The sequence below is a fragment of the Lethenteron reissneri genome, chromosome 2, assembly GCF_015708825.2.
Source record: "Lethenteron reissneri isolate LAM-NWPU_2019-01 chromosome 2, ASM1570882v1, whole genome shotgun sequence".
Taxonomy (NCBI): domain Eukaryota; kingdom Metazoa; phylum Chordata; class Hyperoartia; order Petromyzontiformes; family Petromyzontidae; genus Lethenteron; species Lethenteron reissneri.
Genome location: NC_083780.1, coordinates 13,455,476 through 13,590,549, shown reverse-complemented (window position 1 = coordinate 13,590,549; position 135,074 = coordinate 13,455,476). Strand labels below are relative to the sequence as shown.

General features: G+C 51.6%; 5 protein-coding genes across 7 annotated transcripts; 3 read left to right on the top strand and 2 right to left on the bottom strand.

Moving 5' to 3' along the window:
• Nucleotides 1-23,695: 23,695 nt before the first annotated feature.
• On the top strand, nt 23,696-61,980 carry LOC133341177 (sodium/potassium-transporting ATPase subunit beta-2-like). 2 transcript variants are annotated; one of them, XM_061549633.1, is made up of 9 exons: nt 23,696-24,296; nt 39,077-39,205; nt 41,222-41,326; nt 41,848-42,053; nt 43,963-44,022; nt 44,740-44,766; nt 49,790-49,885; nt 50,503-58,447; nt 58,855-61,980. In XM_061549633.1, exons 1-8 carry the CDS (start codon nt 24,197-24,199, stop codon nt 50,653-50,655), a joined length of 876 nt encoding a protein of 291 aa, XP_061405617.1. In that variant the 5' UTR covers nt 23,696-24,196; the 3' UTR covers nt 50,656-58,447; nt 58,855-61,980. The 2 variants fall into 2 exon arrangements, with proteins under 2 accessions (XP_061405617.1, XP_061405624.1); XM_061549640.1 differs by lacking the exon at nt 44,740-44,766.
• A 2,912-nt stretch (nt 61,981-64,892) lies between these two features.
• Nucleotides 64,893-68,292, bottom strand: NDUFA1 (NADH:ubiquinone oxidoreductase subunit A1). Its single transcript, XM_061549861.1, has 3 exons — nt 68,032-68,292; nt 66,556-66,645; nt 64,893-65,042 (listed from the first exon to the last, which is right to left on the bottom strand). The coding sequence occupies exons 1-3, from the start codon at nt 68,131-68,133 to the stop codon at nt 65,022-65,024; spliced, it is 213 nt and encodes a 70-aa protein (XP_061405845.1). The 5' UTR covers nt 68,134-68,292; the 3' UTR covers nt 64,893-65,021.
• Nucleotides 68,293-68,738: 446 nt separating this feature from the next.
• On the top strand, nt 68,739-76,333 carry RFC4 (replication factor C subunit 4). The gene is made up of 7 exons (XM_061549596.1): nt 68,739-68,993; nt 69,434-69,512; nt 70,420-70,619; nt 71,606-71,870; nt 72,650-72,856; nt 73,928-74,044; nt 74,729-76,333. The coding sequence occupies exons 1-7, from the start codon at nt 68,878-68,880 to the stop codon at nt 74,825-74,827; spliced, it is 1,083 nt and encodes a 360-aa protein (XP_061405580.1). The 5' UTR covers nt 68,739-68,877; the 3' UTR covers nt 74,828-76,333.
• Nucleotides 76,334-77,502: 1,169 nt separating this feature from the next.
• Nucleotides 77,503-89,092, top strand: MSL2 (MSL complex subunit 2). The gene is made up of 2 exons (XM_061549143.1): nt 77,503-78,446; nt 80,928-89,092. The coding sequence occupies exons 1-2, from the start codon at nt 78,314-78,316 to the stop codon at nt 83,846-83,848; spliced, it is 3,054 nt and encodes a 1,017-aa protein (XP_061405127.1). The 5' UTR covers nt 77,503-78,313; the 3' UTR covers nt 83,849-89,092.
• Nucleotides 89,093-90,723: 1,631 nt separating this feature from the next.
• Nucleotides 90,724-134,840, bottom strand: LOC133340718 (serine/threonine-protein phosphatase 2A regulatory subunit B'' subunit alpha-like). Of its 2 annotated transcripts, none has more exons than XM_061549118.1 (15): nt 134,401-134,840; nt 122,677-125,119; nt 118,835-119,076; nt 104,361-105,053; nt 103,703-103,806; nt 102,474-102,576; nt 101,125-101,199; nt 99,818-99,904; nt 98,359-98,515; nt 97,381-97,429; nt 94,928-95,017; nt 94,564-94,739; nt 93,441-93,559; nt 92,671-92,777; nt 90,724-92,262 (listed from the first exon to the last, which is right to left on the bottom strand). In XM_061549118.1, exons 2-15 carry the CDS (start codon nt 124,616-124,618, stop codon nt 92,172-92,174), a joined length of 4,035 nt encoding a protein of 1,344 aa, XP_061405102.1. In that variant the 5' UTR covers nt 124,619-125,119; nt 134,401-134,840; the 3' UTR covers nt 90,724-92,171. The 2 variants fall into 2 exon arrangements, with proteins under 2 accessions (XP_061405102.1, XP_061405096.1); XM_061549112.1 differs by lacking the exon at nt 134,401-134,840 and adding an exon at nt 133,174-133,286.
• Between the last annotated feature and the right edge of the window lie 234 nt (nt 134,841-135,074).

The following is a 135,074-nucleotide window of genomic DNA, read 5'->3' as shown; positions in this document are numbered from 1 at the left end:
GTGTGTGTGAATTTGTCTCAGCGGGCCACTGCCTGAACAACACCTGAACACTGCGTGTGGGGAGCGGTAGTGTAGCGGTTAGCGCTTCGCTACGGACCCAGCGACTCGCATTCCACTCCCGCTCACGACCAACACCAGTGACGATTATCTAAATCGGTCCTGAGTCTCCCCTAGGTCGGCTCAGCCTCAGATGAGTACCTGGTGCGGTGTGTAAATATCAGCCTTGGAGAAGTAGGTGATCGCTAACAGCAGCATATTGGGGGGATCTTTGTCTTTGTAATTACACGACTTCCTCAAGACCTCCCCACGACCTCCACGGTTACTCGCGAACGCACGACGAGGAATCTCATCGAGTGTGCGCACGCCCTTGGCCGACATCCCGGGCCAGAAAAGGCAGTGACAGCCACTTCGTGAACGACTCCTTCCAGGGTCAAACTAATCTCGCGATAGACCGGTCGCTGCACGTTGAGCAGCTGCTCAATGTGGAGGGCCCCCCATCCTCATGTCGACTTGCACCAAGACCCATAGACTCACACAGAGATCCGTAGTCCCACACAGAGACCCGAAAACTCACACAGAGACCCATTGACAAACATAACCTCATAGACTTACCCAGAGACCCATAGATTCACACAGAGATCCATAGTCCCACACAGAGACCCGAAGACTCAAACACAGACCCATTGACAAACAGAGCCTCATAGACTTACCCAGAGACCCATAGACTCACACAGAGACCCATAACAATGTAGTGGCATAGCGCTGGCTGCTGGCAGGAAAGGGGATTTGCGGCGTACGGCAGTCCTGACGTCAGCGAGCCAGGATAGACACGGCAGGGGGGCCTAGAGGAAAGGTCACAGAAGGGCACAGCAGGAATCCGCTGGTAGGTTCCAGAAAGGGGGCGTGGCCCGGGGCGGAGCGAGGCCACGTGACAGTGTAAGAGGGGCCCCGGGAGGGGAGCTCGGGGCTGTTGGAGTGGGATCACCATCATACTGCTGAAGTCCTTCGTCACCGTTCTTCTCGTCGTCTTCACCGTTCTTCTCGTCGTCGTCTCCGTCTTTACCATCTCGGGGCGCCGCTGGTCAGGCAGCCTACCGACTGTCCTGGCTGAGTGGCGTCGCCGACAATAGGCGGACTAATTGTTAAGAGTGTTAACCCCAATGGTACTTTTTAATAAAGAAGTGACTCCAAGTCGTATCGTCTCCGAGTTCGTCACTACTACAACAACAACAACCGCCATTCGCCACTAAGTGGCGATGACGTCCCCACAGCGCTTGTGCCAGACTATGTGCATTTCAAGGCCACGTTAATTGTCGAATGCCTGCTGGTAGGAGGTCACGGTACAGACCCAGGTGGCATGGCTTGACTGCCTGAGATGACTGGCACATGCACCACCTGTGCCCCCCTACTGTGCCAACTTGCTGTGTTAAACTGCCCGGCACTCCACTCGTATTTGAGCGTCGCTCCTCTGTCCTCCTTTTCTGACGGCGACTGCCTCCAACTCCCCAGTAGTGTCCTTCACGAGCCTCTACCACAGAGGCCAATCTTGACATAGCTAGTACCAGTCATTGGCAAGTCCACTCAGCTCCACATCCTCTCATGCCACATCATTCCATCTCTTCTCTAGCCCATGCAGCGCCCGTTTAGCCCCCTATCCATCCGATTAAAAGCTGTTTGGGCATGCGGTTGGCCGGGCATGTGGGCTACATGACCCAGCCAATGCAGCCTTGCCTGCCGGAGAAGCTCACCCATGGGACTGTGTCCAGATCTTTCAAGGATTTGTGAGCTTACACAATCCAGTCTGGTTAAACCCAGGATGGATTGTAGGCAGGCCAGCCTGAATGTTTCTAACTTGCATAGATGTTCCATTAGGAAGATCCACGTTTTACAAGCATAGAGAAGGCAGGACATGACCGAGGCCGATAAGACCTAAAGCTTCATGTAGAGCGACAGACCAGGTAGCTTCCACAGCGTTACGCAGCTGATGAAAAGACAATGCTGGTCGACTGATTTGGAGTGAGACCTCTGCTGTCAAACCGGAGCTGGTCAGTACACTGCCCACATATGGAAACCTCCCTACTCTCTATACAACTGCCCCGCCACATAGGGAGTTGAGGGGGTGGAGTTTTTGATGATACAAAAGACCCAGGCAGGTGCTTAGTTTTGGAGAGGCTGATGGTAAGGCCCCACCTCTTAGTAGCATGCTCCAGGTAAAACAGCAGAGCCTCTAACGCCTCTGAGTGACTAGCAATCACCAGATCATCAGCATACAGAACATGGGCATCGATCAGCCTCCAATTGTACGTGTACCAGATGGAGATTCCTCCGATACAGCCATGGAAAGCTTCTTGAACGACATGGTCGAAAAAGATGTTACATAATGTAGAAGCCAGAAGACATCCCTGTCACAACGTTGGGTTGCTCGGTCAATGGCCAGGGTCAACGGCGGCGTGGTGTATTCCGCAAATATGGCCGACTGTGAGGGCGGGCACAAGCCGGCGTGAGTAGGATAAACGTTGAGTTTTATGGGTGATTTGTTTACCTTTCTTGTACTTTTACACTGCTATTGTGTTTTGTATTGTTTCTTGTTATCACGTTCTTACCCGCCCCTACTGGACATCTGTGAAAAAAAGCTTTATAGCTCATCGGATTCATCCAATATAAACAAAAATATTCTGATTCTGATCCTGAAACTTTCAGCCTGAGTAGACCCACAGACTCACAAGGAGGTTTGTAGACTATAAAATAAAACTTTTAAATATTTTTTTTTATTTTACTAGGTAGGGCCCACTGAGAAATATAGCTATTTTTTCAGAAGCGACCTGGCCAGAAATTATAGCTCAACGAAGTGGCTCATCACGTGGAAATATCTTGCAGCCACATACTCTAAATGCCTGTTGCTAAAGTGGAGAAAGAGACACGCAAACTCCAAATCTACAGGCATCAGGGTCGGGATCGAACCCAGGACCTCCTGTATACCAGGCGAGGGAGTTCAAATCTCACCACCGCGACAAGCAGAGAGACCACACACACACATAGTGATTCAGGGACTCACAGAAAGACCTATCGACTCATCTCCAGAAGCGACCTGGCATTCACAAACGATAGCTCAACGAAGTGGCTCATCGCGTGGAAATTGATTGTAAATGTGGAGGGGAAAAGCCGGGGGACCCGCAGAGAAATCCACGCGACCACGGGGAGAGAGAGAGACACACACAAACTCCAAATATACAGCAGCGGGCGTCGGGATCGAACCCAGGACCTCCTGTAGACCAGGCGAGGGAGTTAACATCTCCTATCCACCTTGATGATGAGAGAGAGAGACACGCAAACTCCATATATACAGCAGCGGGCGTCGGGATCGAACCCAGGACCTCCTGTAGACCAGGCGAGGGAGTTAACATCTTCTAGCCACCGTGATGATGAGAGAGAGAGAGACACGCAAACTCCAAATATACAGCAGCGGGCGTCAGGGTCGGGATCGAACCCATGACCTCCTGTACACCAGGCGAGGTAGTTAACATCTCCTAGCCACCGTGAATGATGAGAGACACCGCAAACTCTAAATCGACAGCAGCAGGCGTCAGGGTCGGGATCGAACCCACGACCTCCTGTACACCAGGCGAGGTAGTCAACATCTCCTAGCCAGCGTGAGGTAGGGGCCACCTTGTCGGCAAGCGGGACAGCGCGTTTGCAGAACCCCAACTTGGTACGCCCAGAAGTAATGGAATGGTTTCTCCAAACACTCGATGTGCGGCTCTGTAAGGCTCGAACGCCAACAAAGATGAAGCGCATCGTACCGTGCATGACAAGATCATGCCCAGTATGAATGTCATCTTTTTCCCCGTGTCTCTCCATGTGTCTCTGTGTTTTTCCCTCTACGTTTCTCCGACATTGTCTCTCGGTGTCTGTGTGTCTCTGCCTGTCGGTCAGCGTGTGTGTGTCTCCGTGTGCCTGTGTGTCTCTGCCTGTCGGTCAGCGGGTGTGTGTGTCTCCATGTGTCTGTGTGTCTCGCTCGCTCGCTCGCTCACCCTCCTGGCGTCCCTGGAAGCTCCTCGCCTCGAGCTTGTCCGCCTTCCTCCGTTTCGTCGCGTGTCTCCGCGTCCGCCACGCGTGTCTCCGCGTGTCACCGTGTGTCTCTCTCTCGACGATGTTCCAGAAGAGTCAGCGAGGGCTCCCTCCTCCTCTCCTCCTCATGGCTGCTCTTGAATCCCAAAATCCGACGTTTGCCCACCACCACCACCTCGATCACCACCTCGACCACCACCTCGACCACCACCTCGACCACCACCTCGACCACCACCTCGACCACGACCTCGACCACCACCTCGACCACCACCACCACCACCAACAACTCCCACTACCGCCTCCACAATCACCACCAACTTCCACAATCGCCAACTACCGCGACTGCCACCTTAGCCAACTCATCCACCTCCACCACCACCTCCACCACCACCACCTCCACCACCACCTCCACCACCACCACCTCCACCACCACCTCCACCACCACCTCCACCACCACCTCCACCACCACTTGCCCACAACGCAGCCAACCACGACGAACAAGCACACCGACCAAAGACGCCACGCAGCCCCCCCCCCCGGCACTGTGCGTGTTGTGGCGACCTCCAGGCAGGTTGGCACTGCCCCCCGCCGCTGCTGCTGCTGCTGCTGCGTGTGGCCAAGGTGGGAGAGGAGATTGACGAGTCGAGAGGAGCGGAATTCGCGCAGCCGGTAAGGGGGTGGAGGGGGTGGAGGTGGAGGGGGTGGAGGTGGTGGTGGTGGAGCTGATAATCTGCCGGTTAGCAGCAGCGAGCCGCCAAGGGGGAGGGGAGGGGTGGGGGCAGCGGGGGATCGTGGGGCAATTAAGCTCCATCACCCCCCTCCTCATTTCCTCCCCCCACCTCCCCTCCCCCCACCTCTACAACACAATTAAGCAGGGGGGGCGGGCAGGGGGGGCGGGCGGGGGGGGCGATGAGTGAAGGGACTTTCAGTGACCTCAGGGAATCGAGGCCGCGGTTCAATCCGAGTGAGATGGGTGTCTGTTAGTGACACGCGTGTTAGTGACACGCGTGTTAGTGACACGCGTGTTAGTGACACACGCTGTGTCGGGGTCTCCGGCGCTCGCGAGTGATGGGAAAACGTCTTGCCAGAGTTCGACTCTTGGGTTGGTTTATTTTTACCTGGCAAGGCCCTGCTGAGCTACATATCGGTTTTTTTCTTTTCACAAGCGACCTGGCTATCGCTAATGATGGCTCAACGAAGTGGCTTATCATCGTGTGGACATTATTAGCAGCTAAATGCTCGAAAACGCGTGATGTTGATTCTAAATATGGACCCGGAGAAAACTCCACTCGACCACGGGGAGAGAGAGACACGCAAACTCCAAATATACAGCAGCAGGCGTCAGAGTCGTGATCAAACCCACGACCTCCTGTACACCAGGCGAGATAGTTAACATCTAGCCACCGTGATGATGATGAGAGAGAGAGAGACACGCAAACTCCAAATACACAGCAGGCGTCAGGATCGGGATCAAACCCATGACCTCCTGTACACCAGGCGAGGTAGTTAGCATCTCCTAGCCACCGTGACGATGATGAGAGAGAGAGAGAGACACGCAAACTCCAAATATACAGCAGCAGGCGTCAGTGTCGGGATCGAACCCACGACCTCTTGTACGCCAGGCGAGGTAGTTAACATCTCCTAGCCACCGTGATGATGATGAGAGAGAGAGAGAGACACGCAAACTCCAAATCTACAGCAGGCGTCAGGGTCGGTATCAAACCCATGACCTCCTGTACACCAGGCGAGGTAGTTAACATCTCCTAGCCACCGTGACGATGATGAGAGAGAGAGAGACACGCAAACTCCAAATCGACAGCAGGCGTCAATGTCGGGATCGAACCCACGACCTCTTGTACACCAGGCGAGGTAGTTAACATCTCCTAGCCACCTTGATGATGGAAGACACCGAAAACTCCAAATATACAGCAGCAGGCGTCAGGGTCGGGATCGAACCGACGACCTCCAACCAGGCGATGTAGTTAACATCTCCTAGCTACCGTGATGAAGATGACGATGCGAGAGAGACACGAAAACTCCAAATCTACAGCAGCAGGCATCGCCAGGGTCGGGATCAAACCCACGACCTCCTGTACACCAGGCGAGGTCGTGAACATCTCCGAGCCATTCTAGATTTGAAGCTTTAGTGACTGCAAGGATTCATACTCTTAGTTCTTTCGGTGAAGTCACGTAGGTAAAAATTGAAATTAAAATTAATAAAAAATAAAAACAATAAAACCGATACAGATATTTTGCTGTGACAGTTTCACATGAAGACGGAAGCTTGTGTTGCCTCCGAAACGTCGTGATTTTATTGTTTTTATTTTTTATTTTTTATTAATTTTAATCTCCGAGCCACCCTGGAGCTGCTCCCCGCGTGGCGGTGTCCCTGCCGTCCGCGGCCCAGCGCTGCCGAGGCAGCAACAGCGAGGGGGTTGCTGGATCACTGCACGAATGATAATTGATCATTGGTTTTTACCCTTCTATCTGGCAACAAAACTGACACCGTTTTTACAAGGAGTCATGTTTGCATAGACCACAATACCTGCAGTCATAATGCAAACAAAAAACACAACTCTGATAATGTGCACTGTCCTTGAAGTTGATTGGTCCACATCCGAGACAGCTTTCCTTAGAGCCTAGTCTCACCCTGGTGTTGGACCAGATGACGCCAAAAGGCGCACAACTCAAAGACAATGCACCATCAGAGTATGAGAGCTCGGGGTAAGCATTTACACCATTGAAACCTCATTTTCCAGTAGAAAATATGATAATTGTTTTTTTACCCTTATATCTGGCAACAAAACTGACACCGCACGAATGTTGCGCAACTCCCTTGCCGCGGGTGGGCGTCGAGGAGGGAGCCGGAAGCTGGCTGGCTCTGACACAAGGTGGAGCGGCAACAAACACAATACTACAGGGTGTTTGAAAAAGATGGACCCGATCTGAAATCGTTAAATCTTTGAAATTGGGTCCATCATTTTGAAGCACCATGTATTATGAACTCGCATCTGTTCCGTCTACACGGGATAGGGTGTCCCCTCACCAGATCAGGGGTCGGCAAAACTTGCGGCTTAGGAGCCGCATGCGGCTCATTAAAGGGCCGCTTCGTGGCCGTTATTGATGAAGGACAACCACCGCCGTCTCACCGTCATCACGGTGCATTTCGCGGCTCGTGAATAATTGAGATTTTTTTGTTTTTACCGAATTCGAAAAAAAAATGCCTCTTCTTGTCGTTTCGGTTGCCGACCCCTGCTCCAGATGCTCGGCTTTCCTCCCACATATAAGCACTCATCAATCATTGGCCGATAACACCGTGATATATAAAGGACCGCAGAGCTTGGGAAATTGTCGGCGGAGGCTGCTGCTGCTGCTGCCTTCCCGTCCGTCCGCGGGTTCCTCCTCCTGGCGCCTCTGAGTCGTCCCCTCTCCCTGCGAGAGGCGACGTCACGGCTATTGTGTCTTGGGGTTGCTCGGCACGATGTCCGACGTTTCGCGCCACGTGCCCGGGCAGCTTGTATCATCGAATGAGAAGACATCGAGAAAGCTCCCCCAGCGCCTGGAGCGAATCGTCGGACATTGTTGCGGACACACCGGAGATCATTTTTTTGGGTTCCTGATCACTGCTGGTCACTCGACGGTTCCTGAGCACCGAGGCAGGAACTCCACGTTACCGTGGGCAGGGCCAGTCCATCCCATAAAAGAAGACAAACACGTCGCTGGGGACTGAGTGAGACGCGGCTGAAGCGTGCGACCCCTGAAAGGAACCCCTCGAGTTGCGTCACGATGAGCCCCCCACACCCCCCCCCCCCCCCATTGCTTTCATGGCTTTATTTTGGTGATTTCGAAAAGGTTTTTGGTTTGGCCATGTTTGTTTGTTGTAGTACGGAGTTAGAATGATGGCTTTAATCTAAGTTGTCTTGTGGCTGCTGTTGTTGTTTGACTTGCATCCCACTGAGATTTTTGCACAGCTTTGGTGTGCGGTGCTTTTGTTCTGGAAGACTTTGATGTTTTTTTCCTGGATTTTTCTGTTCGCACATCGTCACTTTGAGATGTTTTCTTGTTCATTTTTTTTTGTTTGTTGCGGTTGCACCCGATTCAAGAGCCGAATGGCTCATAGGGCTACACCTAATACATGAAAAATGAAACTGACCCGCGGCGATTCGGTTCATTGACGAAATTTCAGTCCACCGCGGTTTTATTCCGCAAACGATGTTTTCTCTTCTCTCCGCATTATGCTGAATGTAGCGGCCTCTAGCGGCTGCGGCGTGGAAGTGAACGCGTGCCGTGCAACGGCGAGTGCCCCACGCGTACGATGTGAAATACAAATAATTTATATTTAAAAAACTTTTTTTTTTAAACACGCCTTTTATGAAATGTACTAGTTAATGGAATAACTCCACGACTCCAGGAAGTGGCCCCGAAGCTTGCCATAACGTAAGGGACCGTGGCCAATTATAGCCAACGTCAGTTGACCTTGGACAATTAGACCCAAGCCGACACATCACATATACAAAAGAATGTTTAAAACATTTTTTTTATGCTTGTATTGTCATCAGTATGACATGACATAATTATACCAAGTTTTGCAGTCGATACACATTGGGAAGTGTGTTAAATTGAGTTACAAGATTAGAGGATACAACAACGACAACAACGACAACAGACAGAGTGAGTTAAATAAAAGCGTGTAGAAACCACACGCTCCAGAATCGAGGACATATCGGGCGCTTAAATAATTATCGATGTCCATCAACGCATCACGTGCACGTCACTAAATAAGCTCAAGGGCCTTCCGTAAACCACGTGACCTGTGTGTGGCCACCCACCCCGGCTCTGTGAGTGAGATGTTCACTGTCTCGCCCGGTGTGCAGGAGGTCGTGGTGTTCCATCTCGACCCTGGCGCCTGCCGCTGTGTATTCGGAGTTAGTTTGCGGCGTCTCTCTCTCTCTCTCACTGTCCCCGTCCACGTGGTCGCGTTGATTTTTCTCCGGGTCCTCCGGTTTTTCTCTTTCAAGTTTAGAATCAACAACAACAACAACACGGCACGTTTAGAGAATGTGGGAGCCATCATCTGTGCCGGCCAGGTCGCTTCTGAAAAGAGCTACATAACTCAGTGGGGATTACCTGGGGAAATAAAACAATAAAATAACCTCTTGCCCGGCCCCAGTAAAGAGACAGCCGCTGCTCCTCCGTGCAGTTGATCATCGCCCTCTCAGCGTGCAGGACATCGTCTGATCGTCTCCCTCCTCCTCCTCCTGATCAGCGCTCCTCCTCCTCTTCCTGCTGCTGCTCATCTTGAGCCGTGACCTCCGCCCCGGCGTCGCCTTCTGCAATTCTCTGCCGACTTTGCCATCGGGCGTCGCGAGACCAACAAGCGCAAACAACAACAACAACAATTCGTGAATATCAAGCCATATTCGCGTTAGGGGCCGTCCATAAATGACGTCACGCGATTTTGGACGATTTTTGATCCCCCCCCCCTCGTCACACGGCGTCACAAAAAGTCAGACCCCCCCCCCCTCAAATATGATGTCACAAAGTTCTGCCCCCCCCCCCAAAACATATTTCCATTTTGAAAATAAAACATGCTTCAAATCGCTTTAAACTATTGTCATTGTAGTGCGTATTTAATGTGGCGCTGCACTCTGATGTTGTAGGAGTGTTGTTATAACAATTCTATATTTATTTAAAGTTGCGCATTTTGATGTGACGTCACATGTCTCACCCCCCCCCCCCCCTCGTCACACATCGTCACAAACGTCTGACCCCCCCCCCTAGGTGCGTGACGTCATTTATGGACGGCCCCTTAAGAGATCAACCCCTACGGACGCGGCTACCGCGGAGCTAACCTCTGGGATGACCTCCCAATGACCTCGTGTTGGCTACGTGCGGTGCGAAAGAAGTTCAACATACATACAGTCCATACAAATATGGACCATGCAGTAAACCCACAGAGATGTGTAGTGACTCGTAGACTCAAAGAGACGCGTAAAGATGCATACAGACCCATAGAGATGCGTATGTGTGTGAGTTAATTTGTCTCTATGTAAGTGTATGGGTCTCTGTTAGTCACTGATGACTCAGCCGAGACCATCATTTAATCACAGGCAGTGGCTGTATCCACCTTTCTGGGTACACGTTGTAAACTAGCCGTGTTTCTGGGTACACTGTGTGCACGTTCCGAGATGGAATCGCTCCATCGATTTTTGTGTCTTTGATGGGAAATCCCCCCCCCCTTCTCCCCCCCTTCTCCCCCCCCCTTCTCTCACCCCCCCCCCCCTTCCACAGCAGCCCCGCCACCCACACGGGACGACTCGACGGGCGCGAGAGAGTGGAGTGCGGGGGGGGGGGGATGTGGGGGGTTTTAGGATCGACTAATCGATTAATCGATGGTGATTATTTTTAAATCAACTACTTTCGTGTGGTCGGATGCGTCGGGCTCCTTTTAAAAATGGCGACCCCCTCCCCCCGGCTCTGAATGTGGGAAACCCCCTACAAGCCACGCCCAGCGTGACGTTCTGCGATGACATCACACAGCCCCGCCCATCGCTTCTCGTCAATATAACACATTCCTGCGGAGGGGGCTGGTAGGAACGTTGGGTTGCTCGGTCAATGGCCAGGGTCAACGGCGGCGTGGTGTATTCCGCAAATATGCCCGACTGTGAGGGCGGGCACAAGCCGGCGTGAGTAGGTTAAACGTTGAGTTTTATAAGGGCACCACAGGGTGACCAGCCCCTCCCCACCCAGCCCCTCCCAGCCCCACCCCCCACCCCCCACGATATAACAGGCGACGTTTCGGGCAATGACCCATATTCATAGCGTATAGAGGAAGCACGGTCGCGAGATATTAACCACCTCGCCTGGTCTACAGGAGGTCGTGGGTTCGATACCGACCCTGACGCCTACTACTGCTGTGTATTTGGAGTTTGCGTGTCTCTCTCATCATCATCACGGTGGCTAGGAGACGTTAGCTACCTCGCCTGGTGTACAGGAGGTCGTGGGTTCGATGCCGACACTGACGCCTGCTGCTGTATATTTGGAGTTTGCATGTCTCTCTCTCATCATCATCATGATGGGGAGATGTTAACTACCTCGCCTGGTGTGCAGGAGGTCGTGGGTTCGATACCGACCCTGACGCCTGCTGCTGCTGTATATTTGGAGTTTGCGTGTCTCTCTCTCCGGGTCCACGTTTAGAATCAACAACACGCGTTTCAGAGCGTTTGGCTGCTAATAATGACCACACGATGATAAGCCACTTCGTTGAGCCATCATTTGTGGTAGCTGGGTAGCTCTTTAAAAAATAGATAAATAGCTCAATGGGCCTTACCTGGTAAAATAAAATGTTTATACACTTTGGTTCTTTCGGTAAAGTCGCGTAGGTATAAATAAAATAAATCACGACGTTTCGGGCGCAACACAAGCGTATGGATTCCTGCAGTCACGAAAGCTTCAAATCAAGATGAAAATGTTTATAGTTTATGGAACAACATTTTGACGAACTTGTCACACGGCTTATTGCAGCAGCAGGAGCAGTCACTGAATCATTCGGCCCTGCTTAATAGGCGCTCGCATGACAGCGCCCGGGACCCGTGCGAGACCACGTGGAGCCAGGCCGTGAGTGGGGGGAGAGGGGTGGGGACCATCTCTGTGATTGACTCTTCCGGATTAGGGGCGAATAATTTTGGCACGAGAAACGCAACGGATGTAATCCGGGAGATTAGGCCACTGAGAGCCATTTTGGGCATCACCATTATTGTCTTTCCATCTCTGTTACCATAATTGTTATATCACCGAGATGCGTACAAACCTGTCCGGATGTCCAGTTGCCTGTTTGGACCGAGAGTCGGACGTTGAACTCCACCCGCGGCGCAATAGATGGCGGTGAATGTCCAATGTCATTACCCAGCATGTCTGCCAAGCCCGTCGCAATCGTCTGTTGTTGTTGTCGCTGTGCGGTTCACTCCGACGATTTCTGTGCTTTTCACGAATATGATCCACCCCCCATCGTGTCTCAGAAGGGTATGAGCGGTGGTAGTTGTTGATGGAGGTTCTAAGAAGAACCAGCGGCATCTACATCTATAACGCAGATCATGGATCTTTGAAAGGCATTCCCCAGTGTTCCGTGTATTCACGACGCAACATGTTTAGAATCGACGGGAGTGAAGTTGAACTTACGGACAAATCGACTTACGAACAGACCTCTACAACCGAACTCGTTCGTGAGTAGAGGAGTTCCTGTCCAGTAGTTATACTGCCACATCAGCGGTATACGCGTGTCAACTATACACGCGCGTTGCTTGGATTTACCGATAATCACCATGGACCATTAAAACAGTACATAATTTATGTCGGCCACCAGTTGTGCTGCACGCGTGGCCACGTGGAGCACGAAACGGAGATACAAAGAGGAGCTGTGCCCCTTGTGAGTTGGGCAGCGCTATTCAGAGGTCGCGGTGGCGAGATGTGAACTACCTCGCCAGGGATGCAGGAGGTCGTGGATTTTTTGTAAATCTCCGAGTCCTCTGGGTTTTTCCCCTCCACATTTAGAATCGACATCACGCGTTTAGAGTGTTTTGGCTGCGATAAACTGCCACATGATTATATAAGCCACTTCATTTAGCGATTATTCGTGATAGCCTGGTCGCTTATGAAAAATATATCTAGCTCAGTGGGCCTTACCTGGTAAAATAAATAGAAGTTTAGTTGATTGGATCGGTCTCCCGGCACGGCCGTTGAGAAATTGTCCAAGTTTATTCAATCCCCAGAACCCGTCCAGACCAGGTTCTCCGCAGCTAATCGATTGGCAAGTGGTGGTGGGGTAAAGTGTGGGTACGCACACCTCTTCCAATCATCAACACCATCCTGACCATCATCACCATCATTTACCACCAACCACTAAGAGGCGATGACGTCGCTACGGTACCTTGTGCCAGGCTAGGTGCACGTTGAGGCCACGTGAATGGTGGCAGGCTCGCTGGTATCAGGAGGTCACAGGACTAAGCCAGGTGCCATGGGTTGACTGAGATGACCGGCAGATTCATCACCTGTGCCCCCAAATGTGTCAACGTGCTGCCTCCAACCAGTAGCCTCGAGGTGCACTTAGCCTGGCACTGTCCAGTAGCGTCCCTCACGAGCCTCCTCCACAAAGGCCGACCTTGACACCGCTGGTACCGGTCATCCCCAAGTCCACTCAACTCCACGTCCTCCTGTACCACATCATCCCACCTCTTCTCTTGCCCGTGCCGTGCCCGTTTAAGCTCTTCTATCCGGCCAAACAGAAGCTACCTGGGCAATGCGTTGGCTCCATGACCCAGCCAACGCAGCCTCGCCTACTGGAGGAGCTCACGGATGGTACCGTGTCCAGATCTTTCAACGATCTGCCAGCTCCTCACACTGTGCTCCGGTCTGGATTAACCCGGGATGGATCGTAGGCAGGCCAGCCCTGAACGCAGATGTCTCTTTCATTAAGTTCACGTTTCATTACCATCACCACCATCACCACCACCACCGTCATTATCACCATCACCGCACCACCATTCTCAGCATTATCATCATCACCTTAACCATATATTAGCTGCTCCCCATTATCCAGTTCAGTCCATTACAATCATGTACACTCAGAGAACAGAGTGAATTATTCAGAGGGGAGGCGATGCCCCATTAAAGCGGGAGGGAGAGAGAGACCTCGCAGAGCCCATCCCCCGCGCCCCCCCCCCCTCGGCCCCCCCTCCCCTCGGCCCCCGTCATCTTTCCCCTTAACCCCCCCACCCTGCTCAGACGTGAAACCCGCGAAGCCCCGCCCACCCTATGAATAATTAACGACGCTCATTTCCATACGAGCGCCTCGTGGCGTCACGGCGGGTGACGTCGCCCGACAAGACGCATTGATGCGCAGTGCAGTGGAAGCCTCCGCGTCACTGCGACACGGGGGCGGGGCTCGGGGGGAGAGGGGCGGGGCTGGGGGGGTAGAGGGGCGGGGCTCGCGGAGGAAAAGGGTGTGTGTGTGTGTGAGACAGGGTGTGTGTGTGTGAGACAGGGTGTGTGTGTGTGACAGGGTGTGTGTGTGTGTGACAGGGTGTGTGTGTGACAGGGTGTGTTTGTGTGACAGTGTGTGTGTGACAGTGTGTGTGAGACAGGGTGTGTGTGTGTGTGTGACAGGGTGTGTGTGTGTGTGACAGGGTGTGTGTGTGTGTGACAGGGTGTGTTTGTGTGACAGTGTGTGTGTGTCCGGCAAAACAACCTCCTACCTCCTCGCGGTGCCGGACGGGCAACACTGTCGTGGACATTGCTGTGGGGGGAGGGCCAATGCCCATTGGCCTCTCCCCTCATGGCGTCTGTGACCACCACAGTGGCTAAACGGGGGCTCTGGACGGGTGTGAGGGGCTGGTAACCCCTCCACCTTCAATTCATTACCACTAAACCACGAATTAAACATAAACCTGTAACAAATAAGCTTGTGCCGGAGGCCCCGGGGGGTCAGGCTTTTATGACGTCTCCTGGCCAAACCCCATTTGGCGGAGCCAGGAGATTGAATTTTCACCCTCGGGGCTCCTCCAGAAACAACAAAAAACCATTGCGGATGGCCACGTGGAATGTTCGAACGCTCACTGCGGAGGAGAGGCTGCCACTCCTCTGTCGGGAGCTGGACCGGTACCGCCTGGATCTCTGTGGCATTCAGGAGGTCCGGTGGACCGGTTCTGGCTCCTGCCACCATGAGGGGTGGACAGTCCTCTACTCGGGGCAGGAGACTGCCAAACAACAGGGTGTGGCTCTTCTTCTGAACAAAAGAATGAAGGGGGCGTGGGAGCGTGGCGGTGAGGTGTGGGAAGCTGTAAGCCCCAGGATACTTTGGGCTCGCCTTCCCATCAACCAGAGGCGAGGAGTGGTGGTCGTGGTTACTTATGCCCCCACCGAAGACGAACATCCGTGGAGGGATGCAAGCAAAGCCGATGAGTCAGACGCTTTCTATGACCTCCTGTCACAGGTGCTGGCTAAAGTGGCCACTCGGGACAGAGTCATCTTGTTGGGTGACTTCAATGCCCGAGTTGGTCATGATGCTGACACCTGGTCTGGAGTGATTGGAAGGCATGGGCCAGATCAGCTCAATAATAACGGTAGGAGGCTGCTAGATTTTTGTGCAGCCCATGGGCTTGTAATTACCAACACGCTCTTCCGGCATCGGCGCATCCACACAACATCATGGATACATGCCGGGTCCAAGCAAGAACATCTGCTGGACTACATAGTGACGGACCAGCGGATGCGAACCCATGTCCTTGACACCAGGACCTACCGTGGAGCTGATCTCTCCTCTGACCATCGACTAGTCATCTGTAAGATGCGCCTGCCTTTCTTCCACTCCGGTGGTGGGTGTACACCCAGGATCCCATTCCAACCAAAAGTGGCCTGGTCTCAGTTAGCTGATGAAAGTTGCAAGCGAGAATTTCATCATCGCTTGCAGCTGGGGTTGGCATCGTCCCCCACTCCACCTGATGTCGAGGGGAAATGGGCGAGGTTTAAGACTGTGACTCATGCAGCTGCAATGGCTGCTTTGGGTACGCGGTCCAGACCTCCCCAGAAACCCTGGCTGACAGAGGAGGTGTTCAGGTTAATTGAGAAAAAGCGTCAGGCCCACTCTCATCGCCTACAGCATCCCACGTCAGAGAATGAGGAGGTTTACCGCAGCCTTCGCTCAGAAGTTCGGAGAGCCGTAAGGCGCTGTAAGGATGGGTGGTGGTCGCGAGTTGCTGAGGAGATGGAGTCTGCCTCAGTGGCCCGTGATCACAAATCACTATTTAACTCCATCAAAAAAGTAACCTGCAGCGCCACACCTATTACCATCATTAGAGGAAAAAACGGTGATCCAATCTCCGACCCACAGGAACAGGTTTGCAGATTTGCTGAGCATTTCTGTGAGGTCCTGGGGGAGGGAAATTCTCTCAGCCAGGAAAACATCATGGCACAAAGTGGTGATAACCCTGCTGAGGCTGCGGTGCCTCAAATATTGGAAGAGGTCACCCCCTGTGAGTGGCTGGCTGAGGTGCCAGCTGTTGAGGAAGTACTGAGGGCGATCCGGAGTCTGAGACCAGGGAAGGCATCGGGCAGAGATGATCTCCCAAGCGAAATGCTGAGGGAGGGTGGCGTTTGTGCACAGACTGCCCTATATGACATCATAACAACAGTCTGGACCACTGGACGGGTTCCGCAGGACTGGAAGGATGCCCTGGTGGTTCCCCTCTTTAAGAAGGGGGACCGTACCGACTGTAACAACTACAGGGGCATCTCACTCCTCAGTGTGCCGGGTAAGGTCCTGGCAAGGATTATTCAACATCGCCTTGCTAGGCACGCTGAGGAGAGGCTTGCGGAGCCCCAATGCGGTTTCAGGAAAGGGCGGTCCTGCACAGATGCCATATTTTCTGTCCGTCTGCTACAGCAGAGGTGTAGGGAATTCCAAAAAGACCTACATCTCTGCTTTATTGACCTGGTCAAGGCCTATGATACCATCAGTAGGACTGGACTCTGGGTTGTTCTTCGTGCTTTCGGAGTCCCTGACCCTCTGCTCACGATCATTAAGGACCTTCATGATGGTGAGCGGGCCCGGGTAAAACTACGTGGCCGGGAGTCGGAGCCTTTCCCTGTACACCTTGGGGTGCGACAGGGATGTCCTCTGGCTCCCACATTATTTAACATCTATTTTGACCGCGTAGTTCGTGAAGCCTTCAATAGCTGTACCGGGGGAATTTCCGTTTGGTACAGATATAATGGGAGGCTGATCGACGCCCGGGTGCGATCAAGGGATGGCTCCCTATTGGTCAACCACGTTATGTATGCCGATGATTTGGTAATAGCTGCTCATTCAGAAGAGGAGTTGGAGGCGCTGCTGCTGAGACTGGAGCGTGCCACTAAGAGGTGGGGCCTTACCATCAGCCCCACCAAAACCAAGCACCTGCCTGGGTATTTTGTACCATCGGACACTCCACCCCCACAACTCCCAATTGGTGATGGGGCAGTTGTGGAGAGAGTGGAGAGTTTCCCATACCTGGGCAGTATGCTTATGACCGGCTCCAGTCTATCAGCAGAGGTCTCACTCCGAATCAGTCGAGCGGCAATATCTTTTCATCGGTTGCGTAACGCTGTGTGGAAGCTACCTGGTCTGTCGCTCCGCACGAAGCTTCAGGTCTTCTCGGCCACGGTCATTCCCTCCCTTCTCTACGCTTGCGAGACGTGGACCCCCCTGGTGGAGCATCTTCGCCGGTTGGAAACATTTAGGCTGGCCTGCCTACGATCCATCCTGGGTTTAACCAGGCTGGATTGTGTGAGGAGCTCACAAATCCTTGAAAGATCTGGGCAAAGTCCCATCAGTGAGCTCCTCCGGCAGGCAAGGCTGCGTTGGCTGGGTCATGTAGCCCGCATGCCCAGCCACCGCATGCCTAAACAGCTTTTGTTCGGCCGGATCGAGGGGGCTAGACGGGCGCGGCACGGGCTGGAGAAGAGATGGAGTGATGTGGTACAGGAGGACGTGGAGCTGAGTGGACTTGCCGATGACTGGTACCAGCGGTGTCAAGATCGGCCTCAGTGGAGGAGGCTCGTGAAGGACGCTACTGGGCAGTTGGAGGCAGTCGCCCTCCAACAACAACGGAGGGCGGAGGAGCGACGCTCACAACAACGAGCGGAGCGCCGGGTGGCTAAAGCACAGCAAGTTGGCACAGTAGGGGGCACAGGTGGTGCATCAGCCAGTCATCTCGGTCATCTCGGTCAGTCGACCAGTGGCACCTGCTGGGTCTGCCCCGTGACCTCCTGCCAGCGGGCTTTCGACACTTCACGTGGCCTCAAGGTGCACTTGGCCTGGCACAAGCATCGTGGTGACGTCACCGCCACTTAGTGGCGAATGGCGGTTGTTGTTGTTGTTGTTGTTGTGTGTCACGTGAACAAAACGTGTCAATTAGTGGACTAGTTGAGCACTCACCGGCTGTGTGTTGGAGAGTGAACCCAGCAAAAGGGTCCCCCCCCATAGGCAGATGCAACGTGATCTCCGCACCTAGATTGATATTCTCTCATTCTGATAATGCACCTGCAATATTGATATACCTCGTGAATAAATTAGTGTTTGCCCGTAGCCAGGGCGACCCGGGTGAGAGCCTCAAACTATCCCGTGTGTGATGTAAAGCTTATTGCCAGCTGAAGGTTACATTGTACACACACGTGCGGTACACACACAGGGACCCACAGACTCGCACAGGGACCCACAGACTCACACAGAGACCCACAGACTCACACAGAGACCCACAGACTCACACAGAGACCCACAGACTCACACAGAGATCCACAGACTCACACAGAGACCCGCAGACTCACACAGAGACCCGCAGACTCACACAGAGACCCACAGACTCACACAGAGACCCACAGACTCACACAGAGACCCAGACTCACACAGAGACCCACAGACTCACACAGAGACCCACAGACTCACACAGAGACCCACAGACTCGCACAGAGACCCACAGACTCGCACAGAGACCCACAGACTCACACAGAGACCCGCAGACTCACACAGGGACCCACAGACTCACACAGAGACCCACAGACTCACACAGAGACCCGCAGACTCACACAGAGACCCAGACTCACACAGAGACCCACAGACTCACACAGAGACCCGCAGACTCACACAGAGACCCACAGACTCACACAGAGACCCACAGACTCACACAGAGACCCAAACTCACACAGAGACCCACAGACTCACACAGAGACCCACAGACTCACACAGAGACCCACATACTCACACAGAGACCCACAGACTCACACAGAGACCCACAGACTCACACATAGACCCACATACTCACACAGGGACCCACAGACTCACACAGAGACCCACAGACTCACACAGGGACCCACAGACTCACACAGAGACCCACAGACTCACACAGAGACCCCACAGACTCACACAGAGACCCACATACCCATACAACAGACCCACAGACTCACACAGAGACCCACAGACTCACACAGAGATCCACAGACTCACACAGAGACCCGCAGACTCACACAGAGACCCGCAGACTCACACAGAGACCCACAGACTCACACAGAGACCCACAGACTCACACAGGGACCCACAGATTCACACAGAGACCCGCAGACTCACACAGAGACCCACAGACTCACACAGAGACCCACAGACTCACACAAGGACCCACAGACTCGCACAGAGACCCACAGACTCACACAGAGACCCGCAGACTCACACAGAGACCCACAGACTCACACAGAGACCCACAGACTCACACAGAGACCCAGACTCACACAGAGACCCACAGACTCACACAGAGACCCACAGACTCACACAGAGACCCGCAGACTCACACAGAGACCCAGATTCACACAGAGACCCACAGACTCACACATAGACCCACATACTCACACAGGGACCCACAGACTCACACAGAGACCCACAGACTCACACAGGGACCCAGACTCACACAGAGACCCACAGACTCACACAGAGACCCACAGACTCACACAGAGACCCACATACTCACACAGAGACCCACAGACTCACACAGAGACCCACAGACTCACACATAGACCCACATACTCACACAGGGACCCACAGACTCACACAGAGACCCACAGACTCACACAGGGACCCACAGACTCACACAGAGACCCACAGACTCACACAGAGACCCCACAGACTCACACAGAGACCCACATACCCATACAACAGACCCACAGACTCACACAGAGACCCACAGACTCACACAAGACACCCACAGACTCGCACAGGGACCCACAGACTCACACAGCGACCCACAGACTCACACAGAGACCCACAGACTCACACAGAGACCCACAGACTCACACAGGGACCCACAGATTCACACAGAGACCCGCAGACTCACACAGAGACCCACAGACTCACACAGAGACCCACAGACTCACACAAGGACCCACAGACTCACACAGAGACCCACAGACTCACACAGGGACCCGCAGACTCACACAGAGACCCACAGACTCACACAGAGACCCACAGACTCACACAGAGACCCAGACTCACACAGAGACCCACAGACTCACACAGAGACCCACAGACTCACACAGAGACCCACATACTCACACAGAGACCCACAGACTCACACAGAGACCCACAGACTCACACATAGACCCACATACTCACACAGGGACCCACAGACTCACACAGAGACCCACAGACTCACACAGGGACCCACAGACTCACACAGAGACCCACAGACTCACACAGAGACCCCACAGACTCACACAGAGACCCACATACCCATACAACAGACCCACAGACTCACACAGAGACCCACAGACTCACACAAGACACCCACAGACTCGCACAGGGACCCACAGACTCACACAGCGACCCACAGACTCACACAGAGACCCACAGACTCACACAGAGACCCACAGACTCACACAGGGACCCACAGATTCACACAGACACCCACAGACTCACACAGAGACCCACAGACTCACACAAGGACCCACAGACTCACACAGAGACCCACAGACTCACACAGGGACCCACAGACTCACACAGGGACCCACAGACTCACACAAGGACCCACAGACTCACACAGAGACCCACAGACTCACACAGAGACCCACAGACTCACACAGAGAGAGACCCACAGACTCACACAGAGACCCACAGACTTACACAGAGACCCACAGACTTACACAAGACACCCACAGACTCGCACATAGACCCACAGACTCACACAGAGACCCACGAGACTCACACAGAGACCCACAGACTCACACATAGACCCACAGACTCACACAAGACCCACGGACTCACACAGAGACCCACATACTCACACAGAGACCCACATACTCACACAGAGACCCACAGACTCACACATAGACCCACATACTCACACAGGGACCCACAGACTCACACAGAGACCCACAGACTCACACAGGGACCCACAGACTCACACAGAGACCCACAGACTCACACAGCGACCCACAGACTCACACAGAGACCCACAGACTCACACAGAGACCCACAGACTCACACAAGGACCCACAGACTCACACAGAGACCCACAGACTCACACAGAGACCCACAGACTCACACAGAGAGAGACCCACAGACTCACACAGAGACCCACAGACTCACACAAGGACCCACAGACTTACACAGAGACCCACAGACTCACACAGAGACCCACAGACTCACACAGAGACCCACATATTCACACAGAGACCCACAGACTCACACAGGGACCCACAGACTCACACAGAGACCCACAGACTCACACAGAGACCCCACAGACTCACACAGAGACCCACATACCCATACAACAGACCCACAGACTCACACAGAGACCCACAGACTCACACAAGACACCCACAGACTCGCACAGGGACCCACAGACTCACACAGCGACCCACAGACTCACACAGAGACCCACAGACTCACACAGAGACCCACAGACTCACACAGGGACCCACAGATTCACACAGAGACCCGCAGACTCACACAGAGACCCACAGACTCACACAGAGACCCACAGACTCACACAAGGACTCACAGACTCACACAGAGACCCACAGACTCACACAGGGACCCACAGACTCACACAGGGACCCACAGACTCACACAAGGACCCACAGACTCACACAGAGACCCACAGACTCACACAGAGACCCACAGACTCACACAGAGAGAGACCCACAGACTCACACAGAGACCCACAGACTTACACAGAGACCCACAGACTTACACAAGACACCCACAGACTCGCACATAGACCCACAGACTCACACAGAGACCCACAGACTCGCACATAGACCCACAGACTCACACAGAGACCCACATACTCACACAGAGACCCACAGACTCACACAGAGACCCACAGACTCACACAGAGAGAGACCCACAGACTCACACAGAGACCCACAGACTCACACAAGGACCCACAGACTTACACAGAGACCCAGACTCACACAAGGACCCACAGACTCACACAAGGACCCACAGACTCACACAAGGACCCACAGACTCACACAGAGACCCACAGACTTACACAGAGACCCACAGACTTACACAAGACACCCACAGACTCACACAGAGACCCACAGACTCACACAGAGACCCACAGACTTACACAAGACACCCACAGACTCGCACAGGGACCCACAGACTCACACAGAGACCCACAGACTCACACAGAGACCCACAGACTCGCACAGAGACCCACAGACTCACACAGAGACCCGCAGACTCACACAGAGACCCACAGACTCACACAGAGACCCACAGACTCACACAGAGACCCAGACTCACACAGAGACCCACAGACTCACACAGAGAACCGCAGACACACATAGAGACCCACAGACTCACACAGGGACCCATAGTCTCACACAGAGACCCACAGACTCACACAGAGACCCACAGACTCACACAACAGACCCACAGACTCACACAACAGACCCACAGACTCACACAGAGACCCACAGACTCACACAGAGACCCACAGACTCACACAGAGACCCACAGACTCACACAAGACACCCACAGACTCGCACACACGCCGTATACGTACGAAGGGGCGTGAGGAGCGGTGGCGCAGTGGTTAGCGCACGAACGAACCCGCCCCACTGATTTCCTTATCCCGGCCACGGCTAACATCAGTGGCGGTGCTGTGCCTCTGCTGGGTCGTCGGCTCAATCTTAAATGCATACCTTGTGTTGTGATTGTCAGAACGCTGTGAATCACAATGCTGTATAGCGGTGAGCATTTGTGTTGGGAGTGGTGGCGCAGACGTTAGCGCACTGCGCTAGGGACTTGTGTCGAGTGCACGGCTAACATCAGTGGCACGTGTATATCTGAACCGGTGCTAAGCCCTCATGAAGGGTACCTCGTGCCCTTGTGTACGATATATATGAGCGACGGGGAGACAAAGACGGCCGAGCGTGGCTATGACCACACCACCCACTCGTGCGCATTTCCAGCCTGAAATATGTGCTGGCTAACAGCACTTGCCCCTCAAGGCTACTCAAGGCTATACCCCTACGGGGAGGACCTTTGTCTCTGTGCGTGGATTCTTGCGTGCGTGCGCATCCTGGCCATTAGTGCGCATGCGCGTCATCCCCCATCACCCCCACCCCCTCTACCACCCGCCCCTCTCGCCCCACGGACCCCCACCCGATACATGGTACACAATCCCCCACGTCCCCCCCCTCTCCCCCCACTCCGCGCCCCCCCCCCCACGTCCCCCACCGCCCCCGCTCCCCCCACCCCGCGTCATCCCCCACGTCCCCCCCCGCCGCTCCCTCTCCCCCCCACCCCGCGCCCCCCCCCCCACGCGCCCCCCCCAGGTACCCTCCCCCCCGCCGCCCCCCCCACGCGCCCCCCCCTCACGCGTCCCCCCTCTCCCCCCACCCCGCGCCCCCCCCAGGTGCCCTCCCCCCCGCCGCCCCCCCCACGCGCCCCCCCCCCCCCCCCGCTATAAAGGCGCGTTCCCGGCGCTCTCCCCGCACACTCCGCGCGGCTCCCGCTCGCTCCGTCTCAGCCGCTCGCTCCGTCTCCTGCTGCTGCTCGTGCTGCTCCTGCTGCTGCTGCTCGCCCCCCCCGCCCCCCCTCCTCCTGCGACCTGCACGCCGACACCGCCCGGGCTCAGCAGCCCCCGACCCCGACCGCCACCCAGATCGTCGTGAAAGTGAAAATCGCGTTAATCGAATAATTGGGCTAAAGGCGACCAGAGACCCGTCTCGATTTTCCACCGCGTGATCGAACAACGATAATTGCAGAGCTATATATATTTATTTTAGAAAAAACTAAAATCTATTTTTTTCTCCCTCTCTCTCTCACCTACCGTCGAGTCTAATCTCCTGCATCAGCGACGAGCGCGTCAGTCAGTCAGCCGGTCAGCGGCCGGTGCCCGCGGTCACTCCGATTAATCATCATTCAACAATCGCCACGAATAAGTCGCCACCGCGGGGCTCCAACGCTACCAATCATCATCACCCCCCCCCCCCACTCGTTCCCCAGCGCTCGTCTGTGCAGTAATACCGCCGAGTGACTAACACTCGCTCGTTCACTCGTTGCTCGCGAATCAGCTGAGCAGAGGCGGCAGCTATGGACGACAAGAAGCAAGAAGAGAGCAGCGGCGGATGCAAGGAGTTCATCTGGAACCCGCGAACTCGACAATTCATGGGAAGGACGGGGACAAGCTGGGGTGAGGGTCAGCCCCCCTCCCCTCCATCCCCCCCACCCTCTCCTCGCCCCCACCCCCACCACCCCTCTCCCATCGTCTCAACATCTTTAATTCACGTCGTCTTCCCTTTGACGAGATGATTATCGTCGTCGCCATCGCCTTCATCGCGATGGTTCCTTTCGAGTCGTCGTCGCCCGAGGCGATGTCACAGGTCCCCCGCACTTGTGACATCGTCACGGTCGCGTGGACGTCGGTGATACATGATCTCAACACGCGCAACCATCGCCACCGTCGTCTGTGATGTCCGCCGGCTCCCCCCCCCCCTCCCCCGTGTTTGCCGGCCGATGACTTCAGCGCCACGCGCCCATTCGTCTCGACGTTGCGTCATGAATCGTTGTCGGGGATCTGACAATCGGTCATCAGCTATTGGTCAATAACGTCGTGATCGAAAGTACTTGTCGACTAAATTTCGATTTAAAGCTTTCGTGACTGCAGGGATTCATCTTCTTGGTTCTTTCGGTAAAGTCGCGTAGAAGGAAAATAATAAAATAATAAAACATTTTACATAAGATAAAATTCTCACGACGTAGCCGTCTTCAGGTGAAGAACAGAACATTAGGACGTTGTCTTTCCAACAGCCCTGTTCTTCGCCTGAGGACGGCTGCTTGCGTTGTGGCCGAAACGTCGTGAGAATTTTATCTTATTATGTTTAATTTTTTATTATTTTATTACTTCTCGACTGCAAACTCGAGATACAATTTCAACGTCATCGTGATCGTGTCAGATTGTTTTTGGAATCTCAAATCTTCAAAATCTCTCTAATCATCATCATCATCAAAATATTCGTCGTCCGCTGTTCGATTTGATCAGCATCGTCATGATTTGGTATCTTTTCACTAAAGCTAACGTCACCTCTTTCCTCGTCACGATCATCGGGATTGTGTCTTCGTCTCCCACAATGTCAACACCCGCAATCATCAACAGCACCATCATCATCAGCACCATCATCAGCACCATCATCATCATCAGCACCATCATCATCATCAGCACCATCGTCATCAGCACCATCATCAGCACCATCATCATCAGCACCATCATCATCAGCACCACCATCATCAGCACCATCATCATCAGCACCATCATCATCAGCATCATCATCAGCACCATCATCATCAGCACCAGCACCATTATCATCAGCACCATCATCATCAGCACCATCATCTGTCAATTCCCATCACACGTCACTGAACCTGCCATTATCACTCTCGTGCCATCGTAGTTCATCATCATCGTCGTCGTCATCGTCTCTCTGTTGAGGCCGTCTCGAGACGCGGGGTTTCTCTCTCTCTCTCGAAGTCGTCTCGAGACGCACGTCGCCGCACTGATCTTGCCGCCACCGGCGACGTCGCCTCCTTGAGACGACCTCTAAACGTCTTCACTGGTCCGCTGAGGCCTCCGCGGCCCTGCCGTGTGTGGCGAATAGCTCGGTTGGGCTTTACCGAAGTAAAATAAATAGTTGAGTTTATTTGCATGTTTTTTTTTGCGTGGTTTGCTTTACCTGTCCTGTACTTTGCACTCCGATGTTTTTTTTTTATTTTTGCTGTTCTAACGCTCTGACCCCGTGCCTCCGACTGCACATCTATCGGACTCCTCCAGGCTAAATACATTCCGATTCTGATTCTCTCTTTTACATCATTTTCTGCCATCATCTACATCATCTTTCATTGCCGTCATCTCAATCTCTTTCCATCATCAATTGTCGTTTTACATCTTCTCTAAAGCCAGAATCATCTCCCTCGTGACGTCATCTTCTCTAAAGCAGCATCATCTCCCTCGTGACGTCATCTTTTCTAAAGCCAGCATCATCTTCCTCGTGACGTCATCTTCTCTAAAACCAGCATCATCTCCCTCGTGACGTCATCTTCTCTAAAGCCAGCATCATCTCCCTCTTGACATCATCTTCTCTAAAGACAGCATCATCTCCCTCGTGACGCCATCTTCTCTAAAGCTAGTATCATCTCCCTCGTGACGCCATCTTCTCTAAAGCCAGCATCATCTCCCTCGTGACGTCATCTTCTCTAAAGCCAGCATAATCTCCCTCGTGACGTCATCTTCTCTAAAGCCAGCATCATCTCCCTCGTGACGTCATCTTCTCTAAAGCTAGCATCATCTCCCTCGTGACGTCATCTCCCTCTTCAGCGCACCTCACAGCGGCAAGGATGCTGAGTTCAATTCCCGACTCGGTCTCCTTTCTGTAAGGCGCTTGGATGCATCTGCGTATGTTGGGCTTCTTTCGCACCGTACGTAGCCGACCGTGCTAATCGGAGGTGCGTGTGCACGGACAGCAAACTGTGTCCTCTCTCCCCCTGTTCTGCATGGGGGTCCTCCGATAGGTGAAGCAAACCTTACACAACGTCCACTCTCATCGGTCTCAATCCATCGCAATGCTGCGAAATGAAACTGCACATGACGGTAGTCGATTTGGTTTGCGCAGCAGCCGCAGCAGCAGCTAGCAGCGTCGCCCCCCCCCCCGCCCTCTGCGGTGAACATTTGGCAGGAATCTTCCAGAATAGGGAGGGGTTCTGAGACTCGAGTGCGTTGATCGTGGCTGAGCCAGCGTAGCGATAACGATCTCCCCCTCGTGTCGCCTCTGGGCATTGCCTTGTCAACGTAACCCTCTCGCCGACTTCCCTTGAGATATCGTCTCATATTGACCTCAATTACGTCCCCTTCCGCCCCCGTGTCTCCATCTATCCCGTGAGCTGATCTCCCTCCCTCGTCTCCCATTCGGCAGATTATCGTCCGCCGCGGCGATAATGGTCAGCAGTACACTGGACTTTCTCAGCTAAACCATTTTCTATTGTACCAGGTCAAGGCCCAATGGAGCTTTGTAGCTATTTTTCAGAAGCGACCCGGCCACGCATGAACGCTCAAGCGAAGTTGAGCTGCGAGATTCAACTGCACATTACAGCAGTCCATTTGCATCACACCGCAGCTGCAACAACGCCACCCCCCTCTGCCGTGAACATGTGGCAGGAACAGCCAAATAATGTGGACATTTAAATGTGGACATTTATAATAGTGAAATTATCTCAACGTGTGTTTCTAAATGTGGAGGGGGGGGGGTAACCGAACAACCCTGAGAAAATCCACGCGACCACGGGGAGAGAGAGACATGCAAACAGCAGGCGTCAGGATGGGGGATGGAACCCACGACATCCTGTACACCAGGCGAGGTAGTTAACATGTCCTAACCACCGTGATGATGATGACGATGAGAGAGAGAGACACGTAAACTCCAAATCTACAGCAGGCGTCAGGGTCGGGATCGAACCCACGCCCTCCTGTACACCAGGCGAGGAAGTCAACATCTCCTAGATCCGGAGGTCGCCTATTCTATCTCCCAGTGCAGCAGTTTAAAATAATATAAACAACCTTCAGGTTTCTTAAATCCACCTCATTGCCATCCCACCACCACCATCACCACCACCACCATCACCACCACCTTCCCCACCACCATCACCACCATCACCACCACCATCACCACCACCACCACCGCCTCACGTTCACCCAGCGACTTGCAAGGGGTGCACCGCATTCACCATCTGCGGGGCTTGCGTGCAGGGTGCAGAGTGTGGCTACTCCCAATCCTCTTCTAGCGTGGAAGAATAAAATGTCCAACGTCAGTCGCCCTCCGAGAGGCGTGGCTCTCCATCAGCCCCCTCTGGTGGAGGCCCCTCCCTCCGGCAGTGCCGTGGGCAGGAAGTCGCAGCGCTGCGCCTTTGCCTTCACCCACACACTGGCATCCCCTGATCCTCGCTGACGTCATCGCTGTCCGTTAAATAAATAAATATTTATTCTTCTCTCCATATCATTGATCTCTCCCGTGCCCTTATCTCTCATCTCGCCCGGTGTCTCACATCCTTGTAATCGAGGTCTTAGAATCTAACCCTGACAAAAATTCGGATCGCTGGAGGGAAAAAAAAACCCACCCAAACTGGTGTAGTTCACACCACGTGACTTGCAGCAGAGGCAGTATGGATGTGGTGTGCCGGGTCCTCGCATAATATATGCCGGACAGAGCCGACTGAAGTTAAGCCCAGCAGTTCATCTTCTCATTATCACACCACCATCTCGATTTCCTTTCAACGCTTCTATATTGTCCGGTATCATCTTTCTCCTCCCCTACCTCCTACTCCCCTTACTCTCGCCTGGCTGCTCCTACCAGCTCCCCTACCGCTCACATATCTCCAACTTTCCTCCGACCACCTCCCCTGCCTCTCTCTCTGCTCTCCCACGATCTTCTCATTCCGCCGGTCTGCGATGCGGCTGCTGTGTGGAGCACACTGCTATACGTTACCCGACTAGTGCGGTTGGCTACGTACGGCACGAAAGAAGTTCAATATGCGCACACTGCACACACACGTTCTCTGTGCGCACACGCAAACCCTTTTGCAATCCACCGCTGGATGACGATTCCCCCCCACCCCCATCCCCTGCGCCGCGCGTGATAGCGGGCGGGTCACGTGGGCGCGTAGTGCAGTACAACAGTGGGTGTTGCTGCGGCTTCTCCCACGTGGCGTGTCGCCCGTGCGAGCGCTAGCCAGGCTAAGCCCTGCTGAGCTTACAAGGTCTGACGAGAGTCGGGCGCATTGCGCCTGAGGTGGGTCATTGGCAGCGGTGTGTGTGTTTATGTGTTTCTGTGTGTGTTTGTGTGTGTGTTTGTGTGTTTTTTTGTGTGTGTTTGTGTGTGTGTTTGCGTGTGTGTTTGTGTAGGGGGAGCGGTAGTGTAGCGGTTAGCGCGCTGCGCTATGAACCCGGCGACACGGGTTCGATTCCCGCTCACGGCCAACACCAGTGACGATTATCTGAACCGGTCCCGGGCCTCCCCTAGGTCGACTCAGCCTCAAATGAGTACCTGGTGCGGTGTGTAAACATTGCCACTAGGGAGACAAAGGCGGCCGGGCGTGGTGTTGGCCACCCACCCCCTCGTGTACCGTTCCGGCCTTCATAGGTGCTCGCTAACAGCACTTGCCCCAACAGTCTATTAAAGGCTATACGGGGGACATTTGTCTTGTGTGTGAGCCGACCTTAACAGGTGTTCGCGAACAGCAGCGCCTGTCCCAACATTCCCTGTGCGGCTTTCCCGTTCTGCGTGCGCGAGTGGTGGCGCTATGGTTAGCGCACTGCGCTGCAGACCGAGAAGAATCTGAGCTCGATTCTCAGCCTCAAACGAGCTCAGATGTGTCAATGACGAGAACACCCTTCATTGCCATCGCGGAATAATAGCGCAGGCTGGGGGCAAAAAAAATCTATAAGCGTGTCGTCACACACACGGTCTCTGCTCATGATGCGACAACCATCAGCAGCTACTGGCCACGCTCATTGCGGCCCTCTCGGCGGCCCCTGGTGGCCTCTAGCGCGGCCCCCGACAAGACACAGAGAGTGACAACACCACCCCATCACCACCCCATCACCACCCCATCATCATCATCTCGTCGTGCTGCTGCTGCCACAAACCCAACAATGGTTACAAATGTGTGGCGGCCCCCCTCCCCGCACTGATGATGTCATCTCTGAAAATTCGTGAAGAACGATGCCATAGGCCATCACGATTAAAGAGAGGAAATGTGACCGGCAGCAGCAGCAGCAGCAGCGGCGGTGCAGAGATAAGACAACTGTGGACCCGTTTCATCCCCATTGGGACTCATCAGCAGACTTGCCAGTGGCATAATGCACTCTGCACGACGCTTTTGTATCGTTTGTTGGAACGTTCTTACCCGCCCCTTACTTGACATCTGTGGGAAAGAGCTGAATAGCTCATCGGATTCGTCCAGTAGACATACATATTCTGATTCTGGAAATCAACTACGCGCAGTCCCCTCGTCAACACTGTGGGGCCTCCATCAACTTTGGCTCGTGCCAACGTAATGACATCATCCACAGCAGATGGTTCTATGGGTTATGACGTCATCCCACCATGTCACACGCAATGACGTCATAGCGGTCATGGCGAGAAAGCCAACTCCTTTTGGCTCTGCTTTTTTATGTCGCGAGTGTAGTATTGATCAACGTGGTCGGGTTTGTCTCCAGGATGAGAACCCCTGAAGGCAACATCGCGCTTATGGGCTGGCAGAACTAACGCAATCATGAACGCGCTCAACATGAGCTGGAGAACGAACACATCAACAACATCAACAACATCAACAACAATCAACAATCAACAACATCAACAGCAATCCCAAGCGGATCGTTGAGTGACCTCGCTTGCAAGTGTCGCGCTCCTTCAGCGGAGGAAGATGAGGAACGGCCAGACACGACGCCAACTCTTTTTTCCTGAAGCCCTCTCCCGTCGTGGCCAGCAGCAGACGTCTGTGAACGTCTCGCTGCTGCTGCTGCTGCCGCTGCCACCACTACGCCCAAAGAAGAGAACTGAATTCATCATGGGACCTCCTTTGCCAGGACCAAAATATGAGAATAGGTTTTCCCCTTTTCTATGGCAACAAAACAGCTGTGTTAAGATGTTAAAACACCAAAACTGACACCTTTTACAAGGAATCATGTCTGCATTAACCACAATGTTTGTGGTCAGAATGCAAAAAAAACATACTCTGATAATATATGCATTGTCCTTGAAACTGATTGGTCCACACCAGAGACAGCTTTCTTTTGAGCCTCGTCTCAAACGGTGTTAACCAGAGGACGCCTTTTGACCACAAGCATTGTGGTTAATGCAGACATGATTCCTTGTAAAAGGTTTCAGTTTGGTGTTTTAACATCTTAACACAGCTGTTTTGTTGCCAGATAAAAGGGGAAAAACCCATATTGTCAACTGAATTCATCTTTGGAGATCCTCGTTAGGTGGCAGCTGTGGTTCCAGGCCCAGTCGCCGGATGCTTGAGCCTGGACTTGCCCGCCAGGCTTGCCCGGGTCTCAAACAACGCAAACACCAGCGCCGAGTGGGAACTTAGGCCCCTCAAAACGGGTCAGGAACCTCCAACGCGTTCATGGATACGAGTGATGGGCCGTCAACGCTGCCCCCACACTGCACTTTACTTATCCATTGACACTCGAGCTTACAACATCATCAAAAGGCAAAGATCTCCCGCACAGAGCCTCAACGCTGCCGGGGGCGAGTAGTGTTATAGCGGGCAGCGCCTATGAAGGCCGGCACGGCACGCGAGGGGGTGGGTGGTCAGCACCATTCCCGCCCGCCTTTGTGTCTCCCAAGTGGCGATGTTTACACGCCCCGCCAGGTACTTACTCATTTAAGGCTGAGTCGACCTAAGGGGAGGCCCAGGACGGTTTCGGATAATCGTCACTGGCGTTGGCCGTGAGTGGCAATCGAACTCGGGTCTCCGGGTTCGTAGCGCGGCGCTTTGGGCCACCGCTCCCCATAACGCGTCATCAAATAGCCACACACAACATATAATGCACGAATACATCAACTTGAACATGCATGGTAATTGTCACAAACTGTGCAGTCCCCCTTGTTATAAAGTGGGGGGGGGGGGGGGGGCGCAGCAATCTGTGCCACATCTGGTGGAACCCGTCCTGTGGTTCAAGCACTTGTGATGATGTGACGTAGAGAAGCCTGGACATTATTGCACCATTCCTCAAGAGTTTCACCCTGGGAGGTCACCCCAGCCCAGCGCTTTGCCTGTCCGCTCCGAGGCTCCCAGTCGGCAGATGGCACATTGCAGGGAGTGGCGACACAGTGGACGTTGAAGAACCCCCTGACGTCAATTCGCTTTGTGTGTGTCGGTGTCGGGGTCCAAATTTGCCAAATAAAAATCACCCGCTAATTAGAGTACTTACCTAAACGGGACTAAACGTAGCCGAAATAAGCATACCTGGCAACCCTTATGGCTTACCCCGCATTCTTGTACATGGAGGAGATTGAGTTTTCAGGTCCACACGGCGTACAGACGTTTCAATACGGGCACATTGTATTTGTCTATTTGTGTTTCTCCCTTGTGATGGGACTTTGTAGGCTGAACGTTGAGATTCATAAGGGGCACGGGGTGACCAACAAGATCTGAATTTATCTGTAATGAGGTAGGGCGCTGATAAGGGGTTGACAGGTATGCAATAATCGCCCCCCTACTGGCAGACTGATGCCCCAGGACACTTCGAAATGAGACTCAGCCTGGCCTCTTGAGTTCTCACCGGGTATGTTGAACTTCTTTCGTACCGTACGTAGCCAACCACGGTAATGGAAAGGACAAAAAAACTGAACGCAACACAAAGCGCTTCTAGTTTAACGAAATCAACGTGAACGTCCTCCACAACACCTCTCATGATCAGCCCGCCTTTGCCCCGGGATAATTCTTTGCCTGTGGGTTGATGGGTTCCCCACTCACTTCGAGTCCTCGCTAAAAATGTTCATAAAATATGCGGACCCGCTCTTGGGGGTCAGAGATCAGATGCCGCCATTCTTGAAACGTTTCCCCCTTGAGGTTGGTAGACAAAAACGGTGCGGAGAGACTTACATAATTTTTTTTAATATCACATTGAAAACGAATTTGCCGTCTCGGCCTGCTGAGCGACACGTGACTCAACACTTATCCTTGCCTTGCCAAATGGCGTTGCACCCAACCTCCGAGAAAATGCTGCAGTAAGTGAAGCCTATTAAGTCAGCTGGAACACCTCCGTCTGGCAGGGTTTTATCGACAGAGCTGGCCTTGGTACTGGAACCCAATTGCAGCCATCGCAGCCGCGCACTCCACAGTCGTGAATTCCCAACCCGCGCGGTTTGGGTAGGACACAGCAAGGAATGGCCATCGTCCCAAGCTGCGCTGTGATCTTCAAACTCTCTCACTCGCATCTTTGCGCGGCAGCTGAGACCAGGCAGGATGTTGTGGGCCAGGCGGTCCTACGCGGACGCCCACGATACGACCGCAGTGGGAGAATGGCGGGCAGGAGGAGCTTCTTACGGATGACGAGCCGATGGTCAGCGGGCATGTATGTCCTTGGTATCTCATCCACTCCGTCGGTGCAGCCTCTGAGTGGAGTGGATGGAGTGGCATTCGTTTTTTAAGGTTGAGAAGATCTGCAGTAGGCCTGGGACCGGTTCAATCATTATTCGTTACTAAATGTTGGCCGTGAGCATGAATCGTTCTTGGGTCGTCGTGGCTCATGGCACAGTGCTGCGCTCACCACGACGCTCCCGCTCCCCACAGGAGTGCCGGCACGGCGCACGAGGGGAGTGGTTGGCCACACAGCATCCCCGGCCGCCTTTGTCTCCCCAGTGGCGATGTTTACACACCGCACAGGATAATAATGTTGAGGCTGAGTCGACCTAGGGGAGGCCCAGTAGCGACAAGCGCTAAACGCTACACTTTTGCTCCCCCCCCACACACATCCCAACACACACACATCCCTACACACACACATCCAAACACACACATCCCAACACACACACATCTATACATACACACATCCCAACACACACACATCCACACACACATCCAAACATACACATCCCAACACACACATCCCTACACACACACATCCAAACACACACACATCCCAAAACACACATCCCTACACACACATCCCAGCATGCACACACGCGCGCACACAGCACACCGCGCACAGCAGGGAGGAGACGTGAGCCCGGGGAGTCATGAATAGTAATGAGATGGACGTGCGGATCATTGCAGGTGAATTATTCACGCGCAGGTGAAGGGCGACAGCGTGCGTCCCCTGAACCGCAGTCCCCCCCCTCCTTCCTCTTCGTGAGGAGTCAACACAGCTGACAGGGCAGTCGATGCCGACTGTCGAAAGCGTCAATGGAATGACGCGTCCGAGGGGCGTGCGATGTGCGGCGATGTGCGTGTTGGGGGAGCGGTGGCGCAGTGGTTAGCGCTGCGATACAAACCCGACGGACCGAGTTCGATTCCCGCACGCGACCAACAAGAGCGGCGATGATTGTTAGAACCGGTCCCGGGGCACTGCCCCCGTGGTCGGCTCAGCCTTAAACGAGTGTCTGGTGCGGGCGGAGTGTGAGCACGGGCACTGTGGGGAGACAAAGGCGGCCGGGCGTGGTGTTGGGCCGACGCACCCAGACCCTCCGTGTGTGCCGTGCCCGCCTTCCTCAGTGCTCGCTGGCAGCACTTGCCCCAACAGTCTGCTGCTCGAGGCTATACGGGGGAGCTTTGCCTTTCGTGCTCTGCGTGTCTGCTGCGTGTGCGCGTGTTAAGGTTTGTCTTTGCCCGTCTCGTGTTGTATTGTCCGTCCGCGTATCTTCCCCTTCTTATCTCTCTGCCTTGCTCGCGAAGTTTCGTTCGCCCCGTTCGCCGTCTATTCACCATCCACTGCTGGATGAGCACCTGGCCCCCGACATGCGAGTCGTTTGCCTGAAGGCAGGAAGACGCGCCCCTTTGGGCGTTTGCAAAGGTTTCAGAGAATTAAAATCGAGTGTGCGCCACCCAATCCATCATTCCTCACGACGCATGCAAATGCGATGCAGACCGTGTTCGAAATATGACGATGGCGCTTAATGGTGTGGGCGGAAGAGCAGTATTGTATCAGCTGTGTAAACGAGACGCGGCTCCGTCGATAGAATCTTCGCGTGGATCCTGAGAATCTGATTCGCTGGGGCGTGAGGATTCTCACAGCCGGCCCCGGCAATGCCGGATTACGCCTCCCGTTATGTAACATCACCCCCCCACCTCCCCCCCCCACCCCATCCCCCACCTCCCCCCCACCTCCCCCCCCACCCACCTCCCCCCCCACCTCTCCCCTCCCCTCGAGGGGGGCGGGGGGGTTCCGCAGAGTGGAGGGGGGGTTAGCGAGCGAGTGGGAGGAGGGCATTGGGGGGGGATGGGATTGAGGGGAGGGGGGTGAAGAGGAGGATGAGAGGGATCAGGGGAGGGGGGTGGAAAGGGGGGGGGATAAGGGGAGGGTGTTTAAGAGGGATGAGGGGCGGGGGTGAGAGAGACATTAGGGGTGGGGGAGGGATGAAGAGGGGGGGGTGGGAGGGGTGAGAGGGGGATAAGAGGGATGAAGGGGGAGGGGTAAAGGGGGGTGAGGGGAGGGGTAAGACGGGGTGAGGGGGAGGCTAAAGGGGGGGTGAGGGGAGGGGTAAAGGGGGGTGAGAGGAGGGGTAAAGGGTGGTGAGGGGAGGGGTAAAGGGCGTTGAGGGGAGGGGTACAGGGGGGTAGGGGGGGGTAGTAAGTAAATAATTAAACAATGCTTGCCGCATTGCTGTATTTGCCGGAGCACGGCAACTGTACCCACTGCGTGCCGCGTACAGTAGAATACAATATCATTATAGCATTATACAATATATCACACACTTTACACGCAACACAGAGGGACATCAATACACATTTACCTTACAATCGTATGACAATAACTATACGTTATAATATACATCAGTCATTTGTAACAATTTAAATTTAATGTTTTAGATTCTGTACACAGATTTTTTTTTCATATATTTTTTTTCATTTTTGCAATTTATACTGTAGCTGCATTTTGCGCGTGTGTGTAACTTGCCATGAATCATTAAAAAACAGACCACGACGATTACAAATCCTGTCTCGTTCCTTCTCCATTGTCCCTCTCGTCTCCATTGTCTCTCTCGTCTCCATTGTCTCTCTCGTCCCCATTGTCTCTCTCGTCTCCATTGTCTCTCTCGTCCCCATTGTCTCTCTCGTCTCCATTGTCTCTCTCGTCTCCATTGTCTCTCTCGTCTCCATTGTCTCTCTCGTCTCCATTGTCTCTCTCGTCTCCATTGTCTCTCTCGTCTCCATTGTCTCTCTCGTCTCCATTGTCCCTCTCGTCTCCATTGTCCCTCTCGTCTCCATTGTCTCTCTCGTCTCCATTGTCTCTCTCGTCTCCATTGTCCCTCTCGTCCCCATTGTCTCTCTCCTCTCCATTGTCTCTCTCGTCTCCATTGTCTCTCTCGTCTCCATTGTCCGTTCTGAGTCGTGTTCTGCCCCGTCCCTTCTTTTAGTCGGAATGACTCATCAGCTCCTAAACGACGATGTATAGATCCACTCACATACACAGCCACTCACACACAGCCACACATACACAGCCACACACATATACAAGTATTTTTGCCGCTGTAAATTTGCACATGATAAGCCACTTCGTTTAGCTATCATTTGTGGCCAGGTCGCTTCTGAAAAAGACCTATATAACTCTGTGGGCATTACACTGGTAAAATACAAAAATAATAGCTTTAGTTTAGTTAGACTTATGTGCCAGGCGAGGTGAAGGTGGTCACAATACAGACCCAGGTGCCATGGGTTGACCGACTGAGATGACTGTCAGATGCACCACCTGTGCCACCCACTGTGCCTACTTGCTGCGCTTTAACCGCACGGCCCTCCGCTCGTTGTTGTGGGCGTCGCTCCTCTCTGCCTCCTCCACAGAGGTCGACTTTGACATGGCTGGTACCAGTCATCGGCAAGTCCATCCTCCTGTACCACATCAGTTCAACTCTTCTCGAGCCCGCGCTGCGCGCCCCTTTAACCCCCATCTATTCGGCCAAACAGAAGCTGCTTGGGCATGCGGTGGCTCTGCATGCGGGCTACATGACCCAGCCAACGCAGCCTCGCCTTTTAGAGTAGCTCACCGATGGGGCCGTCTCCAGCCAGATCCTTCAAGGATCTGTGAGCTACTGTAATCCAGCGTGGTTAATCCCAGGATGCCTGGATGGATTTTAGGCGCACAGAGTTATAACGAAGACAAAGATCCCCCTTCAACAGGATTCTGGGGCAAGTGCTGTTAGCGAGCACCTATTGAAGGCCATCACGACGCGCGAGGGGGTGGGTGGCAGGCACCCAAGTGGCGATGTTCACACACACCACACCAGGTACTCATTTAAGGCTGAGTCGACCTATGGATAAACCCAGAACCGGTTCAGATAATCGTCACCGGTGTTGGTCGTGAGCAGGAATGGAACTCGGCTCGCCGGTTTCGTAGTGGCAGTGCGTCAACCACTGCACTAGCGTCCCACCACACAGGCAGATGCACACACACACACATCACAGACTTGGTTGTATGTACGTATTTTAAACTTCTTCAGCACCGTACGTAACCAACCGTGCTAATCGGAGGTGCGGTTCACAGTGAGGAATCTCAGCGGGGCCCTCGCCTGGTTAAATCAAGGACCTCGGGTGCAATCACCTCGTGAAATGGGATTGTCTCGTGCAAAGCCTTTGGCGTGAGGGCCGCGGCGAGATGGATGTGATGGAGGTGGGTGTGTAGCAGGCTTTGGGGACAAGGGATTAATCAGGGGACAGCGGTGTTTGTGGTGTACACAGAGCCCAAGCTACTGTACGTGCATGCCTCTTTCACCCCCTCCCTCCCTCCCCGACTCACATCGATATATTTAGCTCGAGGATTAATATTGGCTCTTCACCACCACGATCGTCTCTGCCATAGGGGGTTTAGAAACGTGTGGGCACGAGGGGATAGCGTGTTGAGTTGAAGTGAGGAACCCGTCATTGTTTTCATCATGATCAAGATCATGTTGAAGTTCTGTGCAAAACTAGCTGCTACTGGCCAAGATGAATTAGATAATATATCGAAATTGGACAAAAAAAACGTTCGAATAGCTCCCGACTCCGTGCTGCGTGGAAGCGAATCATCAAACAATACATTGGTTAAATGTATGCCTATACAGGCCACCATACTTCAATAGAAATTACCGTTGGCACGGCTATTTTAATACACACAATGGACAGGAAGGACAAGATGAATGGGCCCGCATAATGCGCATGCATAATGTACGTTGACTCATCAAGAGTGCACAAGCGTGGTCACCACATCTACGCCTCTATATGAATCATAGTACCCCGGCTCTCGCACGATGTCTGTGATGCAGTCATGTTTAGTCTGTTGATGGTCGGCGATGCGGCAATCGACTCATCTCGACGAGCTGTGCACGATGCACCACCACGGTGCCACGTGCGAGCGTTCAGGGTTTCGGCGCAATCGTCCTTGCTGCGTTTCGACATCGCGGAGAGTGGCACCAATTTCGGACTGATTGGTACCCCAGTCGCGGAGTAAAGTACACCCCTGGGAAAAATATTGTCCCAGAAATAAAATATTTAATTGCCTCGGCCAGTTTGTATTATTTAGTACCCCGGGGTTCCGCCATATGAATCATATAAGGAACGAAACACAAATGTGGCTGTCGCCTGATGAAGCTGGTTGCAATTACTGGCGAAACGTCGTACTCAGTTTGTAAATGTTGTGGCTTGGCTCTCCAACACACCAGTGTTGCTGTACTAGTGACGAATTGGCACGTTCTGTTTACGTGACAACCCCTTACTAATTGGCTGTGTCGGGTGGTGGCGGGTTTTAACGGCACATTTATATATTTACCCGATTTAACCCAAAAAAAACTCTTATGGATGATATTGGTCGCGAAAGCCTACGAGTTAAAATGATCAACATCATCTTCAATTTACACCATTGGAACCTCATTTTCAGTAAAAAATATGATAATTGGTGTTTTACCCTTCTATCTGGCAACAAAACTGACACCTTTTTTTACAAGGAGTCATGTTTGCATAGACCACAATACCTGCAGTCATAATGCAAACAAAAAACATAACTCTGATAATGTATGCACTGTCCTTGAAGTTGATTGGTCCACACCCGAGACAGCTTTCCTTAGAGCCTAGTCTCACATGGTGTTGGACCAGATGACGCCAAAAAGCGCACAACTCAAACACAATGCACCATCAGAGTATGAGAGCTCGGGGTAAGCATTTTAACTTGCCCCTGACTTGTCTGCTCCAGGCTATAGGTGGGTGACCTTTGTCTTTGTGCAGCTCTGATCCTGCTCTTCTACCTCGTGTTCTACGGCTTCCTGGCCGGCCTCTTCTCGCTCACCATGTGGGTGCTGCTGCAGACCACCAACGAGTTCCGCCCCAAATACCTCGACCGCGTCCCCTCGCCCGGTACCAGCAGTGCACACGCAGTACACGCAGCACACAGTACACGCAGTGCACACACAGTACACGCAGCACACAGTACACGCAGCACACAGTACACGCAGTGCACAAATTGTTGGGGCAAGTGCTGTTAGCGAGCACCTATGAAGGCCGTAACGGCACACGAGGGGGTGGGTGGCCAGCACCATCCCCGGCCGCCTTTGTCTCCCCAGTGGCCATGTTTTTACACACTGCACCACGTGCTCATTTGCGGCTGAGTCGACCTAGGGGAAGCCCAGGACCGGCACAGATAATCGTCACTTGTATCGGCCGTGAGCGGGAATCGAACTCGGGTCGCCGGGGTTTCGCAGCGAGGCGTAGCGCTAACCGCTACACCACCGCTCCCATTATGCACACACACACACATCCACACGTAGGTGCACGCGCACACACACACACACACATCCACACGTAGGTGCACGCGCACACACACACACACATCCACACGTAGGTGCACGCACACACACACACACATCCACACGTAGGTGCACGCACACACACACACATCCACACGTAGGTGCACGCACACACACACACATCCACACGTAGGTGCACGCACACACACACACATCCACACGTAGGTGCACGCACACACACACACACACATCCACACGTAGGTGCACGCGCACACACACACACATCCACACGTAGGTGCACGCACACACACACACATCCACACGTAGGTGCACGCGCACACACACACACACATTCACACGTAGGTGCACGCACACACACACACACACATCCACACGTAGGTGCCCGCGCACACACACACACACATCCACACGTAGGTGCACGCACACACACACACATCCACACGTAGGTGCACGCACACACACACATCCACACGTAGGTGCACGCGCACACACACACACACATCCACACGTAGGTGCACGCACACACACACACACATCCACACGTAGGTGCACGCACACACACACACATCCACACGTAGGTGCACGCACACACACACACATCCACACGTAGGTGCACGCACACACACACACATCCACACGTAGGTGCACGCACACACACACACATCCATCCACACGTAGGTGCACGCGCACACACACACACACATCCACACGTAGGTGCACGCACACACACACACACACATCCACACGTAGGTGCACGCGCACACACACACATCCACACGTAGGTGCACGCGCACACACACACATCCACACGTAGGTGCACGCGCACACACACACACGTGCATACACGGGCAGTTTCCTACCGTCGTGCATATTTAACGGGGCCCCATGCATTATGCAGCACGGTGCAATCTGTGGGGCTCGGAGTCGTGACGCTTCATGAGGCTCTTAGTGTGGATCATGTGACGCACACTGCCACACACCTACAGACACACAAAGGTCCCCGTATAGCCTGGGCAAGCTGTTGGGGTACCTGGAGCACCTTTGAAGGCTGACACGGCACACGAGGGGCTGGGTGGCCCGGCCGCCTTTGTCTCCCCAGTGGCGATACTTTACACACCTCACCAGGCACTCATTTGAGTCTGAGTAGACCTAGGGGAGGCCTAGGACCGGTTCATATAATCGTCACTGGTGTTAATCGAACTTAGGTCGCCATGTTCATAGTGCAGGACGCTAACCACGACATTGCCGCTCCGCACACACACGCAGGTACAGGCAGCCACAGACACTACACGCACACATACGCGCGTGTGTGCGTGTGCAGTAGTGCAGTGCCTATCCCACTGCACTACAAACCCGGCGGCCCAAGTTCGATTCCCACTCACGGCCACCCACCAACACCATCGGCGATTGTCTGAACCGGTCCCGGGCCTCCCCCCCAGGTTAACGAAGGCGGCTCGGCGTGGTGCTGGCAACCCAACGCCCTCCGCGTGCCGTGCCGACCGTCACAGGCGGTCGCTCCCCCCCCCCCCCCCCCCCAGCGGCGCTTGCCCCGACTTTGTGAAGAGGCTATGAGGGGCATCTTTGTCTTTTTGTGTCTTAACACCAGGGCTGATGATCCGACCTCAGGCGGACACCCTGGACATCAAATTCAAGCCGACGCAGAACAGCTCCTTCCTGCAATACGTCACCGCCCTCAACGACTTCCTGTTGCGTGAGTGACCTCCAGCGCCGTCACGCTCGCCGCCACCGCCGTCGTGGCGAAGCGTGGTCCAGGGACCCCACCACCCGCCCCCAACAATGATGACAACAGCAGCACCCCGCCATCTAGTGGTGGCGACGTCACAACGGCGTCCCTTGCTAGGCCAGGTGCACTTTGAGGCCACGTGACGTATCGAAGGTTGACAGGAGGCCACGTGACGTGTCGAAGGTTGACAGGAGGCCACGTGACGTGTCGAAGGCTCGCTGCTGACAGGAGGCCACGTGACGTGTCGGAGGTTGACAGGAGGCCACGGGACAGGCCCGGGACAAGGGACTGAACACAAAAAGCGAAACGCGAGCGGCGAACCCGCTTCCGCCACCCCGCGTCGTCGCCGATGATGTTTCTGTCGTGGTCGTCTTGGCGGTGCGTCCACAGCGTACAGCGATGTTGTTGTTGTTGTCTTGGCGGTGCGTACGCAGTGTATCACCGATGTCATCGTTGTTGTTGTTGTTGTCTTGGCGGTGCGTGCACAGCGTACAACGAGGGGAACCAGACGGCGCGGAACCTGAACTGCACGCCGGGGCGCTACCACTTCCAGAACGACACAGACGAAGTGCGCAACTACCCCAAGACGTCGTGCCGCTTCCTGCGCGCGTCGCTCGGCGAGTGCTCGGGCCTCGTGGACTCGAGCTACGGCTACAGCTCCGGCACGCCCTGCGTCATCCTCAAGATGAACCGGGTACGCGCAGAGTCATCATCACCACACCAGCGACCGCGAACGCCGTCATCTTTGTCGTCATCACCGTCGTCATCATCGTCATCATCATCGTCATCATCGTCATCATTACTATCATCGTCGTTTTTCCGTGGCAGCCCCCACCGTCCCGAGCGCGCCCATCATCCCGCTGGACCAGCAGCAGTGTTCAATCTACGACGACTTCTAAGAGATGCTTAAACTAAACTCAACGAAAACTATACTAATAGGGTTTTTCCCCTTTTTTTCTGGCAACAAAACTGACACCTTTTGCAAGGAATCATGTCTACATTAACTGCAATACTTGCAGTCAAATGCAAACAAAAACAATACTCTGGTAATTTATGCATTGTCTTTGAAACTGATTGGTCCACACCAGAGACAGCTTTCTTTGGAGCCTCGTCTCATATGGTGTTCGACCAGATGACGACAAAAGGCACACAGTTCAAGACAACGCACTACCAGAGTAATGAGGGCTCGGGGTAAGCAGCTACATCATTACTCTGGTAGTGCGTTGTCTTAAACTGTGCGCCTTTTGTCGTCATCTGGTCGAACACCATATGAGACGAGGCTCCAAAGAAAGCTGTCTCTGGTGTGGACCAATCAGTTTCAAAGACAATGCATAAATTACCAGAGTATTGTTTTTGTTTTCATTTGACTGCAAGTATTGCGGTTAATGTAGACATGATTCCTTGCAAAAGGTGTCAGTTTTGTTGCCAGAAAAAAGGGGAAAAACCCTATTAGTAACTTTTGGTACTGGCAAAGGAGGTCCCATGATATAAACGAAAACTATAAACTATTTTTTTGCTTAACCAGGTAAGGCCTGGCGATCACAAATGCTAGCTTCAACGAAGTGGCTTATTGTGTGGACATTGTTGATTCTAAACGTGGAGGGAAAAATCGGAGGACCCGCACAAAAATCCACGCGACCACAGGGAGAGAAACTCGCAAACTCCAAATATACAGCAGCAGCAGGCGTCGGGGTCGGGGTCGAACCCACGGCCTCCTGTACACCAGGCGAGGTAGTTAACATCTCCTCGCCACCGCGGTGCCCTAAAGGAGGCCCCACCTCTTTTTTAAAGGCCCTCTCCACCTCGTTCGCTCCGGCTTTCAAGCGAAACCGAGCTTGGCTCCGTGCCTCAGAGGTGGTGCGATCATCATTAATGCCGTCACCTTTGTTGTCATCGTTGTCATCATCGTCGTGGTCATCATCACCACCATCATCTTAATCATCGCGGCATTCCTAAGTTGTCCTTCCCCCCGCACCTCCGATTAGCACAGCTGGCTGCGTACGGCGTAAAATAAGTTCGACATACACACGTACGATTCAGATCTGGATATGCGTTAATTTATCCGCACGCGCAATGAAGGGGACAACTTGGCCCAAATGCTTTTCCTCTGCTGCCCGAGAGAGGCCGGAGCGAGAGATGGCGGTGCTGCTGGACTTCGTAGCTCACATCGAGGGAGACACACAGGGCGGAATGCAACGTGGGAATTGATCAATAACGTCGGTGTCATTGAAGATCGATGACCGGCAGCTCGGTGGAGGATGTCCGGTGTTTGCGGTCGGATGATGAAAAGCAACCGGGCTTTACTCTGTAAATCTAGAGAGCAAAGTCGATCTATTTTGATATCAAGGTATCCCAAACCATCGTTGAGTACTGGCACAGTGGCTGTTATGGTTCTACTACAACCAGATCTGGACTGCGATTGTTCAGGATTTGATATCTCGTAGGTCTCTACAGGAATTAACCAAAGTGTTTGTTTTAGCGGATTGTATACTAGCCTGCAATTGTTTGGGTGACTTGGAGTGACTCGAGGAGTGTGAGATCATCAGTCAACACTTGCTGTGTGTGTCCGCGTGCGTATGTGTCTGTGTGTTCCTGCCCTGCAGATTATCAGCTATTACCCCAACGACAACGCCGAACCGCTGAGGGTGAACTGCACCGGCAAGGTCAGAGGTTAAACTGACTCAGAGGTCATTTGATCCGGATGGAATTTGTTCAGTTTCAGACTCAGTTACCATCCCAGCCGTTGTAAATGTGATCGTTATTCACTACGTGTATTGTTGGAATCGTTCTTTCGAAGGAAAAGTAAAAACATTGTCCGTTTATCGCTGCTCGGTCGCTCATAATGCCTCCTCTGCAGTGTTCTACTTTGACAAAAGCGTCTCCACCGCGTTTCCTGTTTCACTTCCAGCCTTCCGTAGTGAACGTCCGTGGTTCTCTTCAGCGTTTGCGTCTGCCCCCCAACCCGTTCCCGAGTGTTTTCCGTTTGCCCTCGAGAACGACGAGCCCTTACGATTGCCTCCGTGTACGATTTCATTTCTTTTCCTCGTCAATTCTGAACTCTCTGTGTGCCTTGTCTTTCTGACTGCCGTCTGTGCGACTGCGTGCGACTGCGTGCGTGTGCGCGCGTAACCGTGCACGAGCGACCGTCTGCGCGTGCATGTGCTCACCGTGTGTGCATGCGCGTGCGTGTGTGCGTGCGTGCGTGCGTCTCTCTCCCGCCCGAGCACGCGTGCGCACGCATTGAACCCCTCCCACCCCCAACTCCTGCATGCGTGCACGTGCGTCCACGTGTGTGTGTACGCGTGCGTACGTGGGCGCGCGTTCGTGTGCGACCTCGTTTCTTTTTTGGGTTACGTTCTCTTCCCCCCCGCGTGGCACAGAGACACAGAATCAACAAGGACGAGTGGGTAAGGCGGCCTTGATGCCTGAGCCCGGTGTGAACTTGCGGTGACTTCTATGCATTGACCCCTCCCGCCCCCTTATTGCGCTGACCTTCGGGTGGTTTGCGGTGCACGGCAACTGGCTAGTGCGGAAATAAGCGTTCGACCGCGCACCCCCTCCCCCCCCCACCCACTCCCCCACCGCCACAAAATCGAGATCAGAGATCGTGGTCAAATCAAGGCCTCTCCACCACCCTCCCCCAACTTCTCAAGCCCACTCCCCCACCCCCCCCCCTTTTTGCAAAGTGTACCCATAAAAGAGTAAACGAGGAAGAGGCAACTGTTTTAGTAACTTGCGTCGTCGTTACATGTTGCGAATTTAAAGTGGTTAAAGCTGCCCTCGGTCACGCGCGAGCGGAACGTGGAACAGCGACCACAGAGGCGGAGGGATCGGCCTTGCAGCTCGGAGAAGGCATTCGGATTAGAGCCCGCGCCCGCCGATTATTATGAGTGTTGTTGTCATTCAAGCAATCGATCACGCTGCCGATTACCGGTGTCATCGCTCGACTAATCGGACAAGACGGTAAAAATTTGTGTCGGGGGAGGGTGGTAAATTTTCCCACGTGTGCCGCTGGACGGAAGGTGATGGGGCAGGGTGAGGCTCGTAAAAGGGGGGGGGGGTTTCCCGTCTTAAAGTAATCGACCCCCCTCCCAAAAAAAAAGTTATCGCTTATAAACTTCAAGTCGATCAATTGACTTGGATCAAACGAGTCGATCGCAGCCGGACAACAACAAGGGTGAGCCGTGGTCACGCCCACTCGCACGAGCGATGGCTTCGTGAGTTCTGATTGGACGACGCTTCGCTCGAGGGGAGGGGCTTTCCGTGGCCATAACGATGCAACCACCACTGAGCAGCAGGTCCTCTTTTTGGGTGCACTTTGTGAAAGGATCTCGCTGGTTAAGGCTCCTCCCCCCTGTAGTACCACCTTCAGTCAGGGATTTAATTTCTCACCGAATGACTACCCCCCCCCCCCCCCCCCCGAGTAGATGGTAGGCCCGAGTAGGTGGCTCTCGTGAACCAGTAGCCACGGTCGTAGCCGAGGAGTACACTCGATTTGGCGTGCCGGGATGTGGAAATATGTCCCTTGTCGCTGACCTGGACAAGACCTCCGACTTAAATTAAGCCCCGAATGTAGATCATGTATTTGGCGCCCTCATCGATTGTCGTAGAGTACATTCGCCATCCATAACACCGAACAATGACTACGGACGTGTGAGTGTACATATGGGCCCAGTGTTGATTCACACATTTACCGTGATACCACGGAGTGGTGTTGGAATAGCGAGATGGTGGCTGGCTCTAGATTCGCACATGGTGTCGGTGTTAAATACATTACACAGGCAATCGCAACAGCCCTAGCGTACACACCCATGATTCTCTATCTAAAGAAAACCATTAAAGTGCATGTTATTGATAGTACTGAATATTAATTAATACAGACTCTCTAATTGGTATGTTGAACTGCTTTCGCACCGTACGTAGCCAACTGCTAAATCGGAGGTGCGAGGGGGGACAACAGACTAACCACTAAAAGCAGTTGTAAAGAAATGAGTTTTCAATCTAGATGTAAAAGTGCACAGCTGATCCCAGTGGCGTCACTAATAACCATATTTGACTATACGCCGTTTTTAGTTTCATTGGAACTCATCAGCAGAGCGTAGCCAAACACCAAAGGGACAAATTCACATTCCACCCATTTTTCGCCCGAGGGAAAAGTTGGGTGCAGCAAACGCAAATTTGGTTATTGCTGCAATCTCTTTAGGTTGGCGCCTCAAATATGACCGCTTCAGTGCTTCCACAACATTTTAAAATGATGAACACCTCCGCGAAAGAAGTTCAATATACGCACATACATACCTGTGTTTACGGAGGCCTTCATCTAGCAGTGGATTTACAAAAAAGGGCTCTACGTGTACATTTCGTAGGAAGTTGGCAGTGGTGCGGTCTTGAACCCCTCGACCATAGGAACGTGGAATTTCCCACCGCCGAGTGCTCGTTTGATCGGCGAAAGAAGATTTGACTTCAGGCTCTCTGATGATGAATTACGTCTCACTGCTTCTGACAAAAGCCACACGGATTGCGAACGTTGGGTGATCGAATGCGGTTGGGGTGCATGTATGGTTGTCACCTGTCCTGCTTTTCTCAGGATCACCCTGGGAAATGTGTAAGTCTTCACCCAGTAACCATGCCAACGTTCGGCCGACTTTGGCATGTGGCTGGAACTGTTGGACCAACGTTGGCCCAACAGCGTTGCACGTTTACTGGGCACAGACCGCGAGAATTATGGTACTCACTATGAATTACACCGCCAACGTTGTTTCGTCTCAGATACGGTGCACAACGGCGCTAAGTCTCACACTGCTGCTCGTCTTGTCACAGTACCAGTAAAAGCGTATATGAGCGGTACTCCGCTGTCTCCACGTTTACAACATGTTTACGACGAGTTTGTGCACAGCTCCGGTAAAATGCTCTCTACGCAGTCACTTAAAGTCCATTCAGAGCACCGAGTGGCAACATAAGGTAGGGTGGAGTAAGAGGCCTACATGGGTTGAAGGCCTCTTTTGTCCTGGTGCTGACAGAAATTGTGTCATCAGCCATGATCGGCTTGAGGTGCGGATTGGCGTCCTCTTTGAGAGGCCCCTGCTGCTGCTGGTGTCTGCAGCTCAACAGGGACAACCACACATGGGCACCAGGACAAAAATGCCTTTTATCCCACGTAGGCCTCTAACCTCACCCTACTGCACAGATTGGATGCTGAACGCAGTTGTCCCTGGCAAGTTCAGGTGCCAGGTTTCAGGCCACAAACCAGTTCATTAGAAGTGCCTCCCACACCCCACCACACCGATCTTTCCTTTTACACTTTAATAATATGCAAAAAAATAAGTGCATCTGATAATACAAAAAAACAGTACAATATTGTGAGAAATTATATATTCCCATTCATTCGCCCCGGTTTTCTCGTACATCACAGGTGGCAACCGTATGTGCACAGATTTAGTGGCTGGCCACTCTGGTGACCGCCATGTTGTTGGGCTTGAATGAGGTCGTCATTTTTTAAAGCAGCCATCTTGGTGTCCATCTCGTGACACCAAAATGGCGGCACGAGATGGAGGCTCCTCTGCGTTGACGTTGATCGCTGCTGCTGCACCGTGGCTTCTTACGACTGTAAATGAAAACGCCGATCGATGGATGCGCGCCTGCTGCCTGATTCACTCACTCCCACATCGTCGCGGCCCAGTCAACATTATCGTCATCTTGAGCATTTTCATCACCCCCATGACCTTTTATCATGTAAATGATCAACTTGTATCATTACCCTCGTGGGTCCGGCATAATTGTAACCGAGTCGGCTCTCGGTTGTCTTGGGGTAATCGCGGTTGGGGAGGGGAAGGCGAGGTCCTGATCAATGCACAAACGCGGACAAAAATGCTGAACACACGTAAATGAGGCGGTGAACACGTGTTCAGCGCTCACCTACCTACGTTTAGTGGGGGGTGAACATTGTAGGAGCCTCATGATTGCGGGAAACGCGTTAAAGTAAATCGCTACCCGGCGAGACACAACATGCTCAACCAGGATAAAATACCACACACGCTGCAATTCACCTAACCCATTTCGTCGAATAATCGTCATATTTCGTGTTATAGTCTCTGAAAGCAATGAGTCACCCTTTCTTTCGCCTCACTTTTGGATCTCCTTTTGCGTACCATTTTTTTAAACGATTTCTTTTAAAATGTTATCGCCGCACGTATACTCACAGTGAGCATCTCAACTTTTGTCGAACGTTGGGATGCAGTTTTCTGGCTAAATTCCGACGCGGGTTTTCATTATTCACGTGGGCACCGAGTTACTGTCCCTCGACGATTCAGGGGCAGACAAAATCCGTGTGGCACGGATGGGGATAGAATATTCCCTATTCTTGTGTTGATTTATGTTTTGGCAAGTGCTGTTAACACACCACCCGGGTAATGTATTCCGCCCGCAGAAAACCGAGAGTTACCTCTGCTTGTTTCTTCCACATCTCAGAAAACGTGCAACGTTGGGCCAATGCTCGCGTGTAGTTATAACCGTTGTACCAACGTTGACCCAACGTTCCCTGTTGAATGGGATTATCATAATCGTCATAGCACTCATTCCACATTTTATGATTTATATCCCACTTCATAGTTAACATCCTCGTCTTGGTTATCCTCAAACACGTACCATTATCACCACAATCATCTCCTGAAACGCCATCGTCTAGATCAAAGCAATCGCCTCCATCATCTCAAGCTTTCACATCATTTTGACTATAATCACAATAATATATAAACTACTATATTATGACTTCCATCGTCGCAATTACTTTTGACTAGAACGTAGTAGATTTCAACATCTTCATCACATGCTACCTATCATCATCATCGTCACTAATAACCTCACAGTCGCCGTCAGTCGCCCTCTCCGCGTGCTAATAGTTTATCTCTCTGTGCTCGTGTCTGTACCTCTGTGCACCCCCTGTACTCCCCTTGTACTCTCCCTGTGTACTCTCTCCCCATCTACTCTCTCCTCATTTACTCTGATGAGGGTGCTCTATCCCTATGTACTCTCTCCCCCCGTTTATTCTTCCCCGTGTGCTCTACTCGTGTATTCCTTCCATGTACCCTCCCATGCACACTCTCTCCCATCTACTTACTCTCCACGTGTACTCTCTCTCCCCCCGTGTACTCTTGCTGTGCACTCTCTATCCCCGTGTACTCTCCACGTGTACTCTCTCTCTCCACGTAAACTCTCCATGTGCACTCTCTCCCCGTGAACTTTCCACGTCACTCTCTCTCTCCGCGTGTACTTTCCACGTGTACTCTCTCTCTCCCCGTGTACTCTCCACGTGCACTCTCTTTCCCCGTATACTCTCCACGTGCACTCTCTCCCCCCCCCCCCCCGTGTACTCTCCACGTGTACTCTCCTCTCCCCCGTGTACTCTCCCCCCGTGTACTCCCCCGCACACAGCGTGACGACACTGAGAAAGTCGGGCCTCTCCGGTACTTCCCAGTCAACGGGACCTTTGACCCCATGTACTTCCCGTACTACGGCAAGAAGGCGCACGTGAGTACCGCGGTGGTTGTTGTGGTGGTGGTGGGTGTGCCGGTGAAGTACATGCAGCCCGTGGTTGTTGATGGTAGTTGTTGTGGTGGTTGTTTTGCAGGTGAACTCACGTATCCCGTGGTTGTTGATGGTGGTGGCTGTGATAATCGCTTGTCACATACAGCTCTCTCTGCCCACTACAGTAGAAACAAAATTGCTGTGGTTGTCCCACCTGATGACGGAAGCTTGTGTTGCCTCCGAAACGTCGTGATTTAGCTATTTTTATTTTATTTTCACCTACGTGACTTTACCGAAAGAACCAAAGAGTATGGTTGTGATGGTGTTGTGGAAGCGGGAGTAGAGCAGTTAGTGCGCAGCGCTACGAACCTGGCTATCCGGTCCTGGGCCTCCCCTAGGTCAACTCAGTTTCAAATGAGTACCTTTGTGTCGCCATTGTTTCCCCAGTGGCGATGTATAAACATCGCCACTGGGGAAACAATGGCGGCCGGGCGTGGTGCTGGCCACCCGCCCCCACGTGTGCCGTGCCAGGCCTTCATAGGTGCTCGCTAACGGAACTTGCGCCAACAGTCTGTGTAAAGCCACACGGGGGATCTTTGTCTTTGGTCGCGTTTGTGCAGGTCAACTACACGCAGCCCGTGGTGGCGGTGCGGTTCATGAACGCGACGCGCGGGGAGGAACTGTCGGTGGAGTGCTCCATCGCCGGCGTGAAACACGACAGTGATCGCGACCGCTTCCTGGGCAGGGTGACCTTCAGGGTGTTCATCCAGTGATCGCTCGCTCGCCCACACGCGCACGCACGATCGCCCACACGCTCACATGCAACGCTTGCTCATTCATGGTCATGCTCACTCAACCACACAAACACAGAGAGGCTTGCTCGCCCACACGATTGCACACTCACACTCGCTCCGCCAAGCTCAGCCACGCACGTACTCGTACATACACATGTGAAGACATCTTCGTACATGCTCACCCATACACACCCATTCATATAATATAAATCATACGGGTGTGTCCCCATACACACCCTTACACACCCATACGCAAAAATACACCCCAAAGAAACCATATCTGGGTCCACCCATACACACCAAGACAAACCAAATCTGGGTTTACTCATACATGGCAAGATAAACCATATCTGGGTAAACCCATACACGGCAAGACAACTCATGTCTTTCTACGCCCATACACACAGAGCTATGCACACACCGCTATAACGTCGTATCTGTATATACCTGAACACACAGACACACACACACCTATAAACCCCCACGCAGACAACCCCCCCCCCCCCCCCCAGTGCACAGCACTAATCAAACGCAGCAACACGCGCACACCACAATACGCGCACACATTCATGTCTGTACGCAAACACATCACACAAACCACACGCGCACCTAGGGGCCGTCCATAAATGACGTCACGCACCTGGGGGGGGGGGTCAGACATTTGTGACAATGTGTGACGAGGGGGGGGGGTTTGAGAAATGTGACGTCACATCAAAATGCGCAATTTTAAATAAATATAGACAACACGTTCTACTTAATTAAATAGACTTTTTAATAAATGTTTTCTCTTACAACATCAGAGTGCAGCTCCACGTTAAATACGCACTACAATGACAACAGTTTAAAGCGATTTGAGCATGTTTTATTTTGGGGGGGGGGGGGAGAGCTTTGTGACGTCATATTTGAGGGGGGGTCTGACTTTTTGTGACGCCGTGTGACGAGGGGGGGGGGGGTCAAAAATCGTCAAAAATCGCGTGACGTCATTTATGGACGGCCCCCTACACACACACACACATCGATAGACACACGCACACCAACACACTTACGCAAATGCACACGCACGCACACACCAGTACACAAAGACAAAGGTCCCCTGTAGAGGCTTAACAGACTGTTGCGGCAAGTTCTGTGCGTGAGCTCCGATTAATCCCGGCACGGCACAACAAGGAGGTGGGTGGCCAGGCACCGCAACCCTTTGACTCCCCAAAAAGCTGATGTTTACACACCGTACCAGGTATTTAAGGCCGAGTTTACCTAGGGGAGGCCCAGGACCGGTTCAGAATACTCGCCACTGATGTTGGCCGTGAGCGGGAATGGAATGCGGTTGTCGCCAGGTTCGTAGCGCCGTGCACTGACCGCTACACGGCATCTCCCACACACCAGCAAAGATGACCCCACTGAGCCTCCACACACCTGGGGCAAGTGCTGTTAGCGAGCACCTATGAAGGCCAGCACCACGCCCGACCGCCTTTGTCTCCCCAGCGGCGATGTTTACACACCGAACCATTTGATGCTGAGTCGACCTAGGGGGAGGCCCAGCAACAGTTTACGAGAATCATCACTGGCGAATCCAACCCCCGGGGGTGGCCCAGGGTTTCGTAGCGCAGCTACTACGCGACCGCTCCCCACTCACCGTCTCACACACGCACACCTCGACACACACACACCTCGACACACCCACACCTCGACACACACACACCTAGACACACGCAGCACACAGACACACGCAGCACACAGACACACACCGCTTCTAGCCAATCACAGCAGCGCGCTTCTCCCACACAATGCACGCCATCCAGCGTCAGGGCGGGGGGGGGAGTTGCCCGTGCAGTGGAGGGAGGAGGGTGGCACAATCACAAATCATACATCTGCGGAATATTCCACTTCGAGCTGCACGTGACCACCCACTTCTGCCCCCCCCCCTGTGTACAATAACATAACTATGCGGAATCTCCAACTCGCGTTGCACGTACCACCCCTCTTCTGCAACCCACACCCCGTGTACAATATCAAATTAGAAATCTGCGGAATCTACAACTCGCGTTTGCACGTGCCCACCCCTCTTCTGCAACCCACACCCCGTGTACAATAACAAATTAGAAATCTGCGGAATCTCCAATTCACGTTCGCACGTGCCCACCCCTCTTCTGCACGCACACCCCCCGAACTCCGCACCAGCAACCCCAATGGGGAGGTTGGCACCGCGGAGCGAGCCAAAGCGAAATCGGCGGCAGACACCAGCGCAGCAGCGCACAACGCCACGAATCCTCGACCCGTCACGGATCCGCGATGACCGAAAGTCGCCCTTCGAGAGGCGTTCTCATCCCCGACCGTTCTCAACTCAATCCGCCAAACACACCCCCCCCCGCCCCCAGCGAGCCGCCCGCACCGCCAGCGAGTCGGATGATGATAACGATGCGACACGCTGTTGACGATGATGTACGTACTGTATGTTGAACTTCTCTCGCGCCGTACGTAGCCAGCCGCGCTTGTCAGAGGTGCGGGGGAAGGACAACAAACGAAACGCGCGAAGGAGTTCGAGAGAAATGAGTTTGTCAATCTCGATGATGATTTAAGAGTGCATCACAGCTCCCAGCGGCTTCCGAATATCGGAAGGAAGAGCGTTCCAGACGGCCACCGAAGAGCATCGGAAAGCGCCACGCGATGTCGGTGGCCGTCTTTGTTCGATGGCTACAGCCAAAAGCCGCTGCCGCTGCTGCTCCCAGGATGACCCGGAGTTCACGCGATGGTGGTTTGGGCTCCTTGACGAGATCAGCGACTTGTGACCACACGTGTGGTCACACGTGCGACAACACGTGTGACACACGTGTGACCACACACCGGTCGGCGAAGGTGGCGGAGAGTCGAAGCGCAGCGCTACGGAGGTTGTGGATTGTTGTGACCAATCTGCAGTGTCCCAGGCAGCCCGCCGCACCGCCCGCGGTGGCTAGGAGATGTTAACTCCCTCGCCTGGTATGCAAGGTGGCCGTGGGTTCGATCCCGACCCTGACGCCCGCGGTGTGTATATATATATGTTTGGAGTTTGCGTGGTCACTCTACCCGTGTTTTCCCTCCGGGTCCTCTGGTTTGTTCCCCGCCGCGTTTAGAATGCCACGCCATGCGTTTGGAGTATTTTGGCTGCTGTACATTTCCACACGGTGACGCTGACGCTGGTGAGCCACTTTGTTGAGCGATATCATTTGTGGCCAGGTCGCTTCTGAGAAAGAGCTGCACAGCGCAGTGGGATTTTGCCTGGTGAATAAACGCGTAGTGAGTACGAATGTGAGAGTAGTCAGTCCTTAGCCCAGCACCGCGAATCCAGAGTACCCGGGCACGGCTTCCGAGAGGCGACGACATCGGGCGGATTAACGGGTGCTGATTTGGTCACGGGCGATGTTGTTTATTGAGTTGTTTATCTTTTAAGTTATTTATGAAGTCCATGTATTTAATTTATTTGTTTGTTGTTCTGCGCACCGTACCGCGAGAGCTTGGGACGGATCTGGTGAACGAGCCGAAGCCCCGAGGCGCCAAGGTCGTCCGCGAAGGGCCGTGGCACCAAACGTCGTGCCGTGACCTCTTGCGACGGCGTTTGGCGAACGTGGCGGCAACACCGAGAGTAGTTGGCCGCTCCGCAAAGTCCCGGCGGCGGCGGCGCGAGGCTAAAGTGGCGATTTCCATCGGAGCCAGGAGAATTGAGCCAGAATTGAAACCCGATCGCGCCATTCGCGGCATTTTCATCGCGCCCGTTCCATTCCTTACGAGGGGCCCACCTTTGTTTTAACAGCACGCGTCCACGTGATTTAATGACGCAATGATATTGTTTAGGATGTATTGTAATTGTTTCGTTAATCGTAAAGTTCCCCGTTGTAATCATTATTCCCGTTATTAATTATTATTACTCGCACAGATCCCTGCTGTAGTCATTGCGGTGTGTGTGCGGGGTCGTGATACGGTGTGTGTGCGGGGTCGTGATACGGTGTGTGTGCGGGGTCGTGATACGGTGGAGGTCGTGATACGAATGGGTCGCGTTTTGGATGTCGCTCTGCGCTGCGTAGCGAGGAGATTCGTGGTTTCACGATGACGGCGGCGGCGGTCCACGACCGTGGATACGCACGCACGGACGTGATAATCCGATGTGCCGGGTGTATTGCGGATCGTGAATCGAGGTTCATTTCTAATTGATTCGGCTCGCTCCGATCCGGCAAGCCAGCTCAAAGTTGATCGGGACAGCCCAACTTGAAAATGTCGATTCATTTGGCAAGCAATACGGCACTTGGGATCGAATAGTCGTGTGACATCGAGGTTAATTTGTAATTGATTCGGCTCGCTCCGATCTGGAAAGCCAGCTCAAAGTTGATCGGGACAGCCCAACTTGAGAATGTCGATTCATTTGGCAAGCAATACGGCACTTGGGATCGAGTAGTCGTGTGACATCGAGGTTAATTTGTAATTGATTCGGCTCGCTCCGATCCGGCAAGCCAGCTCAAAGTTGATCGGGACAGCCCAACTTGAGAATGTCGATTCATTTGGCAAGCAATACGGCACTTGGGATCGAGTAGTCGTGTGACACGCTCCCTTTTCCTTTGATTGGCCAACATCAGCAGGAGCGGTCGACACGAAACGTCCCGTCGAGTCGACACGGTCGTGTTCATTTCTTCGCGTGGGGGAGGAGGCTCTCGCGAACCGCTTCACACGTCACTCGCCACTGACGTTAGCCGTGGCCAGGACTCACCAACTCGCCGTTGAGTTCACATCGCCACAGTGTGAACCGTCTCCTCTTGTCCAATGATCCCGTGAGCCTGTGTTTGTATTCCGTCTCCTTGTGCAAGGTATCTGTGAGCCCGTGTTTCCATCTCGCTTGTAGAAGGTCCTGTAATCCCGTGGCTCTATCTCCTTGTGCGAAGTTTCGTGAGTCCGTGTTTCATCTGTGAGCCCGTCTAACCGATCCGCGGGTGGTCTGTGGCATGACAATGAGAGGAGCCGACGCGGGATTCAATTCACTGGAATTTTTAACAATCCGAGCAGCCATCATTTGGAGAAATGCTTCTTCCCCGCCTGTCCGTAACCTGTGCCCCCCTCCCCCTATTAACATCATTCGTGAGGCCACCGGGGGCCACTGGACACGGGCCCCCAAGGGATAATTTACCCACCCCCCCAAAATGGTTAAAGTCGGCGTGATTTGTGTGGTGAAGTCATAATTGTCATTTTAAGTTCTGTACAGGATTTATTTCGTTTCGGTGCAGTCAAAAACCTCTCTGTCTTTTTCCCATACCAAAATTGGGTGTGCATTGTTTCCCTCCTCTGCCACTGAATATCGGCGGAAATCGCCCGTTCCCACCAACGGACAGATTATCGGCGTCGTCATCATTTTTTCACGTCCTTTACACGAATGCCCAACCAAATCTGGCAACTCGTACGCGGCAGCCGATTCATATTGCCCAGCGCCGCTGCGTTGAACCCCGCACGTAGCGACTTGCGCATTGAGATAACGCGACACCAAATAGCCGAGAGAGCGAGCGAGAGAGATAAATAATGAGCGAGTAAGCGAGTGAGAGAGAGAGAGTGAGAGGGAGAGTGAGAGTGGGAGAGAGAGAGAGAGGGAGCCACTCGAGGCCTTGTGGGGGCCACTGCCAGGGTGCCCGTCCGTCCTTCGTCTTCCAGCCCGGCCTCCATGCCGGGTGTCGCGTCGCGTGCCGAGAGCGGTGAGCTTCCGTGACTCGGCGCAGACCGTGGGGGGGGGGGGGGGGGGGGGACTGCTTGGCGCACGGGGTTTGGGATGGCACCAGGGTGCGGCGGTTACGCCGGTCGTACTCCTGATCTCACAGGAGATCTCTTATTGCGACCGGTGTTTTGAGAAGTGTGGTGGGGTTTTTTTTTTTGGTCGTCTTTGCCCAGTTTCGTTCAGATTTGTCGTGACCAGGTTCGGGGGCGATGGTGGAAATCCGTTCTTGAATTTGTCGCGAAGCAATGCGGTTGCGTTAAGAGGACGGTCGACGGAAGTGGATTTCGTAGAACTAGTTTCGAGAAATCGATGGATTTGGGGAGATCTGTTAAACGTGACCGCCGTTCACTTAAAACAAAAATTCCACCGGACTTTATCCGCAAATGTGATATAACGGGGTCATCGTGAGATGATGATGAATCCATTCGTAAATCTCGCGGTTACGCAGCGGCTCGCAGTTTGGGGGTATCAGGCGAGAAGCGCCGCTGGAGATCCGTGGATCGGAGTGACCACCGTTCAAATTCCTAGAGATCTCTTGAAGCGAACGCCATTGGCTCTTTTACATCGTTCGGAACTATTGCGGAGCAGCGCGTAGCGCCATGTGTCAGAGAATAGTCCGCGGAAGTGGATATCGTAGAACTATAATTAGTTGATTTTTCGGTTAGATTGTGTTGGCATGTAAACCATTTTTAAATCAGGAGCTGTCCACCATCCGACAGAAACAATAAAATCAAGGTGTCACATCATTTTGGCCAAATACGCCACTCGATTTGTTTTTTTAGCAAAATGCAATGTTGCAAGGCACGCAAAGTTTTTGACAATTTTGTACGACGTTTCGCTGGGAGATTACATCCAGCATCATCAGGCATTAACGAAGCTCAGATTTCGCCAAAGCCTACGCATGAAGACCGTAGAACTACTGCATGAGATATCTCCCGAGATGGGGTGACGATCTGTAACACTCAGCGATCACAGTTGCATTTGTGAGACACTTGATAACCAAGTTGAATCACAACTCACTTGAGGTCTGTAGGTCTCTGTGAGTCTGTGGGTCCCTTTGTGAGTCTGGGTCTGTATTCAAGTCATTAGGAACGGTACCATCAACTCGCCACACTTGAGAACAGGCGGTCGTGACCTGGATTCAAACCCAGAGACTTGGCAGTGCCGGCTCGGTATCTCGGAGCTTGAAGGTCGCTGTCGCTAACAGATCGCTATGAAAGTGAATGGAGGTCAGGTTAGCTAAGAGATCTCTAGGAAAGTGAACGGAGGTCGCTGTAGCTAAGAGATCTCGATGAAAGTGAATTGAGGTCGCTGTGGATAAACAATCGCTATGAATGTGATTGGAGGTCTCTGTAGCTAACATCTCTATGAAAATGAATGGAGGTCTCTGTAGCTAACATCTCTATGAAAGTGATCGGAGGTCTCTGTAGCTAACATCTCTATGAAAGTGATCGGAGGTCTCTGTAGCTAACATCTCTATGAAAGTGAATGGAGGTCTCTGTAGCTAACATCTCTATGAAAGTGATTGGAGGTCTCTGTAGCTAACATCTCTATGAAAGTGATCGGAGGTCTCTGTAGCTAACATCTCTATGAAAGTGAATGGAGGTCTCTGTAGCTAACATCTCTATGAAAATGATCGGAGGTCTCTGTAGCTAACATCTCTATGAAAGTGATTGGAGGTCTCTGTAGCTAACATCTCTATGAAAGTGAATGGAGGTCTCTGTAGCTAACATCTCTATGAAAGTGATTGGAGGTCTCTGTAGCTAACATCTCTATGAAAGTGAATGGAGGTCTCTGTAGCTAACATCTCTATGAAAGTGATCGGAGGTCTCTGTAGCTAACATCTCTATGAAAGTGAATGGAGGTCTCTGTAGCTAACATCTCTATGAAAGTGAACGGAGGTCTCTGTAGCTAACATCTCTATGAAAGTGAATGGAGGTCTCTGTAGCTAACATCTCTATGAAAGTGATTGGAGGTCTCTGTAGCTAACATCTCTATGAAAGTGAACGGAGGTCTCTGTAGCTAACATCTCTATGAAAGTGAATGGAGGTCTCTGTAGCTAACATCTCTATGAAAGTGATCGGAGGTCTCTGTAGCTAACATCTCTATGAAAGTGAATGGAGGTCTCTGTAGCTAACATCTCTATGAAAGTGAACGGAGGTCTCTGTAGCTAACATCTCTATGAAAGTGAACGGAGGTCTCTGTAGCTAACATCTCTATGAAAGTGATCGGAGGTCTCTGTAGCTAACATCTCTATGAAAGTGAACGGAGGTCTCTGTAGCTAACATCTCTATGAAAGCGAATGGAGGTCTCTGTAGCTAACATCTCTATGAAAGTGATTGGAGGTCTCTGTAGCTAACATCTCTATGAAAGTGATTGGAGGTCTCTGTAGCTAACATCTCGATGAAAGTGATTGGAGGTGTCATCAGCTAACATCTCTATGAAAGTGAATGGAGGTCTCTGTAGCTAACATCTCTATGAAAGTGATTGGAGGTCTCTGTAGCTAACATCTCTATGAAAGTGAATGGAGGTCTCTGTAGCTAACACGTCTCTACGTATGGACTCCGGGGTTGAAGTCTCGTAAAGCCTCGGCGACATTTCCCTTTCGCGCTGCGCCGAGCCTCATGGCTCTGTTCTCAATGAGGGTCCCGCGACTGAGAATGTTTTTGGGTCGACTGTTGTTGTTGTTTAGTGGTGGCTGGGGCCAGAGCGGCGTTCATTCTGGCCGTCCGATTGCCCCCACCCCCCCAGCCCCGTCGCGTCGGCGAGAAGCGACGATTTCACCATTTGCGTGGTGGGAACTTCGCCTCTCCGGCACGCGCAGGAGCGACGGCGTTGGACGTCACGTGGCCGAACGCGGAGCTCCGCGACGTTCCAACGCCCCCGTCCGCTGCGACGCGCGGTCCGGGGAAGCGAGCGGATACGATTTGACGTCGCGTTTACACTTTTGGGGGGGGGGGGGGGCGGGGGTCGTTACGTGCCGCACGAGCCTGATGATTGCTACACACGCACACACACACGTCGCGTCGTTAAGAGCAAGGGGGCTGTACGACGACACGCTGCACGGTGGATCAGCAGCCGTCGTTGCTATCGCGCTGTTAAATCATTTTAATGGGAAGGGTTGGGGGGTGGTGGTGGTGGTGATGTTATGGCTCCCGCCATGGGAATATGGAATGTCCACCTATTCCTTACCTCTCAGGACTGCTTCACTGGTTGAGGGGGATGTCGCGAGAACTGATGTTCGTATCGATGTCGTGGCCGCGGGAGTGGCTTCCCTCTGTATTTGAAGTCGGGATTTTGAGTCTGTGAGTCTGTGCAATCTAAAGAACGTATTTATACGCACGCGCCGATCCATATATAGATACCCCACTCGAATAATGGGGATATATTTTAGAACTACGCTGAGATTTAATTGAGAGCCTAAACACGTTCGCCACGAATCTCGATACGTGAAACATCTTTCAGCACTTTCCGCGCTGCGCATCGCTTTCCAAACGTGCGATCGCCTGTCGCGAAGAACGTAGAGAGAGAAGTGGGGGGGGGGGGTCATCGATAGAAGTCTGTGGGGTATCTGTAAATGGATCGGCCTCCGCAGTGGGCGATGGAAGGGTCTGGCATAGAAGGCTAAAGATGACCAAATATCATCGCGACAATAAGGAGCTGGCGAAAGTGTGCTCATGCATGTCTGGCATCATCGTTTCGTTTGCGCGTAAACTCCGCCGCCAAAGAAACAAAAATTGGGATGAATATATTTTTTAAATCCAGGAAAATCTGGAGAGAGAGAGAGATCTAAAGCAAATTATCCGCAACTTTGTGGGAAATCCCACACAGGCCAGAGCTGGCTTGCAGTGCACTCCACACGATACGTGTCACACGTTTTTGTCAAGGTGCGAGTCGTGGAGTGAATCTGGCTTTGAGAGTTTTGTCAGGCCAGGTATCAACGCTTTGGGGCGTCGATGATGGTGGTGGTGGTGATGATGGTGGTAAATCAAATCCACTGGACTTGCACGAGGACCGTGTAAGAGTTATCTCAGTGTCACAGAGGTCAATCTTTGCTGTCTTGTGTCCAGCCACTGACCTCCGTGACCCTGCCGGGCCCCTGACCTCTCGGCCGTGGCTCAGAGGGCACGGGCTCGGTGAGGTGCATCAGCTGATGCGTCAGTGGAGATCTGAGTGGCTGCTACGCCTTCACAATACGTACACAAGTTGGCCGAAAGTCATCACGACCTGTACACGCATGCAGTAGTACGTGGTCTACACACAGGCGCACAGAGGTGCACACACACTCGCGCGCACGCTCGTCTACAAAACAGGCACGGTGAGCACGCCGTGACGCACAGATCTGATGGAACACGTTCACACACGCACGCACAGCGGTGATACACGTTCACCCGGTCACGTTCATGCGCGTGTTGCACGCAACCCGCCGTTCAATCCACGCACGCAATCACCGGTACACACGCGTACGCACGCACACTTGTCGTAGAAGCGGTAGACGCGCACCACACCGTGTCTGGTACCCATGCTAGGACGCACACACACACAGGCACCATCACGCTCCGTCGTCGGCAGCACTACAACGCATTCCCTCTGCCCCCCCCCCGTCCTCCTGCACGCACGGTGCTTGCCGCGAGCCCTCCTCTCGAGGTGTCGATGCTCGTCTCGTGTTCACGATCCCGTGTCCCGCCCTTTCCTGTGCCCCTCTCGCCACCGCCGCCGCAACGAGGACTCCCTTCGGCCCCCCTCCACCCCCCGTGCCGCGCGGTCCTTTCAACTCCTCGCTCTGCCACACGGCAACCTCTGACACCCCCCGCCGCCCCTCGCCCGTTCGTCTCCCCGCGCGTTTAAAAACGAAAAAAAAATATCGAAATATGCATGCAAGTGTAGAGTCCTCTTTCCCTGCCCTCCGGCCCAGTGCGTCGACGCAGCATTCTCGTTTTTACGAAGACCGCCCGTCGCGTTTCAAGCGCGCACGCGGAGAACCGCGCACCGGCGTCCCTCCATCACCCCCCCCACACACACACAGCTTCGGGAAACCCCCGGCGCACGTCGTGTGCGAATCGCACGTGCTGTGCGATGCCACGTGCTGTGCGATGTCACGTGCGATGCGCCCACGTGGTGTGCGATGATTCCACGTGGTGTGCGAGCGACGGGGAAATATCCGTGAAAAATCGGGGAGCGAACTCCTCGATCATCTTTCATCTTTCACACCGCGACGACGGCGATGGCGACGATGATGACGACGACGACGACGATGTCCGTCAGCGCCGTGCGTCGCCACCTAATTGATCGACAGGGTGACCTGGGCCGTGACCCGCGCGCGTCTGACCCCAACCCCACCGCGCCCCCCCCCGTCCCAATCGCCGTGTGCGTGTCCCCGTATGTCCGACTCCTTGCAATAACGGCGGCTGGTTGTTGTTGTTGTTGTTTTATAACGATGATGCGCGTTACACCCGTCCGTTACCATGCACGATTGAAACTGTCGGTGATTGAATTGAATGAATTAGTCGTTATACCTAAACTTAACCTAACCCTGGACATGCGATTAGCTTTGAGTGATGCTAAATAAACATTAATAACCACCGCGGACAGGCGTGTTTTTTTTTAAGTGTGCTGGTTGTTATTCTTTGGCGGGTGGTGGTGGTGGCTATGCACGTGGCCTGTAATCCAGGACTGTGGAAGCGAAGCTTGGTGGACCACCACCACCACCACAAAGGTGCCCGTACCCTGGCTCGCCGGAAGAAGGCGATACAGCAAAGAATGGGATCGAGTGTTGCCCCATCGCACGCGCGTGTTTTCGCCGGGTGCTCCGGTTTCCTCCCACATGTATAAACGCTCATTAAGTGGCAAAAAAAATCTCGACGTGTAGTGGACTGCAGAGCTTGGGCAATTGTCGGCGCTTGCTCACCGCCCAGCTTTTGCCTTCCCCGCCAATTGTCTGTGGTTCCTCGGCGGTTGGGAGATGCAATTTGCATGAACGACGACGCCGCTGCTACTGCTGCTGCCATGCAGAACTAAACATTCTTCTTCTTGCAGACGTTTCCCATGTTGCCATTGTAGCCGGTCCACCCGTCGTGAATCCTTTCAAGGGGGGGGGGGGGGGGGGGACAGGCCGACTAAATCGACAACGATAAAAAATATAATAAAATGTTCGGAGACAAAGAGTAGAAGTGACTGCGCCGTGTTCCGTCCTCCGGAGAAAAGGGAGACTCCACAACAGATGAGCGTCAGGGGTTTGTGAAACGGCAAAAAGTCCTCTTCAGAAGGGCGATCGCGTATCTGCAATGGCGATCAGAGAGCCACCCTCCCCACGTCACAATACCGCAGCTCAATTTCTCAGCACGAAATCCGCCCACATCTAAAATGGGGGCGAGCCTCGTGCTAGACTGTGCACGTTGGGCTCTGGGTCCAATCCCCGATCACCATTGCCGTCACTTAAATATTCATTTTTTTAACGCAGCTGATCACCCGTAGCGATATGCATAGCTGTCAACCCACACGGTTTACTCCGTATTCTTATACAGTGAAATTTAATTTTCAGGTCCTTACGGCGTACAGCCGTTTCAATACCGGCAACAACAAAACATCATACGGCCAAATTAAAAAGTCGTGGGGCAGCTTTTTTTACTTTGGTGAGTAGCGATCCTGGAGCAGTCGACAAATTTCTGTTGTACATTTGTAATGACATGATGACACCTGCTGGCTGGGAAAGGGAAGCACGGGTACGGGCACGGTTAAGAAACATCCAATCAGAGAGGGAGAGGTATCTGGGGGCAAAGGTCATGGGCGGGGTTGGCCGAGATGCTCCGGGAACCTGCTCGAAGATTCCACGAGAGGGCGGAGCCTAGCCGCGTCTGGGGGGATAAAAGCAGGGGCAGACCCGGGGCTCGGGGTTCGTGTGTGGAGTCTTGGGACCGGACTGCGTCGCTGCTCGCCGTCATCTTTCTCCGTCGTCCGGCCACGTTGAAGATCTCCTGCGGGCTTCCGTCGCCATCCTCGTCACGCCGCCAGCCAGCGGCGTGACGAGGGAGGGCGGTGGGACCGCGCCGAGCGATCGGCCGTGTGTGTGTAGCCAGTAGAGACGCTAATATCTAAGTGTTGTACTCAGAGTGAGAAAGATAAGGTTGGCCTGTGTTGTGCCCCTGTGAGAAATAAAAGTACCCTCTACACGACGTGTCGCGGAAGTCGCTCATTACACATTTACAACATGTGTGTGCATCCACGTATCAAGCAAGCATGCAAGATCACAGACAGTAGCATGATAGATAGCATCATTGACACCAATTATCAAAATTGAAACGTAAAGGTTTTTGTTCAGTTACAATTTGTCTATTTGTGTTTTTCCCTTTTAATTTGTAGAATGAACGTTGAGATTTGTAAGGGCACAGGGTGACCAATAAGGTTTGAATTGGCCTGTAATAAGGTAGGCGCTGATAAGGGGTTGACAGGTATGCATGTGCAAAATGGTTTCTTAGGTTATATGCTACAGAGTACACTATAATACGTGTGATTCAGCACGGGTGAGCAGCTCACACCGGCTACACCATGGAGTCGGCTGCCCGGCTCACCCTCCTGCACTCCTGTGAAAGGCCCCTCCCATCACCCCAGCTTGCGTCATGCCGATTCGTCACCCGTTCCCGTCTCATCTTCGCTCTGCCGCTGCTTCCTCTCCATCTTAACCCTTTTCCGTTCCGAGACGTCTGCAAGTTGAAGGGTGGGCCCCATTCACCGCTGAATCTCGGAACGCGCAAGCGGTCAGCGTTAATTGTATTTAGAGGCACAATGCCGCTGTATTCAAAGATATTGTACTCCCCGCAGGGAACTGTAGCGACACGACCGCACTCTACGATAGCTGGCGCCAAACTGTGCCCCACGCCCTCCCGCATAGCCTTGGCCTAATTTAATCCGTACGTGCACGTCATCGGAATGGAATCGGAAGAAAAACTGATCTACGATTATGATCTTTCCCTCCTCTCTCCGCAGCAGCAGTAGTCAATAAACCATCATTAATGGGCCGGATGTTCCTTCAGGTGTTGCGATCCATCACCCCTAGCCAGGCCCACATCCTCAAGCGTGACCATCTTAGAGCACCAGGTTGAGGGTGGGCGTCCCCACGTTCGGTCGGGGTTTTGTTCCGGATCTGCTTTTGACACTGGCATGGGAAGCCATCCAATATCCTTCGTGACCCCAGATGTTTTACGATGTCTTCACTTCTCGTCTCACCTCTCAAGAGTAATCGTTCTTACTTGTTGCGTCTTGAGAATTGAATCCACCTGGAGAATTAACAGGACCAGTTCTGATATGACTGGTCACTGATGTTGGGCCTTGAACCAGGATTCGAGCTTGGACCGTGGGGGTTGGTAGGGCAGTGCGTAAAAACCACAGCACCATCGCTGCCCACACACGTATACAGCGTGACACACACACACGCAGCTGAGATCAGATGGTGAGTGCGGTAGTGGGCGAGTGAAAAACAACCACATCAACACCAAGGCGTTGTCGAAGCTCAGAAATTTATTGGTTGTTCAGGAGCTGGGAGGACCGGTGAGTGATGACATGCGCGTGTTTGTGACAGGTTACGCAGGGTGGAGTGGAGGAGGGATAAGACATATTTCTTAGCAGCTCAGTTGATGTTTTCCAAGCCCTGTGAGAAACACACACACACACAAGGGATCTGCCGTTCAGCTTTTTACAGACAGAAGGGGCGAGTGCCGTTCGCGAGCACCTCTTAAGGCCGGTACGCCACGTGACGGGGGATGGTGTGGCCAGCACCACGCCTGGAAACTTTTATCTCCCCGGTGCCGATGTTCGTCACGCACCAGGCTACTCATGCAAGGCTGAATTGATCTAGGGGAGGCCCAAACACCAGATGTCATCGCCACTGACGTTAGCTGTTCCCTGCAATTGAACACAAGTCACTGGCCTCGTAGTGCGGTGTGCGAGACAAAACGGTGGCTGTCACCGCTCAGCACAACCCAAGCAACGCATGTATGTTGAACTTCTTATGCACCGTACGTAGCCAACCTTGCTAATCGGAAGTGCGGGGAAAGGAATATAAACTAAACACACAACAGCAGTTCTAAAGAAATTAGTTTTAAAGGCACGCACACATGCCCAAACGCCTAGACATGCATGCACGGCAAGGCCACACTGAATCTGACAGTGGTGATGGTGACAGAGTTGACAGCATTGCAAGCGGCTGTTATTTTTGATGGTGATGATGATGATGGCGACGATCATGGTGAAGGTGATTTATATTCTTGGTTCTTTCGGTAAAGTCATGTAGAAGGGAAATAATAAAAATATAAAACAATAAAAATGATCACGACGTTTCGACTGCAACACAAGCAATCATCATCAGGTGTGAAATCCACAGCAATTTTCTTGCTGTGGATTTCACACCTGATGATTATTGCTTGTGTCGCAGTCGAAACGTCGTGAGAATTTTTATTATTTAATATTTTTATTATTTTGTTATTTTCCTTCTACATGACTTTACCGAAAGAACCAAGAATATGAATCCCTGCAGTCACGAAAGCTTTAAATCAAAATTTAAGGTGATTTATGTTGATAGTGGCAATTATGGTGATGATAAAGATTGTGATATTGGTTTTGAAGATGATGATGATGACGATGCCAGTGCTGGTGGAAACAATTGCGATGGTGGCGATGATGCTGAAGACGGTGATGATTTATGGTGATGACGTTTATAACACTGACGATGGCGACTATAACGATGACAATGGAGAATTTACGGTGGCGATTATTTACGGTGACAGTGACGATAAAGATGCTGATGATTATTTATGATGATTCCGGTGGTGACTGTGGTGGTGGTGATGTTGACAATGGCGAGGGTGGTGATTATCGTGGTGATAATTGTGCGTGAATTTATGGTGTTGGCAGTGATGGTGATCTATGATGATGTTGACGGTGGTGACGGTGATGATGATGATCATGGTGGTGTTGACGATTTCATAGCTTCACGATGCACCGCTAGTAGATGCTTGTGTTGACGGTGGCGACAGCGATGATGATTATCATGGTGGTGTTGATATAATAGCTTCACGATGCACCGCAGGTAGCTGCGTATGATGATGTTGACGGTGACGACAGCGATGATGATCATGGTGGTGTTGATGATAGAATAGCTTCACCTTGCTCTGGTAGTAGGTGTTTGTCCCAGATATTCGCGCGTCCCTCTTGAGCATCATGAACCCGAAGGAGTCGGACACCACGCGCTTCTCCTGCCACGGGGGGAAAATTCACGGCACATGTCGAGACGGAGTTTAATTTGAACCCTTTACAACTAAGGCCAGCCTTAATGTACTGGCTCTGTCTGGCTATATCTCGGGTGCCACAGTGGCTAGGAGATGTTAACTCCCTCGCCTTGTATACAGGCAGTCGTGGGTTCGATCCCGACCCTGACGCCTGCTGCTGTATATTTGGAGTTTGCGTGTTCTCCCCGTGGACACGTGGATTTACATGCTCATTTTCAGCAGAGCTATATGATAGCTCAACGAAGCGGCTTATCACGTGGAAATTTATCGCAGCCAAATGCTCTAAACGCGTGATGTTGATTCTAAATGTGGAGGGGAAAACCGGGGGACCCGGAGAAAAATCCACACACATACACAGCAGGCGTCAGGGTCGCGATCGAACCCACGACCTCCTGTACACCAGGCGAGGTAGTTAACATCTCCTAGCCACCGTGATGATGAGACACACAAACTCCAAATCTACAGCAGGCATCACGGTCGCGATTGAACCTCCGACCTCCTGTACACCAGGCGAGGTAGTTGACATCTCCTCCCCATCGTGATGATGATGAGAGAGAGAGACACGCAAACTCCAAATCTACAGCGGCAGGCGTCAGGGTCGCGATTGAACCCACGACCTCCTGTACACCAGGCGAGGTAGTTAACATCTCCTAGCCACCGTGATGATGATGAGAGAGAGACACACGCAAACTCCAAATCTACAGCAGGCATCACGGTCGCGATTGAACCCACGACCTCCTGTACACCAGGCGAGGTAGTTAACATCTCCTAGCCACCGTGATGATGATGATGAGAGAGACACACGCAAACTCCAAATCTACAGCAGGCGTCCGGGTCGCGATTGAACCCACGACCTCCTGTACACCAGGCGAGGTAGTTGACATCTCCTAGCCACCGTGACGTCTTAATGGGCCAACGTGCGTGCACACTCCACTGCTGGATGAAGGCCTTTCCACGCCGTGCCGTGTGAGGGGGGGGGGGGGGTTACACAAACTTTACACGGCCATACCTAAACCATTCTTTTAACTCCGCTGGTCAGTGCGAGCTGGAGGCGGCGAGCATCGACAGCCGTGGGCTCAATAGACGTTCAGCACAACGACGCCTTTTAACGCCACTGCCCTCTGCTGACCAAGAGGAAGGCCTCGCAACGCGGCCTTGTTCAAGCCTCTCACGGTCACCCCGATGGACAGGGCAGCACAGGGCACCATCCCCTCCCCCACCACGGGGCCTTTAGCTGGGGCCTCATTCCGTCCTAATTCATCGTCAACAACAACACCATCATCGCCAACATCTGCCACGAGCTGTCACGCTGCCACTTGTCCACACGATTTACCGCCGCCAGCCGCCGCTCACCTTCCACCCGCTGGACGCCCGCTGCAGGAACATGGTGGTGAATCCCGGCACCATGAGCGCGACGGTCATGACGGCCAGGCCGGGCAGGATCTCGTACCACATGGCTCGCTGCTGCTGCTGTTGCTGTTGCCGCTGCTGCTGTTGCTGCTGATGTCTCTCCGTCGTCGAAAGCCGTCAAAGTCTCGCGTTCTCTACACCGCCGCCCCCCCGCCCCTTGCAGTCACCTTCAACCCTCTACGACGTCATCCGGTACCACGCGGATGACGTCACACGGTGTAAACTGGATGACGCCACACGGTGTAAACTGGATGACGTCACACGGTGTAAACTGGATGACGTCACACGGCGCAAAGTGGATGACGTCACAGGGTGCCAATATCAATGACGGGAACCTGTACTCTTAGTTCTTTCGGTAAAGTCACGTAGGTAAAAAATGAAATTAAAATTAATAAGAGCTGAGATTGAGATGAGCTAAAACAAACCTCGCAGTGAGGTGGGGGGTGTCACGTAGGACAGAAGCAAAATAAAAATGCGGTTTGGGGGTTATTTTTTTTCCTTCGTGGCTTTCCCACGACGATTTGGTTGTTATTGTTGTCGCAAAGATAACAAAAAGGAGGGGGAAAAAAACAATTTTTATAAAAATAATATTATTTAACTTTCAAGTGTTGTTGTTCTCTGCGCCACTGACAGGCGGACATCCGGTGACGTCACTTCCGTAACTTTCACGCCGTTTTTTGGCGGGAGAAAGCGTGGTGGGGCCTCGTCCTCCTCGTTCTCCTCGTCTCCCTCCTCTAGCGACTTCTCTCGTGCCCCCCTCCCTCCCTGCCTGCCTGCCGCGGAAGGAAGATGCACGCGTTCCTCAAGGGCGGGAGTTTACCTCAGAAGGAGAAGTCGGCCGCCAAGGAGAAGCCCGGCAGCGGCGAGGCGAAGCGGAGCCGAGCGGTGCCATGGGTGGAGAAATAGTGAGAGCTGTGCAGCACCGCCTCCTCTCGCCTGCAACATGTCGCGTGCAACATCCCCTCAGATGCAACACCGCCTCCTCTCGCCTGCAACATGTCGCGTGCAACATCCTCTCACATGCAACACCGCTTCTTCACATGCAACATCTCCAGATTTCTCACATGCAACACCGCCTCCTAACGTGCAACATGTCCCATGCAACATCGCTTCTTCACATGCAACACCGCCTACTGACATGCAACATCTCCAGATTTACCGTGACCGTCAGTGTACCTCACTCATTATGCTTTGTCCGGGCTCAACCCCGCTTCGCTTTTGAGATCAACGAGATTTTGGTCGTAGGCATTGATCGTGATGTTGACGATTGTTGCAACCATGACAACGACGACGATGATGGTGGTAGTGGTGGTGGTAACAATGGTGGTAACTGTGTTTGTTCCAGCCGGCCCAGGTGCGTGGACGAGGTTGCGCACCAAGAAGAGGTGGTGGCCGTGCTCAAGAAGTCGCTGCAAGGAGCCGATGTGAGAAGGGACGCTGTTGGCTCTTAGCGTTGAACTCCTTTCACTCGGGATTCAACTGCCTACATCACCACTCACACGTACCGGCTCTCTGTGGACCCATCCATACGGTGGCTAGGAGATGTTGACTACCTCGCCTGGTATGCAGGAAGTCGTGGGTTCGCTCCCGACCCTGACGCCTGCTGCTGTAGATTTGGAATGTATTCACTCCCTGTGGTTGCGTGGATTTTTCTCCGGGTCTCCGTTTTTTTTCTCTCCACATTTAGAATCATGCATTTAGAGTATTTGACTGCTTTTAAATTTCCACGTGATCAGCCACTTCGGTGAGCTGTCATTAGTGACCAGGGCGATTCTGAAAAAGAGCTATGTAGCTCAGTGGGCCTTATCTGGTAAAATAAATATGGTTTAAATCAGAATCAGAAAGGGTTTTATTCGCCATGAAAGTTTGCACAAACAAGGAATTTACTATGGCAGGAAGGTGCATACATTCAACATGTAGCCCACCACCTATGTACCTGGCTGTATTTGTGCCTGTGCGTGTTTGTACCTGTGTGTGCCTGCCATGTGTACCCATACGCAGTATGTATAGCAGGGCGAGCGGTAGTGTAGTAGTGGTTAGCGCGCTGTGCTATGAATCCGGCGACCCGAGTTCGGTTTCCGCTCATGGCCAACACCATTGACGATTATCTGAACCGGTCTTGGGCCTCCCCTAGCTCGACTCAGCCTCAAATGTGTACCTGGTGTGGTGTGTAAACATTGCCACTGGGGAGACAAAGGTGGCCGGGCATGGTGCTGGCCACCCACCCCCTCATGCGCCATGCCGACCTTCATATATGCTCGCTAACGGCACTTGCTTCTGACAGTCTGTTAAGGTTATACGGGGGGATCTTTGTTTTGTACGTGCGCGTAGCTGCCGAACCTGCTGTTCTACGGACCGCCGGGCACGGGGAAAACGTCGGCGATCCTGGCGGCGGCACGCGATCTGTTTGGGCCGGAGCTGTATTCGCAGCGCGTGTTGGAGCTCAACGCGTCGGACGAGCGTGGCATCCAGGTGGTGCGACACAAAGTGAAGAACTTCGCGCAGCTCACAGCATCCAGCACTCGCAAAGAGTGAGTGACGGATGGACTCGAGTGGGATTTTGTCCGTTTATGCCTGTGTGGTGTTGTGCATGTGTGTGCGTGCCTCTGTATCTGTGGGTCATGTAGCCCGCATGCCCAGCCACCGCATGCCCAAGCAGCTTCTGTTTGGCCAGATACATGGGGCTAAACGGGTACACCATGGTCTGGAGAAGAGATGAACTGATCCAGTACGGGAGGATATGGATCTGAGTGGGCTTGCCAAAAACTGGTACCAACAATGTCAAGATCGACTGCTGTGAAGGAGGCTCATGAAGCGCGCTACTGGTCAGTGGGAGGCAGCCATCTAACATTAACAGAGGGCAGAGGAGCAACGCTCACAACAATGAGCAGAATTAAAATACAGAAAGTTGGCACAGTAGGGGGCACAGCTAGTGCATATGCCAGTTATCTCAGTCAGTCAACCCATCATACCTGGGTCTGTCCCTGTCAGCAAGCCTTCAACACTTCACGTGGCCTCGAAGTGCACCTAGCCTGGCACAGGGGCCGTGGTGACGTTATCACCACTTAGTGACGAATGGCGGGTGTTGATGTACCTGTGGGTTCCTATGTGTCCTTGCATGTGTGTGTGCATGTGGAGAGCGGTGGTGCAGTGGTTAGCGTGCTACGCTAACATCAGTGACGATTATCTGAACCGGTTCTGTGCCTCCACGACGTCGACAGCTTTAAATGAGTACCAAGTGTGATGTTTAAACATCACCACTCCGGAGACAAAGGCGGCCGGGCGTAGAGCTGGCCACCCACCCCCTTCGCGTGCCGTGCCGGCCTTCATAGGCGCTCGCTAACACCACTTGCCCCAACAGCCTGCTTAAGGCTATACAGTACAGGGGATTAATTGTGTGTGTGACTGTGAGCGAGTGGCTATGCGTTTGTTTGTGTTTCTTGTCTTTTTTGTGTCTGTACGTGCATAATGGTCCCCGCCCATCCTTGCGAATGCCTCCAACCCCCCCGCCCCGCAGTGGCAGCCCCTGCCCGCCGTTTAAGATTGTGGTGCTGGACGAAGCGGACTCGATGACGTCCGCGGCCCAGGCCGCGCTGCGCCGCACGATGGAACGCGAGACGAAGACGACGCGATTCTGCCTCATCTGCAACTACGTGAGCCGCATCATTGAGCCACTCACTTCGCGCTGCTCCAAGTTCCGCTTCAAGCCCCTGTCGGACGCTGCGCAGGAGCAGAGGGTCAGGCACGTGTGCGACCAGGAAGGGCTCAAGATCGAGCAGGAGGTACGTGTGTGTGCGTGCATGTGTGTGTGTGAGGCTGGGTGTGCATGTGTGAAGATGTGCGAGTGTGTGATGTGGGGAGCGGTAGCGCATTGGTTAGCGCGCTGCGCTACTAACCCGGTGACCCGGTTTCGATTCCTGCTCACGGCCATCAACACCAGTGATGATTATCTGAATAGATCCTGGGTCTACCCTACGTTGACTCGGCTTCAAATGAGTATCTGGTGCAGTGTGTAAACATCGCCACTATAGAGGCAAAAGCGGTCAAGTGTGGTGCTGGCCACTCACCCACTCTTGTGCCGTGCCGGCCTTCATAGGTACTCGCTAACAGCACTTGCCCCAACAGTCTGCTAAGGCTATACGGGAGATCTTTGTCTTTGAGTGTGTGAGAATGTATGTATGTTTGCACGTCTTTGAGGATGGGTGTGTGTATGTTCACAGGTTTGCTGAGCATTTCAGTGAGGGGAACTCATCCGATTAAATAACATCATAGGGCAAGGTGGGGTTGACCCTGCTGCTGCTACTGTTCATCTGTTACTGCAGAGGTGCAGATAATTTAAACGTGACCTCCATCTCTGCTTTATTGACCTGGTCAGGGCCATTGATATCATCAATAGGCCAGGGCTCTGGGTTATTCTTCACGCTTTTAAAGTCCCGGACCCTCTGCTCGCAATCATTTAGCACCTTCATGATGGTGTTATACGTGAACTGACTAACCCGTAACAAAAGAAAAAGACACACAGACCTGACACACCTATTGTTCACCTCACTCCTGTCACCAGGCCCTGTCGGAGCTGGTAAAGGTAGCCGAAGGCGACCTCCGCCGCGCCATCACCATGCTGCAGAGCGCCGCCCGCCTCGTAGTCGGGGCGACCATCACGCGAGCCGTCGTCATGGAGATCTCCGCCTCCGTGCCCACCGCTTTGCTGAATGCCCTGGTGGAGGCGTGCCGCTCCAGTTCCATCGACAAGATGGACCTGGCTGTCCAGGTGGTGCCTCCTTTCTACCGCTCACCTCTGTATCATCATCATCATCATCCTCTTCTGTGCTACCCCCTTCTGGACCTCTTATATACGGACGGCCTCCTACTCCACCACTCCTCCTTGTAGCCCTTCTCATTCTGAACTACCCCCTTCTGTAATCCCCCTCAACTTCTGCTCTGCTCCATTTTGTATCCCCTCCTGTATTCATATGTATGTAGTCCCCCTTTCTCTATCATTATTTCTGTACCACTCTAAACTAAACTATAAACTATTTTTTTTATTTTACCAGGTAAGGCCACTGGGCTATATAGCTCTTTTTCAGAAGCGACCGGGCTATCACAAATGATAGCTCAACGAAGTAGCTTATCACGTGTCAATTTACAGCAGCCAAAGACTCTAAACGCATGGGGGGCTGCCTCCACGGAGGGTGGAGCCCCGGGTCGAGGCGCGTGCGACGTGCGGGGTTGAGGCACGTCATGTGACCAGCGCAGCTGGCAGCAGCGCGGTCACGTGGCTTCTGTATACACTTTAGTCATTAGTGTCTAAATTATTTTATACAACCCCATTAATGTATAATATGCCATATAAAATATCATTTTTTATACTTTGGAACGGATTATTTCCTTTTTCTTTATTACTTATGGGAAAAAATCTTTGGTATACGTCATTTTCGGTATAAGTCCTAGCTTCTGGAACGAATTAACGACGTATACAGAGGTTCCACTCTATAGGGTGGCAAGATGTTAACTACCTCGCCCGGTATACAGGAGGTCATGGATTTGACCCTGATGCCTGTATATTTGGAGTGTGCATGTTCTCGTGGTCGCGTGGATTTTTCTCTGGGTCCTTAAAAAAATTTCTCCGCATTTAGAAACATGCCTTTATAGTATTTGGCTGCTATACAGTTCTGACGTGATAAGCCACTTTGTTGAGCTATCATTTGTGGCCAGGTCGCGTCTAGAAAAGAGCTGTATAGCTCAGTGGGCCTTACCTGGTAAGATAAAACATAGTTTGTTCTCTTTGAGATCCACATTGTGTTGTATTAATGACTGCCGCGTGTCTCCTGTGTGTGTGCAGAACATTTGCTGCGAGGGCTACGCGGCCACGACGCTCATAGGGCAGCTTCACGAGGTCGTGCTGTGTCGTGCCGACCTCTCCGACCGGCAGAAGTCGGCCATCGCCGACAAGCTGGGGGTCAGCGACACACGGGGATTTGCAGGGGACACAGGAACAGAGCACACAGACAAAGATCCCCGGTAGAGACATTGCAGACTGTTGAGGGAAGTGCTCTTAGTGAACGCCAATGAAGGGCAGTACGGCACACGAGGGGGTGGGTGGCCAGCACCACCCCGGCCACCTTTTCTCTCTAGTGGCGATGTCTACACACCACATCAGTTACTCATTTGAGGCTGAGTCGATGTAGGGGAGGCCCAGGACCGGTTCAGATAATCGTCACTGGTATTGGCCGTGAGCGGGAATCGACCGTGATCTCAGTTTCAGTTTCATTTATTTGGTATAGCCCTCTGAGCCATTTGGCTCTTGAATTAGGTGCAACCGCAACAAACAAAAACATGAACAAGAAAACATCTTAAAGTGATTAAGCGCAAACAGAAAAATCCTGGAAAAAGTAGCAAAAATCTTCCAGAAAAAGCACCGTACACCAACGTTGTGTGCAAAAATCCCAATGGAATGCAAGTCAAACAACAACAACAACCACAGGACAACTTAGATTAAAGCCATCAGTCTAACTCAACAAACAAACATGGCCAAACCAAAAAAAGTTTTCGAAATCACCAACGTAAAGCGATCTCACACACACACAGACCCACCCACTCTGTTCCCGTCTCACACTGGACGTGTCTCTGTGTCTCCCCGCAGGAGGTGGACAAGTGCCTGGTGGACGGGGCGGATGAATACCTGCAGATGCTGGCCCTGTGCTCCGTGCTTATGACGCAGTTCAATCGCCCCACGGAGTGAAACGCGGCGTCCAGATTGCGTCACGACATCGCAACGTGTGAAACCCGTGCCACTCCATGTCACACACAAACCTTAAGCCAAGCCTTCTGGCTCGAAAAAGTCGAGGGTTGATTTCGTAAACAAGCATTGCGTTGATTCAAGATCGACATAATCTTGCGGCGATTGAATTGCAAGCCCTCCTTCGATTTTGGAATATCACGACTCTCAGATTTATTCCGTGTCGCATTCCGGAGCATAAAATGTCTTGTTTCCTTATCACGCACACCGTGCGTCGGTTTTTAGAGGAGGGGAAGGGGGCAGGGGGGGGCTGTGGTGAATGTTTACGTTGGGGCCACGTTACTTGGTTTGGCTAAAGTGAGGACTGTTGATACTCTGTAAAATATAAGACTGAACGTGTTGGCGTTATGAACGACTAAAATAAAAGTGCATTTTGTTGCTGTCGTTTTCCCATGGTCGAATCGCCCGGAATTTGCCTTAAGGGGCCATCCATTTAGTACGTACGCAAAAATCTATTTCAACTTGACCCCTCCCTGTTCGCACGCGTACTTTTTACACCCTCCCCATCTGGGCACGTTCGCCTGATGCACCCCCCCCCCCCCCGAATCCTATAGAACGGCCGATATTTAATCTACGCAGAAACGATCGAGGATTAATAATATTAACGTAACGTCATGGGACCTCCTTTGCCAGTACCAAAATATGAGAATAGGGTTTCCCCTTTTTTCTGGCAACAAACAGCTGTGTTAAGATGTTAAAACACCAAACTAATACATTTTGCAAGGAATCATGTCTGCATTAACCACAATACTTGCAGTCAAATGCATACAAAAAACAATACTCTGATAATTTATGCATTGTCCTTGAAACTGGTTGGTCCACACCAGAGACAGCTTTCTTTTGAGCCTCGTCTTAAAACGGTGTTAGACCAGAGGATGCTTGTGTTGCGATTGAAACGTTGTATTTTGTGATTTTCTTTGAACCTATCTACGTGACTTTACCGAATGACCCAAAGAATATGAATTCCTGCAGTCACGAAAGCTTTAAGTCAAGATTCAGATTTCCAGCTCCCGTCTACCCATCTATAACTATTTTGATCTTGGTCCGTCTTCAATAGCCGCCTTGAGTATAAACACTCCAATGTGTTGACCAGTTGTCCCTACAAACAGGTTTCTTGAACTGTTTTGTGAACCTGTAATTTCGTTTTTGCCCATATTTATTTTGAGTCCAACTTTGCAGCATTATTGAGTGCGTAATTTGATCGATTCCGAGGACTCTTGCCATTGGTCATTACTTCTCTGTCAATGTCTTTATTTCTCCAGTCCTGTTTTCATAAAGCATCGTCTCTTGTCACCGAGTAACTTTGTTGAAACCGTGTTTCCCTGTCCGACTCCTTACAATATATAATTGTCTTCAATACCTCGAAGAGGGGTGAGGGTTGGTGGACCACACAAATGTTGTGAAGCTCCCTTTCTTTCTGTGGGCATCTAGGAGGAAGCTGATCCCTGGCAGTCCAGACGGTGGTAGCAGCAAATGTGGACCCCCACTTGGCCCCCTTCTTTTTGGGGTAGAGTGTTGCCCCCCTCCCCACGCAAGCGTGGATTTTCTCTGCTGCAGTTTCCTCCCACGTGTAAACAATCATTGGCCAATAACCCCTTGATAAAAAAAGGAACGCAGAGCTTTGGGGGGGAATCTGTAGCCGGCTCACTGCCTCTGCCGCTCGTTTGGTTCCTCGTGTGTCTGAGAGAGAGCGAATCATTTGAAAACAACGAATTCGGATTTGGGAACGGGTTGTCTACCATTCACTACATAACAGGTTTTTTGGTTAGATTGCGTAAATATATAAATGTGTCGTTAAAACCCGCCACCACCCGACAGCCAACTAGTAAGGATTAGACTCGGTAGATATTGATACAGTCACCCAAGCTCTCACAAACCGAGGTCTGCATTCAAAACATTGAGAAGCAATTGACAAGTCTGTTCTTCCTATGGCAATATAGTCTGGAACTCATGACCCATGAGCTAAGTGGCAATGAATACAACTGGACCTGCGACGCAACACGAGAACAGCGTGCAATGTGTAATTGCATCAAGTGTTTTAATATATAAATCTGTCATGAGTGGCATTTCCATTGCTTTTAAATTGCACGCTTCTTTGACGTCACCAAGCCGTCGCTGCAAATGCAAGACAGCGATTTGAAGCGGCTGCAGCGGGTGCTCCTTGCACCCCATTGGCCGCCTCGCGCACGTGACCACTCGAGGGGTGGTGGTGGGGGGTGTGGATGTCACGTGCAGCCTTCGCGACCAATCGCGCGTGCCAAATCTCGCGAGATTTCCGCTCCCCCCCCACCCACCCGGGGATCTCGGATCGAGAATTTTTTTTAAAATTCGCCCCCTGCTGCTACGTAACGCTCCTTCTGCTATTGTATCGCCTTTAATTTACATACATAATAAAAAATAGTTTAACATTTTTTGTTAATTAACATCTCCTTAAAATGCTCGGAACGAGACCCTGACTCCTCCCCCACGCCCCCCACCCTCATCCCCCCCCGAACCCACCTAGGGTCAGAGGTCACGGGCCCACGCCGCTCCTCTTGGCCCCCCCAATCCACCGCGATCTTCCCGCCGCACGGGGCCACAGCCCCCCCCCCAACCCCCCCACAGCCCCCCCCCCAGTCGGGGCCCAGGGCTCGAGGCGTCTGGTGCCGTCTCGCTTCGAGGCTTCCCTCTCGCTCGGGGCTGCTGGGTCCGAGGCCTGGGATCGCGACAGACGCTGGGCTGGGTGGCGAGGCGGGCTGGGTGGCGACGGCGGTGAGAAGCCCGCGTGCTGGGCCGGGCCTGGGTCCCCGCGCGTCTGTGCCGAGTTGGTGGTGGTGGTGGAGGCTCCACCACCCACCCACCGTGGTGGTGGTGGTGGTGTTGTTGGTGTTCTCTACCCCCCCACCCCACCCTGGTTCTACTCGAGCTGTTGGTGGTGTTGTGGGGTTTGGCGGTGGTGGTGGTGGTGTTGTTGTTGGTGTTGTTGTTGTGGGGTTTGGCGGGAGGAGGGTGGTGGTGTTGGTGGTGGTGTTGTTGTTGTTGGTGGTGGTGTTGGTGTTGTTGTTGTGGGGTTTGGCGGGAGGAGGGTGGTGGTGTTGTTGGTGGTGTTGTTGTTGTGGGGTTTGGCGGGAGGAGGGTGGTGGTCTCTCTTCCTTGGGGGGGAGTTTCGGAACTTTTGCCCGGGGGCCGCTCCAAGTCGACTGTCGGGGCCGCGCGTGGCCTGGAACTCCGCGCGTCCTCCATCCAACATCCACCGCCAAGTCGTCCTCCTCGTCCACGACGTCGTCCACTCTGCCCGTCGCAGTCTCGAGCAGCGACGGCCGCCGCCGCCGCCGTCTCTCAGCACCCGAGGAGCTTCCTCGCGAGTGTCGCTGCCGCTCCCCGCCTGGTCCCTGGGCCCCGGCTCGGGCCCTGCGGCCCACTTGGGCCTCGCGGCTGCCGGCCGGCAGCATGAACGCCACGTCGCTGTACGCGTCCACGTGCCGCTGCGTGCTGCGCTGCGACCCGCGCAGGCCCGGGAGCCTCAACGACGTCTGCAGACTCCTGCCCAGCCTGAGGCAGGCGCTGTCGTGCTGCGTGTGCGGTGAGAGGCGAGAGAGCGAGACACCCCCCCACCCTCACCCCCCCTCACCCCCCCTCACCCCTACACCTCACCCCCCCCATCGCCCCCCCCTCATCCCTCACCCTCCCTCACCCCCCTCTCATCCCTCACCCTCCCTCACCCCCCTCTCACCTCACCCCCCCCTCACCTCACCTCGCCCACCCTCACCTCGCCCACCCCCCCCACCTCGCCTCACCTCACCTCACCTTACCTCACCCCCCCTCACCTCACCCCCCCCTCACCTCCCCACCTCACCCACCCCCACCTCACCTCACCCACCCCCACCTCACCTCACCCCCACCACCTCACCCCCACCTCCCCACCTCACCCCCACCACCTCACCCCCCCTCACCTCACCCCCCCCTCACCTCCCCACCTCACCTCACCCACCCTCACCCACCCCCACCTCACCTCACCTCCCCCCCACCTCCCCACCTCACCCCCACCACCTCACCCCACCCCACCACCTCACCCCCACCCCCACCACCTCACCCCCACCCCCACCACCTCACCCCCACCACCTCACCCCACTCCGCCCTCCTTCCCACCACCCCCCCCCCCACCGCGCGGCCCTAGATCAGCACGGTTGGCTACGTACGGTGCGAACGAAGTTCCACGTACATTGAGCTCTGGAGAGGCGTGGGGTGCGAGGTGGACCGAGGGATGTCTCCCTGACCCTCCGCTTTCCCATACCGTGTCAACCCATACGGGTTTGGTCCATACAGCCCTTTCAATACGGGCAAACAATGTCAATGTTTTGTCAGTTTGTGTTTCTCCCTTGTGATGGGACTTTGTAGGATGAACGTTGAGATGTATAAGGGGCACGTGGTGACCAACCAGGTCTGAATTGGTCTGTAACAAAACAGGGCACCGATTAGGGGCTGCCGGGTGTGGGTTTCTCCCGCACGCGGGAGCCAAACGTGAGTGGAATTGGCCAAACATCCACATCGATGCACGGGTCGGGGAGAGGGGGGTGGAGGAGACCAGGACAGTCTCGGGTCGTCATTCGCCACTGATGTCAGCCGTGTCCCGGAATCAAACTCGGGTGGCCAACGCCATCGGTTCGTTGGTCCGGTGCGCAGTCCGTTCTCTAAACATTCGGTTGTGATGTTTATCAACGAAACGATGGTGGGGGGTGGGAGAGGTGTTAGGGATGGGGTGTGGGATGAGTTATTAGTGACGGAGGTGGTGATGGGAGTGGATTGGTGGTTGGTGGTGATGGCAATGGGAAGTGAATGGAGATGATGAGTTGGTGAATGGGGGGATGGAGGGGGTGTATTGGTGATGGGGAGGTTATTTAATGGAGAAAAAAATTCCTTTGGATTTCACATCAGATGATGATTGCTTGTGTTGCAGTCGAAACGTCGTGAGAATTTTATTGTTTTATATATTTATTTTATTGTTTCCCTTCTGCGTGACTTTACCGAAAGAACCAAGAATAAGCTTAGCACTGTTGAGACTGGGTTAGGGGGCAGTTCCTGCTCGGGGTTGATATTCCGTGCTTACGGAGCTGTGGAGCCGTGCAGCTGCGAGGTGGCCAGGAGAGACGGTGCTGCTGAGCGTCGTCGCCTGCTACGAGCTTCTGGGTTTTCACCGAACTCCCTCAGGTTTCCTCCCACGTGAAGTCAAACTCCCATCCAATAATGGAATTGGCCAAACATCCCAAAAAACAAAACTTTTTTGTTTTATTTTACCAGGTAAGGCCATCTGAGCTATGCAGCTTTTTTTCAGAAGTGACCTCGCCACAAATGATAGCTCAACGAAGTGGCTTATCGCGTGGAAATCTATAAGCAGTGAAATACGATAAATGCACGTTTCTAAATGTGGAGGGGAAAAACCGGAGGACCTGGAGAAAAATCCACGCGACCACGGGGAGAACATGTAGACTCCAAATATACAGCAGGCGTCAGGGTCGGGATCGAACCCACAACTTCCTGCTTACCAGGCTAGGCAGTTAACATCTCATAGCCACCTTGGTGTCGCTACATCGCAATGTAGCAGCATCCTGTTGAAAGAGAGTGAGGCTTTCCTGGGTAAGTTAGAGGGCATTGGTGAATTTAGACCGAGAGAATGTCCTTGATTCGTGACGTGTTCCATACATCTCCTTCTGCTGTTGTGGTCCTGTTACATCCCTAGTCCTCCACAATGGTGTGAGGTTAATAGAGTCACTTTACATCGGTTTTGAAATGTTAACGTTTTCTTTCCCCGATGTTCCCCATTCCTACATCAACATGACTTTGTCCTCGTTCGTCTCCACCACCTTCATCATCATCACTACTATCATCACAACCACCACTATCATTACTGACATTCATCATCACTATCAACACCATCATAACCACCACTGCTAACATAATGCCACCACCACCACCGCTATCACCACAAGCACCACCACAATCACCACTACTGTCACTTCCACAATCACCACCACCACCTCTCTCCCCCCTCACTCACCCCCCACAGCCCAGCTTCTGGTGGACCCGATGGTGCCGGCGAACGGCACCTGCCAGCACTTTGTGTGCCGCGCGTGCCGGGGCCAGCGGCTGCGTGTGCGTCCCCCGTGCTCGTGCTCGCGCGACCCGCACGCCCCCTACTCCGAGTGCCGGCAGCTGGCGCTGCTGCTGGCGTGCTACCGCACCCTCTGCGAACACCTGCTGGGCTCCCACATCGGCCGCGCCATCGCCTCTCGCGCCAGCCACGAGCGCCACGGCCTGGTCCGTGCCGCCGACGACTCGACCGCCGACGCCGCCGCGGCCGCCGCCGGTGCCGCCGCCTGTGCCGCGGCGACGACGGCGGTAGCCGGCGACGGGGACGCCGGCGGGGGCGGCGGCGCGAGCCGCGCGGACAAACCGCCGCAGGGCGCCGGGGTGACCAACGGTGACGCCGAGACTAACGGCGACGAAAGCGGCAACGAAAACGGCGCCAAGAAGCCGAAGAGCAATGGCGGCGGCGGTGGTGCCGGTGGCGCCGGTGCCGATGGCGACCGGGGTCAGGACGACGGTCGCGACGAGCGCCCGGAAAACGGTTCCACCGCAGGAATGGAATTCCTGGCTGCTGGAGAGAGTGGCGGTGGCGGCGGCGACGGCGCAGAGGGGAGCTCCTGTGTCGCGGGGTCAGACGCCCCGATGGGTGCGACCGCCACCGATGTCATGGCCGGGAGCGTCGCCGGAACGGGGTCGAGTTTGAACGATGGCGGCGGCGGCGGCGATGGCGACACCGCGGCGGAGGGCGGCGTCGCCGGGTCCGTGGCGGTGGCGGCAGACGGCGGCGGCGGTGCGGGCGCGGTGATGCGCGCGGGGATGGTGGACGTCCTGGCCATCCTGCGCGAGGGCTTCCCCGAGTCTAACGGCGACTCCCTCAACGGCAACGGCGACGCCGAGCACCTGGGGCGCCGCCGGCGCCGCCGGCACCGGCACAGGCGGCGGAGGAGGCACTCGGACTCGGAGTTGAACTCGGACTGGGAGAGGTTTTCGGATTTTTCCAAAGCTTCGTCGTCATCGTCGTCTTCCTCGTCGTCGTCGTCGTCATCGGCGTTGGACTCGGACGAAGGCGGCGCCCGCTTGGACCGTTCGGCCGCAGCGCCACCGCTGGTGAACGGGCGCGCACGCAAAGTTCGCGTCGCCGTCATCCGGTGCGACGTCGCCATCGCGTGCAACCTCCAGCGCGAGGAGGAGGAAGAGGAGCGCAAACAGCAGCAGCTACAGCTGCAGCAGCTACAGCTGCAGCAACAGCAGCAGCAACAGCAGCAGTTGCAGCAGCAGCAGCAACAGCAGCTACAACAGCAGCTGCAGCAACAGCAGCAGCAGCTGCAGCAACAGCAACTCCTACTCAGCCAACAGCTGCAGAACAAACAGCAACAGCAACAACAGCAGCAGCAGCAGAAAAAGAAGATGAAGCTGGAGTCCCAGACGCTGAGCAGCTTTGCCGTCGGTCTTGGCGCCAATTCGACAATGGGCGTTGTTGTTGTCGGTAGTGGTGGTGTCAGCCTGGACCTCGCCGCTCGCAGCGTGGCGACGGTGGTGACGTCAGCGGCGGCGGCGGCAACGGTGGCGGCGGTGCCAGCGACAGCAGCGACGCCGATGGTTGCACCGACCCTGGCGACGCCGGCGGTCGCCACGGCAGCCAACGGCAAGAACCAGCGCAAGCGCTCGCGGTCAGACGGTGACGGAGCCCTCTTCACAACGCCACAGCCACCGCAACCGCAGCCATCGCCGGCGACAGCGGCAGCAGCGCCACCCAGTCAACACCACCACCATCACCAACACCACCTGCACCAGCAGCATCAGCAGCATCAGCAGCATCAGCAGCACCAGCAGCACCAGCAGCACCATCACCACCAGCAGCAGCAGCAGGCTGCGGTGGTGGTGGTCGGCGGGAAGCCGGTACAGCCGGTTCCCGCACCGAAGACAACGGCTAAAAAGCACGGGGGCGCGGGTGCCGGCGCCGCCAGGAAGAACGGCGCCAAACCTCGCTCCGGCGGCGGGGGAGGCGGCGGGACCTCACGACCGCCCAAGCGGAAGCCGCCAGCGGCCGGTGGCGCGGGCAGCCCCTACCTGGTCTCGTCGTCGCTGGCACAGACCACGGTGTCGGCGCAGCACGTGGCCGCGGCCGCGGCGGCGGCGGCCGCAGCGGCCGGAAAGAAAAAATCGTCCATGTCGGCGTGCGTGGGCGCCCCCTCGGGCGCGATGCAGCCGCCTTCCTCCGCGGCGGCCTCCGCCGCTGCCGGTGGCACCGCGACCACCTCCTCCTCCGCGTCGTCGACATCGTCGTCGACGACGACCACGGCGACGACGAAGAAAGGTTGCAAGTGCGGGCGTGCCACGCCCAACCCCAGCGTGCTAACGTGCCGCGGCCAGCGCTGCCCGTGCTACTCGAACCGGCGCGCCTGCACCGAGTGCGTGTGCCGCGGTTGCAACAACTCGTACTCGGAAGATGGCCGCAAGAAGCTGGAGGCGTTCGCGGTGCCGGAGATCGCGCTGGCGAGCGAGCAGCGTGCACTCGGCCTGCACGGCACCGTCGGCGCCGTCGTCGGCTCGGCGAGCGGCACCGGCGGCACCGGGGGGCTCTCCTCGCAGTTTGGGAGCCTCGTAGCCGAAGCTCGGACGATGATGTCGGTTTCGGTGGCGGGCGGCGGCAGCGGCGTCGGCGGCGCGGTGTTCTCCAGCGCCGGCTCGCCGTACGGATTGGGGCTGCTCGGCAGCGGCGGTGCCGGCGGGGGACCGGTCGGCGGTCTCGGCGGCGGCGGCGGCGGCACCGCCGGGTACGGCAGCCTGGGCCTCGGCATCGGTCTGAACCTTGGCCTGAGTGGCGCCGGGTTTCTTAGCGTGGCGGCCGGCACGGGTTTCGACGGGAAGGACGGCGATGAGGATATTGACATCACGTGACCTCGTCGCGGGGGTGGGGGGTGGACGCTGCTTCGCGTGCCCTCGTCGGGAGGTCTTGCGGAACATTCTCGCGGAGCCGGAACCGGTAACAACGACTCGTGTTCGCGTGTTGCGCCCGTAATCTAACGAGAGTCTCAGCAGTTTTTCTTTTTTACCTCGGGGTTCCTCCGATGGCAGTTGTCCCTGCGTGACGCTGCGTGACACTGTGTGATTGAGCGGCTCAGTGTTTTTATGCCGCCGGCGCGTTTACCGACTGAATGGGGGACTTGATGTTCGCGCACACGTGCACACGTGCACACGCGTGCTCGCGCACACACAGAGACAAAGATCCCCTGTACAGCCTTAACATACTGATGGGGCAAGTGCTGCCCGCGAGCACCTACGAAGGGTGGCACGGGCACACGAGGGGGTGGGTGGCCGATACCACGCTCGGCCGCCTTTGTCTCCTCGGTGGCGATATTTACACACTGCACCAGGTACTCGTTTGAGGTTGGGTCGACCTAGGGGAGACCCATGACTGCTTCAGATAGTCGTCGCTGGTGTTGGCCGTGAGCAGGCATCGAACTTGGGTTGCCGAGTTCGTAGCGCAGTGCGCTAACCACTACGCTACCACTCCCCGCACACACATGCTACACACACTCCCACTCCCCGCACACACATGCTACACACACTCATGCAGCAAACGCACACACATGCTACACACACTCGCACTCCCCGCACACACATGCTACACACACTCATGCAGCAAACGCACACACATGCTAAACACACTCATGCAGCAAACGCACACAGCCTTTGTGCTGTCAGGCCGGGGCTAGGGGGGACATCACTGTCATCTTCTTCTTCGCGTTTGTTTTCTACGCCTAAATATTCGTTTTTATCAGTAGCGGTGGTGGGAAAGTCTTGTCCATGCTTGGTCACCAAAACGATGGGCTTCGTAAGAGCCAGTGGTGGAGTGAGGTGGTGGTGGTGGTGGTGTCGAGGCAGGAGGCGGTGGTGCTGTGACTGAATATTGGAGGAAGTGGCCAGGAGCTCGGGGATGCTGAGCCGGTGTTACAGAGAATATATTTACACTCCCCACAAACAAATCTACATTCATTCCCTCCAAAGGAACGAATACAAGTTTGTTCCCACCGGCGGACATTTGTTTCCCACTACTCCGTGTACTTTTGAGCGATTGCGCCCTAGAAATATAAATTATGATTAAGTTAGCTTTCCGGATGATGGTTAGTCAGGCACTACAATGGTTAAGATAACATTCAGACTAACCGGATGCTTGAAAAAGTAAAACACCGAAACTATAACAAAAGCAACCTGAGCCACTTGATCCCCGATCAATCTTGGACACTGGTTTTACATTTTAGCATCGTGAAAATGCACGGATATATACATGCTAATAAAGATCTCCAAATATTGGTTTCTAGGGATAATCAATACTCTTGCCTGGGGCAACCAGTATTTGGAGGGTCCTATATTCTCTGACAGTGGCACCGATGAGTTGCTGGATTAAAATCCAGGAAGTCTCACCTCCTTGACCCGCTCGAGAATGGTGGTAACCCCCGACTAAGGCTCCGACTTCTCCATTCCTCCTCCTCTCTCTCTCTCTTAAGAGAGATATTCCCTACATCCTGGGGAAACCGAGGCGGTGTGGGTTCAGTGATTGTGAGTGGAGGAGGTAGCGAAGTGACAACTCGATGATTTAGCGTCCATCAACATCGACGAGTCTTAATCGCGCGTGGGCTATTGGACTCCTCGGTTTGTAGCCGTCGTGCGCAAAACCTGCGGCTACTTGCTCTTGAATTGACGGACCGATTTGTCGCGCCCCATCGAATCGCGAGGTCAATCGATCATAGACCAGCAGTCGATCGACGAGTGTGGCAAACGAGTCGACCGAGATCACCACGACACGGGGCATTTGTTCGACAGAGACGTCGATCAACGAGCAAGAAGACTGTCACGAGTGAGATGATCGATTGGTATCCATCTCTTTCCTTTTACAATTTCTCTTTTGCAGAATCGTCGCTTTTGTCACTTCTCCGTCACCCTCGTACGACAAGAAATGTTTCGTTGACGAACAAAAATGAAGGCACTCAACTTTAATTTCCACTGGCAAAGCAGAGCGGGTTTCTCTTTTGCAGTCGGTTTAGTTTAGTCGATCGAGCGAAGATTCAACTGGACGCAGGGGGTGGGGGGGGGAGGGTCTCGCGTAGTTTTTGGAAGCGGCGGCAGCGCCGCTGACAAATCTGGGAGCGGCGTTGAACGCGACGACCTCGCCGCGACTAGGCGGCGACAACTGGCCCTGAACCCTCGCGCCCCCTCGCCCTCTGCGTTCCTGTTGCGGGCAGGTTGCATTGAGAAAACACAAGTCGAGTGAGAGTCCTCTCTGAAGTGGCACGGCGTTCGGTAGATGCCAAGGGATCCCTGAAGTCGATTTTTTACGCAACCGAGACCCCCCCCCCCCACCACACCAGCTGCTGTTTTGTGTCAGTGGGCCAAGTTCCATATCATCCTTTAATATTGTATTTGGGGTGTCATTTTGACAGGTAATTATCAGTAGTGTGGAACAAGTGGGATGGTTCGATGCCCGCACGAATCGCCCACCATCCTGGCGCGGGTGAACACGGCAGTCCGAGTCCGTCCAACAACCGCGGTGTTTTATGAGCGTTGACGGTGGAGACGCCTTTTTCCTGTCCGAATCAAAGTCCTATTTGGTGAGCGCGCTATGCGCCCAAGTAATCCGTGACATAATCACACTAAACATTCACCCACATCTTTTGAAGTGCACGTACGCGAATCCGCGGATCGTCCCATCAGAAGGTGTCGGGGTGTCGCCGCTGCGGTGACTGAAGGAAGTCCTGAGTGTAACTTTACGACGTTTTTTTTGTCCTCGTTAACGACGCTTCAGACTCGTGTGGAACGGTGCCAGGAGAACGGAGGCGTTCGTCTTGGGTCGTGTCTGTAACCTTCACTTAACCGTCACTCAACCCCGACCCTCAACCTTAAGTCGCTGAGTTATTACCGAAGCCTGACTATCATACGCGATCTGGACCGGTTTACCGTTGACCAGAGGTCGCAATCGGGTACCCGATACCCGTACCCTACCCGATACCCGGCTACCCGTACCCAGCCGGGTACGGGTACTGGTACCCGTTTGCGACCCTGGTGCGGCCGGGTACGGGTAAGGAATCAAAACCTGTTTGCGACCTCTGCCGTTGACTAAACCCGAACCCTAAGCCTAACCCACATTGTGGTTAAGCCATGACATAACCCTATTCCTACCCACACGTTTAAACAAAAAGTGTGAAGTGTGAATGGGTTAACCGTGACCTAACTCCCCACGGGTGCTTGGACACGTGATGGATGTCACCTGGACTCATTTGTAAACGGACCCCCCTTCCCCCCACCAACCCTGATGGGGAATGAACGGTTTGAAATTCGCAGGAGTTCCCACATCGTGATCAAAGAAATACAATTAAAAACCCACAATATTGTTCATTAAATAACACCGCCATACATTTAACATTTCATTTTATAATACGTAATATATGATTTTCACACACATGAAGGCAATCGTTGAGCTAATGCTGGAAACTTGAGGTTTCTCTTGATGATGGTTCCCGCTCAATGCATTGGGGGTTCGCCCCGAGGCTCGCGGATCTGGGTTGAACTCCACGTGAAGTGTCTGTGTGTGGGGAGTGCCTGGACAGTTTTGTGTTGTGTACAAGTTATACGCTTAGTCACACGTGTCAAGTTGCCATTTCTGAGGTACATAATGGGGGGGGGGGGGTACTTTCAACGGGAGTAATCAAATCTCGGTGCTCGCGGAGGGGGAGAACGACACAGAAATGCGTAGTATTATGCAATAAACAAAAACAACTTTTAATTCCTAGAAAGACTTACACATTTCCCAGGACAGCTACCTCCGCGGCCAGAGGAGGTTCCTGGGAAAACCATGACCTGGTGGAAAACCATATTCGCATCTCGTGTGTAAGCAACTCTTGCCGGCAGACGGAAGTACAGGAAGTAGGTTTGTGCGTGTGGGATTCCCGACCCGCACAGGTTATCAATGTGGTGTCTGTAGGTGGCAGTACGGCAAGTCGGTCGATGTCATTGTTGAGCCCTTGTGTGTAGTGGAATGTTGAGTGGTGTTTCCCCTCGTGTGCTGCATGGGTTTTGTGCAGGCTCCTTCGCAGGCAAATCGATAACAATTTCCTCCTTGGCCAAACATCATCATACAGGACACTCCGGAATGAGTCTTGAGACTCGGTGAGGCTTGCCAAGGTTAATAAAGGACGATTGTTACGACTGAAGCGTCCAAACTATTGTAAAACAGTGGGTGATGGAACAGATGTCAGGCTAGGGATATAGAGCATTATAATTAAAACAATTTGTACTGCTGGTTGAAGGCTTCCCCACGTCGTGTTGGTCGTTGGGCTGTTTGACCATACTTCACCACGCCGGTCAACGCTGGTTAGCGAAATGAGAGAGTCCAGGACTGTTTCGGATATTGCTGAGGTTATCCCCAGGCCAGGAATTGAACTGGGGTCCATAGTGCAGTACCAACAACAAGCGTGCCCACTGCTGCACCACCTTGGCTAAGCGACGGTGAATTTCACCGACTCAGCTCCTCCAGGGCCTGGGTTTGAGTTCGGTTCCTCCGACTCTGAGTCTCCGTGGTTAAGATGAGGTCCCAAAGCGGGCTCTATCCTGTCGCAGGCCCATCTCTGGTCAGGTGAGAATCACAAGATTCCATTCAGGTTAAGCTGCGACAGGAAATTTGAATGAGGGCCAGGGGGTAGTGGAGTGAAATGAATGCCTTTTACCAGGGTACATGCCAACCACACTACACCGCTGACTACCACTCGACCACACCGCGACCCAGACTACCCAGTGGTGTAGTTGCTGTCGAGTGTGCAGGTGTTGCAACTGCACCACGCTACGCGACTTCCATCGCCCTCTGACGAGTTCACACCTGTGCCTCGTGCCCTTTAGTGGCAACACGACTCTAGAGTGGAGGGGGGTAAGGGTGCTGTAGATACCGAAGACTTGCTCAAATAAAAACTCATTCAATAATTACCAACAAATAATTCGATTTTGAAGACTGCAGCTGCTTAGGTTTGGTGGCCCCTATTAAAGAAACGACGACCGTGACAAAAATAAAATTTGTCTGGAGAGCGGAGGTTCCCTAACCCGGGATGTGAACACATTGTTGCTGGGGGTGATGATTATGTGAATTGCTATCATTGTAATGATACGATTGTTTTGTTTGTATAATTACCATTCACTTCGATGGGTTGTTGTTGAGGCTCCGAGGCATTGCTAAAGAGCTACCTTTGATGTTGAATCTTTTTTGACAGCCCAAGTTGCGCGGCAGCTAAACTTAATAATCATCGTCGTAATGGTGGGTGTGGGTTTGTGTGTGCGTATTGATGTGGTCGTGGTGCCCACATTGCCCCACTGTCCCGACCACCTGAGTTCAACTCCTGGCCGTGACAACCACCACCACCCATCATCAAATACTACGATCCCTCATATAGCCTTAACAGACTGTTGGCCACCCACCCCCTCGTATACCGTGCTGGCCTTCATAGCTAACAGCACGAACCATCATCATCACTGCCACCATTGTCACCACCACCCTCATCGCCACTACCAGCAGCATTACCACCACTGGTCAATTGGCATCTGCCCTATGGATAACCTGGGTCCTACCATGGGAATGTGGAATTTCCACTACTGCTGGAATTTGACCAAGAAAGATGAGCATCACCAAAGGCTCATTTGTGCATAGACTCTTTGACTTAGATTTACCTGACCTGGGCCTCGCCTTGGTCGACTCGGCCCTAAATGAGTATCACCTCTTGTGGCGGTGGTGTTGGCGGCTTTGGTGTTGATACAAATTAATTACGTTTAGTGGGAGTGAGACAAAGGCGGCTGGGCGTGGGGGACGTGCGCCTGTGCGTGGTGCTGGCTCACACGTGTCCCGTGAAGGCCTCAAACAGGCACCTTGCAGGCTGTGATGACATAACGTGTCCGTGTGTACGTGTCCGCGTTGATCATTGTATTAACACCCAGTGTAACGTGTTTTTGACCTAGTGTTAACATTAGCCTTTTACAAGAAAAATAAACGAATACGTATAAAAAACACAACCCCCCCCCCCCCGCTTCAACGACGCGTGCCTTCGTGTGTAACGCAAGCCCCACCACACGTCCCAGTAAACTGGAACGCTGGGCCAAACGTTCCAACGTTACTTGGGCAGAGGGCAGGGCTAACTGCGAGTAGTGGGCAGAGCGAGTGGGACCAATGTGGGCCAAAAACCCAAGTTCACCACCCCCCCCCCCCCCGCTGGTCTCTGTGTATGGGTGGCCGTGTAAAACTGGCCAGGGCTGTGAGCTCACCACGTGTGCTGGTTAAGTCTCTCAGACATCTGCCTGCTTTCAGAAAGCAGGCTCAAGGTAGAGAAATGCTCAAGTTTAGTTTTTTGTTATAATGGCACCCGTCGGATATGCTCTCCTCCCCTTTGGACTGTCGAACCGGTACTTTTGCCCAGGAAAAGCCAAAGCAGCCTCGTCCATACATTCATGCATTCATGGAACGACGTAGATCAGCCACTGCTTCTCATACAGGTCGACCAAACCTGCAATTGTACGTACAAATGTACAGCGCTTTGTCAAGCCACTACTGGATGAGGGCCTCCCCACGCCGTCTTATTTTGCCGTACATTACCACGCTTGTCAGTGCGGGTTTGTGTGCAGTCATATCTGTGCAGCACAAGCACAGATTGTACTGCAATACCCACAGTGTACCCCTGCAGCAGCGTACAGCAACATGGGTGAAAGTGATGGCACATGCGCAGATATCTACCCGTCACTGGTGGTTTTCTTAAATCGTTTATTTAAATTGAGCGATGCTGTGATTGTCATGCGCCGAACACTCTTTGCATAGTATACGAGGTGGTGCCGCCCACTCGCGTGGGGGATGCGACGCAACTGAAGGGACCGACTTCAGACGTCTAGCCCCTCCCATGTGTTTTTTTTGTATGGCTGTTCCCGCACGTCATTGGGCATTGAGCGAACTGAAATCTGGACGCTTTTTCAGGAACCGAATTCAAGTTGCCAACAACGACGGCCTCTGAATTTGCAACTGCAAATTGCTGCGCGTTCCTCTCAAAACGGCAACCGAATTCGCCTCCTGAAGGAGCTCCCAGCGCAAAACGTCGGCACGTCGAACGGCTCGTGGGCCACAGCCACCAAACACGCGGGAGAGCTGTACGATAACGGGCACAAAAGCTGACGCGGTAGTTCGCAAGTACAGTAAAACCTTGGATTGCGAGTAACTTGGTCTGCGAGTGTTTTGCAAGATGAGCAATTTTTTTTTTATTTGATAAACGAGCGAGGTCTTGCAATACGAGTAGTACGTGTAGACGCTTCGTCTGCCGAGCGTCACGTGATCACAGCTGATATACGAGTGCTTTGGATTACAAGCACGTTTCCGGAACGAATTATGCTCGCAATCCAAGGTTTTACTGTAGTTCCCACGACGTCATCTTCAGCAGCCATCCTCCCCGGATGTTCAACCGCTCTCGGCGAGAGTTGCCAAACAAACGTTTTTTTTTTCCCCTTCATCTCAAGACGGTAATGGCGATAGGGAGGAAAAAAACTAAAATAATTTAGAAAAAAACATAACAGTAACATACAAAAGTCCGGAAACACGAGTTTCCAGAACTGTCAGCTCCAACACGGGCACGCAGGTGTATACACAGGTCAAGTTTGCGTACGAGAGACCGCATACGGACTGCGACACACACATACCTCACGCGTGTAATGCATCACGCTTAACCATTCACGCGTTGCGCCAATAGCGCCTATCAAACGTGTCCAGCTTTCTCCCGACGGATGGACAGAAGGAACGATTGTGTACGGTTTCCCCTCCCCTCTCCACACCCCCACGCGTTCATCCGTCTGTCACATACACAAAGGGCTGCGATTGTAATGGAACGATGCTTGGAGCTGTTCTAGCCTTACACGAGATTAACCGGGCATTATAGCCCAGGCTCTCAGCCTTGCCCTCAGCCTCACCTACTACGATGAGCTGTGGACTGAGTAGAGATACTGCCAGAACACGGTTCAAGGTTCAAACTGACCAAGGGAATGGCACTTCCCCCAGATATCCTTGGAGAGGATTGCATTCCCTGATCGTCCTGCCCTCAAATGCCATGGAAGCTGGTGGTCGAGGGTTGTAGGACAAATAAGTGCATGTTGGTGGAGTGGCAATGACGTGGATTGAGGAGGAGGAGGAGGAGGAGGGAGTTTCTTGTCACCGTCAGCTCTGTGTGCCGAGGCCGCTAATTTCGCCGGCGAGTTCCGCGGCCGCCAGGATGTCGTCTTCATCGTCGATGTCTTCGTCGGACGTCCTGGAAGGGGTTGTTCAAAATGAGAATAATCAAATTTGTTTTACTACCAGGTAAGGCCCACGGAGCTCTATATTTAGTTCTTATTCAGAAATAACCTGGCCACAAATGATAGCTCAACAATGTGGCTTACGTGGACATTTTTAGCAGCCAAAATTTTTACGTGGAGGGAAAAGCCACGACCACAAGGAGAGCATGCAGACTCCAAATATACAGGCGTCGGGGTCGGGATCAAACCCATGACCGCCTGAACACCAGGCGAGGTAGTTAACATCTCGCCACCACGGCAACCCAACATAGTCGCAACCACTAACAGCACAATTACTAACGTCACAACCACAATCGTGAATGTACCAACTACTGACACGGTCACAGGGAGGGACATCACCGTCGCAAACGCAACATCCGCACCCCTTGGTGAGCTGATCCGCCTCGGACTCTTTGGCAACCAGCATCTCGTACTCCTCCATGGCGTAACGCTCCCAGTCGGACAGTTCGGGTGCGTCTCCATCCAAATCCTGCGCACGCACGGCCGCCAGCACGGAGAACGCTGACTTAATCGCTCGCTCACTCAACAGCGTGCGCACACGTAGCTCTCGTACAAGCACAATGGCACTCGTACACTCGTTTGCTCACTAACTCACTCGTTCGCTCACCAACTCAATCATTGTCTCGATCGCTCATTCGCTCGATCGCTCACCGTCTCAATTGCTCACCCTCTCGATCACTCAATTACTCTTACTCCATCATTCTCTCACTCATCCCATCACTCACTTTGCGTCACTTCTCACTCAATCACACTCTCGTTTTCATGCACAGGCTCTCTCGCACGATCAAAACTCGCACACTTGCTTGGTCACTCATTCCTTCTCTCACAATCGCTTGTTAGCCAATGTGTGTACGCGTACGTGGGGGAGCAGTCGTGAAGTGGTTTAGCGAATTGCGTTACAAGCCCGGTGACCCGAGTTCGATTCCCGCCCATGACCAATAACAGTGGCGCATATTCAAACTGGTCCTGGGCTTTCCCAAGGCCGACTTGGGGAGACCAAGGCGTCCAGGGCAGGGTGTTGGCCACCCATCCCTTCGTGTGCAGTGCCGGCCTTCATCTGTGCTCACTAACAGCCCTTGCCCCAGCAGTCTGGTAAAGGCTGCATGGGGGATCTTTGTGTGTGTTGACGTACCCGGGTGATGGCGAACGGCTCCCTCTGCTCGCGGTCGAGGTATTTCTCCAGGTTGAAGAATGTATCCAGGAAAATGTGCGACATTTTACAACGTTTGAGGTCTCCCAACGTCACGCACGCTGCACACACGCAGGCAGGTGCACGCACACGCACACAAACATGCGCTTGTGAGTATGCAAGTGAGAGTGCATTAGTGAGTGTGTGGGTAAAATAGTGCGCTAATAAGTGCAGAGTGCCGGGTGGCTAAAATGCAGCAATTTGGTACAGTTGGAGGCACAGCTGGTGTATCTGCCAGTCATCCTAGTCAACTCATGGCACCTTTATCCCATGACCTGTCAACGAGCCATCGACACTTCACGTGGCCTCAAAGTGCACCTGGCCTGAGCCAGGCACTGTGGTGACAATCACTGTCACTTTGTGGTGTTGTTCTGGCGAGTGTGTGGATGAGATGGAAAGCATAACAGTTTGTGTGCAAACGTATGCGAGATACATGCACCAGTGAGTAAGCGAGCTACTGTGCACATGAGCACACTCGAGTGTGCGCAAGTGAACAAGTGGGCGAGTCTACTGGGAAGTGCACATCAGACGCCGAGCTCTTGAGCTATGAACGCGCTAGTGAGTGCAAAAGTGAGCGAGCAAGTGGGTAATTGGACAACCGTGCATAGGATACAGCGAGTGCCTGAGACGGTGAGCAAGCCAAACACATTGTCCTGTGGAGGGAGCTGGTAGGAACGTTGGGTTGCGCGGACAATGGCCAGGGTCAACAGCGGCGTGGTGTATTCCGCAAATATGCCCGACTGTGAGGGCGGGCACAAGCCGGCGTGAGTAGGTTAAACGTTGAGTTTTATAAGGACATAACAGGGTGACCAGCCCCTCCCCACCCAGCCCCACCCCTCCCCACCCAGCCCCACCCCTCCCACCCCCCACCCAGCCCCACCCTCCCCACCCAGCCCCTCCCCACCCTCCCCTCTCCACCCACCCTCACCCCTCCCATTTTTGGATGCACGACGGATGTACGGACGGACACAATAATCCCCTGTGGGCTGGTGTAACCAGGAGGTTCCTACCAGTATAAGCATACAAGTGCAACGAGTGAGTGCGTGCGAGTGAGCGAGTGTAACACCTGGCCGAACAGGTTTGACGAGGTCGAGCATCTGGCAGACGCAGTCGCAGAAGGGCAGCGGCTCGATGCCCAGCACCTCCATGCGCTGCGCCTGCTCACTGTAGAAGTGCTCGAGCTCGTAGAGAGACAGCACGCCGTCCCCATCCAGGTCCAGGCACCGAAACCAGTACTCGATGCTGGGGGAGCCGAGAGAGCGGAGGGAATGAGGGAGGGGGGTGGTGCGCGTATGGAGGAAGGGGGAATGCGAGGAAGAGACGAGGGGTTCACATGATGGGAGTTGGGGGAGACGATAAGAGCGACCGAGTGCCACGGGTACACGCCGTACAGTGGACGTGTGCGTTCATGCGCATGTGTGTCCGTGTACCTGGTGGGTGTCCGTTTGTCCTCCTCCGACAACAGGAACCACACGAAATCAGCATAGCTCATGCGTCCGGCCTGCTGCGCCATGGAGCCTCTAATAGCACATATACACACACACACACACGCATACTTATACGCAAAGACAAAGATCCCCAGTACAGCCTATGCAGACTGTTGGGGCAAATGCTATTAGCGAGCATCTCTGAAGGCCAGCAGATGCAAACCTCCACAGCCGTGTACAAAAACAAACCACACACAATACGCACGATACATAGGTTTACATGTATATACACATGCGCATACATAGATGCACATACACAACAGTTGCATACCCTTAACTTTATACTCCATGGGGTTAAGTTTTATCAGGGAAGACCTGATAGGGAAGGCCAACAAGGCAAACACAACAACAACCGCCATTCGTCACTAAGTTGCGGTGATGTCACCACGACGCTTGTGCCAGGCCATGTGCACCTTGAGGGCACGTAAAGTGTCGAACGCCCGCTGGCAGGTCACGGGGCAGACCCAGGTGCCACAGGTCGACTGACTGACACGACTGAGATGACTGGCTGATGCACCACCTGTGCCCCCTACTGTGCCAACTTGCTGTGCTTTAGCCACCCGGCGCTCCGCTCGTTGTTGTGAGCGTCGCTCACATACATACACACAAACACATATGTAAGGACAGTACAGCTCCTCATGGCCATGGTTACTAATTGACGCGACGGGCACGCGTAAGGATAGCACGGGACCCAAATGGTCGTAAATAATAATTGAGACAGGGACAGACAGGCCCAGATGAGGTGAGAGAGTGTCCGGGGAAAAGGGACGTGGCCGGGTCGAGGAGTGGATCAAAGCCGGCGTGGACCAGGGCTCTGGGCTGCTGCTGCTGTGGGGGAACCAAGAAACTGTCATCGCCGCCGTCGTCATCTTGGAGCGGGTCGTCTTCATCACCTTGAATCGGGCACCTTGTAGTCTTGCAAGGCTAGAGTTACAGATTGTCTCCGTGACGACTGCGCGTCCGCTCCTGTGTAGCCAGCCAACTACGTGGGGAGCGTCGCGTAGAGTCACAGAAGTTACCCAGCTGTATATCGTCAACTCACGGTTATTCGTTTAATTATCAGTGAATCGTCGGGCTTTATTCCTAATAAACATATACATATAACTGAACAAGATAGTGTCTCTGAGAGCTACATTACACATACATGAACACTCACGCACACTCATATACAGACAAGATTAAAACAGACATATGCATGCACACAAATACGTCTATTTAGAGCGGTGTAGTGTGGAGAGGCTCGCTGGCAGGAGGTTACAGGACAGTCACAGATGTTATGGAGTAACAGACCAGGGTGACTGGCATCACTCTACAATGCCAGCTCACTGTTTGTTATATAGGAGCATTGGAACACACACACACACGTACATTTCAAGACAAAGATGCCCCGTGTTTCCTACATCGACTGTTGGGCAAGTGGGTGCTATTCGCAAGCACCTATGAAAGCTGCCATGGTACATGAGGGGGTGGTGTGGCCAGAACCATGCCTAGCTGCCTCTATCTCCTCAATGCCGATGTTTACACACCACATCAAATATCCAATCAAGACCACGGTGACTTAGGGGAGGCACATAATCGGATCTGATTTCACTTAACGGTGATGTTATCCGTGGCTGGGAAAATAACTCGGGTGGTTGGGTTTGCTGCTTCGTGGGCTAACCACTACTCACTACTCCCCTGATTTGTGCGCATCTACACACAGACACAAAGACAGATTCATAACACAAACTGACACAGATAACGCACGCCAAGACATCTTTGTTGAGCTGTTACGTACAGATATATAAACACACACACACAAAGTCCCACACATGCAAAGACACAACACTCAAGACACACTAAAACCTTTCCCCATTGCGGGAGTTACATTCTTTAAAACATCAGCAGTTGGCATATCCTTGATCCGCAAACTCGAAAGGCACCACCCCCCCCCTCTATTGTGTTTTATGTAACCCTACATTAACCCAAACGTGAAACGTGAAGTTTTTCTTTCAAGTAAAACATTATTATAATTCTCCCCAGTGTTAAATATAATTTGTACAGTCAACGTATAGAATGAAAAAAAAAGAATGTCGTGTACAGTCCTGGACATATTACGCAGTTTAAAAAAAGAACTAAACATTTTTAATTACGATGGATGATGATGATGATGATGGCATGTGTATTCTTCTGCAGCAGCATTATTGTGAGCAGAGTGCAGTTATAGTACCTGTAGAGTAACTCTTTACCATGTGTACTGTCCAGAAATCTCACGGTCAAAATCGTCGAGCGACAAGGGAGCGATCGCGAACTGTACCTCAATACATTTTGTGCAAATGGTCAAATCCACAATGGGAAAACCTTCCATGGGCAAAGTTTTGTTATAGTCAGACACACACTCAGGCAGACTCACTTACCGTGTAACCGCCCCAGAGAAGATCCTGTGAATCATGCAACTCGAAATAGCTGAAATGGGAGATGGAAGATGCACATTAGGATGCACGTTAGTAGTACTCTGTGTGTGTACTCGCCTGTTTCTTTGGATACACTTGCCACTTTTTTGCAGACCTATCCACTGCTGGATGAAGCCCCCTCCCTCCAAACTGTCACCATCTTCTTGGTTCTTTCGGTAAAGTCACGTAGAAGGGAAGTAATAAAATAATAAAAACAAAACATAATAAAATAATTCTCACGACGTTTCGGCCACAACGCAAGCAGCCGTCCTCAGGTGAAGACCACGTCTGTCGGGGGACGGCTGCTTGCGTTGTGGCCGAAACGTCGTGAGAATTATTTTATTATGTTTCATTTCTATTATTTTATTACTTCCCTTCTACGTGACTTTACCAAAAGAACCAAGATGAACCCCTGCAGTCACGAAAGCTTTAAATCGAAACTGTCACCATCTCTTACGCTCACTTGATGCAACAATCCACCCAGCACCTGCACACGAGCCAATCTCATTGCACCATCTACACTGTGGACTCTTTATCGGGCACGTGCCCACTCCTTTGGCTGACATTACATCATTAAGCCTCGACCACCGGGCCATCAACCCTTCTAGCGACTGCCCAAGACCACTGACACATTAAGTCCAGAACTCAATTGAATGTGATGTATGTACGTATGTTGAACTTCTTTCACACGGTACGTAGCCGACCGTGCTAATCAGAGGTGGTGCATTTTTTCGTGTCGTCAAGAACGACTGGGCTGAGACCATCAACTCACTATGCATCTGAAACCTGAATTTGAACCCAGCGAACTGAATGTGTCTCTGACACAGCCATCATGAACCCACAAATTTATACAAGCATGTATGTTGGAACTTCTTTTGCACCATACGTAGTCAGCCGTGCTAATCGGACGTGTCTAGTTGAAACGGGCGAGGCGTGTGTTACCTCCGTCGCTATGCCGCGCCAGGTCGCTGGCACTGATGTAGAGGTCGTGGTCGGTGTCCAGCTCCCAGAACTTGCAGTAGATGACGTAGAAGTGCTCGTACGAGAAGTACTCTGTCACCTGGTTGATGTCGTCTTCTTCCGCCACCAGCGCCAGCGTCTAGCCACGTCACGCAGCATGGCGGTGGAGGCAGAAGGAACAAAAAAATGGTTCTGAGGTTAGTGCATCGTGCCGAGCCTTTTGCTGGCCACTTGCCGCGCCGGTAATCGACGCAACAAGCCGGCGGATGAAGCAGTTCCCTTGTAAAACACAGCATGTTGTAAGCTTAACAATTGATTTTAATTAATCAATGTGTAGTGGTTTAACGCGCGCCAAGGGGGATAATTGTAAACACGTGCGGGTTGGGGACAGTAGGGGCCTATCGTATCGGGACATGCTGGTGGGACAACGGCTGGACGGAGACGGCCCGTTAGGCAATTATGGGATGCAGGGCAGTGATTGGCCGGTTGTTGTTGTTGTCAGGAACAAGGTGGCGCCTGTAAGTCTGGGAATGAGAACAGGTGGCGGTGGGGGGCCGGGGGAGTGGGGCGTTGGGGGGACGCCAATTAATTAATTGTAAATTAATGAGAGTAAGACGGGGAGTTGTGCTGGGAGCTGGACGGAGACGGTCGGAGCAGAAGAAGAAGCCATGAGAAGAAGTGTAGGGTAGCAGTGGAGTAGAAGAAGAAGTGTAGGGTAGCGGTGGAGGAGAATAAGAAGTGTAGAGTAGCAGTGGAGTAGAAGAAGTACAGGGTAGCAGTAGAGACGGAGACGAGGAAGAGATGAGAGGTAGAATACGGTAGCGGTGGAGCAGGGGAAGAAGAGGTGATGAGAGGACGGATAGGCTAGCAGTGGAACAGGAACGAGAGAGACAGTCGGAGTGAGACGGAGAAGTCGAGAGAGAGAGCAACGGCTGGAGTGGGGCGGAGAAGCAGAGAGGGGAGTCGGGAGAGACGGAGAGAGAGAGGGAGACGCGCTGGAGAGTGGTGGCGAAATGTGCTGAGTTTGGAAATAAAGTGACGACAGAAATGTAAGAAGTTGTCCGCGTAAAGTTCAGCACTACAAATGTATTAATCCTTACATCCATAATGGGGATAGTTGCACTGCAAAAGGTTGTGATGGTGATGCTTGTTTTGACAAAGATGATGATAGTGGTTGTAAAAGTTGGTGATGGTTATGGTGAATGTGATAAGTCAGTGGTGATTGGTGGTGGTAGTGCGGATGACAATGGCAATAACAATGTTTGTAGAGATGATAAAAGTTGCGGTTATGATTACTATGCTTATTGTGATATAACATTGATTTTATGGTGTTGATTATGAATAATTATTTTATGATAATAATGATTGTGATGCTAAAGACCATGATGACTAAGGTGCTGCTACTGATGATGAATGTGATGATGATTGTGATGTTATTTACTTGAAGGAAGTTACTTCTCCTGAGCTCGTTAACTGTAATTCGTCCACTCCACGATCGGTTGACTGTGTAAAATATTCTTTGGATAACCTAGGGATATGAACACAGACATATGCGCACACACATAAACTTATCTGCACGTACACACACGTGATTGCAGGTGCATACACGCACACACACACATACATGCACACACGCATATATGCACACCCAGATAACAGCAGTGTATAAATACATCATCATAAAAACATGTATACATACACACACAATCATAAGCATTTTGATTTAAAGCTTTCGTGACTGCAGAGATTCATATTCTTGGTTCTTTTGGTAAAGTCACGAAGAAGGAAAATAAAAAAATAATAAAATTTATCACGACGTTTCAACTGCAACACAAGCAATCGTCATCAGGTGTGAAATCCACAGCAAGAAAATAGAGAATTTTTATTATTTTATTATTTCCCTTCTACGTGACTTTACCGAAAGAACCAAGAATAATCATAAGCATCAGTCACCCTGGTCAGTTAACCCATAACATCTGGGTGTGTCCTGTGACCTGTTGCACAGGTGGTGTGGTGGTGTCACCAACACTTAGTGGAGAGTGGCAACTGTTATTCGTTTTCGTGTGTGTACGTGTGCATGTGTGGGGAGTGGCAGTGCAGTGGTTAGCGCATTCCGCTACGAACTCGCTCACGGCCAACATCGGTGACAATTATCTGAATTGGTCCTGGCCCTCGGCTAGGTCGACTCAGTGGCGAAATGTTAACAACCCTGACACCTTCTTGGTTCTCACGTAGAATGTGACTTTACCTAAAGAACCAAGAAGATGAATCCCTGCAGTCACGAAAGCTTTAAATCGAAACCCTGACACCGGTATATTTGGAGTTTGCACGTTCTCCCCAAGGTTGTGTGGATCTTTCTCCGGGTCCTCCGGTTCTTTCCTTCACATTTAGAAGCATGCATTTAGAGTATTTGACTGCTATAAATTTCCACACGATAAGCCACTTCGTTGAGCTATCATTTGTGGCCAGGTCGCTTCTGAAAAAGAGCTGTATATCTAAGTGGACCTTACCTGGTAAAATCAAAAATAGTTTAGTATAGTTTAGTGAGTACTCAGCCTTAATTGAGTAACTGGTGCGGTGTATAAACATCAGCATGGAGGATACAAAGGTGGTTGTGCGTGCTGCTGGCTACATCACCCCCTCGTGTGCCATGTCGGCCTTCATAGGTGCTCGCTCATAGCACTTGTCCCAACAGTCCGTTAAAGGCTACACAGGGGATATTTGTGTGCATGCCCGTGTGTGCCTTACCGTAGTTATATAACGCGAGTGAAACTCTGGAGCTTCTTTTAGAAACGCCAGCCCTGGATGAGTGTCCACAATGTCCTAGAATACATGAAAGCACTCGCCATCATCATCATCATCACCAGGGTTGAGATTTTGTGTCGTTTTACACGAGGCTATCTTGAACTAGGTTTTTTTCTGCATCGTTAGCACAGTTTTATAGCCTGAAAAGGGTGAATGTAACATTTGTTAAGTTCTTACAAAGCCCACAATCAACCTTTGTTCCAAGTCGCTCCTTCTCAGTTTCTGCTCTTGTTGTCTGGAATTCACTTCCTCTTGAAAGTCATGCAAGCTTTGCCCTTGTTCAAGTTAAGACTGAAGACCCATTTGTTTTCATGTGAATTTAGCAACAAAAAATATCTTCCCCCTGTAAAGTGTTTGGATATGAAGTTGCACTTAGATGCAACATAAATTATTTTGTATATAATTTGCACATGCTGTATATAATCAGCTCTGATGCACGTGATTCAATGCACGTATCCTGAGCATAAGAATCGATTTAAATTTATGAATCAATGCATCACTATATGTTTCATAGCTATCATCATCATAAATATCATATACAACCCTCGCTACCATCATCATCGTCGTCGTCGTCATCATCTCCAGTTGAGTTGTAGAAGTGGCCAGGTTTCTCAAGAGGTTAGAATGTTGAGCGAGCACCGCTGAGACCCTCGGTTTAAAACACATTCCTGCGGAGGGAGCTGGTAGGAACGTTGGGTTGCTCAGTCAATGGCCAGGGTCAACGGCGGCGTAGTGTATTCCGCAAATATGGCCGACTGTGAGGGCGGGCACAAGCCGGCGTGAGTAGGTTAAACGTTGAGTTTTATAAGGGCACCACGGGGTGACCAGCCCCACCCCTCCCACCCCCCACCCAGCCCCACCCTCCCCTCCCCACCCTCCCCACCCAGCCCCTCCCCACCCTCCCCTCTCCACCCAGACCCACCCCTCCCAATTTTGGATGCACGACGGACGGACAAAATAATCCCCTGTGGGCTGGTGGAACCAGGTAGTTCCTACCAGTATTATAGTCTATGATTTAAACCGAGGGTTCTCAAGTGTAGAGAGTTAAAGGTCTCAGCCCAGTCATCAATGACTGCACAATAAAACCCATCACAGTGAATTTGGCTCGATACCTAATTTGGCTCAATGCCAGCTGGGAAAATAAAAAAAATATCGTTTTGATCGTAATGTGACAATTTCAACGAGCGTTACTCTCTGTAGCAAGGTGACTCTGAATATGTCGCCCCTGCTGTGTGGACCACACGTCATTTGAATAGATCTCAGAAGTAGCTCTGTGTTATCCGCTTCCGCACCTGCACAAGGGGGATGAAGTCTTCCTGGGTGAGTCCAGCCATCCCGGGCCGAGCCAGGAGCGACACGAACCTCGCCGCGTCATCCTCACTCGCTTGCGTCACCCTGTGGTGGACAAGTTGCGCTAAGGCTCACTCGCTCGCTCACTCACTCACTCAAATAGACACGTACAATCGCCAACTCACACACACACTTATACATTCTCGCTCACTCAGTCGCTTACACACACAATCACTCATACACACACAAAGATCCCCCGTACCGCCTTAAACAGACTTTTGGGGCAAGTGTTGTTAGCGAGCTCCTTTGAAGGCTGGCATGGCACACGAGGTGGTGGATGGCCAACACCACGCTCGGCCGCCTTTGTCTCCCCAGTGGTGATGTTTACACACCACACGAGGTACTCATTTGAGGCTGAGTCGACCTAGGGGAGGTCCATGACCGATTCAGATAATCGTCACTGTTGTTGGCCGTGAGCAAGAATCGAACTCGATTAGCGCAATGCGCTAACCGCTACACTATCGCTCCCCACACTCACACACACACAATCGCACACGTACTCACGTACACGTTCACACACACGCACTCATGCATACCCTCAACGACTCACTCATACACACTCAACCACTTACTAACTCACTCCCACGCTCACACTTGAACACAAACCCATACGCAAAAATACACTCGTCCCCGTCACCTTATGGTGGACGATGTGGCGAGGATGGGCGCTCAATTGGTCTCTCATACACACGCCCATACACACGTTTCTTCTCACTCATTTGCGCTCTCACACTTTCGCATATACACACTTGTTTTGCCAACATCGCAAATATCGCTTGCTTGTGCACAAGATTGTACCCATGTGCATACTTGTAATCGTCTTAAGCGTGGCACGTAATAATAATTTAGATTTGGTATTTGCGCCATTCTCATTACACGGGGCTATTGTGAAGTCACTAAATGTAACTGATGCTGTATAGTGTGCCAGTTGGGAGCAATGTTGGTGCTGTGTGTAATCTCAATTGAGTACTTTTCAGATAATTTATTTAATTAGACCATGACAGCGGCACACAATGGCCTACTTTCTCCAAATGACATCACCGGATCTTTAACAGCCCTTGTTACGCCTAGTGCATGCTGGGTATGCGAGTCTTCATTTATTGTGGTGAATTTTGGGAAGGCGGGACCCTGTTTGAGCCCACTGCATGCTGGGAAGTTGAGCAGCCCTCACCGTAACCAGGTCAGGGTGAAGGTTTCCATGGTAACGAATCCAGTCTCCTCCCCATGGGCAGCGAGGAAGAGGGCAACTCTCCAGTAGGGGCAGCACCTGCACGCCTGCACACCTCGCCACAACGGGGAAAGCTCGTCAGCCAGGGTCCATCCATTGCTAGATGGAGGCCTCCCCATGCCGTTGCCATCCTGCAAGGTCTTGTGACACTATAATCCCGCTTGCTCTTGCGCATGGATACCATTCCATTGCTAGTCTCGTTCGTCAGCCATCGTCGAACCTTCTAGCCATAATGTGACCTACCCAAGACCACTTAAATTTTTTTAGCAGTTGTCAACATGTCTCTGATTTGTGCTCTCATATTCATGCATTCATCTTTCTTTCCATTGAATTGCCAACACGAGTCTCTCCATGATTCTTTCGCAGCACAGCACACTAACTGCGATACGACCGCTCCCCATATACAGTGAACACACACAAACACACATGGACACAAAGTTCCCACTCCAAAACTCACTATACACATCCTCCATGGCCCAGGGAATGCTCAATTTTAACATTCAAAAGTGCAGTAGATACTGACAACGATGTACAAAAAACAAAGACACGCGTGAACATGTATGGACATACACAAATAGAACACATCGACCCGTCAGCGCACCTTTGTGACATCCGTCATGTTTTCCAGATAGGCTCTCCCACCAGGCAGGGCTCCGAAGACCTCCTTCAAAGCAATCATCACCCCACTCAGATCCTCATCACTGCTAGCTCCACCGCCACCTCCTTTGCCAAATCTTTCGCCTTTGCCGACATCATCGTCACTGGATAGCAAGCTCGCGTGAAAACCCACAGCGGACTCCGCATCATGAAGCGAAACTCCAGATTCCAGATTCCGGGTTTCGTAACCGGGACGGAGACTGTTTGAATCCGGTGCAGGAGGCACAGTGGATGAGATCACAACAACGGCGCCGGCAGCACCCCCCTGCTTCTCCACTCCCTCCCGGCCTGGACTCGCCGGCTTGGGGACTTGTGCAAAGGCGATCGGAATTTGCAAATCTGGATCCGGGCTGTTTTGAACCACCGCAGCTGGTGGTGGTGGTGGCGACGGCGGAGGTGGCGCTGGTTCGGAGATGAGGACGCTCTGTGGCGTCGGCCCCCGCGAGTTCCATCCTCGCAGCGCTGGAGCTGGGGACTTGCGCGTCGAGGAGACTGGAGTGTGAGGAACGGATTCCCCAGGGCTTCTGAAAGAGCTGAGGCTGTGAATCCGGGAGCTCGGAGGGTGTGGGTCAGGATCCGGAGCATGCGGGAGGTGATTGTGCAGGACCGGTTCGGGTTTTGACTCCTCTCGGGTTTCCTGTGCATGAGGGAAATTCAGAGATACACATACGTCAACATCACTGTAATCGCTGTTGCCATCATTATCATCATATAATCGTTGTGGTCATCATTACAACCAACAAAATGTTCATCGTATAATTGTTGTCCTCATCATAACCACGATTGTCGTCATAGCATTATATCGTCAGCGCTGTCATCTCCACATTTATAATTGGAGTCTCACGAGACGCAGAGAGCGCTGTTTAGCAATCATCAGGTTTGTGCAACGTGTTACAGCTCAATTTTGTAAAGGTGGAAAGACAAGCCATGATGGTGAGTTACAAGGAATAACGTGTGAAAAATCCTGCATTGGTCAAACCGGCCGGGTGTCGCCATGTTAAGTTAGCTCTTCTCACAAAGGAAAAACTTGTAATTTCGAACCCAAGTCAACCTTCAACCCAGCCTATTATCATCATCATCATCCCTCTGGTTCACTAAAATTAGTAGGAACAGGTTGTGGAAACACCAGCCCCCATCGTACGAACGTGGAACATGCAAAAAGTTTCCCGTTAAAACCCAGGATAAAGATCAACCCAGCCAATCATCATGACCATCATCATAATCCCTCCCGTTCTATAAATAAATTGAGTACCACTTTGTGGAAAAACCAACCCCCACCAGAGGACTGTGGAATTTCCACCGCTGGCATGGGGCTACAGAGATGGTATGCTGCCCCACACTCATTTGCGGAGCGAGACACATACATCTTCTTGGTTCTTTTGGTAAAGTCACGTAGAAGGGAAATAATAAAATAATAAAAATAAAACATAATACAATTCTATTATTATATTAATATTTCATTGTTTTATTTTTATTATTTTATTATTTCCCTTCTACACGACTTTACCGAAAGAACCAAGAAGATGAATCCCTGCAGTCACGAAAGCTTTAAATCGAAAGAGACACATACACTTCACAAGTTTTGACTCATCAGCAGACGGTCGTGATGGGCACGCTACTGAGCATTGATTCAAATTTATTCTCGTACTCGTGACACGCAACGAATCGTGCGTGCATCAACTGCACACACGAAATGGAATTTTTTTTAAGAAAAGCATTACAAACAAGAGATGCTAAAAACGAGACTACCAAACAAAATCCAACAGAATCATCACCCCAAATCGTAACAATTCATCGAATCGCTAGCAGGGAGGGGGGGGTGGGAATCGGTATATGGCTAACGCACTTATAGCTGGCCTCTATTTCTCGGTGAATCGACTAAAATTAGCAATGAGTTCTGTTTTTGCAGCAGATTACTCGGGCCCCTTTAGAAATGTCGACTGGTCTGCATCCTGCCCCTCCCCCGAAGTCAAAAAACCTCCTACGAGACACACCTCGCGTGACGTGGCTGATGATTACGATGGCGTCACAAAACGCTGCCCACCACCACCTCCTGTCCAGTGCCACATGTGGTGACAGAAGTGACACTTTCCCCACTCCTCCCCCCAAAACTATTTCATGCTGTCCAATGAGTTGAGTAGTCGAAGCCATAATTGGTCGGGGAATGGTTTACTTAAATAATAAACAACCCAGCTCTACGATACATTTATGCACACAGGAACCTTCCAATGCCTTGCAGTGTGAGTGCCAGCGCAATTAGGGTTGTTTGTTTAGCATTTTTGATAATCGCACGCAATTCATCTTTTTATTTATTGACGAGCTATTAGTTTGCCGACCATATTGAAATGTTGATTGAAAAGTCCAGCCCTGTGTGTGTGTGTGGGCGAGTCTGTTGGAATGTACCACGAGGTCAATGGTGAGCCCTGCCACTGGTGCCTTATGACGTTATAACACGCAGTGTGATTTGAACGTTTGCGCGCGAGTGTGCCAATCGGTTCGGTTGTTACTACAACTGAACCGGATTCTATCATCGATTCTGTGACTTTTGTAATGGAAGAGATTCTGAATACAATTAATGAAAATTCTACTGTCAATGAACGTGCCGATTAGAGAGTGCCTATTAAGGACCACTGTGAATTAATATATTGACCCCCATAGAATTCTGAACCTGGGGTCAAAATACTACATATCATCCACGTCCCCTCCCATGGTAGTTTAACACTCCAGTCACTTTGGATCATTCTCCTATTCTCAAAGCTGTAATGAGGTTGAGCGTTAGCCTGTTAGTATTGTACCTTTAAATAGACAAAGGCTAATTTGAACAAGGTTGTTAGAAACCTTGGGTGGACACCCAAACCGTAACTGTAACCCTATATAGTATTCATACCCCACTGTGATCAGTTATCGTTTATATACTCTGGGGTCTAAATAATATATGCCTCCGGGTTATAAGATGCACTTTTCCCCCCCATAATATAAAGCAAAAGGTGGGGGTGCGCATTGTCATCCGGTTGGTGCATGTGTGTGCACTCATATTTGTGTAATTGTATTAACACGGGGCACAAGTTTTGTAATGAGTCTTCCTTTCCGGAAGCTCTTATAATCTGAAGAATCCATAGTGTTATGAGCCAAAGGTCAATATTCTATGGGGTTAAAACACGACCCCCCACCACGGCCGTGGCTATGTGTGCGGTGAGATGCACGCACCTCGGCGCTGCGACGTTGGTAGTTGACTTTGAGGCGACCCTTGATCCTGGACGGTAGAACGAAATCGCAGCCCCTCGCCAGCGTAGCCAACTCCCCCCTCAAGTCGGGGTCCTGCCTCAGTGACCGGACCCCCTGCACCGACTCCTCCTCCGCCCTGCCCGGCCCCCTAACCGCCCTCAACCCCGGCCCGAGGTCGGCAACCTCCGACCTGCCCAGGGCCGCCCCGCCCACCCAAAACGCGCCGTTCACCTTTGGCGGCCCGACCCCTGACCCACCGCCGACCCTGAGCCGGTCGGATGCCAGCACCCGGGGCTGTTGGGTCGCGGCCTCAGACCTCTTTAGCGCGGCCGCCCTCCAGTCAGGGCTGACCACAGAGCGGCCCTCACGCATCTCGCTACGCTTCGCCGGCGAAAGTATTTTTTCGTTGAGAATAATTATGAAAGTTACGGTGACAAGACGGCTGAAGCGAGGAGAGGCAAATCGAACGTTAACTTTGTTTACACGCAGTGAAAATGGAGCCGAGATCCTCGGAGACGCTGAATGTGAAGTGGGGTTATAGAGACTCGTGGTCTCAATGGGCTCTTAAGTTATAAATAAAGGTCATCTATCTAGGTCAAGACAAGGCACTATTAAAGGAACATCGGTCAAATTACACTAATGAATGCCCGGTTCACAAACTACCATTGTACAACTTTTCCAAAAAAGCAAATCTACCTATAACCTCAACCTTTTGACGAGTCTGTAAGGCGCTACTACCGACCACCATCAAATCAAATTACGTAAAAAAAACTCGACACATCCTTTCGAGGCACAAATATCAATGACAAGAACACGGACAGCGACACCGAGTATCAGTTACTGGCGCGCGTGAAGATTTTAATTAACGTTTGAAGCAAGGGGCCGTAAAATTGGGGAAAACTTTGACTGAGACCGCCTTTTCCGTGTACAAAAGCCCCCTTAACCTGTGTGACAATCTGCCTGCATGTTATTCAATCTTTAATTTCATAGCCGGCAAGTGGCTGTGGTTTCATCTGGTGTGAAAACACCGGACCTCTCCACACACCCGCGTTAAAAATCCTTCACCACGACAAGTGAGCTTTGCTTAAGCAAAGGTACAGCAAATTATTTGAAGCGCGGCTTCAAAGAAAACACACGAATGAATGCAGCATATGTTTATAGTATAATATTTACAAGAAAAGAAACGAGTTCAAGAGTAATTTTTTTACTCCACCACCCCCCCCACTCCCACCTCCCGGGACCTCACACTCCGCTATTTGACTAATAAATCCACTCCGCGTGCCAAGCGCTTAAATTCTCAATTTTCTAAACACAAACCTGACGTGTCCCTTTGACAGAAAATGCAACAAAAAACGCTAAAATCATTTAAAAGTACATTCTTTGCATTTTTTTTAAGCCTATGAAGTTTGAAGCACAAGTCAACCACGTACACACAAAGCAGAGCCCACGGAGTTACGTAACTGCGCCGCCACAGCACCGACACGCTGCTCACAGCTATAAAACCAAAAGCGAAGGAAGGGAGAATCACTTATCGTGAAACGCGGTTATTTGAAGTGAGGACGAGTCGCCTTTCCCCATGCGAAGCGCACGACCGATCGCTGCCGACACTCATTGACGCTGCTCTGGAAAGATTGAAATTCAGATGAAATGGCATCACAGTTAATCTTATCTCAAGCACCGATCCATTTTGGTTCACGAGTGAGCTTACGTCCCTTGGCTGTGTATCCATGCGTGCGTGCCTGTGTGTGTGCGTGTCTGTCTGTGAGTGAGTGACCCACCAGCCTACGTAGGCTATGTGGGGGATCTTTGTCTTTGTGTTTTGTAAGTTTTGTGGGTTTAAGTGTGTAGCTGTATGTGCGTGTGGGTGGCTATGCATGCATGTATTTGTAAGTGAGTGTATTTGTGTGTGATTTGTTTGTGATTCTTGTCATTGTGTGTGCATGTGTGTGATTGCACGTCTGTACACGTGGCTGTGTGATTGTGTATAACTTTGTGTGTATGTGCCTGCTACGGTGGATATGTGCGTGCCCGTTCAATCACTTTTGTGTAAGTATCTTTAAGTGTATGGCTATTAGTGTATCTCTATGTACATGTGTGGGTGTGTTCAAGAGATGTGTATGTGCCATTGTATGTTTGTACAAGTGGCTGTGTGAAGGCATGTGGCTGTCTGCATATTGGGTCTCTGTATGTGCCTGTGTGCGTGTGATTTTGTGTGTACGTGTCTGTGTCTTGTGCATGCACATGTGGGTGGTTGTGTGTTTGTGTACGGCTGTATCTTTGTGTTTGTGACTATGCATATGTATGGTTGTGTGCGTGCGTGCAAGTATGTGCACGTGTAGGTTCCAGCTAACTCCAGTTGCACCCAAAGTCTATCAGCTTTGTGCATGTATACGTATTGAAAATTGCGTGTACATTGATGTGTGCTTGCGTACATATGTGAGTACGTGTGGTTGTGTGTAAGTGCATGTGGTTTTGACTGTATTTGTATCAACTTGTGTGTGTCTACTTGCGGGAGAGTATGTGTGGACTTGTAGCTAGCTGTGTGTACGTGTCTACTTGTGGTTGTGCGTGCCTATCGCTGTGCGTGTGTATGACTAAGTACTGTGTACTTGTGGCAAAATGTGTATGGGCGCTTATTTCTGTGTGTACGTGTGGTGGTGAGTGTGTGTGCATACGTACGCACGCACAAGCACAGAGCGATTGCCAGATCTAATTCGGGTTGTTTGGCAAAACGCCTGTTGCTATTTGCGTGTTGCATGGGACAACTTCAGAATATGCATGAGCTTGCCAAAAATCAATGTGGGTGGCATGTGTGCGGGTGTGGGAGGCGATACGCGAGGTCTTCTAGCATCAAACAGCCCAGACGTTCGGTTTCATTTGGTCCGGAAAGTAGACACACGGAGGATGCCCTCAACGATTACAATAAGGCCTGCGTGGCAGACACAAGGCCCTCTGTGTCGAGACACGAGACGCACGGCACCCTGAGACACTCACAACAGCCCCGTAGCATCTTTGGGGCTTGAGGGGGCTCAGCCGGCTCGCTGCTCAAGGCTCAGCCTCCCTTTTAAATTCTAACAACATAACATGATGTTCTTTGGGTCTTTCGGTAAAGCCACGTAGATAGAAAATACTAAAAAAAATCACGACGTTTCGATCGCAACACAAGAAATCGTCATCAGGTGAAAAAATATAGCGGGAGAGCTACTGAGGCAGGAGAAAATATTTCGTGATATTTTTATTATTTTTCCATCTACGTGGCTTTACCGAAAGACCCAAAGAATATGAATTCCTGGAGTCACGAAAGCTTTAAGTCAAGATTTGACATAATAATGGTCCTAAAGATGACGGTGATAAAAATGTATAGTGGCGATTATGATGGTGGAGATCATTATCGTCACTGTGTAGTGTTCAACATTTCTTTGAGGTTTGTCTAATATCGACGATGAGTTTTTGTAGCCCTCGCTTTAAACAAGATCATGCTACAGGGTTGGACACAGCATTCTGGGTAAAAACGCACGGATCCATGGGTAGAGGCTCATGGCAGCCCCCCATGGCTATAGATACACAGCACTCTGGGTAGAAAATCTAGAGATAGACAGCAATCTGGGGTGAGACGAGACACACACGGCTGCCCCCCCCTCCCAACCCAAGGAGAGACAGACAACCACCCCCTTTGGACAATGGATCCTTAACCATCTGTTCGAGTAAGACACAACATGACCATGCAAACACATTAAACTATTACACTAAAACTATTTTTATTTTACCAGGTAAAGTCCACTGAACTTTATTGCTCTTTTTCAGAAGCAACCTATCACAACGAAGTGGCTTATCATGTGGACATTTCTAGCAGCCAAATAAATGCGTGTTTCAAAGTTTGGAGGGAAAAACCAGAGGACCCCGAGAAGAAGCCACACAACCACGGTGAGAACAAGAAAATTCCAAATTTACAGGCGTCAGGTCCAGAATTATACCCAGGACCTCCTGCACACCGGGTAAGGGATTTAACATCTCGCCAATGAGGCACCCACAAACATAGTCACTACCACACAAGTACAATAATTCTCCACGGCTCACAGCAGCCCGTTAGGGGAAGACAGGTGCTGTGTGAAGTGCATGTGTACTTTAAAACTTGACAGAGTTTAGTTCTGGGAGTACACCGATACGAAGCCTGCATATCTCTCGCCCACTCAATTCCTCCCTCGGTCTGAATAAGGTCGATTTGACCAGGGATGAGACCCCCCCCCTAACATGGACCCAGTTGCCAAATGACTGCACCCACTCTGCGATTATTCGTGTGACTCGGATGGAACCGGACGTAGTTCAGTGATGCGGTGCCAGAGGGAAGCCGGGCCCCCTCAGGTCCCATGCAGTGGCACCACGAGCACACACGCTGGCGCCACGCTCATTGCTAGCGAGACTAAAATAGATGGGCAAAGCCACAGAGCACATTCCTTCTGACATCCGAAGCGCCTGCGTTCGTGTGTGCGTGCATGCGTGAGTGTGCGTTGATGGTGTGTATGTTTGTGTGTGTGTGTCAAAGGGGGGGAGCGGTAGTGTAGTGGTTAGCGCGCTGCGCTATGAACCCAGCGACACGGGTTCGATTCCCGCTCACGGCCAACACCAGTGACGGTTATCTGAACCGGTCCCGGGCCTCCCCTAGGTCGACTCAGCCTCAAATGAGTACCTGGTGCGGTGTGCAAACATTGCCACTAGGGAGACAAAGGCGGTCAGGCGTGGTGCTGGCCACCCACCCCCTCGTGTGCCGTTCCGGCCTTCATAGGTGCTTGGTAACAGTACTTGCCCCTACAGTCTGTTAAGGCTATACAGGGGATCTTTGTCTTTGTGTCAAAGGGGAGTGGTGGTGTAGTGGTTAAATCACGATGCTGTGAACCTACCGACCTGAGTTAGATTCCTGGCCATGGGCAACATGAGTGCCAAGAGATATGGGAACCAGTCCTGGGCCTTCCCCAGGTTGACTTAATGCGAGTACCTTGTGCCACATATGTAAAGCTCGGCACTGGGGAGAGAAAGGTGGCTGGGTGTGGTGCTGACCACCCCTTAGTGTGCCTAAATAGCCTTTATAGGTGCTCGCTAACAGCACTAGCCACAAGAGTCTATAAAGGCTACATGAAGGAAATCTTCATCTTGGTTTTGTGTGCTGATAGGTGTGGACATGTGTGTGCTAATTGATGAGGGTATGTGTGTGTGTTAATGGTGTGTGTGAAGTGATAGTGTTTTGCATACTGATGGGTGTGTGCGAGTGTGTGTATGTTCATGCCCTGGTGGTCCCCCTCTTTAAGAAGGGGGACCGCACAGACTGTAACAACTACAGGGGCATCTCACTCCTCAGTGTGCCGGGAAAGGTCCTGGCAAGGATTATTCAACATCGCCTTGCTAGGCACGCTGAGGAGAGGCTTGCGGAGCCCCAATGCGGTTTCAGGAAAGGGCGGTCCTGCACAGATGCCATATTTTCCATCCGTCTGCTACAGCAGAGGTGTAGGGAATTCCAACAAGACCTACATCTCTGCTTTATTTACCTGGTCAAGGCCTATGATACCATCAGTAGGCCTGGGCTCTAGGCTGTTCTTCGTGCTTTCAGAGTCCCTGACCCTCTGCTCACGATCATTAAGGACCTTCATGATGGTGAGCGGGCCCGGGTAAAACTACGTGGCCGGGAGTCAGAGCCTTTCCCTGTACACCTTGGGGTGCGACAGGGATGTCCGCTGGCTCCCACATTAATTAACATCTATTTTGACCACGTAGTTCGTGAAGCCTTCAATAGCTGTACCGGGGGAATTTCCATTTGGTACAGATATAATGGGAGGTTGATCGACGCCCGGGTGCGATCAAGGGATGGCTCCCTATTGGTCAACCACGTTATGTATGCCGTTGATTTGGTAATAGCTGCTCATTCAGAAGAGGAGTTGGAGACGCTGCTGCTGAGACTGGAGCGTGCCACTAAGAGGTGGGGCCTTACCATCAGCACCACCAAAACTAAGCACCTGCCTGGGTATTTTGTACCATCGGACACTCCACCCCCACAACTCCCAATCGGTGATGGGGCAGTAGTGGAGAGAGTGGAGAGTTTCCCATACCTGGGCAGTGTGCTTATGACCGGCTCCAGTTTAACAGCAGAGGTCTCACTCCGAATCAGTCGAGCGGCAATATCTTTTCATCGGCTGCGTAACGCTGTGTGGAAGCTACCTGGTCTGTCGCTCCGCACGAAGCTTCAGGTCTTCTCGGCCACAGTCATTCCCTCCCTTCTCTACGCTTGCGAAACGTGGACCCCCCTAATGGAGCATCTTCGCCGGTTGGAAACATTTAGGCTGGCCTGCCTACGATCCATCCTGGGTTTAACCAGGCTGGATTGTGTGAGGAGCTCACAAATCCTTGAAAGATCTGGTCAAAGTCCCATCGGTGAGCTCCTCCGGCAGGCAAGGCTGCATGCCCAGCCACCGCATGCCTAAACAGCTTTTGTTCGGCCGGATCGAGGGGGCTAAACAGGCGCGGCACGGGCTAGAGAAGAGATGGAGTGATGTGGTACAGGAGGACGTGGAGCTGAGTGGACTTGCCGATGACTGGTACCAGCGGTGTCAAGATCGGCCTCAGTGGAGGAGGCTCGTGAAGGACGCTACTGGGCAGTTGGAGGCAGTCGCCCTCCAACAACAACGGAGGGCGGAGGAGCGACGCTGACAACAACGAGCGGAGCGCCGGGTGGCTAAAGCACAGCAAGTTGGTACAGTAGGGGGCACAGGTGGTGCATCAGCCAGTCATCTCGGTCATCTCGGTCAGTCGACCCGTGGCACCTGCTGGGTCTGTCCCGTGACCTCCTGCCAGCGGGCGTTCGACACTTCACGTGGCCTCAAGGTGCACTTGGCCTGGCACAAGCGTCGTGGTGACGTCACCGCCACTTAGTGGCGAATGGCGGTTGTTGTTGTTGATGAATTGAGTTGCCAATCGGTATTTTAATCCAAACCCTTAATAAATGTTGCATTGTTTGTTGTTGTAACTTTCTAACCCACATATACTGGACATCTGTGAAAAAAAGCTTTATAGCTCATCGTATTCTTCGAGTCTGAATACAAATTCTGAAAAAGATCGATTCAACCTCAAATGCATTCCACCTGGCGTGTGGTAATTGGTTACAAACATCAGCGCTGGTGTGGTACAAATTGGCTCCCCCAGACCTCATATGTGTACCGTCCAAGCCTCAATGGGCTAACGGCACTTTCCCCGATAGCCTACAAAGTATAATTAAGGGCTTGTTATACATGCCAGTGTGCGCGTGTGCACGTGCTGTTACCACGGAGTCGCGCGGTGAGACCTGGTTTTGATTAGAGTCAATTACAGTACAACACAAAGCTTCAATCGCGACGTAATTTCTTCCATAAATAAACAGAAATTCCCAGGATGCAACGCAGCAAGTAACATCCTGTTTGTGGCGCCGTCCTGGCGCCAGTCACGTTACCGCAGCTGCATTAAAAAACACACCCATGCGAAGGTGGCCGTGTAGCTCAGGGCTCTGATATGCAGAGCCAGCGCCACTGCGCTGCTGGGTTTGAATCCAGGCACCCCACACATGATCAGACCGGGGTTTCAAGTACAGTTGATGGTCTCAGCCCGGTCACCAATGACCAGACAAAAAAAATCCCATCACAATAAATGTTTCCATAATGTAGTTTTTTTGGGTTAGATCGCGTAAATTAGTACGGTTTGTCACGTAAACAGAACATGCCAAGTCATTGCTAGTGCAGCACACCGGTGTGTTGGAGAGCATATCCCCAACATTTTGTACTCAGATTGACAATCTGTACTCTGCAACCCTCTGCGAGACATCATGGATTCTTCTCGTCATGACGTACCAATGATCGCAACATTGGGATGAAGTTGGGGCAAAAGAATAAAAAACAATTCAATGCACGCCACCGGAGAATGATGTCACGGAGCTGGCCTGGTGCCTGAGAGATCAAGAATACACAACCAGAACCTGAAGATATGGGTTTTAAATCCGGGTGTCAGCCACGTGGGATTAAACCAGGTTCTCAGCTGTGGTGAGTTTATGGGCTCAGCTTGGTCACCAATGAGAGTACAAAACGACCCATAACAGAACATTAGTTTTTTCACGAAATTTGGCAAAAATTCCAGTTCTGAGACGTGAAAAAACATGGTTTGTCTGATATACATGGAACAATGTTTGCAGAGCCTAAAAGGTGTGCATTGAATGTTATATTCTTGGAACTTTCGGTAAAGTCACGTCGAAGGGAAATAATGAAAATAAAACATACTAAAATTCTCAGAGCTTTGTTCTTCACCTGAGGACGGCTGCTTGTGTTGTGGCTGAAACGTCGTGAGAATTGTATTCTGTTTTATTTTTATTATTTTATTATTTCCCTTCTACGTGACTTTACCGAAAGATCCAAGAATATGAATCCCTGCAGTCACGAAAGCTTTAAATCGAAAGTGTGCATTGATTATTTACCTGACCAATCCATGCATCGAAGCATCGCATGCTTTGCCATTCCTAATTACACCTCTGATTATCATGGTTGGCTACGTACGGTGCGAAATAAGTTCAACATACATACATGCATGACCCCCTGTAGCCACTAGTCACCGCTGCATTCACCACAATGTAAAAAAATAAATGTAATTGTAACCCTAAATTGCAACAATTCATCGAATCATGAGGAGGGCGTATAATTACACCCATACTCACAAGCACTCACAAACACACACTCGTAAGGTCTGCCTTATACAGCACACAACCTATGTGTCTGACTGTAAGTTGCCAACCCAGTTGCCCACTTTGAATTGTTAATGAATATGTAATGAAGCATTGATTATTCAGCTCATGGTAAACAATTAGAATTGTCCTTGTTTGAATCGATTTGCAATATATGCAAATTATATGCTAAGTTTACATTTACGCTGATGGAGCAAACTAAATTATACAAACTAGACAATAAATAGAATACAAATGAGACAGTAATGGTTTCTTGTATCTAATCACAACCCCAAATCATGTCCATTCACATAAACGCTGTAGAAGTGAATTGCACCATTACCTATTGCTTACCCTATCCTTTCATACTATTCCTAGCATCCTTCACAAACACACACACACATCAATAACCCCCAACTTGTGCCAGGGTAGGTGTATTCTAAGACCATTTGAAGTGTCAAAGGCACGTTAGCAGGTCACATGACAGTGCAAGGTGTTGATTGCGATGACTGGCAGATGCAACATCTGATCTTCCCAATGTGGCACATCACTATGTTTTAGCCACCCAGCAGAGGTCGCAATCGGGTACCCGATACCCGTACCCTACCCAATACCCGGCTACCCGTACCCAGCCGGGTACGGGTAGCCATTTGCGACCCTGGTGTGGCCGGGTACGGGTACGGGTAGCCGCACGTGACTCACCCCAACCAATGAGTGAGAAGGCCGTCAGTCACTGGTGAGTAACCGTTTGTCACTCATTTCCCAACGTCTTGTCTCTTCTCACAATTCAAGTTCCTAGAATCAACCCACCCGCGCCTGCAACATGCCTTCATCTCAGAGGTCGCAATCGGGTACCCGATACCCGTACCCTACCCGATACCCGGCTACCTGTACCCAGCCGAGTATCGGGTACCCGTTTGCGACCCTAGTGCGGCCGGGTACGGGTAAGGAATCAAAACCCGTTTGCGACCTCTGCCACCCGGCGCTCTGCTCTCATTGCCATGAGTATGGCTCGTCTGCCCTCCTTTGCTGCTGAACTGCGACTGCCTTCAACTGGTACCAGTCACCGGCAAATCTACTCAGCTCCTAGTTCCCCCACACCACATCAGCCCATCTACTCTCTAGACCATGCTCCACACATTTTCTACCCTGTATCCAGCCAAACAGAAGCTGCTTTGGCATGCAGTGGATGGGCATACAAGCCTCAAAAAAAAACTTCAAAGACTACAAAACAACCTAGCACGTGTCGTCATTGGCCACACTCATCCCCGTCTCGACTCACTTGCCTGTCTCCGTGCCCTCAACTGGCTACCCATTGCCAGCAGGGTCATATACAAGATCGCCTCCCTCTGCCACGATGCCTTCACATCCGCCTGCCCGCCGTACCTTTCCTTATTATTGACAACTTGCAGCTCAGCACACGGCAGATGCCTGCGCAGCGCGACTCACGACCTCCTCTTGATACCAAGATCCAGGATGGTCACGTCTATGCGCCGCTTCTCGGTGGCAGCCCCAACAGTCTGGAATGCCATCCCTCTGCACATTCGCAGCATCACCTCAATCGCCTCCTTCAAGAGACACTTAAAAACTCACCTCTACAGCCACGCTTTCGAGCGACTCTGAGCTTGGCTCCACGCCTGAGTTACAGCCGTTACGTCCGCAAATTTGCGCACGTTATAAATTGCATTATTATTATTACATGACCCAGCCAACGCAGCCTCGCCTTGTCAGAGGCGTTCACTAATGGGAAAGTGTCCAGATCTTGCAAGGATTATTGAGCTCCTCACACAATCCAGTCTCGTTAAACCCAAGATAAATGTGTGTGAAGCGACAGGTCAGGCAGTTTCCACACAACTTTACCCAGCCAATTAAATAAATATTATGACTTGATTTTAAGCTTTCGTGACTAGAGGAATTACTCTTTGGATCTTTCAGTAAAGTCACGTAGAAAGAAAATATATAAAATAGAATACGACGTTTTTATTGCAACATAAGCAGTCATCAGGTACAACTAAATTTGAGAGGGAGACAAAACACAGACATGGAGACACACACGAATACCCCTTTTACACTGGTGCATGCGAGCAGAGATAGCATGGGGGCCCCTCATGGTATGGGTGGTTTTCTACTGGCTGCACCGAGCCAGAACATAATGGTGATACACTCTAGCCTCACAAAACATTTGATATGTGGCTCAGAGTCAAGCAGAGCCAGGGGCAGGGTTTAATGACGTATTCTTTGTGTAACGTCAGTCAGTACACTGTGAAGACGGTGTCACCAATTCATCTACATGAATCTCAACTAGTTCACTACGAGTAGTGTCGGCAGGCACAGCCTCAGCTTTTGCATTGGAAAAACCCCATTGCGGTTTTTGACCTGCCATTGTACAAGCGAAAAAAACAGATATTGATGACGGTGACGTCACAACAGCGCAACACGTGCACACACTCAAGCCCTCCGCCGCTTACCAAATGCGTCGCCGCCTCCGCCGCATCTGCGCCAGCTGCCTGGTGGGCGTGCCGCTCCTGAGGAACTGCCAGGGCCGTGGGGCCTGACTCGGGACCCTGCAGCGCCGTCGTAAGTCTCTCCATGAGAAGCCCCATGAGGTCCTGCTTGGCCCGCACCTGTGCCTCGCCCGACAGACGGGCGCCCGAGCCGGTGGCGCCGCACTGCGCCAGGTCCGTGGCCAGGCCCTCCATCACTGCCAGCACTGGGTAGAGAGGGTGGATGGGTGGAGGGGTGGCGGTGATGCAGTTTGCATTAGGACCAGTGTTTAAAGCAGTTATGAAAAAGGTGTGCGTAATTTTTTTTTATATTACACAACAGTCTTGTAAAAGTGGTGAAAGTGCAGCTCTCATGCTTACTGCTGGCGGGAGGGGGGGGGCACACTCGAGATGCAAAGAGACCTGGGTTAGGTTTAGAGTTCAGCTATATGGATTATAGGGTTGGAAGAAGTGGTGACCTGTTGTTCCAATTATAGGTGGCAATGACCAATAATAATGATGATGCCAATGAAAATAAGATGATGGTGAAGACCTGAATATATTTGTTGCCACGACTGGCTGAAGGGCCTCCACTAGAGGGCGCTCTACAAACATCCCAGAGGGTGGACGTATCCACGCTTTACCCTGACTAACGCGACCCACTTTGGTAAACCTATTTATACTGCTGTGTAAACGGTACTCAGAGCCAGAGGGATTTCAGAAAAAATAAATGATGTACTGTGAGATCAAACAAGCGATAACTGTATTCTTAGTTCAATGTGCTGCCACAGATACAGCTTAGTTTGTAGACGCCGGGATATTGCATGTCAGGAATCTTGTCCTTCACAGATGGGATCAGATCACGAATTTTATGTACTGTGTTAAATCGGACCTGGATCTTGTGTTTGTTCATGATTTTGGAAATATGTTTTGTTACCCCTGCTATGTATGGCAGGGTGATGATTTTGATTGGATGCTCAGATGGCTCCTTCCTCACGGTTGGGGTGATGGCTTTGCGGATTGTGTCATCAGAATATCCGTTCGCTTTGAGAGCTTGGTGTACGTGTTTGAGTTCACTGGTTAGGTGTTCATGGTCGGAGATACATTGAGCTCTATGGTGTAGCGTTTTTATGAGGGAATTCTTCTGGGATGGATGGTGGTGGGAATCAGGTTTTAGGTAGGCATCAGTATGGGTTACTTTCCTGTAGAGAGAATGGCTCATTGAGCCATCTGGTCTCTTTTTTATTAGGACATCCAAGAAAGGTAGCATGCAATCCGTTTCTACCTCAATGGTGAATTTGATGGCTGGGTGTATGTAGTTGATGTGGTTGAGGAATTGGTTTAGAGCTGGTCGGCCATGTGGCCAGATGACAAACGTGTCATCCACGTACCTCTTCCACAAGGGTCAGGCATAGAGTGGATACCTGGATGGCGTCCATCTCAAATTTTTCCATGAAAATATTGGCCACAACCAGAGATAAGGGAGAACCCATTGGGGTGCCTTCAGTTTGTTTGTAGAATGTTCCATTCCAGGTGAAGTATGTATTAGTGAGGCAGTGTCTCACCAGGGCTGGTACATCAGCATTCAATCCTTGTTGGACCAAATCTTCAATGATTGCAATGGTATCAGGGGCACAGGAACTTTGGTGAACAAAGAAACTACATCGAAACTAACGAGCAAATCACCTGGCGACAGTGAGAAGTCTTTAATTGACGATACCAGGTGAGCTGAGTTTACAGAAGAGGTGGTCTTACCAGTGAATGGCCGTAAGGTCTCGGACAAATATCGGGCCAGTTTGTACTGGTAGGAACCACCTTGTTCCACCAGCCCACAGGGGATTATTGTGTCCGTCCGTCCGTCGTGCATCCAAAATTGGGAGGGGTGGGGAGGGGCTGGGTGGGGAGGGTGCGGACGGGCTGGGTGGGGAGGGGAGGGTGGGGAGGGGCTGGGTGGGGAGGGTGCGGCTGGGTGGGGGGTGGGAGGGGTGGGGCTGGGTGGGGAGGGGCTGGTCACCCCGTGGTGCCCTTATAAAACTCAACGTTTAACCTACTCACGCCGGCTTGTGCCCGCCCTCACAGTCGGGCATATTTGCGGAATACACCACGCCGCCGTTGACCCTGGCCATTGACCGAGCAACCCAACGTTCCTACCAGCTCCCTCCGCAGGAGGAATGTGTAAGTGTCTGATGATGGTCAGGTGTCAGGCATCACGTAATCTTGTCTGTAGAACAGGCTGCCCTCTAGTGTTATGTACCAGGTTGGTAAATATCGCAGGCTGTGTGGAAAATTAATGCAAGAATGTCGTGCCATTACCCTGGCAAACAAAGCATGCTGAAACTTTCTGGTGTGTTTATGTCCTCTATTTTTATTTGCATACATTATAATACTATACAATTGGTGTGTGTATATATATCGTTTCCAGCCTGCACATATATTTTTCTGGCTGATGAATTTTCTGAAAACCTACAGAAGGTACTTTAGACTTTGTTAGCTATGTATCTATTTATGTCGATTTAATGTAAGACTCAGAGCGGTGGTGTAGTTGTTGCTCTATAAACCTGACCAACCAGAGTTTGATTTCTGAGCACAGCTGACATCGCAGCCGAGTGAAATCTAAACCGGTTTTGTGCCCTGATTTCACCAACCCGCATTGACCAGCATGGTGAAGATGGCCACACAACCCCCAAGACCGACAAAGTGTGGGGAGGCTTTCCTTTTTCCAGAAGTGGTTTGAGATATAGTTGAAAATAACTGTTTATATTGGGTTGTAAATCTAAAAGGGAGTTACAAAGTTTGAGCTGTACGAGAAGAACAACAGGAGCAGGAATGATTTGTTCTGCATTAAAGCTGCAGTGTCAATGTGAGGAGATGAACACTGCCGCTGCTTCACCGCCAACCCCACATAACCCGACCCTATTCAAGAATGTCAACTCTTGGCTGCTTGCTCTTACAGCCATGATCCACTGGAGCAATATTAGGGCAATCATAACAGACAACGGTTACCACAGCAACTCCTGATCAGATCATAGACAGAGGCCCAGAGACTGCCTCTGATGTCACGTGTTCTCTTAATTTTAAGAAATGTCAGATTTAAGTTCCTGCATGAGTGGGATCTGGATGGATGAAGGAGCAGCCTCCGGACTGATAACTTTCCTGGTAAGCTGAGCTTGTAATGTATTGTATATTGACTAAGTGGTGACTACCTGACTGGTAAGAATGGACTGCATAAAGAAATTCCATTTCCCAGTTTCCCACCAATGATGATGGTTGCTGGGAACGACTGTCCTAAATTTTTCTTCGTAAATAATGGCATCCCGCTATGACGCTGCTTGCTTGGTGTTAGAGAGCCGAGTCCTCCGCTTAGATAAAACGCCCCATGGCACGGTTTATTACACTTTGCGAATGTGCCAACAATTACTTTAAACAACTCAAGAAAAATGAACATTGTAAAAATATGAATACAGTCAAACCCTCAATTATCCGGGGTATTGGAGGGAGGGGGAATTGTGGCCTGGCTAAACCAAGGATAGTGAAAAGTCAATGATACTATAAAATGTAATTTGTCCATAGAATGTGGGGATTAAGAAGTAAAATCCATCTTCTGTTTTGACTGGTTCTTAAAGTAAATCGGTTTCCTTACCGACGGGTTGTGCTGTCAATAGTTGTTAACCATCGAGCAGTGAGGAGCAGCCTTTCATTAAACCAGCATGCATTGTAAATATGTTATTTATTTCTTTGCAAGGACGGTTAATCCACAACTTGCATACTCCACTTGCACACAATAGAGCATTAACTTCAGTAAAATAATAGCTGAATGTGCGACTCACCCTTCCCCAGCAGTTTATCTTCATCCTCGTCGTTATCGTTTCGGTCGTTTGCCTTCGCGCCTTTTGCCGGATCCAATTTAGCATTCGACTTCACAGGAGATGGTGACGAAAATTCCTTGGAAATGTTTTCCAACTCCACCAGAATCTGATCCACATCATACTCACGCTTTTCCCCGATACTTCCTTCACTTTCCACGGCCGGAAGAAGCTGTGGAAAATCTGCCGCCATGTTGGTGGAGTTGATCAACATGTGAGGCAGCTTCCCGTTATCTGCGACACCACCATCAACACTTCTGGAAGCACAATTCTCACTGGTCGCCTGTGTTGGTAGCAACAGCAAGTCAGCACCTGTATCCTGCGATGGTGGAACAATTGCCACAGAATTCGGACTAGGAGCTAGTGAGAACAAAGATGATGTTTTGTTCGACGGTTTCCTTCCTGTGAATTTTGATGTCGGATGCGAAGACGATGACGATTTCAACTCCAGCGACCGTCGTAATGGCATTTCGTTTGGTGGCAGAGGTGTAGCAGGGCGGCCTGGGTGGGACGAGGAGGAGACAACGTCTTCGTAGGACGGGGGGGCAATAGAACCAAATCCTGCTGCGGCTGCCGCGGCGACGGCACCCCCAAGGAATGCCGCGAGAAATTCAGGCCCGGCCGTGTCGGGCAGGGCCCGGTGGAGGTCAGGAGTAGACGACCCGCAACCGGCACGCACCGCCTTGCCGTCGCGCTGAGACTTCTCGTCGACACACTGCTTGATAATGTTGGTGCACCGCTTCAGGTCTTCCGAGCACTTCACCAGGATCTGCAGGCAGGCTCGGATGTCCTCTGTGGACGAGAAAGCGGCCGTCGAAGGCGCCGATGTCGTCGATGCGAACAACGACGACAGAAACTGCTCGACACTCCCGGTGTTATCTCCGCCCGTGGAGGCGCCGGCTTCCTCCAGGAGCCTGACGAGGAGGCCCTGGCGCAGATATGGCAAGAGCAGGTCGAAGGCCGCATCAGGACCTGCCCTGCCGCTCGGTCGGGCCACGCACAGTGATGTCTCTGGATCTGACATTGGTTTCATCCTCGACGCGTGTTTCACTGTCGCAGGGGCCTTGGCGTCGGAGGCTCCTTTATTCCGCCGGGGGCTCCTGCGCGCCGCGTTCGCCTGCGCTTGCTGCGTTTGTCGGGAAAACTCTTTGATTTTTCCGCTCGCCAGTTCTATTGTTCCCACAGCGACGTTAGGCCTGGCGAGGCTCTTCCGGGCAAGGACCACGTTATTCTTGGGAGCCGTGGAACCGCAATCGGAGGAGTCGCCGCTGCTGCCGATGAATAAATGAGTGAGGCCATCGTCGTTCGAGCATCGACCCCCACCCATGGCGAAGGCGGTCGCCTTCACAGGTGAGCTATGCACGATTCGTGGGGTTGCAGGGGAGCACGTGCCACGGTGCACCACCCGGCACGAAGCCACGCCGCACCAGCCCGGCGTGACACCCTCTCGAAAGCAGCCATTTTGTAGCTCATCACAGTGGGGTGCCAAAACTGGAAAAGCACCTCCAGTTTCACCAACAACGTCTTGAAAGTGGCCACCTTGACTGGTGGCCTTGAGGATGCCGCCAGCCCTCTGAGCCTCAGTGGTTTTGAGACTGCAGCCATGACTGCCCTCCCACTTGCCGGTGGTTTTTGCGGTGCTGGCGGTTTTGGCGGCGTTGTCGGTGGCCACGCAATGGTGCACGGCACGGCTCAGCGGCGTGGTGATGCTGGGCAGGCAGGCCTCGGCGCGAGCGCTGCCGAAATGGGTCACGCTCGTCGCCACGAGCTTATAGGCGGCCGGAGGGCCGGGGCGAAGGGACGACGACGAAGATGACGACAATGACAGGGATGACAGAGATGAGAGGGATGATGAGGTGGAGAGTGACTGAGAGAGCAACAGCTGCTGTTGCCGCCAGTCTTCCATTATGAGAATTCCGCTTTTATTGGTTGTACGTTTATTTCTAAAATTCAGAGTTTTGAACTTTTGTAAGGAAGTATTCGTTAGTGAGTTTAAATTTCCTGGTTACAAAAAGGGCGAGTGCTCAAAATGATATGTTATATATTTTTTATGTGATCGGCATGAATTTGGAAATTAAATGGGTTTTTATATTTATTGGGCAGGTGAAACAATATATGAAATGTCTAAAGAACTACATCGTTGAAATAACTGTGGGTATGAACTAAATTAAAAGCACTTGTCATCTAATGGGTCAGTTTCTGCATTATTTTGTCAATTTTGCAGTTCAAGTTCATTACATTGATGACAACGATGAAGACAGTAATGACAATGTTGATGATGCATATCAGAGATAATAACTATGATAACACTGTATATAACTAACAGAGGTCATCATCTTCGTTTAAATGCTGACAATGACGACGATTTTCATTTCCAGTCAATTTCCAGTCGCATTTCTTCAGTTATCTGAAAATAGAATGCACAATACATTAAAATAAATGTACAGAAGGCATGTATCAAAATTATTACTCTGAAGGATATGAATTGGTATTTACCATCTCTGTTTCTGGTCTTGAGTTAATGATGGAAATGTCACATTTGTGTTCACAATCTGATCAGCCAAATATATATTTGTATTTTACACATAACTAATGCTAGCTTCATTTGATTAACTTTTAATAAAAATGTTTTAAAATGTATTGTAACATTTCCCCAGACGGCTGCGCATTGAAATTAGTAATTCAACATTCCCATCCATTTCATTTGCCTACTCATCAAAACCCTACTTTTTGTGACAATGAGATTTTATGGGATTTCCATGACAATCCTTATTCCTATAGCAGATAACCACAGGCAACCCCCATTACCCTACCACGAAGTGGTAATCATGTGATGTGACGCCAGGCTGGATTGACTCGCGATTGGACCTTACACTCGTATCCTTCCGATTGTGAGTCACACATTCTAACCACTCTGCCGGATATACAGTAAGAGTGCCTGTATATTTAGATGGAGTCCTTGTAGTATGCAACGTGCGTACATGGGCATGCAGGCCCGTGTATCCGTCGCACAGACAGCACACTGACCCGGCCGCTGACCCTGGCCATACAGCAGCAGCAGCAAGAGGGTTTACGTCTATTTTAGAACACCGTCACCTGTTAGCACCGTATACTATTTTAACCAGAACCCCACTGTGTGTGGGGCGACGCTGCCACCGCCACACACGATGAGACGGTGTGTGTGTGTGCATGCAGTCTGGTGTGTGAGAGTCCCTTCACACTTGCCCCAACGCATACCATCGCTTTGCCAACTACTGCCACTGAGCCACTTTGCACAGGTCCACGGTCAACATCCTCCTGCCTGTGACAGTCCCGCAATGGTGTCGAGCGATCAAATAGGGATGAGTTGAGGAGTGACCCTACTAAACCTAGAAATTAGAGTGTCTCCTTTTGAGACATCCAGAGTGGAAGGTGTCTCAGAAAACCTGGAGGAGAGAGTGTCTGTACTCAGGCTGCGGCAACATGGCGATGCTACGACGTATCTTAGGATGTAACATTTTCCGTAACCGTATCGTGCGTTTTGCTAAATTTCGCTGTATTGTGATGATCTTTTTGCTGATTTTATTTTGAAGTATCCAATCTTAACAGATTAAATATTTATAAAAATAATAAATAGACGACAATAATTATAACATATTATATAATAACGATAATAAGAGTTCACAATTACAATGTATGTACAATGAACTTCTTCCGCACCGTATATAGCCATTTTATGCAAATCAGAGATACAGATAATAATATCACCCATCAAATTATCGGTTTGTAAAACGATTTCAGGAATAATGTATGCAATAATGGTAATAAGAATTTTTTTTAAGCATGTGGGTAATAAGACAGGCTCATCTTGAGTGCATTGCAGTTGAATTACATTTTAAGTAACCTTTATTTGTACTTGAAGTACATCAAAGCACAAAACGCAGACGATAAAAAGGCAAAATACCATTACAAAGGGACCCTTACATCACGCTAATCGTTGCAGCGTGAACTTTGTTTCACCACAACAACCCTTAAGAGATGTGCAATAAATACACTCGTTGCACCGTATAGTAACCACAATCTCTTCGCAGGCCTCTGCCACTGAGTCAGCCTGCACGGGTTTCTGATATTGAGACATCCAGACGGGAGGGTGTTTCATACTGAACGCAAAGAGGAGAATGTCTGCACTGACTAAATACAGAGGAATGTCTGCAGCTGAGTCAATATGGGAGAATATCTGGGAGTAAAAGCACCCAGAGAGGGGAGTGTTGGCTATTTAACTTAGACGAGTATCTACTGCTAAGACACCCCGATGAAAAGATGCATCTTACTGAACTGAGAGGGGAGGGTGTCTGTACTGAATACAGAATGGCAGAGTGTCTCTACTGAATGCAGAGGAATGTCTGCTGCCGAGTCATGAGCAGAGAATATCTGACATTGAGACACCTCAAGAGGGAAGCATTGGCTAATGAACTTACAGAGTAGAGTGTCTACCACTGAGACACCCAGAGGATAGACTGTCCTTACTGAACTCCGAGGAAAGACTGTCTTCTACTGAACCCAGAGCGGTGTCTCCAAACTGAGACAGCTAAAGTGCTGATTGCGCATCTTTCAAAACCCGAAGGTTTCCTTCTGAGTCTACAGGAATGTGACCCCTGCGGAACACAGAGGAAAGGGCGCCCTCTAGCATGCTTCCCACACCCAGCTGTCAGCGGTGACCCATCCAAGTGCTAACCAGGCCCAACTCTGCTTAGCTTCTAACATGACCTGATGAGGTCAGAAGGAGCAAGACCATGGTTAGCAACCTTTCTACGCAACCCTCTTCAACTCTTGTAAACGAGACCATCCTTGTCTCTTTAGTTGTAACCTGGTTAAAAAAGATATCAACTTAAAGCTGCACTTACCCCAACAACAAATCCACCTTGTGTGAGATTGTACGAGGGCGGCCGCACTATTACGGGTGTAAATAAATGGATATATTTATCTAAAGCGGCCATTATTGAGGCGGTCGCTTTTAGCTGAGACGCGTGACCGTAACACTAAACCTTGTTTACGGTGCAGATTGGACCACAGGGCAACCACGGGGGGGACCCTTGGCATCGCATCGCGTCGCTTGACATATGCCAGGCAGCGGGGACACGCAATTCATCATCTTCACCGCATCATTGGCCAAGATCAATCCAGTGCTTGACGAAGGCCCCCCAAGCCATTACCATCCCACACTGGTTCCATGAAGCAATAATCGCTCGCAGCAAAGTGCATTAATGTATGTAGAACTTCTTTCGCACCGTACATAGCCAACCATGCTAATTGTAGGTGCAGGGGAAGGACAAACTAAACACGAAAAAGCAGTTATAAAGAAATGAGTTTTCAATCTAGATGATTTAAAAGTGCATAGCTCCAGTGGGTTCCTAATATCGGAAAGAAGAGCATTCCAAACGGCCCGAGAAGCGCATCTGAAAGTGCACGATGCGGTGACCATCTTTGTTCGATGGCGAGCCAAAAGCCGCTGTTGCGAGGATGACCGCAGTTCGCGTGATGGTTGATGGTCCTTGACGAGATCAGCGAGGTATTGTGGTTCACTTGTGACAAGCACTTTGTCTGTACCGAGTGCGACCTTATAATGTATTCGTTCATCATCAGCAAGAACGGGGCTACTCCAGACCAGGGCTACTCAAGTTTATAATTGCATTCATTGTTTCTTATTATGACGCATGTTGACCAAGGAATTCCTCAATGAGTCTCAAGAATATTGTTCAGGAGGGTCCTGCCAAGTTTTTGCATTAGAACAGATTGTTGATATGTGTCATTCCAATCGATTGATTTGCAGGTATTAGGATGTTTGGCCAATACCAGTTACATTGTAGTTTTCTTTTAGCTCTGGGAGTAAACTGGAGAACCCAGAGGAAACTCAGGGAGGGAAACCCAGAACAGGGAGAGGACAAACTCCACGCAGAAAGGAGCCCAAATCGAGTATCAAACCTAGATCCGTCTTGCTGTGAGGCACAAGAGTTTTCAATGCGCCACCCTGCCGCCCGCGTTGGGCTGGTGGTGTTAGGGTTCGAGTCAGAACTAGGACTAATGACCAAAGCGACAACCTCTAAATCAGTTTATCCTCCCACTAGGCTGGAGTTAAAAGTCAGGGTTCGGATATAAAAATCAAGTGGCCTACTGGTAATAGTTGTAGTCAACTTTTAACCCTCAGCCTACAATGACCAATTAAGATAATATGATACATGCTCTTACTTGCAATGGTGTCCAAGGTTAAACCATAAATTTGATTTCAGAATATTACAGGTAAAACAAAGCATGAATGGTACAACATTAATAAACAAAATCTTAGAAACTAAGGTCCAAATGCACCTTAAATTTTTAATAAACAAAAATTCGGGTCACATATTCAACCAAGTACAACATCGCATATCTGACCCGCTGGAGTCTGACCCGCTGGGGTCTGAGGTATCGGCAGATATGCGATAAGGTCAGATATGTGTACATCTATAGAAATAACTGTTGCATGATGCTAAAATACTACACTGGATGTGGGCGGTTAATTTGTCAAGATGAATATGTAATGGTCGGATATGCAACATTGCATTGTGTAAATTAACTATTTTAAAGCAGTTCCATTTAGTTGCATTTAGAATAGATAATAACTTAGCATCTAAATCATCTTCTGAGGAAGGATCATTGGGAGGCGCTAAGCTACTTTGGCAGCCCTGAGCCAGTGGCGGAAATTACACATTCCTTTGGCAGGAGCCTGGCTATTCATAGGACAACCAACCTTCCCCCCCCCCCCCCAAGTCTGCAGCTTGTCACAAAATACAACACGAGTGAGCACCGTTGTGAATACGGGGAAAGGTGACCTCTCTTTGTTAACAGTGGAATAGGTTTGATTTAAAGCTTTCGTGACTGCAGGGATTCATATTCTTGGTTCTTTCGGTAAAGTCACGTAGAAGGGAAACAAGATAAAAATGTTCTTGCTGTAGTTTTCACACCTGATGATGATTGCTTGTGTTGCAGTCGAAACGTCGTGAGAATTTAATTGTTTTATAATTTGTATTATTTTATTGTTTCCCTTCTACGTGACTTTACCGAAAGAACCAATAATATAGTGGAATAGTTGTGCGGCAATGCCAATTTGTATTACTTATTGATGTACGTGCACGTGTTTACCCAGGAAAACCTGAGTCTCAACACTCGTTGGTTTTTTCTCAGGACAATCCTACCAAGTATTCGCAGTGGGGGGTCAATATTGCTATGTTTATTCCAAATTGAGTGTTTTGCAGGTAAGTTTTCATCATTGGGATGTTTGACAAATACCAGTTACATTGTGTGGGCTTTTAAAATACTGTATACATTTCACGTGTGCTCTTTTGGAAGTAACCATTCACAATCAGAGTGAGGATTCACGGCCGCGATTTGATCCAAGATTACATTTTTTCTGCATCGTTTTTACCATCTCGGATATATTCGTACGGTTCTAGTCACTCCCTTCGTCGATAAGTAACACTACCATAATCACCTGGTTTTATTGTAATCTACTGTCACACACAATTCCACAGCTCCGATTAAACACGGTTGGCTACATACGGTGCGTAGGAAGTTCAATTGGCAGCAGAGGGCAGTGACGTAACATACATTGTTGTACTGCACTTCCATACGTCCACGCCTATGCTACCTACTCTCCTTCACCAACCCACGCTGAGCAACAGGGTGAAGTATGGGAAAAATATCCCCTACAACCCACAAATGCTTGGGGAGGCCCTTATCCAGTAGTACACTGATGAAACGATTGTACGTGCACATCATGAGCATACTAATACATTTTAATGCGTTTAAATTATGCATCGTTAGACACGTAATGCTTATGTATGTTACTACTGTCTCATTTCTAGAAGCAAAATAAGAAACACCTACCCAGTGATTCCAAGAATTGTAATTCAGAGCCGCAATTCCATTCAGAAATACTGTGGTGTATAATTTTACACTGTGGGAGATATAGCGGCCTCTAGCGGCTGCACGGTGTAACATGAACCCATTACACACAACATATATGACTGTAAAACAATAATTCTGACACAAGCACGTGTCACGAGTTTAGGACTCTGTATTAATAGTTTAATATATGCATGCTACATTTTTCTCGGTTTCCTAATGAATATCTTGCCCACTTTGAAGTGACTTTATAATAAAATAATATACTGCTGCATGGAGGCCTGGTCACACCACGTCGGTCATGGGGGGGGGGGTTGTTTGACCATACTTCACCATACTGGTCAGTGTGGATTGGTGAATGGAGAGCCCAGGACCAGTCCAGATATCACTTGGTATTGATGTTAACAGTGGCCAGGAATGAAACTGAATTCCTTGGGCTTATAGCACAATTCCATTCCCACTGCACTACCAATAAAGTAACTTTATAAAATACATTTGTGTTGTGAATTGGGATGGACTCCGGCCATCGTTCCTTTTGCGAGGATGATAAAATCAGTGCCACGTTGTGAGACATCTCCAGTGGTAGTGCTATGCTTTGTCATGGGAAAGTAGAAACTTACACTGCTGGATTATGGACTAGGGTTGCCAACAAAGGCCCCCAAAATAACCCCAGTGCATGCTTGATCTGAGAGACACCGAGTTTCTCAACATGTGCGATTTAAAACATCGGGCAACTTGTGACAAAATCACATAGAATGCACCACTAAATCTCATCAGATCTCCGAAGCTAATCACGATTGAGACTGTCTTTGGTGGGCCACCACCATGTATAAAACTGATTATTGTAGAGAGTGGGGCTTCGTGGTAGGCAATGATGGGAAGTGAAGTAAAATCCACTTTTGTACTGTACTTCTATGCTCCTGCCTTCAACCCATGCTGACCAGCATGGTGAAGTATTGTCAAATTATCATCACGACTTACGTGAGGGGCCTCATCCAGCATAACATTTTCCAAAGAGACTATCCACACAATTTGTGGAAGTTGTGCAAGTTTCTTTCCAGATTATTTAATTATTATTATTTCAGAGAAATTACTGAAACAATAAACAAAATGAGTTTCTTTTGGGCAGTAAAGCACATGAAAGGCAGTCTGGGAATCCAATCTTACTTAAGATTAGACATTCCAACACTTTTAAAATAACATTTTAATCGGCGTTCATGTAAACACACACAAGGGGTTTTGACCACTGTACCTCAAACCTTCCGTCTTTGCATCTTTGCACTAAATACACGAATTCCACAATCGCTTGGCATCTTTATAAAAAAACCCAATATAAAGTTAACTTGCGGCCCTTTGTCCATCTATCCACAGTTGTAATGTGGGGGGGGGGGGGGCTCCCATATGCTGTGGGGATTTGTTTGACCATACTTCACCACGCTGGTCAGCGCGAGTTGGTGAAAGATGGGAGCATAGAAGTACAGCACAACGATGGATTTCGCTGCACTGCCCTCTGCTGTAGAACCCCAGCCAGCCGATATAATCTGTTACACAATAGGTCACCCATCCCAGCACTATCCGGGCTCAACCCTTGCTTAGCATCACGATAATGTGGTGCATTCCGCCCGATTCGCTCATGCAAGATAGCTTCATTTTAAATACATTATTATTATTATTCCCTACATTTTAAATACATTATTATCTCCCTTAACGTTCGCGAACTAAAGTGTCTATCAACCTCAAACAAAGCATCACGATAATATCCATCGATCAAAATAAGCGGACAACGAGTATTGAGCTCAACTGTCTGGCCAGCAATCGAGTAGAGCAATACTGATCGATCTCTATTCCACAATCCCTGAGTAGCAGTGTACGATACGATAATATTGATCAGGCGTGAGACATCATTTACTAACACCTCCCCCCTGCACAGCGGTGGAAATTCTACATTTCTATGACGGGACCCGGTATGTTCGGCACGACACATTATGCTTTATGCTCTTTAAATCCGCGTTTTGTGTTTAGTTTGTTGTCCTTTAACCCGCACATCCGATGAATACGGTTCGCTACGTACGGTGCGGAAGAAGTTAAACCTACACGCGTACATGCCGACGACTACCAATAACAATCATGTCATGTTGTATGTAACTGAATTATATTGATTATTCGCCTGTTCTTTTACAGGGATATGGATACGTGGTTTGGCGGGGGGGGGCTGCGTCTTATAATCCGGTGCGGGGATTGTGAGAACCCACTTTTTGTATAACTTTATTGATAAACCCGGGCAAACGTTTAAGTGACGATTCTTAACATTATAGTGGCGGAGAATACGTTAATATGCATTATTATAACACGTAAATTTCCACTTGCATTTACAATAAATAAATAAATACAACAGTTATGAGTGGGTCCCACTTTATCCGCCCCCACACCAAGCCCATCATCACCACCCCGTTATAACTCGACACAAATCTGAGGCAAATGTTCTTTGGCATTTATTCGTTCAAAGCTTTTAATCGCGAAACTGTTGCGAAGCGACGGGCTTACCGTGTGTTAGGACGCGCCGAGTGGCTATGTTTTATGAGAGAAAGTCCGCGTTTGTATAACATTGGACATTTTAAACGCGTAAGGCGCGGAAACTCGGAGTTTAAGAGGCGCGTCCCTAGACTCTACCAAGTGCCTTGCTACTCTCTAGGGGTGTCCGTAAAAAAGTCACGAGATTCGTGAACAAAAGCAAGCAATTTTCAACAAATATCATAGAATAACTTCTATTAACAAATACTAATAACTGTAATGAAGTATGTGTTGTAATTGATAAGTTATAGGCTCGGTATTTGTTGGATGTATTTATTGAGAGTTTACAAACACCCCCCGTCCTGGTGTTCAGAGTGGACTGACCCAACTATGCGGTGACGTCATGGTGTAAATGACAACATGGATAACTTAATGATCTTCTTTATTTAACTCGGCGTTGCCCGGGGAAAAATACATTTAAAAACTTCTCAAAACTTAAAAAACATGACATATACGTACACAAATACTAAGCTATTGTGAAAGCCCGGCGTGCGGTTTCTATGTCCATTCATTTGTGCGTCAATAAAATTAGAAGTCAAAAAAGTTATAGAAAGTGGGGGGGGAGGGGGGTAAATAGTTGATCGAAAAGTTTTCTCAAAATTATCGATCCCCCGCCACCCTCAACATTTTTTTTCCTCCCGTGTAGATATATATACCTAAACACCCTACATACTGCTATAGTGACTCTATAGTAGTATCTGACTCTACAGTAGGATCTGTCTCTAAAGTAATAACTACTGACTCAATAGTAGTACCTACTGACTATAGTAGTAACTACTACGTCACACGACGTCACAAAAAGTCAGACCCCCCCCTCAAATATGACGTCACAATTTCACAAAGCTCTGCCCCCCCCCCAAAATAAAACATGCTTCAAATCGCTTTAATTATTGTCATTGTAGTGCGTATTTAATGTGGCGCTGCACTCTGATGTTGTAGGAGAATTTTTTTTTTTAAATCTATTTAATTAAGTAGAACGTGTCTTCTATATTTATTTAAAGTTGCGCATTTTCATGTTACGTCACATTTCTCACCCCCCCCCCCTCGTCACACATCGTCACAAATGTCTGCCCCCCCCCCCCCTAGGTGCGTGACGTCATTTATGGACGGCCCCATAGCAGTATCTGCAGACTCTATAGTAGTATCTGCACACGTTGGGGTGGGAGGGGGAGAAGAGGAAATGACACTTTGAAGAATTACCTCAGCGTTTTCTTTTACTGGAAGGAACCTCCAGGTTACACCAGCCCACAGGGGATTATTGTGTCCGTCGTGCAGGGAGGGGCTGGGTGGGGAGGGGCTGGGTGGGGAGGGTGGGGAGGGGCTGGGTGAGGAGGGTGGAACTGGGTGGGGAGGGCTGGGTGGGGAGGGGCTGGGTGGGGACGGTGGGGAGGGGCTGGGTGGGGAGGGGTGGGGCTGGGTGGGGAGGGGCTGGTCACCCCGTGGTGCCCTTATAAAACTCAACGTTTAACCTACTCACGCCGGCTTGCGCCCGCCCTCACAGTCGGGCATATTTGCGGAATACACCACGCCGCTGTTGACCCTGACCATTGACCGAGCAACCCGACGTTCCTACCAGCTCCCTCCGCAGGAGGAATGTGTTTGTTTTGCATTAAAGCGAATGAGGATTTCCCCCCTGTCCCACCGATCGCGCGTGTGCGTTGCTATGGAAACCACGACGTGCGTTGGTATGGGAACCACGACGTTTCGTGCGTTGCTATGGGAACCACGACGTTTCGTGCGTTGCTATGGGAACCACGACGTTTCGTGCGTTGCTATGGGAACCACGACGTTTCGTGCGTTGCTATGGGAACCACGACGTTTCGTGCATGCCAAGATGCGTGCTTTGGCGCGCGCTCAGCGTAGAGTAATATAAT

Excerpts from the sequence above, each read along its gene's own strand:
- LOC133341177 (XM_061549633.1), top strand. The coding sequence starts at position 24,197 with ATGGACGACAAGAAGCAAGAAGAGAGCAGCGGCGGATGCAAGGAGTTC. Across the intron at positions 24,297-39,076 it reads AAGGACGGGGACAAGCTGGG|CTCTGATCCTGCTCTTCTAC; the intron begins GTGAGGGTCAGC and ends GTCTTTGTGCAG. Across the intron at positions 41,327-41,847 it reads CCTCAACGACTTCCTGTTGC|CGTACAACGAGGGGAACCAG; the intron begins GTGAGTGACCTC and ends GTGCGTGCACAG.
- MSL2 (XM_061549143.1), top strand. The coding sequence starts at position 78,314 with ATGAACGCCACGTCGCTGTACGCGTCCACGTGCCGCTGCGTGCTGCGC. Across the intron at positions 78,447-80,927 it reads GCTGTCGTGCTGCGTGTGCG|CCCAGCTTCTGGTGGACCCG; the intron begins GTGAGAGGCGAG and ends CACCCCCCACAG.
- RFC4 (XM_061549596.1), top strand. The coding sequence starts at position 68,878 with ATGCACGCGTTCCTCAAGGGCGGGAGTTTACCTCAGAAGGAGAAGTCG. Across the intron at positions 68,994-69,433 it reads GTGCCATGGGTGGAGAAATA|CCGGCCCAGGTGCGTGGACG; the intron begins GTGAGAGCTGTG and ends TGTTTGTTCCAG. Across the intron at positions 74,045-74,728 it reads CCATCGCCGACAAGCTGGGG|GAGGTGGACAAGTGCCTGGT; the intron begins GTCAGCGACACA and ends GTCTCCCCGCAG.
- NDUFA1 (XM_061549861.1), bottom strand. The coding sequence starts at position 68,133 with ATGTGGTACGAGATCCTGCCCGGCCTGGCCGTCATGACCGTCGCGCTC. Across the intron at positions 66,646-68,031 it reads GGGCGTCCAGCGGGTGGAAG|GAGAAGCGCGTGGTGTCCGA; the intron begins GTGAGCGGCGGC and ends CCCCCGTGGCAG. Across the intron at positions 65,043-66,555 it reads ACACCTACTACCAGAGCAAG|GGCTTGGAAAACATCAACTG; the intron begins GTGAAGCTATTC and ends TGTTTCTCACAG.
- LOC133340718 (XM_061549118.1), bottom strand. The coding sequence starts at position 124,618 with ATGGAAGACTGGCGGCAACAGCAGCTGTTGCTCTCTCAGTCACTCTCC. Across the intron at positions 119,077-122,676 it reads AGATAAACTGCTGGGGAAGG|TGCTGGCAGTGATGGAGGGC; the intron begins GTGAGTCGCACA and ends CTCTCTACCCAG. Across the intron at positions 94,740-94,927 it reads GACAAACGGACACCCACCAG|CATCGAGTACTGGTTTCGGT; the intron begins GTACACGGACAC and ends CGGCTCCCCCAG.